The sequence below is a fragment of the Akebia trifoliata genome, chromosome 9, assembly GCF_017979445.1.
Source record: "Akebia trifoliata isolate Shusen 1 chromosome 9, ASM1797944v1, whole genome shotgun sequence".
Taxonomy (NCBI): Eukaryota; Viridiplantae; Streptophyta; class Magnoliopsida; order Ranunculales; family Lardizabalaceae; genus Akebia; species Akebia trifoliata.
The window spans coordinates 10,662,568-10,806,746 of NC_141383.1; the positions used below are offsets into that span (position 1 = coordinate 10,662,568).

Consider the following 144,179-nt stretch of genomic DNA (forward strand, 5'->3'; position numbering starts at 1 on the left):
ACTAATGTATATCTCAGTGCAAGAAACGTCTATGGGCTGTGTACTGGGGCAACATGATGAGTCAGGTCGAAAAGAGCAAGTCATTTACTATCTCAGCAAGAAGTTCACCAATTATGAGGTAAAGTACTCGGCGCTCGAGAAAACTTGTTGTGTACTGGTTGGGCATCTCAACGATTGTGCAACTACCTCCTCAGCTACTCAACTATGCTTATCGCTCGAATGAACCCTCTCAAATATCTTTTCAAGAAGCCAGTGCTGACAAGTCACACCGCAAAATGACAATTACTACTATCTGAGTTCGACATCACCTATGTCACTCAAAAAGCCATCAAGGGACAAGCCATTGCCAACCACTTAGTTGAGCATCCCTTACCTGACTATGAGCCATTAAAGACAAATTTCCTAGATGAGGCCATCCTGTTGACATAAGTTGAAGATAGTGACGAAGAGCAAGGTTGGAAGATGTATTTCGACGGAGCTGCAAATCAGAAAGAAAATGGAATAGGGGCAGTTTTGATCAAACCAGATAGATCTCATGTTCCGATTGCTATCCGATTAAAATTCCAATGTTCCAATAATGAGGCAGAGTATGAAGCATGTATCGTAGGGCTAAAAGCAGCAATCGACTTGGAAGTGGACGAAATCAATGTATTCAGAGATTTAAGTCTAGTAGTCTATCAAACAACTGGAGAATGGAAGACTCGAGAATAAAGATTAGTCCCTTACCATGAGTACTTGGAAGAACTGAGCTCAAACTTCACCAGGATCTCATTCACTTACATACCGCGAGCCAAGAATCAGTTTGTAGATACACTGGCCACGCTTACTTCCATGATCAGTATTTCAAAAGACCTAGTCATCAATCCTATCGAAATTGGCGTCCAAGACAAACCCGCCTATTTTTTACCAGTGGATATAGTAGAGCCCGAGGAGAAATCGTGGTATTCAGACATCAAGGCATACTTAAAAGATTGAACCATCCCGTCAGATATAACAATAAATAAACGAAGGACCATTCAAAGATTGGCAGGTCAATTTTTCCTAAGTAACGGGATTCTATTCAAAAAATCACATCACGAGGTTCTTCTCCGTTGCATTACAGAAGCAGAGGCTAAATGATTGATCGAGATTGTACATGGTGGAGTTTGCGGACCTCACATAAATGGTCACATGCTTGCCAAGAAGTCATGAGAATGGGATATTACTGGATTACAATGGAAAGCGATTACTATCAGCACGTTCATAAATGCCATCTCTGCCAGATCTATGCCAATAAGATCAACGCACCATCTTTAGTATTGCACAGCATGACTACTACTCCTTGGCCCTTCTCACTTTGGGGCATGGACGTTATTGGGCAGATTTCTCCAAAAGCTTCAAATGGACATCGTTTCATCCTAGTCGTTATCGATTACTTCACAAAATGGATAGAAGCTGCATCATATGCCAATGTTACCAAAAGCAATGTATTGAAGTTTGTCAAGAACAATATCATCTGTCAATATGGGCTTCCCAACGGATTAATAACGGACAATGCCAAGAACTTCAAGAACAAGGATATGATCAAGATGTGCGAAGACTTCCAGATCACTCATCACAACTTTGTACCTTACAGACCCAAAATGAACGAAGCAGTTGAGGCTGCCAACAAGAACATCAAAAGAATCATCTAGAATATGGCAGTCACATACAAGGATTGGCACGACATGTTGCCTTTCGCCCTTCATGCCTATCGGATTTCAATCCGAACCTCAATTAAGGCAACTCCGTACTCATTGGTATATGGAATGGAAGCAGTCTTACTCGTCAAGGTTGAGATTCCCTCCATCCGGAACTTAAAAGAAGTAGAGCTAGACGAAATAGAATGGGTTCAGGCTCGATTCGATCAGTTGAATTTGATAGAGGAGAAATGACTTGCAACTATCTGTCATGGGCAAATTTACCAACGACGAAAAACTCTTGCCTACAACAAAAAAGTCATGCCTAGAGATTTCTCACCAAGAAACCTTATTTTGAAGAAAATTTTGCCAATCCAAGAAGACACCAGGAAAATTTTTTGACCAAACTACGAGGGACCATTTATCGTGAAAAAGGTAATGACGGGAGGAGCTCTGATTCTCACAGAAATGGATGGACAAGTCTTCCCGCAACCGATCAATGCTGACACTGTCAAGAAATATTACGTTTGAGATCCGACCCTAAGATGACGAAAGGCCATTTTTGCTATCCTAAAATAACTATCTAACCCTAGTCAACCCTTTTGAACCATCACATTCATTTCTTAACCTAAAACTGGGGCAAGGTCAACAGTACAAACAAAAAAAAAATCAATCAAAGCATCAAAGTACTCCTGACCCGCATGAGGATAAACTATGAACGGCCAAAAATACAAAAAAAAAAGTAAAAAATAAAACGCTTGATCTTTAGCTCGACCCAAATCTCCAACCTAAACAAGTTCGAGAGATGCTGGGAGGAGACATAGATCACATTTTCGAAACAAAAATAGACAAACCCCACACGTAACCCATTCTAGATAGATCCAGATCTTAAACCTTTGTATCTTTTTCACTACCCTTAACCTAAGCCAACGTTTCATCCCACCAAAAGTCCTTTCGGACCAGGGAATGTTCTAAAGGCTGCACAATGACAATGATAACACCAATGATCTTGTAACTTGATCCAGACCTCAAGTCTTATTAGTCATTGAAAGACTCGATAGGGGAGTTCAGATCGGATATTCGAAAAAAAGAGTACTCGAAGCGTAGAGTCGCTGATCTCGTAACTCAACTTGAGTCACCAAGCCACAAAAATACAGAGGCTCCAAGCAAGATTTGTAATGTAAAAATCCAAAAAAATGTAAGCATAGTCTGAAAGGGCATAATGAAAACCCGAAAGGGCGCTATGAGTAAAAAAATCAGACTATGACAAGATCAAAGCCATCGGCACGATGAAAACCCAAAAGGGCGTCGATGCACAAAAATATGAAAACCGGGTCTGGGGAAAACCGTAACTAGCGCCAGGGGCAATAAGGAAAAAAAATTAACTCTTAGCCCGTATGAGTATAAACTGTGAACGAAAAAAATTTCTCGAAATCCCAAAATCCCACGTTCAATCGATTTTCACCCAGTACTGGGATACTAGGGATGACTCTAAAAAGAGCCAAAAAAGCTACTGATGTCTATATCCTCAGTAGTTGGCAAAAACACATAAATCATTGAAGTAACAAAGGTTTTTCAAAAATGTCCATATTCTGCATCTTCAATATTTATTCGACAAAGACAAATCACAAAAATTCAAACGTTTTCAAAACTACTATTTTGACCGATGACGAAAAATCTAGGACTTATTCAAACTTCATGTTTTCAAAGCAATAGATAAACCTGATGCCAAATAAGTAAAAAACTTATTTTCTTTTCAATTAAAAAAGTTTCATATTATATGTCGTTAAAAAAAAGACATAAAAATACCTGGTGCCAATCATACGTCTCAACGATAAATGAAGAAAGAATCAAGTCTCTCTTCCAAGGCACAAATTCAGGCAGCTTGCCCCATCACCACCATTTCAGCGTCTGAAAGCATTATGACTCACCAGGTAAGACGCGAAGGCATCGAAGCAGGGACCCTAAACAAGCCTTTCCCGTAGATTACCAATCTTAGCCTTCAAAATGGAAGATTCCTTACTCCTCAAAGACCCAAGCCGATCTCCTGATCTTGGCAACTGTGTATTTCTATTGCGAGTAAATACTCCAAATTCCAACCAGAGGAACATGTTGATATTACAAGAGAGTAGTACCGATGCAATAGGCTCGTTCGTAGTTTATGCTCATGTTGATATTATTGCAATGAATGTGATTCTAAAATGTGGGTGACTCTAGGGCTGTCAACGGATACCTATCCTATCGGATAGTGCTACATCCGAATTCGAATCCGAAAATAAATAATACTATCCGAATTTGAATTCGAATCTGATCGGATATCCCTAACAAACATTCGAATTCGAATCCGAAAAATATATCGGATATCCGATAATATCCGATTAGATAAAAAATCCAACGAAACCCACAGATTTGTCTGAAAAATCACTCCGACCAGTTCAAATCAGAGAGAGAGAGAGAAATAGAGTATGTACCTGCATGCTCGCTGGCCGGGAAAGACTTGTCGGAATTCGTATAGTTGAAACGACGAAACCCACAGATTTGTTCGAAAAATCACTCCGACCGGTTTAGATAGGATCGGAGAGAGAGAGAATACGACAATACGTACCTGATGCTCGCCAGCCGGAGAAGATAGTGGTCGAAGTTCGATCGAAACCCACCATTACGTCATCTGGTTTTTTACAGCTTTAACCATTAAGGTGGGTTAGATGGAGAAGACGAAGTTTTAAAAATAAATTTTCATTGTATAAAACGAATACATAACACATATATATACATATACAAAGTTTTGTTGTAAAACATAAATACATGATATATGTATTATTATCGGAGTGGATATTATCGAATCGGATATTGCAATATTCGAATTCGTATCCGAAACTCATTCGAATGTTAGAATGACATCCGAATCCGATATCCGATATCCGAAATTTCCGGATAATATCCAATTTTTCGAATTCGAATTCGAATTCAGATTTCGGCTATCCATTGACACCCCTAGGTGACTCAGACTATGTAGCCCTCCTGCCTTCAGATCTTAGTTGATTCAACTCCAACAACAAAACTCTCTCTTGGATCTGTAGTAACTGTTAACAACCTTATTGCTTACACCGTTGAAAGGATCAAAGGCGCCATTACAAGGGATAGGGCATGAATAAAGAGGATTACCTTGTGGTAAAAATAACGTAAGACAAAGAAGAGTGGATTTTAGGTTGAAAAAAATAATAATAAATAAATAAATAAACAAACCGACAAAATAGCATTTTCGCAAAAGCAAAATTCAAATTTGTTCAAGACTTATTAAAAAACTCTCGTTTCAAAGTTTTTCTCCAAACTATCACAAATCTGAGACCTTACACGAGCTTCGTGCCACGAGGTTGAGGAAATCAAGAGGCTCACCCTGTCAGACCCCGTGCTTGGACAGCCACTTCTTGTCATCAAATTAGTCAAACCAAATCGGTGTTTTCAAACTTGTCCGAGCAAAATCCTCGGGCCCGCACAAATCAGGATTTCGTCTATTCTTTGCATGCAACTCCTGCAAAGAGGGGCAGCTATAGACACTCAAATTTGACCGGGTCCTCAACGCAAAATGCCCAAAAAGATAGTAAAAAATGGATTAGGCCCTCAAAGCCTATACCTCCAAAAGCCCTTTATTTCTTTCAATAAATGGCCTAAGGCTTCTCACGTGGCCCATGGACCCCAATTCCTTATTACCCTTCTACACTCTTCAACTCAATCCAACATAAGTCCAAACCCATTTTTTATTCTACCCATTACCTAAGTCCACTCAACTCAATCCCTAAATTTATTCTTATTCTACCCATTACCCAAGCCCATTCAACTCAAATCCATTCATATTCAACCCACAACCTAAGCCCAATCCAATACTATACCTACCCAACACTCTACCCAAGCCCAATTCTCAACCCAACCCAACATCACAACCAATCACCACAATCATCAAGGAGGGACACATGTCACCACCCAACTCACATCCCTCATCCCTAACCTATTCCATCATCTTTTCTCTAAACATCATTTACTCACACCCCTAACCTATACCTACCCTTAATCTACCCTCATCATTCCCTACAAAACCCATACCTACAATCTAAACCCATATTTTCCTCTCAAATCAAACACTCATACTCTCCCATCAATTCATCTCAATCCTTCATTTTCACCCATTTTAACACATGGCATCATCTCCCATACCCTCCTAAAATATCATCAACTACCTTCTTATACAACCCTTATTTTAATTAAAATCCCATCTCCTCAACTCACTTCACCAATTAATTACTTTCTTACACAATCCCATCCTCTCAACCACTCTCATTTATTTTATTCCATCTAATACTCAACCCAAATGAGTTGAAAGATCCAACCCATTTGGGTTGTAAAACAACTCATTTACCCTTCTTACATAAATGCCCTTCAAACATATTTAATTTACCCCCACCTTTCTCTTAAATCCTACACCATTCTATCACGTCTCTTCATTTCACCCCATCTTACCCCTAAAAATAACTCCCAAACTCTATAAAACCCCCTCATTCTCAACTTTCATTACTTAATGAAAATTTAAGAAAATACTCTCTAAAAAAAAAACTCTCTACTCACCTCACTACTCTCAACTCTCAAACTCTCAAACTCTCAATTCTCAACTCACTTCCATTACCTTCAACTCTCAACTCTCAACTCTCAACTTCTTCTCAAGTAAATCCAAGAAGATCAAAGGGATTCATCAAGAAAAGTCAAAGAAAGTCAACAAAGAAGCAAGGTGGGTTTGGACAAAAGAACACCTCCTCCAACTCCCCTCTTCTACTCATCCCTTTCTATGCACCTTCACACACACCACCATGGTTTGAACCATTAAAGGGCCCCTTTTTCAATAAGGGTGCCCTCAATGGGTTGAGCCAACATCAAAGCCCCTCATACCGAGTTTGAGGTTACTACTAACGGTGGATGGAGTAGGGTGCCTAACACCTTCCCTACTCCATAAAAAAGACCCCCTTACCTTGAATCAAAAGTTGGACCAAATAAGTCATATCTGTACGAGAGTCATCAAATGTCAAAAACATGATTTTTTAAACAAACGCAATGCGGGTGACTATTCACACCCATTTCAAATATGAATGGCAGCGACTCCAAACCCTCAAAAAGTGGTTGATATATTCAAAATTGAATAAATCACGTGTTCACATGATGGATGCATGATAATGCAATGAACCGATAACTGAAATTTTAAAAGAACAATGTTCTAATTAGTGCTTTGAGTTATATTAAATAATGATGGACTCATTACATTCATCTAAATTTATCCTTTGGGTTAAATTAGATATATTTATTATTCATTCATTTAAGGGTAAAAACTAATTTTATTAACCCTATAAGGCTAACATAGTTTGTATAATTTATTCATTTAGTTTTGTTACCATTGGGTATCCAATCCTAACTCTATTAAATTAGGTAGATTATATTATCTTACCCAGAGTTCAATTAGTTAAGTAAAATTTTCATTTGGATTAAACTCATTTTCCTAATTGAGTTTACAATTGTAAATGTTATTGTTCTTTAATGTCACCCTCATGACCAAATTTAATACAATTAAAAAATTCATAAATGTTGTTAATTAAAGCCACTTTAATGACTACAAAATTAAGAAATTTATGTTTATCTAAAATTTTCAATAATATTTACTACATTGGCTAAATCAAATTTTAATGTTTCACTAACAAGATATGGCATGATGTTTTTGATAATAAAAGTATAACACCAAAACTAAGGTTCAATTAGTCATGAATCCTAAAATAAAATATCAATTTATTTTATCCTAATCTTGAACCAAAACAAAATAATGCCAATAACCAAAATTAGAACTAGATACACATTACATCAAAATCTCAAAATCAAAATTAGCAACTTAACATACATGTATTAATCGAATTGAAAAATAAACATACATGCATAAACCAAAATTGAAAATTAAATATATATGTAAAACCAAAAATTATAAATTAACATACATGTAAATTTGAAGTTAGAAATCAAATATATATGTAAAATCGAAATTGAAAATTAACATACATGTAAAACCAAAGTTGGAAATTAAATATACAAGTAAAATAGATATTGAAAATCAAATATACATGTAAAGCTGAATTGGAAATTAACATACATGTAAAACTGGATATTAAATATACATGTAAAATCGAAATTGAAAATCAAATATATATGTAAAATCGAATTGGAAATTAACATATATGTAAAACAGAGCCAATAACAATAATAAATATAAAAATAAACGAAAAAAATTCAAACAAATATCAAATTTAAATTTCAACAAATATTAAATTAGAAATCCAAACCGATATGTGATTGAAAATCTAAGATAAAATAAAAATAAATTCATACATATGCATGTAAAAGAAATCTATGAAAAATCCAACAATTATAGTTATATAGTGAGTCCAAGAAATTTTCATAAGAATTTTATAAGTTAGTGAAATCTTTTATCCATTAATGGTAGTCAAGATATGAAAATTCAAAACCTGCCTTCTGATACCACATAATGATTATTTTATACATTCAAATCTCAACATGACTATTATTTTATCTCAATAGAATCAATCAAATACATATCTCAAACAATCATTTATGAACAAAACTCTAATTCAAATTATTGTTATTTACCTTGTGCCATCGCTAAAACTTTAATCCAATGCTTTTGAAGATGCTCTCTTTAATCTCTTATTTCCTCGTGCTTTGCAAAACTTCAATCGAATTGACTATTTTTTTTTAAATTCATATTCTCCCTTATCTCTATTTGGATTGGTTGAGTTTTGTGATTTATAAATATTATTTTCTTTATCTCAAGATTTCGTGTCCTTTTAACAATTCTTATATGAGGTTAGTCATCCTTTTTATAAATGAAGGTGGAGGATTTAGATTAATTTTTTTAGTAGCTTTTTTATTTATCCAAAGATCTTCTACTAATTTTTTAAAGATAATAATTTTAATGATATTAAATTTTTATTTAAAATAATATCTATTATATTATAAAATCTACGTGTAATTTAAATGAAAACTCTTCAATGAAGTCAACGACTCATGAGTTCTGAGAACCTTGGGTCATTATCTTTGATTAAAACCAAAATGCCGACTGGGCGAGTCTTTGTTTGCTTTGCTTAGAATAAGCTGTAACAAATAATTATACCACGGTGACGTAGACTACTTCCAACCACTTCGTACGGCAACGGCACAAGCCAAGCTGCAAGTTGCCATCCATATCTTTCGAATGAGCCGTTACGCGAAACATAATAGGCCAGAGAGGACCACTTAATTGTCCTTTGAGAAATACTACTGTCCATCGCTGTGGGACACTGAACGTCCAACTAAGGACTGATCCTTAAGAAATCTGCTTCCAAATGGAAATTTAGGATTTTAACCATCATTGAACTTTTCTCAAATGGTTTCCATCTAACAGCTGAGATGGGAAAAGATTAATTTTTACGTAATCTCTAGGAATATACTCCCTATCCGCTGTCGTTGGACCCTCCGAGTCCGAGAGCCGTGCAATTGACATCGTACAACACTTTCTGCACCGCAATGTGTCTGTTTGTGTAGATAACCAAAACCAACAATCGAGAATACCCTAGATCGTATCGCGGGGAAAAACATCACAGTGTGGAGGGAGGGAGTTTCATAGAAAGTCCGTTTAGCATTTATTTTAATAAATTACAAATCGTAAGACGACAAAAGATCCGCCATTTCTCTGTCTATTGGCTTCTGCAACCAACAACTTCACTCAGAAGTGTCAATCACCCGCGGCCGCTATATTATTTTTTTCCCATCACATGCCCATGTGACCTTCTTACTGTAAAGGCATTAAGGCAATCTCTCTCTCTCTCTCTGCCTCTGCTCATATGTAAAATGTATGATAAAATCCTTAGCCTAAACGAAACCCTAAAAAATATCTCACCCACATTTGCGGTTTCTGCTCTGACACTAAAGTTACAGAGCAACCGCAAATGAAGCTTCTCATCTCTCTCTTCTTCTTCGTCACTATCTCCGCTGCGTCTCCGAGTTTTCATATACTTACCAGATTCTCATATAAAAAATTCATCTTAGGTTTGTTTCTATTTTCAAGTTTCACGAGAGAGCTTCTTTATTGGTGATTCATCTGAATTGGTACTTATTTTGTATTATTTTTTGGTAGAAGAGAATTCTGGGCCATGGGCAACTAGTCTCTTGGAGTCGGCTCAAGCCCCAGGGCCTGCGCACAACGGTGGGCTTCCTCCCAACGTGCTTGTTTTGGCGGCGGAGAGGACAAACAGGCCTGACATCCTCCATGGATTCAGGCGATATCGAGGTGGTTGGGATATTAGTAACCGCCATTACTGGGCTGTAAGTTCTATTCTTTTTTTTTTAATTTTAAAGAAATAAAAATAAAATTTCTAATGCTAAAATTAAATTAGTTTTTGATAAAATAGGGAAATTTATCTATTTCGGTATCAAATACAAATGTTTATTTCGTGGGGTAACTGGTAAGTGTTTCTTTTCTAGTGTAATTAATAGCTTCTGTACTTTTAAAGCGGATAAGGTCTTTTAGATTAATCAAATCGGAGATATTGCAAGGACTCCAAGGCTCCACTAAGCCTATTGCAACCTAAAGTGAGGTAGCTACAGAGAATTCAAGTGGAAGAGAGAGAGAGAGAGAGATCACAGGTCCGGTCCAACCCCTCCCATGATGGCTTTGCGTCCTTTTTATATTGAGAGAGGGGTAAGAGAGATATCCAGTGGGTATTCCTTGTTGTCTCTTTTTCTGTCAGGGCATCTGTGGCCTGTCACTTCTAGATACGAGATAAGATCATGTCAGTGTAGTAGTTGTGACTTGTCTCTTTCAAGTCTGAGGTCGAGTCATACTTCAACATTTACTTCATACGGCCTATCTCCTTGGATGTGAGTTAAAGTCAAACCCCTGACCATGTAAGGGGTCTTTGAATGAGGGCGTCGCTAGGTTCTTGCGACATGTCAAGGTCCTGCTATATGGGGCTTAGCACCTTCTACTTATAGGTTGTCTTGTAAGACACTATTCTCGAGGTGTCAGGCAATTTCTATATTTGTACCCTTTGTTCTTGAACCCCTTGATGACGACACGCGGCGTCTATATTATTCCTATCTACAATAGTCCCCTATGCGCCGTGTGAGCTTGCCCAAGGCTCTTTGTGGTCACCCCGTGCGTATCCTGAAATCTTTTGACGACCACCTGTGGTTAATTAGAACAACATATGGTGCCATCTATGAATCTGTGGCGTATCTCGAGAAGTAGGGTACAATGTCATGGACACGTTCCATAAGTGATGTTGACAAAGCGTCTCATGGTTTACGCAAGGGAACATTTGGCGCCTTCTTGGTTTGCAAAAGGGAACATGTGGAGCCTTCTTGTTTCGTGGACTGTGACAAGCGAGTATGGTGTCTACACATGTCGTCGTCAGTAATTTTAGGTGAGAAGAGGTGAGCCCACGGCTCCCTTTAGCTGTCATGGCGCCTCATGTGACATACGTAACAACATATTTTTGGAGTTATGAAGAGGTGCACGACGCCTCTAAACAAGACACGTGTGGTCCTTTTGAGTTGTGAAGAGGCACAAGACGCCTCTGAATAAGTCACACATGGTCCCATTGACTTGTGAGGAGATGCACGACGCCTATAAATAGGATACACACGGTGTATTAAGTTTGTAAGGAAGTGCACGACGCCATAGTTTGAGATACACACGGTATATTTATCTTGCTAAATGTTTATTTACCAAAATATCAAGCAAAAATCCCCAAACAAGAGCTTGGGTTAATGCGAGCAATCTTAATACTTGTGCTTCAAAGGATAAGTGCGACTTCTTGAATTCTTTATGCAAAGGTATGCCTTATGGCGCCTTGTGTATGTAGCCTTAGAATTTGATGAGATGTCACTACAAGCTTCTTTTACCTCATGTCTATAAGTATCATAAGTTACACAAAGAGTGGGACCTCTTTGACAAGCTAGAGGCAAGGGCTTTCTTTCCTCATTCAATCTTTCAAATGAGATCATGAAGAACGTCTTTAGTTGCAACGAGCATATCTTTGATTACGCTTCTTCTACTTGATTCGACAAACCTTTTTCCAAACATGATTGGAAGTTTCTCTCCTGCGAAGGTAGCTCGGGTGACGTGATTTCTTGTCCATCTTGGACAATACGCTTCCCCCTTGCTTGCAACGAATTCTCCATCTCACAAATGAACTTAGTCTTACATGCCCATTCTTTTGACTTATGGGGAGAGTGGGTGATCACCTCATTAAGTTACAACCGCAAATACGAATTGATAGATCGTGTGGGTTTGGTTGATGCCTTGATTACGTCAAGGAAACTGAAGGTTGAATGGGATATCGAGGGTTTGTTAATGCTGATGTCGTGTTGGAATAGTCAGAGTCACACCTTCATCTATGTTTGGGGGGAGGTAGGCATATCTTTAGAGGACGCCCATGTTCTCCTTGGTCTCCCTATGCATGGTCCCTTTGATCCCCAGGATCTTGACAAACTCTCAATGAGGGAAAGGCGTCTTGTTGATGGATTGGTTGAAGGCCTCGCGGCTTCGAAATGCATCACCAAGAATGACTACTCTTGGCGTGTTAATTTCGCTGGTTGGATCTATCATTTTTACAGTTTTTCTATTGAAGATGGTTTTATTATGCAAGGAGCCGGTTGGAATGATCCTTGCAACTTTCCAGCTTTGTTGGCGCTTTGGTTGTCTCGTCATGTGATCGAGTGTTATCCTTTCGAGAAAGTCCAAAAGTTCATATTTCCTCTAGCGGCTAAGATAGCTTCTGGCATCGTCTTTCCCATAGGGGTGATCTTCTTAAGCTGTCTATATAGGAATCTTGATCTATTTATTGAGGATGTAAGACAATTTGGCGGTTGTAATATCATCCCAAGCTTCGTTAGTACTTCTTTCTTACAAATGTGGTTGTGGGAGCATTTCAAATCATATGTGCCTCCACCGATTGATTTTGACAAGTTTACTAAAAGAGGGTGCATTTTGAGTTTGAACTTAATTGCTAATGTTGATACTCCACATGATACCCCTAAAGCCTGGCGATGGTACAACACAAAGAGTCACTTCGACTTAGCCTTGCATTTAGACTCACATCCTTCTTTTGTATCTCGTCCATATAGATGCACACTCAAGGGTACATCTTCAATTGATGTATATCCGAATACTAGTAGCTCGATCAATCTTCGTCCAAGGACTCCTTGGAATGGACTAAGATTACTTTCCGGCTTTATACTGCACCTTCTTTTGTAGTTAGCTTCATTAAAGGCATATGATTTTCCTTATCGTATAATCCTGATTGGTTTACATGTTAGTTCGGGTTTGACCAAGGAGTGCAGATGGGTTTTTGCACGGTGCCTTTCATAAGTGACGCCTTGAGCTCACACTCGTCTTTTTGCATGCATCAACTTATTCGTTTGTCTGAATCATCTTTATTTTATCCTCACAAGAAGCACAATGGTCTGTTTAGCCCTTCATCTTGTTTTTATGTAAAGAGAGTATTATCAGAATATCATCGTTACGTTGCTATGATTTGTAATGATCATGTTTTGTTGGAAGATGAGGTCCTTGATTCTAATCCTCGTTTAAAACGTCTTCCGGGAAACCCAAGACCACTATTAAAAAAGGTAAAGGGTGTAAGCCATGTAGAAAAGGACATGTGTAATTGTTGAGTGTTCAAAAGAATGCAATAGGTATTGCACTCTAGCATGATAGGGCGCCAGGTGTGGTTCTTTTATTGCAAACGTTCTATTCAGTTGATTTACTCGGAGACTAGAGTCCCCTCTGACATTTAGGTTCTTGATGCCCATTTGTTTTGCAATAGTGAGCCCAAGCAGGAAGGCCTCATATTCCACTTTGTTATTGCTGTACATGAAGTCTAACTTGAGAGACAAAGATATGACTGACTTGCTTAAGCCTCAAATATAAGGTCAATGCCTCCCCCTTTTGTCGTCGACGATTCGTCGAAATACATCATCCAGTTAAAACACTCGGTTGCCATGACCGCTTCAGGCTAATCTCCCTTAGTTTCTTTATTGAGAAGTGTGGTATCATTTCTTGGAAAAGAGGCTAATAAATCAGCCACTGCTTGCTCTTTTAGTCGGAGTAGCCATTTTGCTGCCCGCCCTGTTAAGGTTGGTTGTGATAAGAGATACTTGATTGGGTCCACTTTTGTCACCACTTGCACTTCATTAGAAAGTACGTTGGGTCTGAATTTCTGTGAAGCATATATCCGAGCGAGGCATGTCACCTCGTAGTGCTCGATTGATATAATAGATTGGCCCTCCTGATTTGTCTCATCTTTTTGAGCCAGTAAAGCACTTTCTCGTCAGGTAACATTACCTTCTCCACTTTTCTAGCTTTTGCTGCCTTTCTTGTTGTTGTGCTCACTTCTTCCCAAGCAGGCAACGTGGTGGAGTATATTTTGTTAGATGTTTCTCCAGGCAAAGCTCATTTTTTGAAAAAATGCAGCCTCTAGAAAATGAGTTTCCTTTGGTGCTAACAGTCTTTTATAGGTGGGGATCATTACCACTCTATCACGTATGCACGCCTTCACACACTGGTGGTATGTTGATGCAACCACTTTATTCGCATGTAGCCATGGGCGCCCTAGTAACATGTGGTACAAGGCATTTGTTTCCAATACATGAAAGTGAGTAGAAGATCTGACACTGTCCGACACGTAAATTGATCGTGATATATTCCACCGTGCTGAAGCTATGTCAGTTGAAGCCTTGTATCTTGGTCAGTACTTTAACCACTTGGTGCCTTGATATACTAACAATGTCTAGTGTCTACATCGACAACAGGTTGAACAAGGACCCGATATCAACGAAAGCCCTCCTGAGTTCACGATAATTGAGAAGCGCCGTGATGTGTGATGGTCACTTTTGAACTTGTGAGAGTAATGGTCCCATCCACGTCTTGGTTCATTATTGTCGTTAATTGCCTTTTGCCTTGTACTGATATTGCCGCTAGGGCGAGTGCTGCCTCATAACATCTCTCTTTAGTAAAACCCGACTTGTTAAAGAATTGTTGCTTGAAAGATGGTTGTGCATTGTAGTTTAATCGCAATAGGTGCAAATTCTTTGGCTATACCACCAGTACTTTTTTTCTCGGTTGCCATCAGCGCGACATGGTGATTGTGGTTCGGCAAACCTCAAATTTATGAGTCATTTCATCAGCAACCTCAAACTGTAACTCTCTGTTAGCATATTTTTTTGAGAAAATTCTTTTTAAAACATTACATTCTTTTGTTGGATGTCCGATAAACCGATGATATCTGCAAAAGTGTGGGCTTGACAATAGTTGTGGCGTGGTTTCTCTTCTTGTTGGTGGTAAGTGTATGACATCATCTCTAATCCACGCATCTATAATTTCTTCGACCTCTTCTATTGTATGGGGAAAGTCAGGATATTCACTGGCACTATCTTGTCTTTTTTTTTTTTCACTTGAAATGTCTTTTTCTCTTCAAATTGTCTTTGCTTGTTTCGCTTATCAATGACAAAGGTATGTTGAGCTTCGCGCTTTTTGACCTGCATTTGTTTGGCTCTTTCCACACCCTTGTCTTTCCTATAGCAATAGCAATTGAAGTTGTCGTGCTCCCGCTTGAATCATGAAGATCTGAGACTGAGGATATTCTTAGATTTTCTTGATGTGCATGGAATGAGACCACCATGCTAGCGATGCACATCTCCACCAGTCGCATTTCTTCGACAAATTCATAGCAATACATTGCATTATTCCTAAATCACCTTACGTACGCGTTGAGATTCTCAACACTATTCTATTGAAAGTTGACCGAGCTTCGCCAACGTCACCTGTTCACATACATGAAAGAATTTCTGATGGAAAGTGTTGGCGAGATGCCTCAAGGTAGGCATTGATCCTACTGTGAAATTGTTGTACCATGTGTAGGCTTGATCTGTTAGTGATTTTGAGAACTCCTTGAGCCGTAGATCACTGTTGCCTTCATGTTCTCAAAATGACTAAGAAATGGGATATGTGCTCCCGTACATTACCTTTCCCATCATATAAAGGGAAGGTGGGGGTGACCTATCCTTTTGGGTAAGGTTTTTACTGTAGAGCTTCGGGCTATGGCGGGTGATGTGCGTACATGTCTCTCTTTAGAGTTCTACTCCTTTTCAAGGAGTCTCGTCAAGTCATCAACAATCACATAGCCAGATTGTTTGTCGACCTGATGAATTAAGACTTCCGGTTCTGCATTCAGAGTTGCTCGCGCAACCTTTGGTGACATGGTCACTTTAATTGGTGGTCGCCTTGTGAAAGAGTTGGAGGCACCTCGTGGCTCAACAACTTCATTGTGTGTTGGTAATTTGTTTAACAACTCTTGATGCGACTTGCCCAAATGTTGCAATCTTGCTAAAATTTCCATATTTGTTTTTGCGAACCTGCTGATCGTGTTAGCGGTTTGTGAATGATGGCATCGCTAGGCTTTTGTAACATGTCAAGGTCCCTGGTATATGGGGCTTGACGCCTTCTACTTATAGATTGTCTAATGCGGACATTATGCTCAAGGTGTCAGGCAATTTCTATATTCGTACTCCTATTCTTGAACCCCTTGATGACGACATGTGGCGTCTACATTACTCCTATCTACTGAATCTGTTTCCTACAATGAAAAGAAAAATTACAATGAGATTCACCTTCCTATCATTATTTGAAGATTTTATTTTTGTCATATTTTTGCTAAATTTCTAGGTTTTCATTTGAAATCAATTTTATGATTTTTGTTTTTTAATTTGAAAATGCAATTTATTAAAACAAAAGTAGTAAAGCAGAAGAAATAATATGGTTTCATGATGAAAATACTAATTGTAAAAGTAAAAAAATCTGCAATCTACCTCCATGACCGTTGAAATTGTGATACAACTTTCTTTTGGAGGCATCGATGCGACACCTGTGTTTTGTGTTTGGTCACGTACTTTCTCTCGAATAGTTTCTTCATTAACTTCATGTGCTGGTCTTGATTGGCTTTTAGTCCTCATTTTATGGCGTAAGTCGCATTTTTTCCTAGTGGAGTTGCCAAATGTAATTCAAAGCGGATAAATTCTTTTAGATTAATCAAATCAACGATATTACAAAGACGCCAAGGCCCTACTAAGCCTATTGCAAATGGCCGCGTGGACCTTGTTGTGCCCAAAGTGAGGTAGATATAGAGAATTCAAGTAGAAGAGAGAGAGAGAGAGAGAGAGAGAGAGAGAGAGAGAGTTATGGAGTAGGAGGGGGAAATCATAGCCCCTGGGTCCCATCTCTCCTATGATGGCTTCACGTCCTTTTTATATTGAGAGAGGGGTAGGAGAGATATCTAGTGGGTTTTCCTTGCCATCTCTCTTTCTGTTAGAGCGTCTGTGGTCTGTCCCTTCTAGATACGACTTAAGATCATGTTAGTGTAGTAGTTGTGACTTGTTTCTTTTAGGTCCGAGGTAGAGTTACACTTCAACATTTACTTCATATGACCTATCTCCTCGGATGTGAGTTAAAGTCAAACCCCTGACCGTGTCAGTGGTCTGTGAATGACTGGGCCGGCAGGCCCCTACGACATGTCAGGGTCCTTAGTATATAGGGCTTGACGCCTTCTACTTATAGATCATCCTATGAAGACATTATGTTCGAGGTGTAGGCAATTTCTATATTTGTACCTTTGTTATTGAACCCCTTGATGATGACTCACGGCGTCTGCATTGCTCCATTCTACTGAATTTGTTTCCTACAATGAAAAGAAAAATTGCAATGAGATTCGCTTTCCTGTCATTATTTGAAGATTTTATTTTTGTCATATTTTTGCTAAATTTCTAGGTTTTCATTTGAAGTCAATTTTATGATTTTTGTTTTTAAATTTGAAAATGCAATTTATTAAACAAAAGTAGTAAAGTAGAAGAAATAATATGGTTATCATGATCAAAATACTGATTGTGGAAGTAAAAAATCTGCAATCTACTCGAAATCCCAATCTGACGAAGGTTGCACATATAAATCAAACAAAGACACAAAAAGAGAGAAAAGAGAGAGAACACCAAGAGTTATGTGGTTCGGCAAAGATGCCTACTTCCGCGATCTCCATGGGAACTGTAGATGCAAAAACTTGTTCTACCTTCAGATACTCATAGGCTGCTTGATTTCTTCCTCCCGTGCTCTTGGGCATGCCTGCAACAACACCTCTCTGTCGCCCAAGTCAAAACCTTAGTTTATAAGAAAGTAGTATAGAGTTTGGAAGGGGAAAATTGCATACCTTTTAGTGTCTCAGTCTAGGTATTTATGGAGATGAAACCCTAAGATCCCTCATAATCCTCTTTTTAAATTCATTCTTATCTATTTTGGTAGTTTCCTCCCATTTAGAATGTATTTACCCGTCATTCCCTATTCATTCATTCTTATATTTAGGGATCTTTTCTTCTCCCCGCAAATTCTTGCTCTCACTATATCTGTATTCCTGATTTTTCAGGGATTTGTTTGATCAAATCTCCATTTGATTTATTGACCCTTACCATCAGAGTTCTTGGAGTTCATTCTTCCATTAATTTGAGCTTCACCATCATCCAACCATCCCTATTTGGTTGGGACTCGAAAGGCAAACCTCGAAGCTTTCCTTTCGTTTATAATCCCAATGTGTCATCCCCTGATGCTTTACGAAAAATATCTTCCACAATACCCCCTCTCGGGTTTTTGGATTATCATTTGAATGCCTGAGACCGAGATAGCATCAGATGGCATGTGGCTCTTTTTTATTGGGACATTAATGTGCATTTTCCTTTTTGAATCCGGCATGTGGCTCTTTTTTATTGGGACATTAATGTGCATTTTCCTTTTTGAATCTGCCCCTTGATCTTCATCTTGCTTTAATTCAAAATCTGACAGTTTTTCGTTTCCTTGGCGGCGTAGTAATGGTTTTTCCTCATTGCGCGTGTTACCGACTGTTGAGCCTTAATTATAGAATTTTCAATTACAACGCATTTATGCGACGTATACACATGACTTTATCCTGTTGCTTGGTTGTGCATGCTTGTTCGTACTTTGTCTTTTTTTCTTGTGCACAATTAAAATGTTAGCTCATTATTATCCTCCCAATTAAGGCTACATTAATCGTTGATCCTTGATTGTATCTCGAGGCCCCAAGGGCCTATAAATACCCCATTTCCTTCTTCATTTCTCTCTCACTTCTCGCATTTCTATTTTTCCTCTTTTCTATGACGAAGCTTTGATTCATGGCTTCCTTCTCTTCTTGTGCATCTTCCTTCTCTATTGGCTGCTGCTTTTGGGTTTCTCTGGGGGCTTTTGAAGGTTTGGGACCGTTTTCCCCTCTTCTTTCCTCTTATTTTTTAGCCATGATGAAGGGGAAATCTTACCTTCCTATCTGCCCCCAACTTTCCGAGATCAGGGATGCCATTGCATCCCTGAGGACGTGGGCACCTTTTTCACATAGGAACCCCCATTCTCGAACGATCTCCCCTTTGGCACCACTATGGTGTTCTGGGGGTAGTTTAAAGGTGGACTCTAAGTTCCCTTAAGTCGGCTACTTGTGAAGTTTTAAACTTTTATAGGAGGGCTCTTGGCAAGATGAGCGTTAATTTTTATCGTCTTATCTATACAATTGACCAAATGAATGCTCGGTTGGACGAAGGTTTGAAACTCGGGATGCTGGATATTAGGGCGCAGTGTTCTCCTTAAGGAGGTGCCCCAAAAGATAGGGAATCCTCTATTTATCCAAGAGGAAGGGAAATGACTCCTTAATCGAGCTCCCTGAATCAAATAAAGATTGGTTTCTTTATCCGATCAAGCTAACCAGTCGGTGAGAGCATGCGGTTGGGGACGAGGTTCCCCCTCTCATTTTCAACACCTTCAGGCTGGTGAGAATCATTTCCTATCCTCTGAGTTCACCTTGAAATTTTCTTGTTTTTTGATTTAATTAATGCATTTTCTTCCTTCTTAGATTCGAGTAAGGAAAAGAACTTTTTTGAATTGGTTGTTATAACTCATATCCTTTCTAGCCATGAATTATATGACTGGGTTACCGGATTTTTGGCTCCAACCAAGCCTTGAGCTAGAGGGGAGTGTCAAAAAGAATCGGTGAGAAGGGCATCTCCTGACCCCCATCCACTTCAACAGCTAAGGAAAGATTTTGAGGATGACTTGGACGACATGAGCCTTATCCCGATGATGAAGACTTACTTAAGTAGTGTAGAGTTTGGAAGGTTAAATTGAATACCTTTTAGTGCTTCTGTCCAGGTATTTATAGAGATGAAACCCTAGGATCCGTCATAATCCTCTTTCTAAATTCATCCTTATTTGTTTTAGTAGTTTCCTCCCATTAGGAATGTATTTACCTCCCATTCCCTATTCATTCATTCATTCTATTTAGGGATCTTCCCTTTTCCCTGCAAATTCCTACTTATTGTATCCGAATTCCTGATTTTTGGGGCTTCGTTAGACCAAATCTCCCCTTGATTTACCGACCCTTACCATTAGAGCTCTTGGAGTTCGTCCTTTTGTTAATCCGAGCTTCACCATCATCCGAGCATCCCTATTCGGTCGGGACTCGGAAGGCAAACCTTGAGGCCCTCCTTTTGTTTATAATCTTAATGTGCCATGTGTCATCCCTTGATGCTTTATGAAAAATATCCTCCACAAGAACCATATCCGATTATTACACGGGTTTCCTTGTTACATGATTACCTTTGGGCCTTCCTTTTCTGGATATCTTTTTCAACGCAATTCTGCCCTTTAAATATGTAAAGAATCTGAACCTAAAAATGAATACTAATCCTTATTAGATTACAACTGTTTCGTTAATCCTTATCAAAATAAGGTAATTATCACTATGGAAAGAATCCTTCCATGTTGGGATTCTTTCCCTGATTAGATAAGATGCAATCTAATGATGCCACATGGCACAATAGATACAACCGATGTAGACCCCGAGATAGATACCAACATGATCCTCTTGACCCATAATTGATCATAGCTGCATTGAGATTTTCACAGATTGGTGCCATATGAATTATTCAAATGGGAGTGATATTTATCCTCCACAAATTGTAGTTATAGTTGTTGCCTTACTCATAAAACCCATGTGAATATCTCTACCCCAAAACATGAAAACAAGGTTTTTTTTGTCATTTAATTTAAAATTAGGAAAACAAAGTTGAGTTTCAACATATATCTTTTATGGGTCAGATTTTCTCTGTTATATATTATTCTCTAATACATGATTTATTTGGAGGTTAAATTATCCCTGTTTTTTCCTCCACTTATTTTTATCAGTCTGTTGTGTGGGTGCCTATCAAGCACTGGCTTAGAATTTAAAAGTGAGAAATTATAACTTAGTTATTAATTTCCAGTATTTTTGACTATTATATTTGCAGTCTGTTGGATTTACAGGTGCTGCTGGTTTCATTCTTGCGGTCCTATGGTTCATTTGTTTTGGCTTGGCGTTGGTCGTACATCATTGCTGTAGATGGAGGATAAGAATAAAAAATCTGGACTCAAACTATTCACTCCGGATTTGCCTTATCTTGCTGCTTGTCTTCACATGTGCTGCAGCGTAGTAATCAAACTCCATTTCTTTTATACCATCTGATTATAAATTTCTTTTGAAGTTGATCATAATTTTATTTTTCCTAGAGTTTCTGTTTTAAGGTGGTAGACTTTTCATTGCTTACCTTTTCAGTCTATTTGTTTGCTTCTGCTTTCCTCCAACGATGTTGATCTATTCTCAAGTTTAAATGGAACCATCATCTGCACTTCTGTTGGATTTCAGATTTCTTATTGATGATTTGGACTTTGGAGTGCTTAGCGGGTTTGTTGGATTGTCTTGTAGGCAAACTCCATTTTCATGTCCAGGTTTTCCTCTAGGTCCAGTTTATAGGAACTCGAGCACTTGGGCTGCTGATAGGAATCATAAAAAACCTCTCAAAACTTGTCAAAAAAGGTTACATTGTAGTTTACATTCCTTACGTGGCACAATGAGGGAGAACGATCCTTTTGGGATATCTACTAGAATATTTTCCTTATAAATGGGTGTGTTTTGGATTTTATGCATAGGGTCTATTTGGTCCAGCCTAGGGTTAGGGAGTTTTATTCATATTTTTTAGTCATTATTTTAAATGTTTTGGATGTTTATTTAGAAGGGCATTTAAGTCATTTTACATTATGAATTGGTCTAGACGTCCACCGCTTGGTATATATGTTATTCATTGAAAAGATACGTCTGAGTTTTTATAAAGTTTTATGGAGGCTGGCTTTGCTTTTTCTTCCTAGGAGTGATTCCTAAAACCCTAGAATGATTCTAGGTTACTATTTATATATATTTCTGCATTCTAGTGCTGTTGCAGGTTCCTGGCTGGAATTTTCTGGTTTTCTCACGTATTTCCTGCATTAGATCGTGTCATTGAAAGGATTGAATGAAGACTTAATCTTGGAAAGCTTGATAGCTAAAGGAGAAAACTTGACTCTTATCAAAAGCACTTTATCTAATATTCTACTTTGTTTTCTATTCCTCTTTTCCATGTTTAGAAGTGTTGAAATGTGTTTAGATAAATTGTTTAGTGACTTCTTGTGAAAAGACAAGGATGGTAACCACGAGCTTTACTTAGTCAAATGGAAGATCGTTTGTTCTTCGAGGAAGGAAGGTGTTCTTGGACTCAGGAAGTTCAGTCATAAGAATTTCGCTCTTTTGGGAGATGAATTTGGAAATTTGGAGTAGAGCATAATAGCCTGTGAAGAAGGGTGATCTCAACAAAATATGGGTAAATCTCACTGTTGGGAGAATTGAGACGTCAAATTTTCTTTTGAGTGCAATGTGTGGAAAGGTGTCATGAGAATTCTCCCCGAGGTTTGTGGGAGGTTATCCTTTAGAATCGGTGGGGGAGATAAGATACACTTTTGGGAGGATCATTGTGGTGGTAATAATTTTCTCAAGATTCAATTTCCTTCATTGTTTTCATTATCTACAAACAAAATGTCTATATACAATTTTATTTTCAGGGGATTTTGGTTTCAAGAAGAATTTGAATGATTGAGTGGTCCAAATGATTGTCGTATTCATAAGTGGGAAACCCCCTCCTCATCTCTTTTAAATAAAGACTGAAAATTTGGGTCTGTAATCGTGATAGGTGTAGAGAGTACAAAATGATCTATGTGTATGCATCGTGGACTGATCACGAGCGAGGTTTCAAAGCACAATTAACATTGGTGAACGTAAAGAACATAGGTTTGGAGGTCAAGATATTAGTGTGATCACGAGAAGGGTATTTCTGCCATTTACCATTATTTGGGTGTATAAAAGAATACTTTAGGGCACAAAAGGGGGCATGACATTCTAACTGTAATCCTTTCTAATCGTGGGGGGCTCTTCCCACCTCTATATGGAATCCTTTCTAACCGAACGTTGCTGATTCAATCGTTATAACTCATTATCTCTCTCATCCATTTGCCCTTTCTCTAATGGAATCTCTTCTCCTTCTCTTCTTCTCTTTCAACTTGTGTAACAACCTCTGAACAGGTGTCTTCTTGATTTAGGTGGGTGTCGGATTCACCTCACCCTATTTCCTCTTTGCAAACTTATTCAAGGCATTTTTTACCTCGAAAACATTGGCAACTTTGTTAGGGAAGGTTGCTTATGCAATCAGGTCGACGAAACAACAAAAAAAGGAGAGGATTTCCCAAACTCCATGCAAAAGCCATTGCAACACATAGGCCTTCAAGTTTGTTCTCACCCTTTCTCTTGTTTTACCTCTTCATAAAGAGGGGATGCTAAAAAATCCCTCAATTTGTTGGACTATTGCGCCATTAAAAAAATAGTCTCTATAGAGTTACACTCCCATGCATATAAAGACACGTCAACACAACCCACAAATGTTTTTTATTTATTGGTAATTTTTTTTTGATAGGTAAAAATACTTTATTAAAGAAGGGCAATCGAGGAGAGACCAAAAAACTCAAGGGAAAACAAAGTAGCGAAAACAAAGAAAGAAAAAAAGAAAGAAAGAAAGAAGCAAAGAAGCAAAGAAGCAAATCAAGAGCTACCCATACAATTACATATCCAATCCCACCTCCTCAAGAGGCCTTCAAAGAAAATCCCCCTTACCTCGGTAAATCATGAGCTTCAGTAAAACAAGTAACCCAAAACATTAATGATTAGGTCTTGAACATCTTGTTCCTTATTCTCAAACACCATCGCAAAGGGAACCAATGTCTAAAGTTTTCTCTTGAAATCTTGAAAACCCACTCCCTATTGAGAACAACGTTCCAACATGTCCCAAAACATCTTAGGAAGGCACCCCAACACCCCAAACAAGCTGAAGAAATGGATCCAAATCTTGGAGGCGACAACACAATGTAGAAGAATGTGGCTCACAAACTCCCCATCTACACAAGTTCACAGAAATAACACTCCTTTTCATCCTAACCGAGAAACCCTTCTTTTCCAACCTTCAAACTCTCACATCCTCCATATCCAAGTTACTAATCACTGCCTCAAGAGTACTTAGGAGCTCAACAATATCCCCCAATTCCCAACCATTTAGAGGCTTTTTGAAACCCAAATCCCAGCTCACTTTATTCGAAGTGAGCAATGACATCGCAACAAGAGACCAAGGACTCCAATACTTTTCTTTGGGAAAATTCCTTAGCCCAACACGTTACTAGTGCCCTATTAGATGGTCAGAATTTTCAGTTCTGGTCTCGGTCTGTGAGATTTTATTTGGGTAGTAGAGGTAAATTTGGATGGCTTTTTGACTCCATTAATAAGCCATCTCTCATTGATCCCAAATTTGAACAATGGGAGATCGACAACTGCATTATTCTTGGATGGCTATTTAATTCCATGGAGCAGCGCATCTATACCATGTTTATGTACCATGAGACTATTTCATCCCTGTGGTCAGTCCTTACTCAAACATATGCGCATGTTAGGAATTACTCGAGGATTTATAAGTTTTATCGAGACATTGCCCAGGCTACCCAAGGCACTTAGAGTAGCAGATTATTTTGGATTTCTTCAGTCCTGTTAGAGGAGTTATCTCATTATGCGTCTATGACTGAGTTTTCTGCAGAGGCAATCGAGTATGTGGTCATGAGGAGTACTCGGCATCAGACATACCAGTTTCACATTGGTTTACATCCTAAGTTTGAGGCACTTTGGACTCAGATCCTTAACACCACTCTTTTACCTTCTTTGTTTGAGACATTTGCGACCATTGATAGTGATGTGCGTCGTTTTCGTGCCATTCTTTCTCATGCCCTTGGTATTTTTTCTATTCCAACTACAGATCAGATGGCTCTAGTAGTTAATACGGATTTTTCTAACTCTCATGCCCAGGGATTTGTAAGTCGTGGCCGTGGCCGTGGCCGTGGAAGCCGTGATTGTGGTAAAGGGATTGGTCTTACTTGCAGCCATTGTGGAAATATTGGTCATGGGAAGGCTTGTTACTTTCAGTTCTATACGTATTTGTTGCAATCTTTTGTCACCCTTTCTTTGGGATAGTTTGCTCCCTGTGTTGCTACTGTGGAGTCATTATTAGTTCCTCTTATTGATACTCCTATTTTCCTTGGTACTACTGATTTGCAACAACTTCAGACTCAAATTTTCGCTATTGTACGAGATTAGATCCATGCCCATACTCACTCATCTTCGACTATCGCCTTAGTTACCATGTCTCCAGGTACATCTTCTACATTTCATGTCACTCAGTCTAACTCTGCTCATTTGACTTAGGTAATTGATTTTGGTGCCTCTGATCATATGACTGATGAGTTTAACCATTTTATTTCTTTTATTTTTCCTACTACTCATAAGAAGGTTCACCTTACTGATGGGTCCCTTAATCCTATCCACAATAAGGGTACCATCCCCTTATCCTCTATCTTTTCTCTTGACTTCGTGCTTCATGTTCTTGACCTATCTCTTAACCTTTTTTCTATGAGTAGTATTACAAAATCTCTAAATTGTTTCGTTACTTTTTTTCATACTCATTGTATCTTTCAAGACCCGACTTCGAGGAGGATTTTTGGTAAGGGGTATGAGACGGATGGGCTATACCTGTTTGGATCTTAACCTATTGCTATTCTGGCTTCTGTGCTTCTTCTTTCTGGGAGTCATTTATTTTCTCAGATTTTAGATTTATGGCATGCTCACTTAGGACATGTTAATTTTCAGTACTTATGTCCTTTATTTCTTACTTTAAAAATTTCTTGTAGTGGACACAAGTTTTAGTGGTTTGTGTGTGAGCTTTCTAAACACACATCAACTTCTTATATTTCTCGCATGCATCAATTTAATGCAGTATTTGATTTAATTCATTTTGAGTATCGGGGCTTTCCCTTGTTATTACTTTTAATGGTCGTAGATATTATGTTACATTTATTGATGACTATTCTCGTTGTACTTGGGTGTATTTGATGCATTCTTATTTGAGGTGCTTCTTATTTTTGTTAATTTTCTTAAAATGATTCAGACTCAATACAATATCATTGTTAAATCTTTTAATTCTGATAAATTGGGGGGGGGGGGGGCGACATATTTATGATGGGATTTAATCCCATCTTCATGAGCATGGAATGTTTCATTAATTGACTTGTCCCTACACTCCTGAACAAAATGGGGTGGCAGAACGTCAGAATCACCACTTTGTGAACATTGTCCGTTCTTTTCTTCGAGGGATGCATGTTCCCTAGTTATACTGGAATATGACAGTCATTACTATGGTTTTTCTTCTTAACAACGTTTCGAGTCGCACCTTAGGGGGACAGGTGCCTTTTCATGTTCTGCGACTTGATAACACTCTCTTCTCCATTACACCTCAAGTTTGGGTGCACTTGTTTTGTTCAGGACAGGACTTTTCATCGTACAAAATTAAATGACAATGCCATTCGGTGTGTTTTCTTGGGTTACTTGTCTATGTCAAAGGGGTATCGCTATTATGATTTTCTTTTTCATCATGTAATCCATTATTTGGATGTCACCTTTTTTGAAATGTTCCCTACTTTAGTGCTACATTTTCTTTGCAAGACTCTTCTTTTGCAGGATCCCTCTCATATAATGTTACCATATTTGATTTTCTCTCCATCTTCATCTTTGTTGACACTTAAGGTTTACTCTCGTCGCCCCCGCCCCTCTCCAAACTTGCTAACCTCCTCTTTCGACTCATGTATACCCTCTTTTACTCTTACTCTCATTTATTTTATTTTTGACTCACTTGCCTATTGCGCTTCGCAAAGGTAAGCGGTGGTGTGTTACTGATCATCTTATTGTCCAGTTTGTTTCTTATCAAGGACTTTCTCCCTCTTATCAAGCCTACCTTGCCCTCACTGATTTTATTTGAGTTCCTCGATCTGTATAACTGCGTTGTGAGATCCTTAGTGGACTAGAGCCATGACTGTTAAGATGGATGTTTGGCAGAAAAATCACACCTAGGAGCTTGTTCTCCTTCCCTTTGGGGAGTGGACCATTTGTTGTAAATGGGTTTTTACTGTTAAATATCTCAAGGATGACACTGTTGATCGGTACAAGACACGCCTCGTTGCCAAAGCTTTACGCAAACTCCAAGAAAAGATTTTAGTATTACATTTGCTTATGTAACCAAATTCTCTAGTGTTTGCCTCCTTATCTCTTTAGTTGCATGTCACTCGTGGCTCCTTCACCAATTCGATGTGAAGAATACATTTTTAAATGGTGATTTGACGGAGATTAGGTTTCTTCAGGAGGCAGTATTCGAAGAAGGTCTGTCGCCTTCTCAAATCTCTGTATGTCTTGAAATAGTCCCCGTAAGCCTGGTTTCAGCATTTCTCTAAGGTTATTTTATCTATTGAGTTTTCCAGATGCCACTCAGATCATACTTGCTTTGTTCGTCGTGGAGTGGATGGTTGTTGCACAATTATTTTGGTTTATGTGGATGATATTATTGTAACTGGAGATGATGCACAGTGGATTGATAGAGCTAAGATGCTATTGGGTCGTCTTTTTGAGGTTAAGGATTAGGGTACCCTCAAGTATTTCTTGGGGATAGAAGTGACCCACTCTCGCCATAGTATTTCGCTATTTCAATGTAAATATACATTGTATCTTCTTCAAGACACTAGGATGCTTGGTTTTCATTTTACCTCCTCCCATATAGATCAAAATCATCGTCTTCATGCTGAATTTAGTGATCTTTTCTTTAATAATTTTTTTTATCAGAAACTTGTAGGCCGTTTGATTTATTGACTAACACTAGACCAGATTTGACTTTTGCGGTTAGTGTGGTTAGTCAGTTCATGAATGCTCCGCGTACTTCTCATCTTGATGTTATTTATCGTATGCTTTGCTACTTGAAGGCTCGTCTTGGACTTGGGCTTTTCTACTCATCTATTGTTCAGCCACATTTGTCCTGTTTCATTGATGCTGATTATGCTAGTTCTCTTACAGATAGGAGATCTACCTCTAATTTTTGTACTTTCTATGGTGGTAGCTTGATCTCATAGAAAAGTAAGAAACAATGTGTAGTTTCTCGTTCTTTTGCTGAAGTTGAGTATCGGGCTATGGCAGTTGGCACTTGTGAGCTTATTTCACTTGGATTTTTACTAACGAAGCTGGGTTTTCCTGTCTTTGGTTCTTCCACTTTATTTTGTTATAACAAGTTTACCATCATGCTTGCCTCTGACTCAGTTCTTCACGAAAGGACCAAACATATAGAACTTGATGTTCACTTTCTTAGAGAGAAAGTTTGATTTGGTGCTCTTCAGACAGTCTTTGTATTTTCTTCAGATCAGCTTGCCAATATGCTTACGAAGTCTGTTGGTCCTTCTGTCACTAACACTCATCTTGTCATACTGGGCTTAATTGATATATTTGCCCCAGCTTGAGGGGGGAGTATTAGAAATAATGTTTACTACTTTTTTTGTTTTTTTATTCTGTTATTTCTATGTAACGGCGTTTATGTCCATGTACTCTTTTATTAATATATATATCTGCCAAGCTCTCATTATGAGACTTGAGAATATAGGTAAGGAGTTGTGGGGTGGCATTATAGGTTGGTGTAATCAGTCGGCGATCGGGGCCTCTGGAGGAATTAATATTTTATGGAATAAGGATAAAATTCAGGTTGAAGACTCTTTAGTGGGTGGTTGTTTTGGTTTCCTTGCTGCGCCAAGGGGTTTAAGATGATTTTGCTTGGGTATTTACAGGTTATGGTCTGAATAAGGAGTTTGAGAGAAGTCAAGTTTGGGATGAATTGAGGGATGTTGCTGGGTTTTGGGATAAACCGCGGTGTATTGGAGGTGATTTCAATGTGATTAGATTTTTACATGAGAGGAATGGGTGTGGTCAGTTTTCCAAGAGTATGAGGGACTTTGGGTGCTTTAGTAATCATTTTTATTTGGATGATCCACGTTTGGAAGGCAAATCTTTTACATGGTTTAACAATCAAGTAACGCCAAGGCTGTCTAGGTTGGATAGGTTCTTGTTGTGAAGTGAGTAGGGTCATCATTTCCAAGGTATTTCTCAGTTAGTGCTATCTAATTCGCTCTTAGATCAATGTTCCATAGTCCTTTAAATGGGTTTTTCTAGCCCAAGACCACGCTCTTTTTGTTTCGAAAACATGTCGTTACATCACGATGGTTTTACCAATTTGGTTGATGCTTGGTGGAATGAAATGCAATTTAGTGGAAGTCCAAGTCTTATCTTCAAAAGTAAACTTAAAGTATTGAATGAGAAAATCAAATAATCGAATGTGGAATATTTGGCCGTGGGGAATTTTTGAAGAAAAAAATCCTCAACGAACTGGGCTCTTTAGACCGAAAAGGAGGAAGGTGTGGGGCTTATTAGGGAGGAATCAATGAGAATGATCAATTTGAGGGTAGAGTTCCAGAAGGTCGTCGTGATGGAGGAAATAAGTTGGAAGCAAAAAATCAAGAGTGAAATGGCTCAAGGAAGGGGACAACAACACCAAATTCTTCCATAAGGTTGCTAATTCTCGTCGCAGTTTCAACCACATTAGGAGTGTTATTATCGATGGATGACATTGAAGGAGACAAGAAGGTTAGAGAAGGGATTGTGAATTTCTATAAGAAGTTGTTCGATGAGGATCATGTGTTCAAGCCTGTTAAGGAGACTTTAGAGGTGGGCACAATCTCACAGACCTAGAGGGAGTGGTAATAAAGAAGCTTTGAGGAACAAGAGGTAGTTGATGCGATTGTCACCCTTAGTGGAGACAAAGCCCTAGATCTAGACGGTTTTACTATGGTGTTTTACAAACGCTGTTGGGAGACCCTAAAGGATGATTTCTTGAGCATGTTGAAGGATTTTGAGGTGACAAAGTACATGGACTATGGCTTAAATAGCACATTCATAGCCTTGATCCCAAAAAAGTCGGGAGCAGAGGATATTGTAGATTTCAGACCTATTAGCCTTGTGGGCTTGGTGTACAAAATTATAGTTGAGGTTTTGGCAAATTGTTTGAAAGGGGTGATCGAGTGTTTGGTTGGGTTGGAACAAGGGGTTTTTGTTCATGGGGGACAGATTTTAGATGGGATTCTAATAGCTAATGAATGCATTGATTCAAGGTGGAGATCAGGCAAGTTGGGTTTGATTTGCAAAATCGACATGCACAAAGCTTATGACCATGTCAATTGGGAATTTCTGAGGTATTTGATGCGATGGATGGGGTTCAGAACGACTTTGATAGATTGGGTGATGAAATGTGTGACTTCTACGTCTTTTTTAATTATGATCAATGGTTGTCCGGCTAGTTTTTTTAGAAGTTCTACTGCTTGAGATAGGGGGATCCCCTATCTCCGCTGTTATTCATTCTAGTGGTAGAGGTCTTGGGGCGTTTTCTCAATAGGGCTTCTAGTGTGGATTGGATCTCTGGTTTCTTAGTAGGGAGGGGAATCCACAACATCTCGTTCTTGCAATTTGTCGATGATACCCTAGTGTTTCTAGATGTGTCAGATGATCAAGTTAGATACTTGAGAGGGGTTATTTATTTTTTGAAGTGGTGTCAAGCCTAAGCATAAACTTTAGGAAGAATAAGTTGTTCGGTGTGGGGTGTGATACGGGAGTTGATAGGTGGGCTGCAATTTTTGGTTTCCAGAGGGAGTCTCTTCCTACTACCTATTTGGGCTTGCCTCTAAGTGCGGAGTATAAAAGTAAAGCAATTTGGAACTTAGTGATTGAGTGCATGGAAAGGAGACTCAGTTCTTGGAAAGCTAAGTATCTATTGAGGGGTGGTAAACTCACTCTGATTAGGAGTACCTTAGCCAGCATACCAGTTTACCATTTGTTATTGTTCTCAGTCCCAAAAGGGGTTGAAGTGAGATTGGAAAGATTGATTCAGGACTTCTTGTGGCATGATAAGAATGGTGGCAAGAAGATTCATCTTGTTAGGTGGAAAATGGTTTGAGCACCAAAAAAGGACGAGGAGTTGGGTATCAGAAGGTTCAGAGTGGTTAATATGGCTCTGTTGGGTAAGTGGTTGTGGAGGTTTGGGATTGAGAAAGCTAGCTTGTGGAGGAGAGTTATTAAGACTAAGTATGGTGAGAAGCAGAATGGGTGGGAAAGCAAGGAAGTGAATTCGTCATATGAGTGCAGTGTTTGGAGGGGTATCATGAGCATTTTAACAGACTTCAAGAGGTGGGTATGGTATAGAGTTGGCAAGGGCGACAAGGTTAGATTCTGGGAGGATTGGTGGTGTAGGGACATGGCTCTTTGCGATCTCTTCCCTTGTCTCTTGAATCTATCCTCAAAGAAAAACTTTCCTTGGATGGACTTTATGTACCTTGAAGGAAACGAGCATGCATGGGATCTAGGATTCAGGAGAGGCTTTAATGATTGGGAAATCCAAAATCCTGCTGATTTGATGACTAATCTTGACGGAGCTCACTGGAATGTCAGAGAACAAGATAGGGATGGAGTGCATCTATACCAAAAGAGCAAACTCGGCTACTATTTGGGGTTCTAAAGCCCTTCTAAGGTTCGTTTTTTCACTTGGTTAGCCACTTTGAATAAATTACCCATGCTTGATCTTTTTATTTCTCGGGGTTTTGTGACTCCGAATTGTTGTTGTGCTCTTTGTCTAGTTATTGGCGAATTGGTTGATCACATTTTACTCCACTATGAGGTGTCCTCCGCCATCTGGAGGCATTTCTTTGGTCTTGTTAGGATTTCTTGGGTTCTTCCGAATACAACTTTCTATCTTTTTCAAAGTTGGGACTTATCTTGTTTCTCGAGGAGATTGAACATTTTATGGAGATTTCTTCCTTTTGCCATTTGTTGGGGAATTTGGTTGGAAAGGAGTGAGAATTTTTATAGGGGTTTCCTCAAACTCTCATTAGACTACCGTGAACATTTTGGGGATTTTATTTTTCTGGTGCAAGTTTTACCCCGATTTTAAAGGGGTCTTCTATATAGACTTTGTATTCAAGTGGGAAGCTTTGGTGGATTGTTAGGAACTATTTGGTTTGGTCACCTCAACCTCCTTGTTAGTCTCTATTGTATTCTATATCTTCATGAATGAAATTATACTTATCAAAAAAGATAATATCCTCCATAACCAATATAAGCCTAGTTGCCAAAAGCTTTGAGATAATCGTGTAGGTGGCACTCACTAGGCTTATTGGTCTAAAGTCTGAGACATCATGCACACCATTTGGCGTAAAATCAGTCACAACTGCCAAAAAGTCTGTCTTTACCACATGCCAACAGTTTTTGAAAAAATCCATGGAGAACCCATCCGGCCCAAGGGCTTTATCTGAGCTCAAGTCCCTAACAACCTGAACCACTTTTTCTTCCTCGAAAGGCATTTCCAATCTTGCATGATGTTCCTGAGTAATTGTGCCGAAATCCAACAGGTCCAAAAGGGGTCTAGACAAGTGATCCGCTGTGTACAATTTCTTGTAATAATTTACAATGCCCTCCCTAATCTCGTCCTTCTCTTGAAGCCATTCTCCATTTATCAAACTTCAGCAGTTTGCAGATAAAGGTTGGGCAAAGCCTTTGGTTTTTCCAGAAGGAAAGAGGGGTAACGGCTGGATCGGATTCCCCATTTATCTTTTAACTTTTTAATGTAAACAATAAGTGTAGAAATGATTTCTAGTCATAACTTATGGGTAAGCATGTTGTTATTTATGTTTGTAAAGCATATCTACACTTATTGTTATTTAATTTTTTTTCCTCTGAAAGTATGTCTCCATCTTCCATTAGTAGTTTTTTTGCTTAATCGTTATGTTCTTTTCTGTTACCAGGACTGGATGCATTCTTCTTTCTGTGGGGCAGGATGAATTTCATCGCGAGGTCTTGCATACATTGAAATTCGTTGTGAATCAATCGGACTACACTGTGCAGATCCTTAGAAATGTAACCGGATATCTATCACTAGCCAAGAGTATAAATGTGAGCCAGGTTTTCCTTCCATCAAATGACAAGGATGAAATTGACAAGTTGAATGTGGAGTTAAATACTGCAGCAAATACTCTAATGGAGAAAACACATGTAAATTCTGGAAAAATAAGGAAAGTATTCAATGCCATGTATGACTTCGTAACCTTTATAATGTTATCTAATTGAACATTTGAATCACCATTTGTAAACATTATAGATGCCATTTTTTCGTTTGTTGTTGCAGGCGATCAGCACTAATTGCGATGGCTGCAGTGATGCTTCTTGTAGCCCTTCTTGGTCTTTGTATGTATTCTTCACATTCTAATGGAAAGTTTAACGTTCTATACTTCCCATCTTGATTCTGTTGTCAGTTCTTTATCTCTAGCTTAATTATTGATGGGCTTTGCTGCAGTGCTTTCCATCCTTGGGCACCAGCATGCAATTTACATGTAAGTTTTGTTATTTACAAGGGTGTAAATTTCTCTATTGCAAAGAAAAGGTTATGCAACTTCACTGTTAGAAAATAAGCCGCTTTAATGGGGGAGCTGCTATTGGCACTCCAGCTTTTACTTATTTCACACAAATTAAAAAATAAAGGAAATAAGTGGATGGTTGAGAATAAGTAAAAGTTGGGGTGCTTATAGAAATCTCTCTAATTGTTTGTTTGCTTGAATTCTATTTTTGGGGTTTAGGATCTTATATGAGCCTAGCCATAGTTGTAGACAACTATTGAAATTGTTTGAATGATTGTTATAATGTTGAGATTGTAATTTGAGTCAAACCTTGATAATGTTTGAAGAGTGTGTTTTAATCTTTAATTGGGGTGTGCTAAATAATTTAAGAAATTTTGACAAACTGTTTACCTCAAAAGACTGATCTGATGGGAAAGATGCAACTATGAATATAAGAGGGTCACGGGTCGAACTAGGGCATGATACGTGACTCCCGGGAGTAGAGACGAACGACACAACATTCCCCTCACCCATAAGGGTGGAAAATTCTTTCGCGGAGACTCGAACCCGTGACATATATGAACCCAACCCTTTGACACCATTTTGACAAACCATTTACCCCAAAAGGCTGGTCTGATGGGGAGGGCGCAACTATGAATATAAGAGGGTCACGGGTCGAATTGAGGCACGATATGTAAGCACATGACACCTGGGAGCAGAGGTAGACAACAATCAACAAGAAATTGGGGTGTAAAGAAGTAAAAGTTGGGGTGCCAATAGCAGCTCTCTTTATTAGTTACAGGATGGTTTTGTATATTTCTGGGCTTGATGTTGTTATCTTATTATTGCAGATTTATCTTGAGTGGATGGCTACTTGTAGCAGTGACTTTTATTCTTTGTGGAATATTTTTAATCCTAAACAAGTAAGTCTGATATTAGGTAGAGCCATGTACAATATTTATTTTTATTCTCAGTTACAATTAATTATTATGAAAGTAATTTATTTACATTTGATGCTTGAGTTCTTCTTTATTTGTAAGCACAAAAGTTGTTTATAGTTAACTTTTGGGAAATACATTATAGATCATTTCTGTCCTTATAATGTGCTATATCGTAAATCCCCTTGTAATAGTCAGCGATCAAGGGAAGTATGACTTTTCAGCCTATATGCCTTAATAAGCATTGGATTGCATGGTCTAGTCAACATATTTTTCTTTCATTTCTTGTCTTCCATGGTGCCAGTGACGGCTAATTTGTTGTGAGGAAGCTGAAGTAGGAAAAATTACAAGTTTTGTCTCCCCCTTGAAACTAGCTCTGATTCCAGTTAAGCCCAAAACTGAGGGTTAAGGCTGAAATCTTATATCCTAAATCCTAAACCCTAAAATTTGTGATCTCATAGAGTTGGTTTATTCAAAATCCCTTTTGATGGATTGGTCCAGCCTGCTTCTGTTACTGAGTGATTGTTCCTCTCATCCTGTGAACCAATTCTTACGGAATTTAAAGGAATTACACCTCTGGAAAATCTCACATACAATATCAAAGTAAAATAAAGATTTAGGGAGAAGAATAAACAAACTTACAACAGGAGAGATGAATTAACAAGAAATGGTAGCTAAAAGGAAGAATCACATCTTTGTATTTAGGGGTTTTCTTTGAGGACTTTTTGGTGAGGTTGGATAGGGTGTGAAGTATTACAAGGAGTGTTTAGGGCCTTTCGGATGTGGGTTTCCCCTTGGGTAGGATTGTACCCTCGTTTGTATCTTTTTGCTGGTTAACTCCAAAAGGTATTAAGGAGTACAAAATGAAACGTGCAGTGCTTCCTCCAAGATTACTTTTTTTTTCCACAAGCGCCCATTCTTTTTAGAAGACAAAATGATGTCTTCAGATGAAAGAAATAAAAGCTTATACGCACTTAGCACTCCAACCATTAACACTATAACTCTCCAATTTCGAATGGTCCTTTTAAAGTACCACTCTATTTATAGGATTAGAAAGAGATGAGGAAATAATATAGTTTGCTCTACTAATTAAAATTATAACAATTTACAGGCCCCCCAACACACCCCCTCCCCCAACCCCAATATGCTATGTACGTCAATTCCATAGACTTGAAATTCGCGAGTTTAGTCATCATCGTTTTGAGGATTTTTTTGTTTAGATGGGAGCTTATTAGTAGAGGGTGATTTTGTTGCGGTGTGGGGTGGTGCTTGTTGTTTTTCTTTATTTTTTTCTTTGTTGGCTTTTGTTGTTTCTCTTTTCTTTGTTTGTCCTTCTCTAAGTACTTCTTTTGTCCTCTTTTAATATAATTTTGGTTATAAAAAAAAACTTAAAAATTCCATAGACCTGGAATCCAAAGGACCTACCCACTTAAACCTATAAGAATAAATAAATAAGTTGCTTTTTCTCTTATCAGGGGTTCTACGACCAAATTTTCATCACCATCAATTCGTACTACTTTGTTGGGAAACTAGAAGTTTCTCCCAATTATAATTTTTCGATTAGGGTTTAGGGTCTAGGGTTTTGGTCTTATTCCTTAGGTTCTATAATAATCCATCTAATTTTTGTACTTTCTATGGTGGTAGCTTGATCTCATAGAAAAGTAAGAAACCAATGTGTAGTTTCTCGTTCTTTTGCTGAAGTTGAGTATCGGGCTATGGCACTTGGCACTTGTGAGCTTATTTCACTTGGATCTTTATTAACGAAGCTGGGCTTTCCTGTCTTTGGTTCTTCCACTTTATTTTGTTATAACAAGTTTATCATCATGCTTGCCTCTGACTCAGTTCTTCACGAAAGGACCAAACATATAGAACTTGATGTTCACTTTCTTAGAGAGAAAGTTCGATTTGGTGCTCTTGAGACAGTCTTTGTATTTTCTTCTTCAGATCAGCTGTGCCAAATATGCTTACGAAGTCTGTTGGTCCTTCTGTCACTAACAACTCATCTTGTCAAATTGGGCTTAATTGATATATGTGCCCCAGCTTGAGGGGGGAGTATTAGAAATATGTTTACTATTTTTTTTTTGTTTTTCTATTCTGTTATTTCTAATGTAAGGCGTTTATGTCCATGTACTCTTTTTATATATATATATATATATATATAGCTACCAAGCTCTCATTATGAGACTTGAGAATATAGGTAAGGAGTTGTAGAGGTGGCATTATAGGTTGGTGTAATCAGTCGGCGATCGGGCCTCTGGAGGAATTAATATTTTTATGGAATAAGGATAAAATTCAGGTTGAAGACTCTTGGGGGGGGGTTTTTTTGGTTTCCTTGCTGCGCCAAGGGGTTTAAGATGATTTTGCTTGGGTATTACAGGTTATGGTCTGAATAAGGAGTTTGAGAGAAGTCAATTTTGGGATGAATTGAGGGATGTTGCTGGGTTTTGGGATAAACCGCGGTGTATTGAGGTGATTTCAATGTGATTAGATGTTTACATGAGAGGAATGGGTGTGGTCAGTTTTCCAAGAGTATGAGGGACGTTGGGCTTCAGTAATCATTTTTCTTTGGATGATCCACGTTTGGAAGCAAATCTTTTACATGGGTTTAACAATCAAGTAACGCCAAGGCTGTCTAGGTTGGATAGGTTCTTCTTGTCAAGTGAGTAGGGTGATCATTTCGAAGGTATTTCTCAGTTAGTGCTATCTAATTCACTTTTAGATCAATGTTCCATAGTCCTTTAAATGGGTTTTTCTAGCCCAAGACCACGCTCTTTTTGTTTCGAAAACATGTGGTTACATCACGATGGTTTTACCAATTTGGTTGATGCTTGGTGGAATGAAATCAATTTAGTGAAAGTCCAAGTCTTATCTTCAAAAGTAAACTTAAAGTACTGAACGAGAAAATCAAATAGTCGAATGTGGAATATTTGGCTGTGGGGAAGTTTTGAAGAAAACAATCCTCAACGAACTGGGCTCTTTAGACCGAAAAGGAGGAAGGTGTGGGGCTTATTAGGGAGGAATCAATGAGAATGATCAATTTGAGGGTAGAGTTCTAGAAGGTCGTTGTGATGGAGGAAATAAGTTGGAAGCAAAAAATCAAGAGTGAAATGGCTCAAGGAAAGGGACAACACCACCAAATTCTTCCATAAGGTTGCTAGTTCTCGTCGCAGTTTCAACCACATTAGGAGTGTTATTATCGATGGATGACATTGAAGGAGACAAGAGGGTTAGAGAAGGGATTGTGAATTTCTATAAGAAGTTGTTCGATGAGGATCATGTGTTCAAACCCGTTAAGGAGACTTTAGAGGTGGGCACAATCTCACAGACCTAGAGGGAGTGGTTATAAAGAAGCTTTGAGGAACAAGAGGTAGTTGATGTGATTGTCACCCTTAGTGGAGACAAAGCCCTAGATCTAGACGGTTTTACTATGGTGTTTTACAAACGCTGTTGGGAGACCCTAAAGGATGATTTCATGAGCATGTTGAAGGATTTTGAGGTGAGAAAGTACATGGACTATGGCTTAAATAGCACATTCATAGCCTTGATCCCAAAAAAGTCGGGAGCAGAGGATATTGTAGATTTTAGACCTATTAGCCTTGTGGGCTTGGTGTACAAAATTATAGCTGAGGTTCTGGCAAATCGTTTGAAAGGGGTAATCGAGTGTTTGGTTGGGTTGGAACAAGGGGTTTTTGTTCATGGGGGACAGATTTTAGATGGGATTCTAATAGCTAATGAATGCATTGATTCAAGGAGGAGATCAGGCAAGTTGGGTTTGATTTGCAAAATCGACATGCACAAAGATTATGACCATGTCAATTGGGAATTTCTGAGGTATTTGATGCGATGGATGGGGTTTAGAACGACGTTGATAGATTGGGTGATGAAATGTGTGACTTCTACCTCCTTTTCGATTATGATCAATGGTTGTCTGGCTAGTTTCTTTAGAAGTTCTACTGCTTGAGATAGGGGGATCCCCTATCTCCGCTGTTATTCATTCTAGTGGTAGAGGTCTAGGGGTGTTTTCTCAATAGGGCTTCTAGTTTGGATTGGATCTCTGGTTTCTTAGTAGGGAGGGGAATCCACAACATCTCGTTCTTGCAATTTGTCGATGATACCCTAGTGTTTCTAGATGCGTCAGATGATCAAGTTAGATACTTGAGAGGGGTTATTTGTTTTTTGAAGTGGTGTCAAACCTAAGCATAAACTTTAGGAAGAAAAGTTGTTCAGTGTGGGGTGTGATGCGGGAGTTGATAGGTGGGCTGCAATGTTTGGTTTCCAGAGGGAGTTTCTTCCTACTACCTATTTGGGCTTGCCTCTAAGTGCGGAGTATAAAAGTAAAGCAATTTGGAACTTAGTGATTGAGTGCATGGAAAGGAGACTCAATTCTTGGAAAGCTAAGTATCTATTGAGGGGTGGTAAACTCACTCTGATTAGGAGTACCTTAGCCAGCATACCAGTTTACCATTTGTTATTGTTCTCAGTCCCAAAAGGGGTTGAAGTGAGATTGGAAAGACTGATTCGAGACTTCTTGTGGCATGATAAGAATGGTGGCAAGAAGATTCATCTTGTGAGGTGGAAAATGGTTTGAGCACCAAAAAAGGACGAGGAGTTGGGTATCAGAGTGGCTAATATGGCTCTGTTAGGTAAGTGGTTGTGGAGGTTTGGGACTGAGAAAGTTAGCTTGTGGAGGAGAGTTATTAAGACTAAGTATGGTGAGAAGCAGAATGGGTGGGAAAGCAAGAAGTGAATTCGTCATATGAGTGCAGTGTTTGGAGGGGTATCATGAGCATTTTAACAGACTTCAAGAGGTGGGTATGGTATAGAGTTGACAAGGTTAGATTCTGGGAGGATTGGTGGTGTAGGGACATGGCTCTTTGCGATCTCTTCCCTTGTTTCTTGAATCTATCCTCAAAGAAAAACTTTCTTTGGATAGACTTTATGTACCTTGAAGGAAACGAGCATGCGTGGGATCTGGGATTTAGGAGAGGCTTTAATGATTGGGAAATCCAAAATCCTGTTGATTTAATGACTAATCTTGACGGAGCTCACTGGAATGTCAGAGAACAAGATAGGGATGGAGTGCATCTATACCAAAAGAGCAAACTCGGCTACTATTTGGGGTTCTAAAGCCCTTCTAAGGTTCGTTTTTTCATTTGGTTAGCCACTTTGAATAAATTACCCATGCTTGATCTTTTTATTTCTCGGGGTTTTGTGACTCCGAATTGTTGTTGTGCTCTTTGTCTAGTTATTGGCGAATTGGTTGATCACATTTTACTCCACTATGAGGTGTCCTCCGCCATCTGGAGGCATTTCTTTGGTCTTGTTAGGATTTCTTGGGTTCTTCCGAATACAACTTTTTTTCTTTTTCAAAGTTGGGACTTATCTTGTTTCTCGAGGAGATTGAACATTTTATGGAGATTTCTTCCTTTTGCCATTTGTTGGAGAATTTGGTTGGAAAGGAGTGAGAATTTTTAGAGGGGTTTCCTCAAACTCTCATTAGACTACCGTGAACATTTTGGGGATTTTATTTTTCTGGTGCAAGTTTTACCCCGATTTTAAAGGGGTCTTCTATATAGACTTTGTATTCAAGTGGGAAGCTTTGGTGCATTGTTAGGAACTATTTGGTTTGGACACCTCAACCTCCTTGTTAGTCTCTATAGTATTCTATATCTTCATGAATGAAATTATACTTATCAAAAAAGATAATATCCTCCATAACCAATATAAGCCTAGTTGCCAAAAGCTTTGAGATAATCGTGTAGGTGGCACTCACTAGGCTTATTGGTCTAAAGTCTGAGACATCATGCACACCATTTGGCGTAAAATCAGTCACAACTGCCAAAAAGTCTGTCTTTACCTCATGCCAACAGTTTTTGAAAAAATCCATGGAGAACCCATCCGACCCAAGGGCTTTATCTGAGCTCAAGTCCCTAACAACCTGAACCACTTTTTCTTCCTCGAAAGGCATTTCCAATCTCGCATGATGTTCCTGAGTAATTGTGCCGAAATCCAACAGGTCCAAAAGGGGTCTAGACAAGTGATCCGCTGTGTACAATTTCTTGTAATAATTTACAATGCCCTCCCTAATCTCGTCCTTCTCTTGAAGCCATTCTCCATTTATCAAACTTCAGCAGTTTGCAGATAAAGGTTGGGCAAAGCCTTTGGTTTTTCCAGAAGGAAAGAGGGGTAACGGCTGGATCGGATTCCCCATTTATCTTTTAACTTTTTAATGTAAACAATAAGTGTAGAAATGATTTCTAGTCATAACTTATGGGTAAGCATGTTGTTATTTATGTTTGTAAAGCATATCTACACTTATTGTTATTTAATTTATTTTCCTCTGAAAGTATGTCTCCATCTTCCATTAGTAGTTTTTTTGCTTAATCGTTATGTTCTTTTCTGTTACCAGGACTGGATGCATTCTTCTTTCTGTGGGGCAGGATGAATTTCATCGTGAGGTCTTGCATACATTGAAATTCGTTGTGAATCAATCAGACTACACTGTGCAGATCCTTAGAAATGTAACCGGATATCTATCACTAGCCAAGAGTATAAATGTGAGCCAGGTTTTCCTTCCATCAAATGACAAGGATGAAATTGATAAGTTGAATGTGGAGTTAAATACTGCAGCAAATACTCTAATGGAGAAAACACATGTAAATTCTGGCAAAATAAGGAAAGTATTCAATGCCATGTATGAGTTCATAACCTTTATAATGTTATCTAATTGAACATTTGAATCACCATTTGTAAACATTATAGATGCCATTTTTTCGTATGTTGTTGCAGGCGATCAGCACTAATTGCGATGGCAGCAGTGATGCTTCTTGTAGCCCTTCTTGGTCTTTGTATGTATTCTTCACATTCTAATGGAAAGTTTAACGTTCTATACTTCCCATCTTGATTCTGTTGTCAGTTCTTTATCTCTAGCTTAATTATTGATGGGCTTTGCTGCAGTGCTTTCCATCCTTGGGCACCAGCATGCAATTTACATGTAAGTTTTGTTATTTACAAGGGTGTAAATTTCTCTATTGCAAAGAAAAGGTTACGCGACTTCACTGTTAGAAAATAAGCTGCTTTATTGGGGGAGCTGCTATTGGCACCCCAACTTTTACTTATTTCACACAAATTAAAAAATAAAGGAAATAAGTGGATGGTTGAGAATAAGTAAAAGTTGGGGTGCTTATAGAAATCTCTCTAATTGTTTGTTTGCTAGAATTCTATTTTTGGGGTTTAGGATCTTATATGAGCCTAATATTTGTAGACAACTATTGAAATTGTTTGAATGATTGTTATAATGTTGAGATTGTAATTTGAGTCAAACCTTGATAATGTTGAAGAGTGTGTTTTAATCTTTAATTGGGGTGTGCTAAATAATTTAAGAAATTTTGACAAACCGTTTACCTCAAAAGACTGATCTGATGGGGAAGATGCAACTATGAATATAAGAGAGTCACGGGTCGAACTAGGGCATGATACGTGACTCCTGGGAGTAGAGACGAAAGACACAACACTCCCCTCACCCATAAGGGTGGAAAATTCTTTCGCGGAGACTCGAACCCGTGACGTATATGAACCCAACCCTTTGACACCATTTTGACAAACCATTTACCCCAAAAGGCTGGTCTGATGGGGAAGGCGCAACTATGAATATAAGAGGGTCACGGGTCGAATTGAGGCACGATATGTAAGCATGTGACACCTGGGAGCGGAGGTAGACAACAATCAACAAGAAATTGGGGTGTAAAGAAGTAAAAGTTGGGGTGCCAATAGCAGCTCTCTTTATTAGTTACAGGATGGTTTTGTATATTTCTGGGCTTGATGTTGTTATCTTATTATTGCAGATTTATCTTGAGTGGATGGCTACTTGTAGCAGTGACTTTTATTCTTTGTGGAATATTTTTAATCCTAAACAAGTAAGTCTGATATTAGATAGAGCCATGTACTATATTTATTTTTATTCTCAGTTACAATTAATTATTATGAAAGTAATTTATTTACATTTGATTCTTGAGTTTTTTATTTGTAAGCACAAAAGTTGTTTATAGGTAACTTTTGGGAAATACATTATAGATCATTTCTGTCCTTATAATGTGCTATATCGTAAATCCCCTTGTAATAGTCAGCGATCAAGGGAAGTATGACTTTTCAGCCTATATGCCTTAATAAGCATTGGGTTGCATGGTCTAGTCAACATATTTTTCTTTCATTTCTTGTCTTCCAAGGTGCCAGTGACGGCTAATTTGTTGTGAGGAAGCTGAAGTTGGAAAAATTACAAGTTTTGTCTCCCCCTTGAAACTAGCTCTGATTCCAGTTAAGCCCAAAACTGAGGGTTAAGGCTGAAATCTTATATCCTAAATCCTAAACCTTAAAATTTGTGATCTCATAGAGTTGGTTTATTCAAAATCCCTTTTGATGGATTGGTCCAGCCTGCTTCTGTTACTGAGTGATTGTTCCTCTCATCCTGTGAACCAATTCTTATGGAATTTAAAGGAATTACACCTCTGGAAAATCTCACATACGATATCAAACTAAAATAAAGATTTAGGGAGAAGAATAAACAAACTTACAACAGGAGAGATGAATTAACAAGAAATGGAAGCTAAAAGGAAGAATCACATCTTTGTATTGAGGGGTTTTCTTCGAGGACTTTTTGGTGAGGTTGGATAGGGTGTGAAGTATTACAAGGAGTGTTTAGGGCCTTTCGGATGTGGGTTTCCCCTTGGGTAGGATTGTACCCTCGTTTGTATCTTTTTGCTGGTTAACTCCAAAAGGTATTAAGGAGTAGAAAATGAAATGTGCAGTGCTTCCTCCAAGATTACTTTTCTTTTCCACACGCGCCCATTCTTTTTAGAAGACAAAATGATGTCTTCAGATGAAAGAAACAAAAGCTTATACGCACTTAGCACTCCAACCATTAACACTATAACTCTCCAATTTCGAATGGTCCTTTTAAAGTACCACTCTATTTATAGGATTAGAAAGAGATAAGGAAATAATACAGTTTGCTCTACTAATTAAAATTATAACAATTTACAGGCCCCCCAACACACCCCCTCCCCCAACCCCAATATGCTATGTACGTCAATTCCATAGACTTGAAATTCGCGAGTTTAGCCATCATCGTTTTGAGGATTTTTTTTGTTTAGACGGGAGCTTATTAGTAGAGGGTGATTTTGTTGCGGTGTGGGGTGGTGCTTGTTGTTTTTCTTTATTTTTTTCTTTGTTGGCTTTTGTTGTTTCTCTTTTCTTTGTTTGTCCTTCTCTAAGTACTTCTTTTGTCCTCTTTTAATATAATTTTGGTTATAAAAAAAAACGTAAAAATTCCATAGACCTGGAATCCAAAGGACCTACCCACTTAAACCTATAAGAATAAATAAATAAGTTGCTTTTTCTCTTATCAGGGGTTCTACGACCAAATTTTCATCACCATCAATTCGTACTACTTTGTTGGGAAACTAGAAGTATCTCCCAATTATAATTTTTCGATTAGGGTTTAGGGTCTAGGGTTTTGGTCTTATTCCTTAGGTTCTATAATAATCCAATTTCGGGGTGGAGGGGAGGGACAACAATTGTAATCTTTTCTATATTGTACGTCTCATTTTAGCCAATCGGAATAATGGATGGGAATTGAAGTGTCCCAATTTCACGTCTTTCAGAAAAGCTTTGTTTAAACAAATCCAATTCCAAAAAAAATCAATCCAAGACAACACTTGTGACTTTTTTCCATTTTAGCTGATGAATAGGAGTTCATCTCATTTTAGCCAGTCGGAATAGTGGATGGGAATCAGAGTATCCCAATTTTACGTCTTTCAGCAAACCTTTGTTTAAACAATCCAACTCCACAAAAACACAATCCGAGTCGCCAAAGAAATTCTTCGAGCCAAAGCACTTCCAAAAGTTCCAAGTGATACTCCAAGTCTAGAGACAAAAAGTTTCTAAGCAAATAGATGAAAAAAGGTGCCTCAATAATATCTCAAAACATTGATAAGACTTTGTCATTCCTGTACTTCGAGTATGAGAGAGAATATAAAAAGCTTTCCATAAAGGGATGAGAAACATTCATTAGTGACATTTGGCAGTCCAAACTACTGACTCAAATTGTGTTTGTATTGGTTTGCATTTTGGACAACAGACACAAGTCGTTTAAAAATGCTGCTGGGAGCAGTTGATGCCTTATTTGACAAGGAACAAGTAATCCTCTATGTGTCCAAATCACTTCCTTTCTGTCAATGAAAATCATCTCAACCAGGCCCTTAGGCTTCAAATGAGGGCCAAAGAGTTGGACATGATTACAAGATCCTTTGACATGATTTTTATCTGTAAGATCAGGTACAAGATTGTGAACACCAACATATCAATTGAAGCCCACTTTCAAGTTTCAACATTGATACCCAAGCCAATTAGGGTTTATGTGGGCCAGAAAAAGAGGACGAGTAGACGTTAGACTTCTACTAATGAGGATAGGGAATTCCTTCGAGATGGAGGGAAAGTTGAAACCACTTTGCAAATCCGAGAAATGCATTATGTATCTCTGTTAAAAGTATCAAAACAACTACTGGACGAGCCCAGGAAACACATAGCAAATCTAAGGCAAGAAACTTACAATACGAGGGATGAAGTTACCACAAAGAGAACAAACTATAAGGAATAATCACACCATTCTATAATAAGTAGAACATGAAACAGACAGGGTTTCCTCCAAGAGTACTTCGTTGTCACATACACTCCAAATTGAAGGCTTTTAGATGGAAGATCTGAGAGTTTATCGACATTCTTTGTGCTTCACCCGTTCATAATCGACAATTCTCCAATCTTGAATGTACCTTCCATTCAAGTACCACTCTGTTTATAAGAGTGGGAAGAAATAAGGTACTGAATTTTTCCTTTTTATTCTTCCATTTCTCATAGCAAGATATTTCATAGATAGTGAATTCTACTCTTTTCAATAAAAATTTTCCTTGTAGAGAATAGTCGATCTTATATTCTGTTGTTAATTTTATTATCACATAAAGTAGTTACTGTGGTCTAAATAATTTATTATAGATGGTTTCCATTTCAGATTTGATCGGTGTCCATGCATTATGGACTATCCTTGTTTTGAATGAGTCTTCAAAATTTAAGTTAATCATGTATCATGTCTTTAAAACTTGGCCAAGACTGAGAAGACTTGGGGAGACATCTCATTCTCGGAGGCATCCTATGAAGGATTCACCTATCCTATTGACTCATCTGAGATCAGAGTCATCTCGGCCAACACAACTGTTTTGGTGTTTTTTTAAGTTATCTAAATATAATTGACTTATAAGAAATTAAATCTTTGTCCTCCATACAAAATGATATTTTGTGATGTTTGTCACCTTTCTATCTATAGTGCTGTGTGTACCGCTTCCATATGTGGTGTTTAATTAGTTTTTTTCTTTGTGAACCTAGTCATTTTTATTTTATTTGCAGCAACTGAACATCTTCTGCTTGATATCTTTATATGATAAAACTGTAAATAACATCATTCAACTCACTAAGAAAAATACTTTGTTACTCTCTGAAGCTCCCTTGCACAATATGTTCATTCAGGTTGTTTGGACCACATATATATGCATGATGAATGAACTGACTTGTACATTTTCTGACGGAAAAAAAAAAAAGGATAATATAAATTTGGTGGTGCTTGCCAGTGCAATTTCAGATACTTGTATGGCCATGGGAGACTGGGTTGACAATCCCCAAGCAGAGACGGCTCTGAGTAACATCCTCCCATGTGTTGATCAGAGGACCACGAACAAGACCCTCGTCCAGAGTAAACAAGTCATCAACCAACTTGTGAATGTTGTCAACACAGTGATATACACATATGCTGACTCAAACCCATCTCCTCAGGACACTTTTTACTACTACAACCAGTCTGGACCACTAATACCGCCTCTTTGTTCCCCATTTGATTCTGAACTTCATGATCGCTTTTGCGGACCTCAAGAGGTATCCTTGGCCAATGCTTCACGGGTACGTTTACAACTTTTACTTGGGTGGGACGAAACCATGGTTTTAAATCTCGTCCGAGACTGAGATGACGAGGCCGATTCATCTCGGTTTCGTCCATGAATGAGATGGATAGACAAGGCAGATCTCATGTGCAAAATCTTGTGAGACAAACGAGATGGCTCGGACAATATTTTGAAAATCTCGGCCGAGTCAGTAAAACTCATCCAAGTCAACCAGGATTTTGTATATTTTAATTAAAAATAATTTTTAAAAATTTCAAAATTTATTATCTAAATAAAATATGATTTAATGATTAAACATCGTCTAATCTACCTTATTTTATAAAAAAAATTATAATTATTTTCTTATGAATACATAAGAATAAATAGTTATAAAACAAGCTAAAATGGTCTCTTGTCCGAGATGAGTTTTGAAACCATGGTTGAAACACTGCTTTTTGGTATCAAAATTTTGATTAGTTCTATTATTTGATGTAAAATTTTTCAGGTGTGGCAGAACTATACATGTGCAGTATCAGTGTCTGGTTTGTGCACAAGTGTTGGGAGAATACCTCCTGACATGTACACACAGTTTGTCACGGCTGTGAATGTGAGTTATGCCCTCGATCACTATACCCCCATCTTACTAAGTCTTCAGGATTGTAATTTTGTCAGGGAAACATTCAGAGCCATCACTTCTGATTACTGCCCTCCACTGGGGCGTTACTTACGAGTGGTGGTTATGGGTTTGGGGCTAATCTCTATGGATGTCATGCTCTGCCTTGTCCTCTGGATACTATATGCAAATCACCACCAAAGGGAGGATGTGTTTGTTAAGCAATCCAAGCGACTAAAGGCTCTAAACAGTACAACAGCTATGGCAACAATGGCTACAGAAATAACGACACATCCCAATTGAGTGAAGTTTTATTCTAGATCCCATATTTTATGTAATCTTCCCTATTATTATTATTATTATTATTATTATTTTCCCTTATCAGGTTAAAACCCAAATGGGGCGAAGCACCATTTTGTGGTTTTGAACGCTAAAAGTCATGTAAGATATATTTGGTTACCTCTGTATATTTAATATTGGGCAAAGTTTTGTTTTTAATAAATGTCTTAATAAAATCAAATGAAGGTCTGGGCCCTAATTGGTTTTTTCCCCACTCTAAATGCCTACATACCCTAGTTTGTTGGGATCAGACCGAATGTAGTTTGGAAAAACACGTGATCAGACAAATTTTTGAAAAAATTGTCAAAGGTCAATGAGTTGACTCTATGTTTTGAATTTGATGAAAATTTGGGTTTAAGAAGTTAAAACATTTAAAAAAAAATCTTGAACATGAATCACAATAAAAAATAGTGAGTTGACTCATTGAGTTTTAAAAAATATTATTATTTATTTTTTTGAAGTATCTCTTGTGGGGTCGGATTTCGGTGAAGGTGTTGATGGACTCTGTCCTATTGATCCGAAGTCTCTCTTTCCACTTCCCTATAAGTATCGGTGTGGTACCTATCAAGAATTCTCCAACGTTCAAGTTAGAGATGTAGAAGATTATAACTGGTTGGTATCCTTCCACAATCAATCCAACAAAAAAAAGTCTTCTATCCTCTGTCAATTCTGTTACTTATTGATCTTTCATCCGAATCAGGGTTTCCCCCTCTCATGTGATGCGATCTCGGAGAATCTCTTGATTACCAAGACCCTAAATGGAATTGACATCTTTTGGATTGGGTCCACTATCTTATGAAGATCCCCTTCAAGATCTTTTGACTCGATGTGCACAACTCAGGATTACGGATATACTTAGACCAAGTCTGTCAAAAAGGGTAGGTCAGGTCTTATTTAGTGCTATACTGCCCTTTAAGCCAGGCTAAATGCTTTCTATCTTGATTTGTCCTATTGTTAGACAATGTTAGGAATGCTGATTTACACATGGTACCACTTAATGTACGGTATGGATAATCGTGCTATTATTTCCCTTTACAATTACCCCCTCTCGAGGAAACGTGAAGTCTCGTCATCTTCTTGAGACGTTTCATTCTTCTAATTGGTTGTCATGATCTTCTATCATTACATCTATCTTTAATGAATCGACGCATTCAATGCAATGTTGTTTCAAATCTTCTTTGATGGTTGAGATGAATTGTCTTTTATCTGGAACCGTCTACGTGCCCCACTAACGTCTTTATTATGCCCAAGGCTATGACGGTTAGGTTGGATAGGGTTATTCTCCTAGGTGTACGTACTTCTTTAGACTCTCTTATAAATAAAGTAGTTGCACCAATTTTCCTTCCTACTGTGTTATTGCCTTTGCAACTCCGTCTTTCTGCGCCTATGACGTTTCTCTCTCTTTCTGTTTTACCGCCATCTTTACTTCTCTCACACTGAGGTAATCTTCTCTTTTTACCTTCACTCTTCTGTAAAATTTTAGTTCTCAATTGCCATCAACATTACTTTGACTTTTCCTTTTCGTAGATTCTTCTGTTTTTTCTATTGCGGAGGCTAGGAAAGAGCAGCGCAGAGCAACCAAAGATAAGAGGGTGGTGGCAGTGGGTCTCCAGACTAAGGTGATTGACGGGGTGATAGAAGGAAACCAGATTGCCCTTCCCCTTCTTCCTTGTTTCGCCACTTGCATGACGGGCTCTTTTTGATGAGGTCGAGCAGACCTCGAAGGGCCTATCCTCTGAACAGGTCAGGAAGAAGAAGCAGAATCTAGCCCCACGTGTTTCTACTCAAACTAGGGAGGCTGAACAGTTAGCATTGGTGTGTGGAGATCAGGTTGCTTTTGCTTCTGCTTCTGAAGAGTTCATGCTTAGGCGGTGTAGAGCTCAGACACCATCAAGGAGCTCAGCCATGTTCTTGAGCTCCAGTTGCGTAAAAGACGTAGGCTCATAAGGAAGAGCTTGAGGAGCCCTTCACTCCCAAGGGAGTCCAAGCAGGAGGGCCTCACTGACCTCAAGATTCCCCTAGAGGGTGTATTTTTTTCCTGGAGGAGTCGTAGGGCATACCTCCAGGATGGAAATGAGTGGGGTGAGGAATCCTATCATTGCCGTTTATCTGCTCTTCCACTCCATCTCCCTTAAGGACTGGGATGTTGTAGATCGGGCTAATGCTGATCTGGGTTTTGGTCGGTTTGTTCACGGCCTCTACTAAGTAATTTTTTACTCTTCCCTCACTGAACCTTATACTTTGTATCTCATTCGTCAAATTGCTTTACTTTTTTGTAGGCCAGCACCTATGCTACCTTGGCCTTCTTGAAGTGGCGTAAAGCTGAGAACTAAGCAACTGCCCTAACTAGAGAGTATGAGAAGAAGATTGCTCTGCTCCAAGGTGAACTAGCCTCCTCTGGCCACTTCTCTTACGAGGCCAATGAGGAGATGGTGGCAAATTTGGCTTAGTTCACCAAGGCAAACAAAGTTTTGTAGGCCAACAATAAGAAGTTGACGAGTTCCCAAGACGGTTTTCAATTAGAATTGGCTAGCTACATTGAGAAAGTACAGAGGATAGATGCAGAACTGGCAGATTTCCAAGAGAAAGTGCAGTAGCAAGATCTTGAGCTGAGCTCCCTCAAGACTAATTTTGAGTCAGTAAAGGTTGAAGCTAGGGTAGCATAGGCCGAAGAAGATGAGGCAGAGATCAAGAAACTGTTGGGTCAACTACATGCCCAATATTCTCAGGTGGTAGAGGAAGCTTCCACTAAGGTCTACCACGAAGGCTTTGAGGCTACTCGGCTTCAATACTAGGAGGATGGGGATGAGGATGATAGGGACGACTATGATGGTCCTCCTATCAAGGAGATCATCTGTTCTGATGACTATAGGCAAGTCCCTCCCTTTCAACTGGATGAGGAAGGGAACCCGATTGCCATCCTGAACCGCGTCCTTGGTGAGCTTGTGGATGCTGGGCTGATCATTGACTTGAATCAAGCTAGACAAACTAACTTACCTACCCCTATAGTGATTTGCCTTCTGTCCCAATCATTGATTTCCATCAAGACGAACCGATCAACCCCCTCAACTCTACTGAGGCCTAACCTCCTGCCCACCAAATTCCTCTTGTTGAGTAAATACCTGTTTTCTGGTTCTTGCTGTATTTTGCTTACGTTGCTTTCTCCTGTACTCTCCCATTTTTGGGATGTCATTTGTATACTTTTTCATAATTAATGAATTTTTTTTTACTTTATGCCAACTGACTCTTTTTTTGATTCTTTATAATTGAAATTTTCCATATGAACGATTCTACTCTTTTGCTCTAACTTAGCTGAATAACAGAAGTGTATAAAATTTTTTTTATGTGAAAATATTTTAATCTTCTCTATGCAGGAATTAATCTCGTAATATGCTTACACTTTGCTCTACTTAATACTTCCAGCACAAGGATATTGTGCTAAATTTTCACTTTGCTATACCCAGTACTTCGATAAGAATTTGATCTGTTTTTTACACTACTTGCATTGCACCTCCTATTTCTTCCCCCAAGGTTCTACCTTATGTTCTTACTTAGGCAGAACCTTTTTGGGAGTAGGAGTTTTGAAGTATTCGTCGGGTATAGCGACATATTACTTAAGATCTTAGGCAACATGTGTCTAGGCCAAATAACATTCTTCTTTAAAGAGATATCTTTGAGTTGTTGCTTTCCAGTAAGGTTCTAACTCAATGTTACGTTGATTAGAGCAGTGCAGGATATCGCTCAACTCTATATACCTTGTCTATCAAGACATGGCAAAACCATGTATGCCCTTAATTACAAAAAAAGGTTAATCTCAGTGCTTCGTTCCTTAGGGCAAACTGTAATCGTCCAGATCTTCACTCAGCTAATTAGGACAGAGAGGAGATTTGAGGTCCTTATTCTTGAAGGGATCCAACTTATTGTTCTATCTCTTAGGACAGAGCATAGCCGTCCAACTCTTGACTCCATACTTAAGGTAGAGGAGAGCTACGAGGACCTAACTCTTAAAAGAGCCCAACTCAGCATTGTCATTCAGGACAGAGCGTGGTTGTCCAACTCTTCACTCTACCACTTAATGTAGAGGGTAACGACGAGGACTTGACTATCTAAATAGTCTAACTCAGTATTCTGTCACTCAGGACAAAGCTTGGTTATCCAACTATTCATTTTACCACTTAAGGAAGAGGTAGACGAAAGTTGTAAGGACCTAACTCTTGAAAGAGCCCAACTTAGTATCTGTTACTCAGGACAGAATGTGGCCGTCCAATTCTTCATTCTACCACTTAAGGTAGAGGAGAGCTATGAGGACTTGACTCTCGAAAGAGCCAAACTCAGCGCTCTATCATTCAGGACAAAGTAGGGCCCCGACCAGCTCCATACCTTACCAATTAAGGCAGAACAAAACCATGTAGACCCGGACTCCCAGAGGGACCCATCTCAATGCAATGTTATTCATGTCAGAGTAGGGCCCCAACCAGCTCCATACCCTACCAATTAATCTAGAGTAGAACCATGTAGACTCGGACCCCCAAAGGGGCCCATCTCAGTGCTATGTTACTTATGTCAGAGTAGGGCCCTGACCAGCTCCATACCCTACTAATTAAGGTAAAGTAAAATCACGTAGACCTGGACCCCCAAAAGGGCCCATCTCAACTATTTCCACGCACAAGCTATCAACAATCTAAGAAGATTTTTTTTCTTTGATTATATCTTTTGAGGTTACAAGTGTTCCATGGTCTAGGCAGCTCCTGACCAGACATTGTGGATAAGTAATAGACCCCTTTTTGATCAAATTTAACTACTGTGTAAGGTCCCTCCCAGTTTGGGCTTAACATTCTGTTGTTCAGCTCTTCTGTATTTTGGAATACTCTACGTAACACTAACTCCCATTCTTTAAACTGCCTGTGGCAGACTCTTCTATTGAAGTAATTTTGCAACTTCTGGTAATAACTTTCTAGCTTTATCAATGTTGTTTCTATTCCAGTAAATCTAGCTCTACTGTTATTTGCTTGTTATTCTAGTTAGTCTGTACCATATGTGATCTTATTGTGGGGAAGCTGTTTTTTGTGGGTATTATTGCCTATATTTCATATGCAATGGAAAATGGAGATGTCCCTGTAAAAGTCCTGGCAATTGTCTCGTAGGCCTATAATACCTCATATAGGATTGCTGTCCACCTACCCTTCGCTTCTCTTAGCCTTTTCTTTAACATATCCATCAACACTTTGTTTGTGGCTTCGGTTTGTCCATTTCCCTGCCAATATTGTGACATGGAGAATAATTATGTTATCCCATGCTCTTTACAAAAAGCCTAGATTTGCTCCTCTACGAATTGCCTCCCATTATCTGAGATTATTATGCATGGCAGACCAAATCGATATATTATGTTCTCCCAAATGAACTTCTATACTTTTTGTTGACGAATTCTGGTAAGAGGGGGTGCTTTTGCTTACTTTGTGAATTAATCTATTGCCACTAACAAGAAGGTTAGGTTTCCTGGTGCTCTAGGCAATGGATTTACTAGATCAATCTCCTACTGTGTGAATGGCCATGGGCTGACTAGGGAGTTGACTTGCACCATAGGCTGACGGATAATTCTGCCATGCCTTTGGCAATTGTCGTAATGCTTGATGTACAAGGTTGTATCTTTTTGCAAGTAAGCCCAGAAATATCCTTGGGAGAGTACTTTATGAGCCAAAGACCTTGCCCCTAAGTGATTCTCGCAATCTCCTTCATGGATCTCGTTTAGCACATCCTCTGATTCTTCTGGCGTCAGGCAACATAGGAGTGGTCCATTATAAACTTCCTGTATAGTTTCCCATCCAATATCATGTATCTCTCTACTCTGATTTTCACAAGTCTTGCTTCCTTGGGGATCATCAGGCAACGACTCTGATTATAAAAAGGCAAAGATTGGGCTCATCCACCTTTGATTTCTGATCGTAGCCATGAAAGCACCCTCGATCCGCGGGGTGTGCGGATCCGCTTTTGATTTTGAGGTTTGGGAGTCGCCACCTAGTTATTACGGTCTAGGAACCGAACATTGACTCGAAACGGATAAACAAACAACTAATCTACTAAAAAATACTGAGTCTGAGGATCACATTACGGGGTTGAAAGGTGTTAGGCACCAACTCCGCCCGACAAACGCCAGTCTCTACTAATTCCCAAAAACGATTACCTTGCTAAAAAGACCTAAATAATAATAAAAAAAATAAAAATATTTACCTTTGCAACGCAACGATTTTGTTCCCTCAGATCTGATAGAACAACTCCTCGTACAGTACTCCTCGCTTCGTTCTGTCGTCAGATTCGCTTCAGACCTCCAAGACGAAGTACCTCCTTCTTAGATCTGAATATTTCTGATTTGTTTATGGATTTCTGGGTATTTTTGAAGGGTTTCTATGTATTTTTTGAGCTAAATTTGGGGTATAGATGTTAGGTAAGGAGTTGGGACTTCAAAATTAGGGTTTATGGGAGGCTAGGGAAGTTTTTTGACCTACTTTTATTAGGATTTATTTTTTGTTACGAAAATAGGTTGTAGAGACCCTTATTTATAGATTTTTTTTAAGTGCTTTTTAGATAGAGTTAGTGTTTAATTAGAATTACATTATAGAGTTAATGTTTAATTAGAATTACATTAGGTAGTTTTAGAGTTCTATTAGGTTTAGGGTTTGAATTTGGTCTTATTAGATTGATTAAGGTTTTGAATTTACATTAATTACTGTTTTAATTATTAATTTCAGAATTTTTAATTATTAAAATTGTAAAATTATCGTTTTGCCCTCGGAGAGGACTTTTTACGTTTTAAGTTGTTTTTCAATGTTTCAAGATGTTTTGGAATCGATTTTTCGTAAGGAATTCAATGAGAATATTGGTTTGTCTCATTTATGAAATTTTTTGTGCGAAATGGTCGTGAACTTTATGAGGGGCATTTTCGTAGTTTTGTCAAATTTTGTGAAAATTGGTGAAATGGTTTATTTGATTTCGATTTATTATTTTATGTGTTTGAAAGGATTTTCCTAAGCGTAATGTGGGCTCTAGGGATGTCTTGAGGTTAGGGGTATTTTGGTAATTTAATCATTTTTTAGTAATTTTTATTGTGAAGCTTCTTTTTGTCTGAAAAATGATAATTTCTAGGCTTTTGAGGTTATATTTTCCTATTGTAGCGTGGTTTCTACAGTTTCGTTAATTTGAGATACCTCATCCGAATTTCTGAAACATATCTAGCAACAAAATATAGCAATGGAATACCGTTGCAATCGGGTTGATGAGTTGATTAGTCAGGCAAATGCAAAAATGGGGTGTCTATAAGCCACTATACTAATTAGCTTAGGTTCATCTATAAAGGGTTTTTTCTAGTAGCTTAGCAGGAGTTTTCTTTTATCTCGTCCTGCTAGTAGTGAGGCAATGAAGGCTAGTATGTCTGCATGTTTATTGTCTATTCTAGGTATGTGCTCTGCTCTTACTTCCCCTGCTCGCAATATAACAGATTTGATTTTTTTCAAGTAGAGCTGTATTCTGGGATCTCATGCCTCAAACGTTCCATTGACATGGTTAAATACTAATTGCAAGTCACTATAGATTGTAGCTTCTGTTTCCCCCAACTTTGTCAACATATTGATGCCGAACAACATCAATTCATATTCTACTTCATTATTTGATGCTCTGAACCCAAGTCTGACCATCTTGTCTATCTTGGTGCCATCAGGAGTGATTAGTACCACCCCTATTCCAAATCCTTCTAGATTTGAAGACCCATTTACGTAGATTTTTTAATCGAGCTGGTTGCTCATCTTTTGTCCATTTTCTGCATTCTCCAGCTCTTCTACCAGCATGTTAGCCAAGAAATCTGTCATTGCTTGCCCTTTTAGTGAGACCCTATGCTTGTATTCAAGTCCAAATTCTGCCAACTACACGGCCCATTTTGCCATTTTACCTGACCCTTCTGTCTTTCCTGAAACTAACTTCAAGGGGTACTCTATGATGACCTACATTCGATGTGCTTTAAAGTACGACCTAAACTGCAGAGCTATGTAAACTAAAGCTAGTCCCATATTCCAGTTCTCGAGTACCGTATTTTTGCGTCAGTAAAGGTCTTGCTCAGGAAGTAGATGGGCTATTCAACTGTTGTCCCCATTCTGACCAAGATTGAGTTGACCCTTCCTATCAGCTTTTGTACTTGCTTCTACGTTTTTGACTAGGGCATTTCTAGTAAGGCTCGAATCTGATTTGGGTTAGCTTCTATCCCTCTCTTCGTGACTAGGTACCTAAGGAACTTTCCTAGTGTTAATGTAAAAATGCACTTTTCAAGGTTAAGTTTCATCCTGACTTTCCTTACTTGAGAGAAAACCTCCTCCAGGTCAGCAACGTGATCTTCCTTCTTCATGCTCTTTACTAATAAATCATTAATGAAAACTTCTGCAGTTTTTCCTAACAGATCTCTAAAAAGTTATATTACTAAACTTTGATAGGTTGTCTCTGCATTCTTTAAATCGAAGGGAATGACTTTATAATAAAATAATCCTTGCTTGGTGATGAATGTCCTCTTTTCTTGGTTTATAGGGCTAAACTGATTGTAACCAGAGTAGCCATCCATGAAGGATAACCTATCATGACCCGAAGTAGCGTCTATTAGCTAGTCGATCATTGGCATAGGAAACCTATCTTTAGGGCAAGCTTTATTCAGGTTCATAAGTCAATACACACTTTGATTTTCCTATTCTTTTTTTGTACCGCCACTATATTAGCTATCAAGTTAGGGAACTGCACTTTCCTAATAAAATCTGCTTTGATTAGTTTGTTTACCTCTTCATTTACTACTTCCCTGAAATGAGGTGCTAACCTTCTTGGTTTCTACTTTATTGACCTCATAGTTGGCTCAACATTTAAGTGATGGCAGATCACTTCAGGACAGATCCCTGACGTCTCTTCTATGGACCAAGGGAAAACATCCCTGTTCCTTCTCAGGCAATCTGTTAACTCTTTTAGCTCTTCTAGGTCTAGTTCTACCCCTACCCCAATTTGCCTTCCTTCCCTTATATCCACGATCCAAATGTTCTCCAGGCATGGGGGATCACCAGGCCCAACTTTCCCCTACTGTAATTGCTATTGCTGAGCTTCTCCATCAGAAAGCTCTTCTTTGCCTAGTATGCATACTTGGGCTGCCACTTGATTTCCTCGAATGTACCACATCCCCTGTGGTATTGGGAACCTCAGGACTTGGTAGTATGTTGAGGGTACATTCCTCATTTCGTGAGGGGGGCTTGTTTCGACAACCATAAACATGATCATTAAAGTTACTAGCCTTGCCTACACAAGCAAGACTATTCCTTCCCAAGGTTGGCTTGTCCTCTTGTCAAACCCAATCAGAGGGGCTCTTGTTTAGGTTGGCACACTCCTACTAAGACTCATCTTTAGAAAAGCTGAGGCATATAAGATGTTGATTGAGTTTCCACTATCAATCAATACCCTTTTAAGAGTGAATGTGCCCACTTGGAGGGTTACCATCAATGCGTCATAGTGTGGCCTCGCCACACCTTATAGGTCTTTCTTTATAAAGGTCACAACCGGCTCTCCGTAGGGTTCTACCTACTTTATGGGCCCACTCCTTGTGTAGAAGTGCACAAGGTGCACTGCCCACCGCCTCTTGATTCTCTCGTTAGTCTTTTCCTACTCTAACCTCTTGGGTTCTTGCTTTAGGACAACATGAATGACCGCTGCCCTTCCTTTTTGTCCTTTAGCAGGCAGTTGATATTGCCTTTGATTCCCATCTGAGGAAGGATTTTCTCTTTGTTTTCTTGGCAGGTCCCTCAGTAGGCCCTACTTTGCCAACTTGTATAGAAATCTTATCAAGGCTTGACATCTATTAGTAGTATGGGCTCGTACCTTATGATACTCCAATATCGCTCATCTTGTTTTATTTGATCTCGAGAAAGCGGTACTGGCCACTAGAAATAAGGCTCGCTCACGATGAGGGGTAGGATTTCACTAGGAGGCATGGAAAGTACGTCCCTTCTCTCATTTGCTCTCCTGCTCGAGTGACCTCTTTTTACTATTCAATTATGGCTGTTGTTGCTTTCTAGGCTTTGTTACAATATGTAAGACCTTGCTCTTTTCGACTAAATTTTGAGGATCATCTTCCAGTCGGATATATTTTTTTTCTCTTTCAAATAGTTCATTTAACGTTTCTACCCTTCTTTTCACAAGAAACCTGTACAACCCTGAATCAGATGGCAAAGAATTCTTGAATGCCACTACTGCCATTATCTTATCGAAGCTTTCCAAGGCCATAGTCTCTTCCCTGAATCTCTTCGTGAATTTTCTGAGGTTCTCCTTTGATTGCATTCTCATACTGAGCAGAACATCCACATCTCTACCAATTTTCCTGTTACCAATGTAGTGAGTCACAAAGGCAGTGTAAAGCTCTTCAAAGAAAGCTATTGATCCACATGGCAACTTGTGGAACTAGGTCAAAGTGTTTTCCTGCAAGCTAGAAGGGAAAAACTTGCACATCAAACCTTCGTTCCCCTCCCACAACGTGAGCATTTGTTGGAAGTAGAATAAGTGCTCTATTAGGTCCTTTATCCCAAAATAAGGGGTGAAATGCAATGGTACGAATTTCTTTAGAATCTTTCCAATCAAGATTTTCATTGTAAAGGGGGATCTTTGAATACCCTTGATGGCCTGCGTCGCCACTGTGCCTATGTTTACACTTTTCATGGTTTCTTTCTTCTTTTGAATCATCTCTTTGATCTCCATTCGAGTTAGACTTGGGTTCACCTTGAGTTGTAGTAGTGGCAACTTCCATTTTTTCCTCCCTAGTTGGGTTTCACGGTTGAGAGTTGCTTTCTACATTCGAGGTGTGATCATCTCCGACAAGAGGCAGAGGATCTCATAGTGGGAGATCTTGTCTTATTTTTTGCTGGTTTTCTAAACGCTGACTTAGATTTCGATTATGTTCATCCAAGTCATCCATTTTTTTTTGCATATCCTCTTGCTGCTTCCTCATGGCTTCTAACATAGGGCTGTCAACGGATACATATCCGATCGGATAGTGATATATCCGAATTCGAATCCAAATTTTTTTAGTGATATCCGAATTCGAATCCGAATCTGATCGGATATCACTAATAAATATCCGAATTCATATCCGATTAAATTATCGGATATCCGATATTATCCGATTCGAAACCAAAAATTACTATTCGAAAAGTATCCGAAATTATCCGATTCGAAACCAAAATTTACTATTTGAAAAGTATCCGAAATTATCCGAAACTTAATTACTATTCCAATTGGGTAAGTGGGTTTTTTCTACTACCTTAGACTTGGGAGCGAGACTAGACATTAGAGCTGCGGCCCCATTACTAGCGTTGCTCTCTTCAATAAAACTGATGGTTGAGCTGATGATAAGTAGAGTTATAATGCCCACAAAGTCCTGCCAATATGGAGGTCTTCCCTACAAATTAAAATTCATAAAAAAAGTAGACAAATTTCCATTCTTTGAATAAAAGGTAGTACAGTTCTCAGTGCTCACTCCTCCATTAGCAAGGGCAATAGCCATGATTGCAGCAGCTTCCATGACCCATGATAAAGGATTCCACTTAAACCCCAAGAACTTCAAGACTTTGTTGTCCTAAAACACCCAGAAATTAAAAAAATTAAAAAAAAAACCTATTTTTGTAGATAAGAAATGGAAGTGTGGAGAAGCAAAGAAACCTTCTTTTCTTCAAGCTTGTAGTGCCCAAAGATGGACAATCTCTCCTGATCAGCCTCAGTTGTTAAACCCTCTCACTACATCTTAGATTCTCAAAAACCTCTTCAATGGGTATGTTTTCCTGAACTCATAAACACAAATTTATCAGCAAAAATTTCAGAAAAAAATCAAAAAACAAAAAAATTTCATCAAGTTCAGATCTAGTACCAAGTCCACAGCCTCCTTTAACACAGCTTCCAAAACTTCAGTTTTGCCCTCCATCACTTAGCTGATGCCGAAGGTGAGCCGCTGAGAGAGATTCCGACCGTGACTGTGTTATCGGTTCAAAACGATGAGGGCTGAAGTGAAGACGATGAGGGTTGTCGGTTGAAGACTAGTGTTATCGGAATCTTGAGAGATTCCGTCGGGTTGAGATCTTTGAACGATTGAAGACGAAGAAGGCTGTCGGCTGCGGGGCTGAGGTTTGTAAATTTTAATCGGTTCGATAGAAGTATTCTAACCTAAAAGAAAAAAATAAAATAATATTTATTTATTATTATTTTCGAATCGGATATTATCGAATTTGAATTCATTGGTATCCGAATTCGTATCCGAAACACTATTGGATATTAAAAATTATCCGAATCCGAATTTGATATCCGAAAATTTCGGATAATATCCGAGTTTTCGAATTCGAATTCGAATTCGGATTCGGATTTCGACTATCCATTGACAGGCCTATTCTAACATTGCTGGAAGGTTAGCATATGTGGTTGGTACCACGGGTGGGGGAGCATGTGCTTCGGTAGTTCTAGTGGATCTCGTTATTGTTTCGACTGAAATCAATCAGCTATGGTGCTCCCACGGACAGTGCCAGAATTGGGGGGTCAAATTCCTGTGAAGGCATTGATGAACTCTACCCTACTAATCCGAAGTCGCTCCTTCCACCTCATTGTAAGTACCGGTGTGGTACCTACTAAGAATTCTTCGACGCTCAAATTAGAAATGTAGAAGAATAATGATTATAATTGGTTGGTTTCTACCCTTCCACAATCAGTTCATCCAAAAAAAATATCCTTTATCCACTATCAATTCTACTACTTATAGATCTTTCCTCTGAATCAAGATTTCCCCTACTCACGGGATGCGATCTCAAAGAATCCCCTAATTACCAAGATCCTAAATGAAATTGGGATCTTTGGGATTGGGTCCACTATCTTAGGAAGATCTCCTTCGAGATCTCTGGACTTGATATGTGTAAATTAGGATTACAGATATACTTAGACCAGGCTTGCCCTGCTTGGCAGGCTAGGTCTTATCTAGTGCTATGTTGCCCTTCAAGCTAGGCTAGGTGATTGACCATATTTTTAGTCATCAATAAACCCTATAGAAGATTGCAGTAAAGTGATTTGTAGGGTATCGTTATTGGCCGGGGATTGCGGGTACTCCTATTCTAAAGAGTCATAACAAATTTTAGTTAGTTTAATTAACAAGTTGGAAACAAACATATTACACAAATTTAAGGAGTTTTCAATTTTGGCGATTCGGATTTAAAAAAAAAAAATAAAATAAAAATAAAAATTAAAGAAATAAATATTTACAATTGATCCTCTTCTCTCACAATTCAGAAAATCAAATTCATTAAATGACAAATCAAATTCCTTCAACATAGACAACGAATTTTATGCCTTAATTATATATCCGAATTGAATCAAAGTGCAAGCCTAAAGAGATCATGCATCTTATAAATTCCTTCTTAGATAAACCCTAGGGTTTTGGAAAAGTCCATCACCTAGTTATTTTGATTAAGCAATCAAGTTAATACTCAGCGTATCTTTACAACTTCTTAAACAAATTATTAAGATCCAAAGGAATTATGATTCAATAACCTACTCTTCAAACCTATGAAAAAGTCCATGGTTAAAGAACATGCAATTTTCAGATCACAACTATTGTTCATAGTTTTTACCACTTTTAAATCATACTCCAAATCAATTAGGTGATTAGAGATACAATTATGGCTTCAATGACTGTTAATATCAAAGTTTTCAATATGACCAAACTGAAAATTCAGCATACATAATTAAAATTCACTGATTCATGTGTCTACATATCACCAATCCGAAAACATCAATTAATGAATCTGAAAGTCACTAACTCATTGAATTAAATATTTCCAACTTAAGAATCCAACAAGATGTTCTTTAATCTAATAGCAACCAGGGTTGAAATAATATAAATAAATAAAAGTCATAAGGGTTACACTTTTTAACACAACCAAAGAAGTTTGAGATGTGTTGATGGTGATGTTCCTCACGACGATGATGTTGATGATTGAAAACGAATACAAGCAGCAACTTCTCCTTCTTCTTGGCAATAACTCGTTGGCCCCTAGTTCCCTAAGTTTCTGGTTCTTCTTCTTCTCAAGAAAAGATTAAAATAAAAAAATACAGAGAGAGAGAGAGAGAGAGGGAGAGAGAGAGAGATAAAGATAGATCTCCTTTTAATCTCTTCCTTTTTCTTTTTTCTTCTATGCGTTCTTTTTTTTTTTCCTCCTTAGAAGCCTACAAAATCTCCTAAAAATATTCTAAATCTTATCCTCTAATAACAATATCAAAATCTGACTAATTAAGAAAAAATTATTAAAAATAAAGTCCCAATATAATTAGGAAAGTGGTGTTTTCAGTTGGAATTTTCGTGCACCAAATTTGGAGACTTTCGAAAATACACCAAATCAAATCCGTGTCAAATTCGCGTCAACAGTGTACATACAGTAATTTCAAACCCGATTTTGACCTTGATACAGCCCGTATCTCTCAAAACTCAAAACACGAAAGTTGTAGATCTTTTCTTAGCGTTCCACAGCATTTTGAATCATCTCAATCGGAGTTCGGATGAGAGAGTAATGCCCAAATTACAAAGCGATGTCGAAACTGTCCAAAATCGCCCAATTAATTTCGTTTTGCACTTAACACCTCCATTTGCATCCTAAATCAAAATAAAAGAATAATGAGTACATTTAGGCACTAAATATGTGTAAAGGACTAAATATTAAAGGAGAAAAATATGACATTTTGCATTCTTATCACTAGGTGCTTTCTATCTTAATTTGTCCTACTGCTGGGTAGCGTTAGGAATGCTGATTTACACATGGTACCACTTAACCAGCTTGGACATGTGTACGATTTGGATAATCGTGTGATTATTTTCCTTTACACCTGTTAATCAAGTTGACTTAATAAAAATAAAAATAGAAAACTCACCTTTAGGTCCAATTGTCGAGGATTCCTTTAGAAAATCTGAGCAAGTTGCTTGAGCACAAAAATTGAGGATTAATGGTTATTTCGGTGCTTGCGAACCGAATGGTTTGGGCTGTCAAAACATGTTGAAATAGTATTGTTATGGGGGTCCTATAAGCATGGTGAAGGAGGTGAGTGAACGGGAGTAAAAAATTGAGGATGATCCGAGAGTGGAGAGATGAAGCTGAGAGTTTTATTGGGAGATAAATGAAGTGAAAGAGATGGGAAGAAGCTTAGTGAGAATACCTTCTTTTTTTTTTTTTTTGCTGTTGTTCTTGTCAGAGAGACGTTGCATAAAAAGAGAAGAAAGAATGGAAAACTGGTAAGAAAGGTGATGCGTGGATAAGAAAAAAAATGGAGAGAAGTGTTGTAAGGAGGCCGTATGAATGAGTGCGGTTGTGAGGGAGGCCGGGAGGAAAAGAGTAGAAGATGGGTTGCTGTAGGATGTGGTTGAACTAAGAGAGAGAGAGAGAGAGAGAGAGAGAGAGAGAGAGAGAGAGAGAAGTAAGGGGCTGAGATGAGATGAACTGAGTGGGGTGAGGGATACCAAGGAGAAGAGGGAGATGTGAGAGAATGATGGCCTGATATGGAGGTCTATTAATGGTGGTTTGGATCGGTTGGGCTGAAAGTGAAGAAGAGAAGAAGGTGATGGAGTGGTGTTCTAATGGTAGAAAAAATGTGGATATGGGTGGTTTGGTTTGGCTGGGTTAAAGGAGAAGAAGGTGAGTTCCTCTTACTCTCTTATCTTTTTTTTTTCTTTTGTTGCTATGCATTTTTTTTATATCTTTTTTTGTGTGTGAGCTTCAATGTTGGCTGCTATCTACACCACTAACACCTACACAGAGTCTTTTCCTCTCTTCTTGTTTTGTTTTATTTTTTTTTTTAGAATTTGATTGTGTGAGAAACATTGGCTGCTATCTACACTTTTATAGCTAAAGAGGTTGAGTTCAACTCCATATTAACTTGATTGGTTTAGTGGTTGGGCAAATCTAGATTGATTGGTTCCATTATGATTGGCCTAATTAGTTTATTTGATTATTTATTGATGATTGGGCGAAATATATATATCTATATATATCTATATATATAATGGGTTGATTTTGAAATTTGATTAAAAATTTATTGCTTCAAATTAGTTTCTAATTGACCAATGGAATTTTTTCGATTGGTTTAACATTTGCATTAATTGGTTGATGATTCTAATATTTTCTTTGTTTCATGATTTGACCAATTAAAATTTTTATTTAGCTTTTTGGATTGACCCAATTGGTTGATTGGATTAAATTTTGCATTGGTTGGTCTGGTTAAAAAATTTATTGTTTAAATCTTTCAACTTTAAAATATTTACAAATTTCAAATTTTAGATTTGAATTCCAACTTAATGTTTAAATGATTCATATTAAGAATAGTTTTCTGATTTACAATTTTGGTTTCTAGTTTAATGTCATTTCATGTGATGAAAAAATTGTTATTTTTATTAGAAATCGTCATTTTATGTGAAAAGTTTCTATTATTTAATGTGAAATTTTTTCGTCTTCCTAACCGTGGGATCTCTAGATTTTTCTAATTTGTATGAATATTGTCTAAATATTTACTTTTCAGTCCAAAAAGTCGTGTTTTCCTAGGAATCAAGGTTTCAAAGTAAGAGTCGATCATTTTAGGGGTATTTGGGTCATTTTTGTAATTCTTCATAACTTTATCTGTTTTTACTGATTTTAATCTTGTAAGACGTGAAATCTCATTCTGAGAATAATGAAAGTATTTTTGAGGTATTTCGGAGATGTGGGGCTCACAAAGGATATTTTTATCATTTTGTTGATTTTTTTGAATTTTGGCGAACAACTTCGTTTGGTCGCAAGTGATTCTTTCTAAGTCTCAAAGTCTTATTATTCTAGCGTTATGAGATTTCTAGGTCATCGAAACATATAGCAATCTTGAGCATACGTATTTACTAAGTCGAGTATAAAATGATGGCAATCATAAGCATGCATAATTTTTAAGTTGCTCGTATAGAAAATAGAGAAGATGGAAGGACTAGGAAAGGAAATGGTAAATGACCTCATAAATTTTTGGCTCTTCTCACGTTTTATGTGCTCCTTATTAGAAATCCACAGCAATTGGATGACGAATTGTCAAACTAGATGATCACAAAAATGGGGTGTCTATAGATGCCTTTTTTTGACATATGGTGTAAGCAAATTAGATGGTAAAATATATTTGGTAGATAGTGCAACATCCGATTGTCAAAGTCAGTGGCATTCCATTTTGTTGCCTGATTCGACAATTCATTAGGGGGTCCAGATCCTTGAGGGTAAAGTTCTCATCGGACTAAAAAAATATTAGGTCCTGGAGCGTGATCTCTCGTTGAACAGAAAACAATAAAAACATACTAAACTTCGATAAGAAAAGTGCAGTTTGTGCTTGTGTAATGCTTTGAGCATTAGTCAGATCCTCGAGTGTAAATCTCCTCGATTAAAGGTGTCAGGTCTAGAGTTTCGTGACTCTCATTGACAAAAGATGATAAACATCGATAAGAAAATTGGATAAAACGTCGATAAGCCTTGAGAAAAAGTTTTTAAATAGTGCACGTGTGTGGTGAATGCATGTAATGATAAAAAGGATATAAGTTAACTTTAAAGTTTCAGTATCTTCGAACTTTAGATGATGGGGCCTCGGTATCTTTGTACTGCAACTTGATGAAGTCTTGAAAATGTTGCTTTGATTAACTGGATCCATGGTTTTTAAACTCGGTATTTGGTCTCGTCTCGTTCACCTCTGATACCGAGTTGACTCGGACGATACGTCTCGTCTCGTCGAGTCGTCTCGTTCAACATTAAAACAATGGTTTTTAACCATTTAAAAAATCTGAAAAAATCTGAAAAAATCAGGAAAAATTCAGAATTGATTCCTATTAAAAAAAATGAACCCCTCAAAAAATATAAAATTAAAAAAAATTATAATATACCTATCAATCAAATTCAAGGTAATTAAATAAGGGTCCCATTCAATGGCTAATTTTTTGGCAAAACATTTTTCAAAACATGAGTTAGAAGTTTTGGAATGGGCTGATTTTTGGTGAAGATGATCTCTACGGTGAGGAGATTATCATCACCAAAAATCAGCCCAATCCAAAACTTCTAACCCCATAAAAAATAGTTTACAAAAAATGGACGGTCCACGATTTTTCAACTTGTAAACATGGGTTAGAAGTTTTGGAATGAGCTGATTTTTTGTGAGGATGATCTCCTCACCATAGAGATCATCCTCACCCAAAATCAGCCCATTCCAAAACTTCTAACTCATGTTTTGAAAAATGTTTTGCCAAAAAGTTAGTCATTGAATGCTACCCATTAAATAAAACACATGTTTCCTAAAGATTAGTATAAATTTCTACTGAAATTTTCATCAAAAAACTTCTAAAGAAAAAATAAAACAAATTATCAAAAATACATTTAAGTATTTATCACAAGAAAGTAATAATACCACTCAATAGCTATTGCTTGTAAAAATAAAATAGAAATTTTCATTTTTAACTTTTTTTTTCACAAAACTCGGTTGTCTCGGTTAACTCGGACGAGATTTTGAAAATCTCGTCCGATACAACTCGTTTGTCTCGCGAGTTAATGTAAAATATGTAATATCTCGGATATCTCGTTTGTCTCGGACGAGTTTTGCGAAAATATCGTCCGAGACGACTCGCATAACTCACGAGACGCGTTCGTCTCATAACTCATTGTGAGTTGGTCTCGTTCACCGCTGATACCGAGTTAACTCGGGCGATACGTCTCGGTCTCGGACGAGTTTTAAAACCATGACTGGATCCGTGGTATTGTCAGGTATGAGATGATTGAAAGAGTTGCGATATTTTCAGACTCACAATGATTGGAGGGAATCACGATATTTACTTAGGATCGAAGTCACAGTATTTTTGGACTTGCAAAATTGTTATAGTCACGGTATTTTTGGGCTCAAGATGATGGGAGTCATGGTATTTTCAGACTCAAATTTGAAGTCGAGGTATTTTCAGGCTTGCGAAATGGTTGGGATTCATGGTATTTTTATACTTAAGGTCAAAGCCATGGTATTTTTAGGCTTTCAAAATGGTTAGGAGTCACGGTATTTTCGGACTCAAGGTCAAAGTCATGGTATTTTCAAACTCAAGGTGGTAGAGTTGCGGGTGAACTTGAGATTGAAGGGAGCCATGATATTTTTGGACTCAAGGTCAAAGTCATAGTATTTTTTAGCTTGTGAAATAGTTGTGAGTCACGTTATTTTCAAACTCAAGATGGAAAATAAATGGAAACCTTAGAGGATTCAAACCAATATTTTCGAAAAGTCGAATGCTTTAGAGGTCTTACACCAATGAGTTTGATTTTGAAAATGAATGGAAACCTTAGAGTATTTATTTCAAAATTTTTGAAAAGTTGGATGCCTTAGAGGTTTTATACCAACGAGTTTAGTTTTTAGAGTCATGGTATTGTTGGACCAAAATAAGTTGGGCCTTAATATTGACTTATCATGCATTTGGAGTCATAACTAGTATTGGGTCCCACTAGACTTTTAGACTTTCAAGCAAGATTTTTCTTTTTGATCATGTGATTAGGAGTGGAATTTTTGAATCCTGATGACTATTCGAAAATGCCCCTAGTTTAGAGTTAACTTTTAATTGGAGCTTGATTATGAAGTTGATAAATTGAATTGCACTTGGAAAGCATGCAAAAGAGATTATGGAATCTGACAAGTGGCGAACAAAAGAATGGACATTCTTTTAAATTTTCAGGATTTTTAAGATTATCAAATGCATAATAAGAAATTGATCATTTTCCTTTTGAGAAATACCCGAGTTGGATTTGAAATTTTGATAATGATTGGAATAGAAGATCCTCTTCTTAAAAATGGATCAATGGTCTTACATTTTCCCTTTCGAAAACATTTAGAAAAGTAAACTTACTCTTGAAGATTGAGACACTGATTTATCTATAAATTTCCCATGCATTTATTTTGGTTTCCGTTCCTATTTTGCTATATTAAGTAAATAATCATGTTAAACCTTGAATTATCGCGTTGCATGTTCTTTCATGCGAATTTGATTTAATTGCATATAAATAATTATATTTGTTTAAAACTGATTACGTGTGTTCTCTATGTAGGTTAATGAACAAATCATTGAAGATGAATTCGAAATCAAGAAAACATTTTTGCGTTATAACTACGGTGACAAATAGAGCAACCCAACCAAAATCTAAGTAAAAAATTGTTGATGCCACCGTGCCTTGGTGGAATTTTGATGGATTGCCATAATTTTTCAAGAGTTTGCTCCGCACGTTATCTTATCTACAAATGAGATGACATTTTGAAATGTATCTTTTGAGAATATCAAAATTTTATAAATAGAGTCCTTTCCCAATGATAAAAGGGTCTTTTTTTCCTTTAACCTAAGGCCTTTGGGTTTTTCTTTTGTATTTTTTATTTCTAGCTTAGGTTTTCTATTAAATTTCTATAAATTTGTAAGTGAGAGTGTAATCACCTTTATTCAATGAAGTAAGGGTTGTTCTTTTCCATCTATATTTCTCTATCACTTGCAATGACCTTAGACTAATCACCCCTCCATTGGATAGTAGAGAATCGTAGAAAAAGCTTACTTTCTACTATTATTTTATTTTAATTTTCTTATATCACTTTAATATTCATGAGTTCACTCCAAGGCTTGTCCAACTCCTACACCTTATATACTAGAGTTGATGGATCTTGTTTAGATAAGATAAAAATGTTTCGTAAAGGAGCTCTACATTTGATTTTCTAAATTAAGTTTTTCTTAACCAATGACCTAACACCAAGCCCTTGAATTGAGTTAAAAAATAGAATAAAAGCTAAGTTTGGTAGGATAGTTGCTCTAGGTGGATCCTCTCTCTAATGGTGATTTTCATCTATTCTTTTTAGCTTAACTTTCATTTTTATTAGTTTAATTTCCAATAAGCTTTATGTTTTTTTTTGTTACTTCAAAAATACAAAAATAAATTTATATTTTAGTTAGATTTGATTTCATTATATTGGCTGGATTCTACCATCTTTTTTTATAATTGACCCTCACTTGCCTTCCAACAACATTGATTATAAATTTGAAGTTCTATCCATGGTACATCAAAATTTTGGCATCGTTGTCAGGAAAAGGTGTAGTAGTTTTAAGTTGGTTAGAATTTTTTTCTTTCCATTTCTTTTTATTTTAAGTTTTTGTCGAACTATAAACATTTAATTAATTTTTATTACAATCAGTGAACCTAAGGGAAGGTACTGTAAAAATTTGATTTTAAAAAGTGCTGACTTTATCGCGCCTTGGTGAAATTTTGGACTTTATCCTTTAATTTTTACAGTTGCTCTCTTGTGATCCTTGAATTGTAATAACAACCTCTATTTTTAATTTTTATGTCTATTTTTTTTTTTTTTAGTTTCTGACTTTTTATTTCTTTTTGTTGGTTTGAGCATCATTGGAGGAAAAAACTTCAAGTTCAATCCAAGACTCCACGAGCAAGTTTAAATTCTCTATTTGCTTTCATTTTATTTTTTTAGATAGGTTTGATTTTCTATTTTAGATTATTTTTATTTAGTCATTTGCAATTTAATTTAGTTTTTAATAAATATCAAGGATTGTAATAGACTAAGGAAGGACGATGGTTGGATGATACCGTCACGACTCCTTAGGTTCATTTACAAAATCTGGAGTTGGTTGCCTAAGTCTAATGAATTCGTCTTCCCTCCTCTAGTACAGGAGGTAATTTCATAACACCCACGCCTCGTTGCTAGTGGGTTACTCTTTAATTTTGTTTGTTATTTTCTAATTTGCACACAGTTGGATATTTTTATTTTAATTAGTAAAGAGCACCCCTCCTCCTAGGGATGGCCAATTAACATAAGGATTGGAAGTCATTATTGAAAATTTCGGGCTTCGTATCGTACCTAGTTTTAGAGGAGGGGGGGGGGAGGGTGAATAGGATAATTAAAATTTCTTTCAATTTATCCAATTTTAACTTAAATTGATAATTTGGCTATGTGTTCTAAGTCATTCACTTAACCTTGATTTTGCATTTATGTCTCTAATTTTTATTTAATAATGAAAATATACTAGAAATAAAAATATTCATTTTGTCATATCATTCAATGATCAATTTATATAAGATTTACCTATTTGGCATTCATGGCATTTCATTACATTCAATGCATTCAAGTGTAAATTGTGGAATCACAAAACATGCATGAGACATAAAACTATAATGGTTCGACAATTAAAATTTCTTTCAATTTATCCAATTTTAACTTAAATTGATAATTTGACTATGTGTTCTAAGTCATTCACTTAACCTCGATTTTGCACTCATATCTCTAATTTTTATTTAATAATGCAAATAGACTAGAAATAAAAATATTTATTTTGTCATGTCATTCAATGGTCAATTTATATAAGATTTACCTATTCGACATTCATGGCATCTCATTACATTCAATGCATTCAAGTGTAAATTGTGGAATCAAAAAACATGCATAGACATAAAACTATAATGGTTCGACAATGTGCCTACATTCTCATGGTTTATCTTTAATTTGTAATGCAATTAAGGTTTACTTAGAGTCTAAACATTCATGACATGTCATACATAGCATAATATCCATTCAGGGCATACATTCATCTAAGTATAAATTGATAGAGGCATTTTTACAAACATGAGACAAACAATTTTATAGTTGGGCAATATGCCTACATCCACTCCCAAGGTCACATTTGCAAAGGTCTTGGTGTTCATTAATCAATAAGGTTTATGGTTCACCTTGAACCATACATAAATTTTTTTTATATGTAGACTAAATTCTAAAACCTTAAGATCAAGAGAAACATATCCTCTCGAAATATTGTGAGTTTTGTACCTTGGAAATTCATGAACCTCTACTCTTGTCAAGAATCTTCAATTCTAACAAGAGCTTGGATTTTGAGGGCTGAACTAATAAATCACATACAAGATTTTGAAAATATAAAACAAAATAAACAAGGACTCACTCAACACTTTAAGATTTTCCAATGGCAGTCTTAAGTTCTTCAAGTCCTTGAGCTCACAAATATGTTTCGACTGTTGGATCTTCTAATTAAGCTTTCGAGTTCGTCGACTCCTTGTGATTACTGTTTCCATATTCACCTTTTGCTCCTTGCTCCATGAATGTACCAATGTCTATGCAAGGAAATGTTTGATGGTTGAAGTGGGATCAAATGAGAGATCAAGATAGGTTGAGGGAAGGCTCACCTAATACTAGACTCTCATGGAGGTTGCTTGAGTTGAAGGTGCATTAAACTAAGGCATGATCCTTCAATGTTGTAGAGAATACTCTCTAAGAAAGGAAAGGGGAGAACACAATTTCTTTAGGGATTGATCCAACCCACAAATGAACTCAAGTGATGAGTTTTATACACATTTGGAGTTTTATTTTTGAGATCAATCGGTGGTGTCGGGTTAATTACTAGGGGCATCGGTAGCTCAACGGTAAAAATATGATGTTGGACTGACTCTACCAGCAGCCCTGGTGGACACCCCAGTGGCCCTGGTAGAGCATGCTATCTACTGCCAAGGATCAGGTCATTCTACCCGGTAGGACCGGTAAAATTACGAAAGTGCAATTTTAGGCCATTTAGGCATATCTTGCTTCTGGAAGCTTTGATGAACAAAACATTTGGGGATTTTATAGATTTTACTAAATAGAAGGTCCCTAAACTTTCACCAATGGGTGGGCCATGGCCTAAGTGAGTAAAATTATCAAAATACCCTTTTAACCATTTTAGGCTAAATTGAGCTCTCGGGAAATTTGGTGATTAAATGATTCGAGGATTTAGTAGATCTTACCTATATAAAATCTCCAAACACTCACCAAGGGTGGGTGATGGTCTAATAGTGGTAAAATTATCCAAATACCCTTTATGACCATTTACGACTCCGAAATACTCTGATAAATGAATGAGTCGAGGTATAAGATTTTCTTACCAACATGAGCTGACCTAACAATCATCTAGGTGTTGGGAAATGGTCTAGGTGGTCTCATTATCTTTTAGGTTTTATACACACAAGAAAAGGATTTTGTTGATGTGTTTGAGATTGAACGGTTTTATCAGGGTTTTCACATGTCTTTAATTGTAAATCGGTTCGACACACAACTTATGTTTCGGGATTGACAAAATGTGGAACTAAGAATTACCAATTAGTTGCTATAATTATAAAAATCAATTCACTAGTCATCCAATAACATTAATTAAAACTAATTAGACTTTGACTATAGGGCCCACGATCTCGATAAGAAAATTCGTTTTAAGTTGCATTGATTGCGCTTCTTGATAATTTTTGATATTTAATAATATCTTGACCTTTGAGGAGAAAAGAAGGTGATTTAAGAGTCCCTTTGCTTATACATTGCGCGACATTTCCAATTTGGATATCCGAATGAATTGAACTTGATTTTATAGAATTGAGTCGAAGGCTAGCAATACTATTTCTTCCCAGTTAGGAGTTGTCTAGAAATAGGTAACCGATTAGGTCAAATTTTTTCTTTCCTTGATTGTTTGACGACTTTGTGATTTGCATGCTTGACAGACATCTAAGGAGTTACGTATTAGAACCATTTGATCATGAGATCGAAAATACCCTTAATAGAATTCATAGAAAATCATCATTAACTATGATGGCTGATCAAGATCGAACTCTAAGTGAGCTCTTCGTTCCAACTTCCGCATCTGTACCTACTAGCATTGTGTTACCATTAAATAATGCTACCCATTTTGAAATTAGAACAGCTACCATAAACATGTCCCTAAGTTTTACGGTTAAGAATGTGAATAACCTTACACCCAATTTAATCGATTCTTGACCATATGTCAAACCTTTAGAAATTATAATCTAGAGGGGAGAGTTTCTAGCTTATTTTGTTCCTGTTATCTTTGGAAGATCACGTAGTCGCATGGTTAAACTCCTTATGATGTAGGAGATCTACAGCTCTAAGTAGTTTTCTAATTCTATTAGGTTTAATTTATTTGAAGTTCTAGTAGGATTTCTATTTCATAGTTAAGTGAGGAATTTAATTCCTTGTTAGTTTTTAATTTATTTTTATTATTTAAACTATAATTAGAAGTGCTTAGAAGTCTTTAATTTGAATTCTAATAGGATTAGAAAGTTAGTATTATGTTATAGATATGTTAGGAATGTTAATTTTTAATATTTTAGTAAGATTACAAGTTGTAATGAAGGAATTATCTATAAAATGAACTTTAAATCTGAAAATCAATAACCAATTTAATTATTTTTTCTCTTTTAATTACATTTTAGCTTTATACTTTATTTTCTTACAAGTTATTGCTTGTTTATCAATTGAATCTATTGATTCAAATTAATTTAGAGTGTTCCATTGAACACAACCACATCCTTTCGCTACGTCACCTTATCATCTAATTCTATAACTTTGTGGGATGTCTATATAAGAAATTCATGGCTAAATTTTACCATGTAGCCAAAACTAAAAGAATGAAGGACGCCATTAGAAATTTTAAACGTATTCTTGATGAATAATTTTTTCAAACTTGAAAAAGATTCAAGGATTTGTTAGTCAAATGCCTATACCATGACATTGACAAAATACAGTTGGTGCAAAGTTTCTATAGAGAATTAACCATGAATGTTAGTTAATGAATCAGACTCCCAACCAACCATAAGATTTTCTTGTTGAGTTAGCTGAGAGTACTCAAAATTGGAGTACTAATCACAGAGAGTTTGATAGAGAAGATCTAGTTAAGAAGTTAAGCATATATGAGATGAAGGCAAACCTAGATCTCAAGAATGTTATGACTATTTTAGTGAGTGGTATGAACAGTCTCACGAAGAACCTAGATGTCTTTACCATCTCAGCATCTAACCCTTACTTAAATCCTTGCTTAGTTTCATAAGTGTCTGTTGAGCTGAGTAATTTATGTGTCATATCTAATGACAACAACCATTTGACGGAGTATTTTCCCTACTTTCCATACATCAAAACCGGACAAGCCAATGGAATTAATGGTTGTAATGCTTTTAGGAAGCCAACTCAAAATTCGTTTAGCCAAATATATCACCTAGATAATAAGTTTTATCCTAACTTCTCATATAGATAGAATGAGCCTATTTAGTCTAGTGGTCTGCCAGGTTACAATAGAGGTTTTTCTAAGCAATTCGATTATTTTATGAACCAAACCATTGTTCCAAAAGTTCCATATCAATCCCAGCAATCTACAGAATGTAGAACTTTTATTCTAGATCCCATGACCAATTATAATCTACATGTCCAATAACAATCATCCTTAAAGTCTATGATAGCCGAGTTGATGAAGTAACAACATCAACTCATCCAAACTCAACAACGGGTTGATCGGAACCAAACTCAAATTAATCAGGTTATTACTCTGTTTAGATGGAAGATTAGTTGGGTGAGTTAACTCTTTTTCTGAGTGAAAGATAGAAAGGTTAATCTCCCAATAAAACTATTCTTAATCCTAGAGGTCAACCTATGGTTCCAAATGGATTGAAGGTTTAATACGAACTAGGAAGCCATTCTGGAGCTACACAAGACTTTGTCCAAGCTATCCACACCTTTTATTCAGGAAAGAAGGTAAACAACAAGGTCCAATCGATTGACGAAGAAAAAAATGTCTTAGAGAAGGACAAAGTTCGAGTAAAAGAAGAAATCGTAGAATTTCCTAAAGAGAAAGAGAATGATTTGGTGAATATTTTCATTATTTCCCCAATTCCAAAAGTTCTATTTCCTCGTCGCCTTAGAGACACTAAGAAGAGTAAGTAATTCGAAGATGTCCTCAAAATTTTCCAAAATATGCATATTGACATTCCCTTCTTAGATGTCATTAAGCATATACCTTCTTATACCAAATTCCTAAAGGATTTAACTACAATGAAGAAGAAAAATTCATTTTCTCGAGAAGTCATCATGGTTGTCCAAGTTTTCTCCTCATCCAGCAATGGTTGCACCAGAATTTAAAGATTTTGGATGTTCGACAATTTCCATTCATCAAGTGGTTGAAAAATGTTTCTTAGATGTAGGGCGCGAGTGTAAACCTTTTACTTTATTCAGTTTATAAAAAATTAGATTTAGGGGTTTTGAAACCCACCAATAGCATATTGAGTTTAGCCAATAGGTCTATTAAGGTTCCCAAGGATGTAGTTGAAGATGTGATAGTGAAACTAAAGGATTTATATTTTTTCGTTGACTTTGTTGTCTTAGACACATTTGATCATCATTCTGCATATTTATGTTCCTATCATCTTAGGACATCCATTCATAGTAACTTTTGATGCGGTCATTCATTGTAAAAATGGGCTTATGACTTTAGCATTCGAGGATATGAATGTCAAATTAAACATCTTTCAGAATTTCCAAATAATTGATATAGATAATGATGTGGAAGAAGTAAACATGATAGATACGATAGTCAGTTGAATGTGTCAAGATTTAGGATATTCTGATCCCTTAGAAAGATGTTTGACCCACTTTTATCAAGATTTCGACTTAAAAAGTCCGTAAGCGAAGTCAATGCTTTTCTTCCTGTTAGTACTTCCACTTTAGTTCCTTCCCAAATTAAAGCTAGAGGATTCAAGAGATACTTTTTAATTTTGTCGAATACTTCCTAGCAGTTGTTATTCCATTTTAAAGATTCATTTTTCCTTAAGAATTTTAAAATATATTCATAGATTGACTTGAGCCGTGCGGTAAACCTACTGATGTATTGAATCTTCCAAAAAAATCTTGTATTTTTACTTTTGTCTCTGACTGTTGTTGGCTCTCTATCGATTATAATCTTTACTTCAACCATCTATTCTGCCTGCTTCATTTGCTCTGTATTAACAACTAACCCTTCATCGACTGCCTGTTCCTTTGTCTATTCATTTTGTACTTCTTTGTTGCTCTGACCAACCTTTATCACTATCTACTTCCCTTTCTCTTTCTCAGTCTTCTTCTTAATGTCTTTTATTTTCCATGTTGTCCCCTTTTTAGTCGTTCCCACCACTCTACTTGCCCTCGTAATGTGATTTACATCCTTGGGTTCCTCTTTCTTCTTCTATTTCTTAACCTTTTCCATCTGCGCGACTTTTCTTCCACATTTTAAGACTACCAAACTCATTTCATAACTCCAAGACACAACCTTATTTGATACATAAGGGAAGGGTTTGGGCACTTTGAAAGTGAGTTGGGGAAGCTCTAGTTCAACATGAAGGGTGAGAGGTGGTGGTTGTGTAGTGGACGGAGACGAAATAAGTGTGTGAATGATGAGTGGTGGCAGATTTGAATGTAATTAGAGTGGTGTGATTTTTGACAGAGTGACATAATTTGAGGATAAAATGAAAAGTAGTAGTTTTGAAGAAGATGGTAAGAGGCTTAAGATGAGGCCTCCGAGCTTGGTGGTGATGAGAATGTGAGTGTTATTTTGACTCTGAGGGAAGATAGTGTTGACTGAGGTATTTGAGATGTTGGGTTTGTGGTAAACTTTGACCTTTGACCCTAAAGGAATGATCGACTGTGAGGGGTCGAAATCTAACTCATTATTAAAGATAGTGTTTACTGCATTTGTTGGCCTTGTACCATTTCTGATACCATTATGAGCTGGAAGGGGATTTTGATTGATATTTTGTTGCATTGGTGCTCCAGAACTATAAGCTTTCTATCTATGAGGATTTGAATGACATTCCTCAACTGCCAATACTGGTGTGTGGGGTGACCAGGAGCTCCCATATAGAACTCATAGTTGGTGGTAGGATCATACTCGAATGTGTTCTCAAATTCTAGATGTGGTTATCTCAATGTAACATAATCTCCTTTGATGAGGGTAGGCAAAAGCTCTAACAATTTCGTTGGTAATCAAGTGGATTCTCTTCTTCTCTATTACTTATTGTTGTTGTATTGATTTGTTGTAGTATTGATGATATTGCTATTACTATGGTTGATCTTGAAACTGAAACTATTGTTGATTGTTGTATGGCTTTACTTGGGGTTGCTGTAGTTGACATGGATGGTTCGGTGGTGCTTGAAAAGTCACAGGTACTTTTGGTGTTATAGTTGGGAAATGAACTAGTACTTGAGTTGGTTGCACATAATTAACTTGCCCTTCCTTCTTTTTCTTTGTCACAACTATCGACTTCTTTTGTATTGCATTATTGGATGAAACACCTTGTTGTGGAGTTGTCTAATTTATAATCATCCCCGACTTCAAATCATCCTCTATCTTATCAATAATCTGAACCAATGAGGAAAAATTGGATGCACTGTGCCCTATGAGAAAGTATAGTAGTGCTGCCCTAGTGTTGAGATGAACGTTGTGCTCATCTCAATTTCTATCATAGGAGGTTTAAGTCATGAAGCGGGCTCCCTCCATTACTGATCGTACTCTCGGATGGTCTCTTTGGGCTTCTTTGTCATCTTGGCTACACCCTGCCTGTCCAACTCCACTTTTATATTGAATATGTAATTACCCATGAAGACGGTGGCCAAGTCTCTCCAACACCGGATTTTACTATGGTTTAATTGAGTGGACTATCTTTGTGCTACCTTAGTGAAGTTCCTTTGAAACTTTTGTACTAGGAGCTTGTTGTTTCTTCCAAATTGGCATGTAGCACCACAATACAGTTTCAGGTGGATGAGAAGACATCCAATGCTGTTGTATTTCTCATACTCTGGACACTTGAAGTCTGTTGGTGGTATGAAGTTTGAATAGAAACATAGGTCGTCAAACCCAAAGCTATCTTGGGAATTTCCTTCTTTTAGTCGATTCAACTCTTTCATGATTACATCCATGTGACTTGACAACTTATCTTTAACGTAGTTCTTCTCGAGCACTCTAACCCAGTTTGATTCTCCCTCATATGCTATTTCGACATGTTACAGAGGTGGATATTGAGTTAAGATGTGGGAAGGAATGTTTGTGGTTTGAGCTGGTGCCGATACAGGTTTTGGCACATTGTTTTAATCTTGTACTGACGTAGGATCAAGAGTTGGTGCCATTGGAGGAGGTACCACTTTTGGATTGGCTGCTATGGGTGTTTGTCGACTAGACTGTCCTGAACTATTTGCATGATTCTGGATAGCTTGAGCAACTCCCAAAATGTAAATTAGTGCTAATGACATATTCCCAATTGATGCCACTTGGTCGTTCAGTTTCTTAAATGCTTCTTCACTAATCGAACGGTTTCTAATCGAATTATTTGTAATGAATGGGTTTTTTGTAGTTCCTCTTCTCAATCCTCTACTCTTTAGATGACCAATTTTTACACCTTTAGTATGAAAGATTGCTTTGAAGTATAGGTATTTTGGTTAACGAAAAAGACAAAAGATCTATTTTTAGTTCTAGGAAAATGATGACATTAATACATATATATTGTTTTAGGTCAATAGAAAGACCCTCCCATGGTGAAGTTAGAAGAGATAATGAAAATTTTAAGAGAAAGGATGATCCTAATTGCAACCTTTTATTGCTTTTCAATTTTTTTGTTTTGACACCTAAAAAATTGTAGAGGAACTATCCTAGACGAATCTAAGGCATCCTACTAAGGACCCTTAAGCGATAAAAGAAATGAACAAGAAAGGAAAAAAAAAAATGAATGCTAAGGTGACCGTTAAGTGGTCCAAAGGTTTTTTAAAGACCCGAACTACGAAAGGAAATGCAACTAATTTTTGAGAGGTCCAAAGGTCTTTGAAAGACCTGAATTATGAAAGAAAATACGATTAATTTGACCTTTAAGAGGTCCAAAGGTCTTTGAGAGATCCGAACTACGAAAGAAAATACAATTAATTTGACTTGTGAGAGATCCAAAGGTCTTTGAGAGACCTGAACTATGAAAGGAAATGCGAGCTAATTTGACCTTTAAGAGGTCCAAAGGTCTTTGAAAGGCTTGAACTATGAAAGGAAAGATAAATAACTTGAGTGTTGAGTAATCTAAAGGTCTTTGAGAGACTCGAACTACGAAAGAAAATGCAACTAAGTTGACCTTTAAGAGGTTCAAAGGTCTTTGAGATACCGAACTACAAAAAGAAATACGACTAATTTGACATTTAAGAGTCCCAAAAGTCTTTGAGAGACCCAAACTATGAAAGAAAATGCGACTATATTGATCTTTAAGAGGTCCAAAGGTCTTTGATAGACTCGAACTATAAAAAGAAATTGGACTAATTTGACCTTTAAGAGGTCCAAAGGTCTTTGAGAGACCCGAACTATGGAAGAAAATGAGACTAACTTGACCTTCAAGAGGTCCAAAGGTCTTTGAAATACCCGAACTATGAAAGGAAATGCGAGATAAATGAGATTAGACGAAAAGCAGCTTTAGAAATAGAACTTTGAGCAGGTCAAGCTAGAATAACTTTGAGAAGAAATGAAGACAGGTCCCTGCCAACACCTTTTAACATTAAAGATCGATCTAGGGTAACCTTTAAGATTTTTAGAGATCTTAAGAGATCTGATCTATGATCTTAAGTAACCTTTAAGTGGTCCAAAGGTCTTTGAGAGACCTGAACTACAAAAAAGAAGCATACTAAGTTGGCCTTTAAGAGGTCCAAAGGTCTTTGAAAGACCCGATCTATGATTAAAGGTGACCTTTAAGTGGTTCGAAGGTCTTTGAGGAACCCAAACTACGAAAATGTCTCAAATATAGGAGACATAAGGAAAAAGGTCCCTTGTATGGGTGTTATACACGAACCTTTAAGTTGGGTGGCTCAACTATATGAAGCAAAATTTGAAAGACTTTAAAGAAGGTTCATTGTATAGGGTTGCCTTACCTTGAACCTTAGAAGTGAGTATCTCGAATGTATGAGATTTGAACCTGAAAGGTCTTGAAATAGGTTCATTGTATAGGGTCGCCTTGCCCTTGAACCTTGGAAATGGGTATCTCGGCTATATGAGATTTGAACCCATGAATTTTGATAGGATTGAGTCCTGAGGTTCAAACAAACTTCCAACAGATAATGATTGGTTATGTGCACGACCCTTGTTAGTGAAGGATGATTGGGGTGACCCACATGTAGGGTCGATCGTGAAAGTTTTTAACAAACCTAAAATAGATGAGGATTGATAGCATTGCACGATCCTTGTCGGTGAGAAATAATTGGGGTGACCCACGAGTGGGGTCGATCATGAAGGGTTCTAGAAAACCTAAAATAGGTGAGGATCGAGGACACTATATTTCCTAAGAATCTTGAAGTTCTAAGGAAGAGAGAGTGGAAGTCTATCATATGGATTGAGGTGAAAAGCTTTTCACCTCTCTTTGGGTTAAAGTGTAACTTAGACTTAGGGATTCGAGTTGGATTTGAAATGACGATTACTTTTAGACCTATAGATGCACATAGGTCTAAATAATCAAAACCTTAAGCCTAATTTGAAAATAATTCGAATCATAGAAGTCGTTATGATCAAGATGCGAGACGGATTCCTAACTTTTTTTTTTATTTTCTAAATTTGAACTATTCGATTAGGTTCACCCCAGCAAAGATTGACCACTTAAATGTATAGGGAAACCTATGATGATTGTAGTGATGGCGTTGAGTCTTAATCCTATTCTTGAGAAAATTCAAAATACTTTAATGGACCTAGAGTTTGGATCTAAGATCAAGGTTGCATTCGACATTAACGAACCCTTAATTCAATTATAATTGGGAGTATAACGACATACTTGATTTGGATTTAAACTCACCACAAAAAGTCAAGAGAGTTGGGAAACTTCAGGTTTTATTTTGGTCCACGGGCGAACTTCAAATTAGGCCAAACATTTGTTTTGACCAAGGGTGAAGGCGGATAGTACCAAAAACTCCCTTTGTTTGTAAGATGGACCAATCTGTATCATAATTTTTCCTGCCTTTAGGTTAGGTATGGCAAGAAATTTTTTTGCCCTAGCCAAGGGTAAGGTACGGCAAGGCAAAAAAAATTTCTTGGCCATGGGTAAGGTATGGCTAGGTAAAATTTTTTCCTTGGCCATCAGTAACCCACGAAATAGAATTATTTTTTTGCAAAATTTTGTTTTCTTCTCAACATATGATTTCAACTAGTTTTGTTGGGTTTTGACCTTTTTCAAGTTGGAAATTGACTTTGGGGAGTCTAGGTCATTAGGGAATGTCATGTAAGGCTTAAATGAATGAGAAAAAGAAAAAAATTCCCTCTTACCAAAGGTGGGATACCCTATTCTATTATATGGATTATTAAAATGCGACCTTACAACTTGAATTTCGTGGGTCGACTTGGATTTACAATGCTTTAAGGAACTGACATACAATCCGTTGGGATTTTTCTTCCAAAACATATCCTAAACCTTTAACCGAAAGTTATGTATAATTGGCAATAGGTAGGTTGAAAGTTCTAAAATCTTCAAACCTCCACACAATTCGAAGCAAGTGTTTTATAGGTTAGTGATTGAATTGGATATTTTCATCTCTATGTCTTAAGGTAAGGGACCTCAAGGATTAAGATTACTCTGATCCGGGGCTAGAGAGTTTTTATAGGATGGGTGGTTTGTGCATTGGGTATGATCGAGATGTGCACAAGTGCATTTAAAAAAAAATAGAAGTGTGCCAATTTTACAAGTAAATAAATTTCTTCAAGCAAAAGCAAATCAACTTAGATTATTACAAACATTCCCCATATGAAAGAAAAGAACACAAAGGAAAGAAAAAAAAATGTTACAAGGGAATAAAGAAAACAAGTTAATGTTTCAAAAGTCTTCACCAATGGACATAAATTTTTTTTTGGTTTGAACCTTCAGTTTCCCTTATGGAGTCGTTAGGCTGTAGATAAACGGTTTTTGAAATCTTTTGAGCAGATTTGAGCTCATCTATAAGGGTTTAGGAGTCGCCACCATTCAATTAAAGTGTAAATGGATAATATAAAAATATTTTTTAAAATTCTATTTTTTGGCTTGCAGTAACTCACATATCTAAAGGATAAGGGATTAAAGGATAAGGAAGATGTTAGGCATCTTGTCCTATTTCTCTTAAGATGGTTACCAATACATGACCAAATTGAAGGTTAGAAACTCTTTTTAGGTTTTGAAAATAAAGGAAACTATAGAGAAAAGTAGAAAAAATCAACTATAGTCTAGCTTTAGAAAATGAACAAAATAAGAGAATGAGCAAGCTAAAATAAAAATTTTAGTTGCTAAATGTTTTTATGGGCCTAAGATTTTGGTGAGAATTCATGTGGATTTCACCTTCTTGAATCCAAAGGCTCTTTTCTTTAGTCTATAAGTTAGATACCACTATGAAAAGACTAGGGACCTTATGCATGCAATGTGTCCTCTTTGAGACTATTTTTGCTGACTTAGAGAGTTAGGTGTAGATCTAGATAGATCCTCACCTTTGACCATTAGTTATTTTAAAGGAAATATGTGATGTGTGTGCTTGTTGTATATGCATATAATGGACTTAAAAAGAAAAGATTATCTCCAAGGAGAGATTACTCTCTAGTTCTTAAGCCATTAGGAAAGAAAATAACAAAATCCCTATTCTAAAAATTTAAACTTGTAAGAAAAGTAAATGACAAATAATATAAGAAATTGAAACTTTTAAAAAAGTAAATGAATAACTAATCTATTCTAATTCTTATGGAGCTTATTGAGGTCTTATAAGAGGAGAATACCTCTAGATGATTTTACTCTCTACTTCTTTGCCTCACCAAAGTGAGTAAAGATCTACATTATTACAAGCAAAAAAAATGTAGTAGACTTCCAAAATAGAAAGAAGTGAGTAGCTAGAAGAGGGAGAATTAGAATGGGAGTTATATGAAAAAATCTGAAAATCTATACTAACACCCCACCTTGGTCACTTCTTTTTTTTTTCTTCTTAGTTAGAGCTTTTTGGAAGTTTGGGAATAGATTTTGATGGGTTAGAGAACTTTGAGAAGAGATTTGGATAGAATTTTAGCTTCTTGAGCCCTCTTTTACTTTGGACGGGGGTCCTAGATCATATGATTCCTAATATTCTCTATAAAACCTCTATGAAAAGTATCAATTCCACATTCTAACCTTGACCTTGATGGTCTTTATCCTCTTGTTGGGTCTCATAAATCTTGATCATCAATGGGTATGATGGCAAACATCTAAAGTTCTGGAGAATTCTTGATGATGGTTAGAATGGTCTTAAGACCTTGACTTTAAGTCAAATGTGAAGGAAACGAACGGAGTGGCATGTAATTAAATGATAGGTTTTTGGCTTCTTTCATCATTTCCCTTGAAAGAATCTCTAACAAATTAGGGATAGGTTGATCATTAGACACAAGTTCTCGAGAATTCTCTAAGGAGGAAAAGTAGTCATAGACTTTGAAATTTGGTCCATTTACATTGAATGCCATGGAAACTCTTTAAATTGTGAAAAAAATGGAAAGGGTAGAAGAGAGATTTACCTTTGATAAGTCTTTAACAAACCAATGTTAATGGGGTAATTAGCCTTAAGTGGGGACCAAGCAAGACTAAAGTCTTTATTAAAGAATTTGGTGAATTACTTAGAAACAAGATGAAAAATTTATTTTGATAATTAAAGTAAGGGTAAAAGAGTAAGATGGTAGGATTTCTTGAGGAGAAACACTATTAAATAGAGGATTAATGGGTTATTAGCCTTAACAAAATTTGAGTGCACATGGATTAGAGAAGTTACATAACAAAATTAGCTTTGGGTAACCCATGGCTAGAGTAAATTTTATGCCTGGTCGTGGGTAACCCTTGGACCAAGCAAAAATTATGTCTTGCCGTGGGTTACCCATGAACCAAGCAAAAATTATGCTTGGTTGTGGGTTACCCATAGCCAAGCTAAAAAATTCCCTAGTAGTGGGTTACTCATGGTCAGGCTAAACATTTCTAACAATTTGATCCTTAGTCCTTGGTTGTTTGAAAATTGGGGTTTTCAAACCTTTTAGAAAACTATCTTGGGTCAAGCTTTTTCTCAAAAAGTTATTTGGTGCTCTCGGGCTTGGCCTAGGAATAAATTGGGTGTCTCAATTGCTAGTCTCAATGATTAGACAAAAGAACTTTGTCTCATTTTGAAAACCTAGTGGTTTTTTTGGGATAATCCTTACTTATTTAAGTGTTGTCTTGAATAAATCATTAAACATTGTATTCCTACCTGCGAGCAAAAAAATATCTTAGAATTTTTCCATAATCATGTCTGCAAAGGGCACTTCAGTGATAAGAAGATTGTTGCAAAAATCTTATAGTGCGACTTCTTCTAGCCTAGCATTTTCTGTGATGCCCACAAGTTTAGCAAATCTTATAATCAATGTCATAGATTAAGAAAAATCTCTAAGAGAAACGAAATGTCTCTGAATTTTATCTTAATCATCGATATTTTTGACATTAGGGTATATATTTTATGGGACCCTTTCTATTTCTCAAGGTTGCCAATATATCCTTGTTGCCGTTGACTAGTGTCAAAATGGGTTGAAGCTGTAGCATGTAGGACGAATGATCACAAGGTTGTGATCAATTTCATAAAAAAGACAATCTTTTTAAGTTTTGGGATTAGATCAAAACGTAGTTCGAGTACATTCCCTCCCTTGGGTAGGGTGATCTAGTTGAGAAAGAAAAATATAACTTTTTATTTTATTATTTGTAAGAAAAAGTTGCGAAAGGTAAAAAAAAATTGGATTGGATAATAGAAAAACTATATTGGTGAATGATGGTCTCCTTAGATGTAATAACACTTAATCTGGTCTGTGGACACGGGATTTTCAATATTTTAAAAACATCCCTCCACTTTGGGGTGTTTTGGAGTCGCCACCATTCATTTTCAGAAATGGGTGTGAATGGTCACCTGAATTTGTATTTTTGAAAAACATGTCATTTTGACATTTTTTGTTGACTCTCGTTGGATAATGCATGTTTGGTCCAACCTTTGATTCAAAGGTAAGGGGGTCCATTTATGGAGTAGGGAAGGTGTTAGGCACCCTACTCCATCCACCATAGGTGGTAACCTCGGATTCGGTTTTTTTGGAATAAAGAAAATAAAAATAAAAATAAAAACATTTGATGTGTGCCATCAAGTATGAGGGGCTTTCGATATAGGTTCAAATCATTGAGGGCACCCTTATGAAGAAGGAGCCCTTTGGTGATTTAGACCATAGTGGTGTGTGCAAAAATGTGGGAAAAGGGGAGAGTAGAAGAGGGGGTTAGAGGGGATGGTCCTTTTGTTGAACCCACCTTGACCCTTCCTTGACTTCCTTTGACCTTCCTTGACTTCTTCTTCCTTACTTGATTTCTTTGAGAGAAGTTGGAGAGTTGAAAGTTATGAGATGCAAAGTGAGTTGAGGGTTAAGAGAGGAAGGTTGAGAGAGTGATTTCTTTTTTTATCTTTTTGAGGGTTGGATGTGGGATTTTTCATTAGTTGTTATAAGGGGAGAATGGGTGGGTTTTTATAGAAGTTGGAGGGTTATTTTAGGGGTATAATGGGGGTGAAGGATTGAGAAGTGATAGAATGGTATGGGGTTTAAGAGAAGGGTGGGTGTAATTTGATGGAGGTTGGAGGGTATTTAGGGAAGGGGGGTTAAATGGGTTGGATCCAACCCAACCCATTTAGGTTGAGTGTTTGGTGAGGGGAATTGATGAGAGTGGTTGAGAGGATGAGATTGTTTAAAGGGGGTAATTAATTGGTGGTTGTGATTAAGTGGTGTTTGATTTAAGAGAATGGAGGATTTAAGAGGGTGGTTGATGATATTTTGGGAGGGTGAGGGAGATGATGACATGTGTAAAAGTGGGTGAAAATGAAGGGTGGAGATGAGTTGATATGAAAGGATGGGTGTTTGATTTGAAAGGATGGGTATAGGTGTAGATTGTAGAGATAGGTTTTGTAGGGAATGATGGGGGTAGATTAGGGGAGGGTGATAGGTTATAAGTGTTTGATTTGAGAGAATGGATAGGATAGGTTAGGGTAGGGTTATGGGTTGAATTAATTTTTGGAGGGAAGTAATGGAGTTGGTTGGTTGGATGAGGGAGGTGGAAGGGGGTGATGACATGTGTCATATTGGGTGATTGGTTGTGATGTTGGGCTTAGGTAGAGAATTGGGCTTGGGTAATGTGTTGGGTTGAGTTGAATGGGCTTGGGTAGTAGGTAGGATAAGGATGGGTTTAGGTTGAATGGGTTGAATTGAATGGGCTTGGGTAGTGTTGAATAGGCTTGGATAATGGATTTTGACTTATGTTGGATTGAGTTGAGTTGGGTTTAGAAGGATGGTAAGGGATTTGGTCCGTGGGCCACGTGAAAGGCCTTGGGCCGTTTATTAAAAATAAGATGACAAAATTTATTGGATTTTTGGTAGGTTTGCGCTTCGGAGCCCATTCCGATTTTTTTGATTTTTTGGGGCATTTTGCGTCGAGGGCCCGCATAAATTTGGGTGTCTACAGCTGCCCCTCTTTGCAGGAATTGCGTGCAAAAAACTGCAAAGAATAGACGAAACCCTGATTTGTGCGGGTCCGAAGATTTTGCTTAGACAAGTTTTGAAAACACTGATTTGGTTTGACAAATTTGATAGTAAGAAGTGGCTACCCAAGCACGGGGTCTGACAGGGTGAGCCTTTTGATTTCCTCGACCTCGTGGCGCGGAGCTCGTGTGAGGTCTCGGATTTGTGGTAGTTTAGAGAAAAACTTTGAAACGGGAGTTTTCTAACAAGTCTTGGACAAATGAGTTGAGCTTTTGCAAAAATGCTGTTTTTCGATTTTTTTGATTTTTTTGATTTTTTCGAGATTTTTTTATTTTCTTTATTAATTTTTGATTTTTTTTTTGTAATGATGCATTTGATTCTCAATGGTGCAAGCAATATGATTGTTAACAGTTGCCACAGATCCAAGAGAGAGTTTTGCTGTCGCTGGACCACATGCAATATGGTTGTTAACAGCTGTCACTGGTCCAAGAGAGAGTTTTCCTGTTGGAACACAAGCTAATCCCCTCGGTATGTTGTTTACAATACCTTACAAAGAAACTCTCTCAAGTCGAAATCAGAGGTGGAGGGACTTTGAAATTCTACTGTCATCACTTGAAGGGCTCCATTGTAGTTTTCTGTTAACCCGTTGATACGACCTCAAGAGTCGTTGCTCTTGAAACAATGATGGGTCAATGATTCACATCTATAAGGATCTCAACAAGGTTAATGTGATTCATGATAACAACGGCAGTTTCTCGAGGAGTTTCTGACTTCAATCCAAATGGTTTTGGCCCAATTCCCCTCGGAAATGTTTGCATGTACTCATCTTCACTTAGAATGATCAAGGTTATGTACCCACGATGGTTTTCCTCAGTAGGCCCGACGATTGATCTCAAGAGGAGCTTGCTTAGGGTCCCTATTTTAATGCCTTCGCGTCTTACCTGGTGAGTCATGATGCTTTGGATGCTGAGGTAGTGGTGATGAGGCAAGCTGCTCGAATCCATGCCTTGGAAGAGAGATTTTTTTTTTTTTTTTTTTTTTTGAAAAGAAAATAGGTTTTTTTTTTTTTTTTTACTTACTGGCCTCAGGTGTATCTATTGCTTTGAAAAACATGAAGTTTGAGTAAGTCCTAGATTTTTCATCACTGGCCAAAATAGTAATTTTGAAAGTATTTGAATTTTTGGTGATTTGTCTTTGTCGAATTGATATTGTAGATCCAAAATATGAAGACTTTTTGAAAAACCTTTGTTATCTCGATGATATTGGTGTTTTTGCCAACTACTGAGGATATAGATGTCAGCAGTTCTCAGGTTCTTCTTAGAGTCATCCCCAGTGCCCCAGTACTGGGTGAATATCGATCGAGCGATGAGACTTAGGATTCTGGGAAATTTTTGCCGTTCATAGTTTATACTCATGCGGGCCAGGAGTTGTTTTTTTATTATATTTTTTTTTATATTTTTTTTTATTATTCCCTTATTGCCCCTGGTGCCAGTTACGGTTTTCACCAGACCCGGTTTCCACATTTTTGCGCATCGATGCCTTTTTGGGTTTTCATCGTGCCGGTGGTTTTGATCTTGCCATAGTCTGATTCTTTTACTCATAGCGCCCTTTCGGGTTTTCACTATGCCCTTTCAGACTATGCTTGTATTTTTTAGATTTTTTACATTGCAAATCTTGTTTGGAGCCTCTGTGTCTTTGTGGCTTGGTGACTCAAGTTGAGCTGCGAGATCGGCGACTCTACTCTTGTAGTGGTACTCTTTCTTGAGTAACAGATCTAGATTCCCCTCTCGAGTTTGCTGACGACTATTCGTGGCTCGGCAACTCAAGTTGAGCCGCGAGATCAATTACTCTACACTTCGAGTACTCTTTTTTTCGAATATCCGACCTAGACTCCCCTCTCGAATCTTCCAACGACTAGCAAGACTTTGGGGTCCGGACCAAGTCGCAAGATCATTGGTGCTGCCACCATCATTATGATACCTTAGAACATTCCCTGATCTGAAAGGACTTTTGGTGGGACGAAATGTTGGCCAAGGCTAAGTGTAATGGAAAGGTACAAAAAGGTTAAGGTAGGTTCGCCTAGAGTGGGTTATACTTGGGGTTCGTCTATTTTTGTTTCGAAAAGGTGATCTATGTCTCCTCCCAGCATCTCTCGAACTTGTTTAGGCTGGAGATTTGGGTCAAGCTCAGATCAAGTGTCCGAGTTTTTAAATTTTTTGAATTTTTTTGGTATTTTAGCCGTTCACAGTTTATCCTCATGCGGGCCAGGAGTACTTTGACTTTTTGATTTTCTTTTCTTTTGTCTTTTTTTTTATTATTATTTTTTTTTATATATATAACGTTGACTTGCCCCAGTCTTGGGTTAAGAAATGAATGTGATAGCTCAAAGGGGTTGACTAGGGTTAGATAGTTTGTTGGGATAGCAAAGATGGCCTTTCGTCATCTCAGGGTCAGATCTCAAGCGTAGTATTTTTTAACGGTGTCAGCATTGATCGGCTGAGGGAAGACTTGTCCATCCATCTCTGTAAGGATCAAAGCTCCTCCCGTCATTACCTTCTGCACAATGAATGGTCTCTCGTAGTTTGGTCTGAATTTTCCTCTAGCATCTTCTTGTATCGGTAAGATCTTTTTCAAGACAAGGTCTCCTGGTGAGAAATTCCGAGGTTTGACTTTCTTGTTGTAAGCCCGTGCAATTCGCCGTTGGTAAATTTGACCATGACAGATAGCTGCGAGACGCTTCTCTTCAATCAGATTTAGTTGATCAAATCGAGCTTGAACCCATTCTGTTTCATCCAACTCTGCTTCTTTTAAGATCCGGAGGGAGGGAATCTCGACCTCGACAGGTAAGACTGCTTCCATTCCATACACCAATGAGTACGGAGTTGCCCCAATTGAAGTTCGAAACGAAGTCCGATAAGCGTGAAGGGCGAAAGGCAACATGTCGTGCCAATCCTTGTAACTGACTGCCATTTTCTCGATAATTCTTTTGATATTTTTGTTGGCGGCCTCAACTGCTCCGTTCATTTTGGGTCTATACGGTACAGAATTGTGATGAGTGATTTGAAAGTCTTCGCACATCTTGATCATGTCCTTGTTTTGAAGTTCTTGGCGTTATCTGTCACTAACCCGCTGGGAAGCCCATATCTGCAGATAATATTGTTCTTGACAAACTTCAGAACAGTGCTCTTTGTGACATTGGCATAAGAAGCTGCTTCTACCCATTTTGTAAAGTAATCGATAGCGACTAGGATGAAGCGGTGCCCATTTGAAGCTTTTGGCGAAATCTGTCCAATAACGTCCTATGCCCCAGAGTGAGAAGGGCCAAGGAGTAGTCATATTATGCAACTCTGAAGGTGGCGCGTTGATCTTATTGGCATAAATCTGCAGAGATGGCATTTACGGACATGTTGATAGCAATCACTTTCCATTGTTGTCCAGTAATATCCCATTCTCATGATCTTCTTAGCAAGCATGTGACCATTCATGTGAGGTCCGCAGACTCCACCATGTACGGTTTCGATCAGTCGTTTTGCTTCTATTTCTGCCACACATCGGAGTAATACTTCATGATGTGATTTCTTGTACAGAATGCCATTGCTCATGAAGAATTGGCCTGCTAGCTTCTGATAGTCCTTCGATCGTTAGACGTTGCGTCTGATGGGAGAGTTCGATCTTCGAGATAGGCTTTGATGTCTGAATACCATGGCTTTTCTTCAGATTCTTCAACTTCGACGGGTAGGCAGTAAGCTGGCTCGTCTTGAAGTCCAATCTCAATAGGATCAATGACTAAGTCCTCTGAGATACTGATCATGGAAGCGAGCGTTGCTAGTGCATCAGCAAATTGATTCTTGGCTCTCGGCATATAAGTGAATGAGATTCTATCGAAGCGTGAGCTTAGTTCCTCTAGATACTCATGGTAAGGGATCAATCTTTGCTCTCGAGTCTTCCATTCTCCAATCGTCTGATAGACCACTAAGCTTGAATCTCCGAAAACGTCGATCTCATCTACCTCAAGATCTAATGCTGCTTTCAACCCTGCTATGCATGCTTCGTATTCAGCCTCGTTGTTGGAACATTGGAACTTCAGTCTGATTGCAATTGGCACGTGGGACCCATCTGGTTTGATCAAGACTGCCCCTATTCCGTTTCCCTTCTGATTTGCTGCCCCGTCAAAGTACATTTTCCAGCCTGGTTCTTCGTCATCATCCTCAATCTCAGTGAGCAATATGGCTTCGTCAGGAAAGTTTGTCTTCAATGGTTCGTAATCAGGCCATGGATGCTCGGCTAAGTGGTCGGCGATGGCTTGCCCTTTGATGGCCTTTTGAGTGACATAGGTGATGTCAAACTCGGATAATAGTAATTGCCATTTTGCAGTACGACCCGTTAACGCTGGCTTCTCGAAGAGATACTTGAGCGGATCCATTCGAGCAATAAGCATAGTCGAGTAGCTGAGGAGGTAGTGACGTAGTCGTTGAGATGCCCAGACCAATGCACAACAAGTCTTCTCGAGTGCCGAATACTTTGCCTCATAATCAGTAAATTTCTTGCTGAGATAGTAAATGGCTTGCTCTTTTCTACCTGACTCATCGTGTTGCCCCAGTACACAGCCCATAGACGTTTCTTGCACCGAGATGTACATCAGTAAGGGTCGTCCTGGCGTAGGAGGAACCAAGACTGGTGGATTGAGCAAATATTTCTTTATCTTGTCGAAGGCTTCTTGACAGTCTTCGTTCCATGCTTTCGGCATATCTTTTCTGAGTAGCTTAAATACTGGTTCGCAAATTGGCGTGAGTTGCGCAATGAATCTGCTGATATACTGTATTCTACCCAGAAATGCTCGGACGTCCCTTTCTGATACCGGTGCTTTCATTTCGAGAATGTACTTGGTCTTTGTTGGGTCTATCTCAATGCCTCTTCTACTGACGATGAAGCCTAGCAGTTTGCCTGATGTTGCCCCGAATACACATTTTGCTGGGTTGAGCCTTAAGCTGTATTTCCTTAGCCTGTCGAATAGTTTCTTGAGATTTATCAGATGATCTTCTTCTATGCTCGATTTAGCGATCATATCATCTACGTAGACTTCCATTTCCTTGTGGATCATGTCGTGGAACAAAGCCGTCATTGCACGTTGATAGGTTGCCCCTGCATTTTTAAGTCCAAATGGCATGACTTTGTAATGAAAAGTGCCCCAGGGTGTAATGAATGCTGTCTTCTCTTGGTCTTCTTCTGCCATTTTAATCTGATTGTACCCGGAGAAACCATCCATGAATGAGAACATACCATGCCCCGCTGTGCTATCGACTAGAGTGTCGATGTGTGGTAATGGAAAATCATCCTTAGGACTGGCTCTGTTCAAATCCCGATAGTCGACACACATTCTTACTTTCCCATCCTTCTTTGGTACCGGGACGACATTGGTTAGCCAGTCGGGGTACGTGGAGACGGCGAGAAATCCTGCTTGAAACTGTTTCATCACTTCATCTTTGATTTTGAGTGTCCATTCTGGCTTGAGTCTTCTCAACTTTTGTTTGATCTGCTTGCTCCCAGGTGCGATCGACAACTTATGAACAACAAGATCTGTGTCTAAGCTAGGCATATCTTTGTAGGACCAGGCGAAGATGTCTTGATAGTTACGCAATAGTTCAATCATTTCTTCTTTCTGCTGAGGGGTTAACAAGGCTCCGATTTTCACAACACGTGGGTCATCTTCAATGCCGAGATTGACCGAGTCTGTATCCTCAATGTTTGGCTGAACACCTTTTTCATGTCGTTCTAACAGGTCCTTGATTTCTTTAGGAGGGTATTCCACTTCGTCCTCAGACTCTTCCTCAATTCCCATGAGATCGAAGTCGAGTTCGAGATCGAAGTCATACTCATCCTTTTCATATTCTGTTCTGTCCAAAGGTCCATCCGATTGAGACAAACCCCTTAAATTATGAGAAAACTCTTTTTTTGGTTTTGGAATATATCTATTTTTTGAGATTTTGAAAACTTTTTGATTTTTTTGTTTTTTGTAGACTTTTTGATTTTTTTGGTTTTTGAAGACTTTTTGATTTTTTTGATTTTTGAGTGCTATTTTCCGGACATCTGAAATAAGAAGAACAATCATGCATTAGTAAAGATAAGGAGCCCTCAAAACAGTCTTTACCCGAGGACGAGGGCTCGTTATGATCCTCGGGCAAACTGATGTTGCCTAACGGCGTTTTTTTTTGAGGCCTCGACAGCCTCAAGTGTCAATGGGAATTCTTCCCAATTGTGTAGTGTCTCCCCTTCTCTGAGGGGGCGGATGAGATTTGAAGGTGATGTGTTGGGTGATTTGATTGGTGGTTCGTCAACGTGGTGCTAGATTGTTTAAGAAAAAAAAATTACATCAGCACGAAGCTGGCATCGGCATGGGGCCGGTAAAACATTTTGAAAATGAAATGTCATCAGCACGGAGCTGGCATCGACACGGAGTTTGTAAAACAGTTGAAAAGAAATTACATCAGTACGGAGCTGGCATCGACACGGAGTCGGAAGAACATTTTGAAGAGAAATTACATCAGCATGGAGCTGGCATCGACACGGAGTCGGTAGAACAGTTTGAAAAGAAATTACATCAGCACGGAGCTGGCATCGACACGGAGTCGGTAAAACAGTTTGAAAAGAAATTACATCAGCACGGAGCTGGCATCGACACGGAGTCGGTAAAACCGTTTGAAGAGAAATTACATCAGTACGGAGCTGGCATCGACACGGAGTAGGTAAACATTTTGAAAAAGAAAATTACATCAGCACGGAGCTGGCATCGACACGGAGTCGGTAAAATATTTTTAAAAGAAATTACATCAGCACGGAGCTGGCATCGACACGGAGTCGGTAAAACAGTTGAAAAGAAATTACATCAGCACGGAGCTGGCATCGACACGGAGTCGGGAAAATAGTTTGGAAAAAGAAATTACATCAGCACGGAGCTGGCATCGACACGGAGTCGGTAAAACATTTTGAAAAGAAATTATATCAACACGAAGCTGGCATTGACACGGAGTCGGTAAAACGTTTTTAAAAGAAATTACATCAGCATGGAGCTGGCATCGACACGGAGTCGGTAAACATTTTGAAAAGAAATTACATCAGCACGGAGCTGGCATCGACACGGAGTCGGTAAAACGTTTTTAAAAGAAATTACATCAGCACGGAGCTGGCATCGACACGGAATCGGTAAACATTTTGAAAAGAAATTTTCTCAGCACGGAGCTGGCATCGACACGGAGTCGGTAAAACATTTTGAAAAAGTAGTTTATGCGATAAATCGAGTTGGAATAACCCATATTTTTTTTTGGTAGCCTCCAATTCAGTTCTCTGAAATCATCGTCGGCCAGGCGGATCTCCAAGGAAGAGGCGGCGCACAATGGCACTCTTAAATCACCTTGTTCCCTGAATAGACGTAGTCTATCCCCCTCGTATCAACAGGGTAAGATCTTTCTAGGCACCGACTTTGATTAAGGACTGCAATTGGTGCTTTTTTGAAAATTTTTAATTTTTATTTTATTTTATTTTATTTTATTTATTTTTTATTTATTTTTTTATTTTTTTGAAAAAGTTGAATGCATTGGAGTTGATTGATCAGTTGTTATCTTTGTTAGATCATAGATGGATCATGAACTTGATTCGTTATGGGTCGTGGACTTGATTTGTTGTGGATCTAGGTTGTGGACCCAGTTGAAGTGGATCTGGGTCGTAGACCCAGTTCGATTGGATCTGGGTCGTGGACCCAGTTGACATGGATCTGGGTCGTGGACCCAGTTTGATTAGATATGGGTCGTGGACCCAGTTGACATGGATCTGGGTTGTGGAGCTGAAATGGGTCTGGGTCGTGGACCCAGTTGGAGTGGATCTGGGTCGTGGACCCAGTTGAAGTGGATATGGGTTGTGGACCCAGTTTGGTCGGATCTGGGTCTTGGGCCCAGTTGGAAATGGATCTGGGTCGTGGACCTAGTTGGACATGGATCTGGGTCGTGGACCCAGTTTGATTGGATCTGGGTCGTGCCCAGTTGAAGTGGATCTGGGTCGTGGACCCAGTTGAAGTGGATCTGGTTCATGCCCAGCTGAAATGGATCTGGGTCGTGGACCCAGTTTGATTGGATCTGGGTCGTGCCCAGTTGACATGGATCTGGGTCGTGGACCCAGTTGAAGTGGATCTGGGTCGTGGGCCCAGTTTGGTTGGATCTGGGTCGTGGACCCGGTTTGATGCGGATCTGGGTCGTGGACCCAGTTTGAAATGGATCTGGGTTGTGGACCCCGTTTGATACGGATCTGGGTCGTGAACCCAGTTGGAAACGGATCTGGGTCGTGGACCCAGTTCGGTTGGATCTGGGTCGTGGACCCAGTTGGAAATGGATCGGGGTCGGGGACCCAGTTGGAAATGAATACTCAGTGAAAGACGGGTTTGATTATGACCAAGATCGATAGCGAGCCACGTTGGGCGAAGTCCGTTTTGAGTATGATCGATTATGAGTAGTAGGCCCTGAGTTTTCTACTAAAGTGAATCATTTGATCATTTTCAAGCTTTAAAACTCCAAATAAAAAAAACTTCAAGAAGAAATGTTGTTAAGACTGACGTAAGGAACAAAATGAGCAAACAAAATTTTTTTTTTAATTTTTTTAATTTTTTTTTTTAGGGTCCGTTTTTCAAGTACGGACCTAGCATTTTTTGGCTGGTCCGTGCTTCAAGTACGGACCAGAACATCAAAATTTTTTTTTTTTTTTTTGGGTCCGTTTTTCATGCACGGACCTAACACTTTTTGGCTGGTCCGTGCTTCAAGTACGGACCATAACATCAAAATTTTTTTTTTTTTTTTTTTTTTTTTTACTGGTCCGTGCTTCATGCACGGACCTAAGAAAATTTGCCCAGTCCGTTTTCTAAGCACGGACTTGACAAGATTTCTTGAGTCCGTGCTTCAAGCACAGACCAGAACCTTTTCTGGCCTTCCAACCTTGCTCTGTTTTTTATCCTCATCCTATTTTGGCCCGAAATTCTTGGGTTTTGAGGCACATAGCCTCTGTTTTTTGGCTTGGGCCACAAAAAATGTCACTTTTTTTTTTGATGATGCATATAATGACATAAAAAAAACAGATTTCCCCCTTTTACCTAGGGGGACATATAAATGAGAACAAAACATAAAAATCCTAAAATCTATACAACTTGCCATCGTGGGCTACAAGAAAAACAATAAAATAAAATTACAACACACACAAGTGGGATGGATACGGAATTAAATTTGGAAACCTTAGTGTCCTTTGTCTATTAGTTACGCTTCGATGCATGCGGTTTGTGGGTGGTTTTTCGGCTACCCATTCTTCAAACCTTGATGGACACCGAAGTGCACACATCTTGGGTTGGTAAATGGGGTGGATGTTCTCCTCCCAGCCACCCAAAATAGCGATCTCGGGGGCTTGAGAGTACCGGCATCCGTGGTTAGAAAATTAAATGGGAGGGGGTGGCTTATGCATAGGGGTATGAATCGCATGTGCATGTGCGTGCATTTTTTTTTTTGTATCCATCCTTACATCCCTTGTCAAAAAATAAAAATAAAGCAAAATATGCATGTAAATAAATATTACAAACATTCCCATATGAAACTTGTAAAAAAATAAAAAGGAAAGAAAGAAACAAGGCAAACGTTAGTAAATAAACCAAAAGAAAACAAACAAAAAGAAAACAAACATCATTTTTTTTTTTTTTTTGAAATAACCAAATCAAGGAAGAGGGTCGGACCCACTAGTACATACTCCCCAGTGGAGTCGCCAAGCTGTGGACACGGGATTTTCAATATTTTAAAAACATCCCTCCACTTTGGGGTGTTTTGGAGTCGCCACCATTCATTTTCGGAAATGGGTGTGAATGGTCACCCGAATTTGTATTTTTGAAAAACATGTCATTTTGACATTTTTTGTTGACTCTCGTTGGATAATGCATGTTTGGTCCAACCTTGATTCAAGGTAAGGGGGTCCATTTATGGAGTAGGGAAGGTGTTAGGCACCCTACTCCATCCACCATAGGTGGTAACCTCGGATTCGGTTTTTTTGGAATAAAGAAAATAAAAATAAAAATAAAAACATTTGATGTGTGCCCTCAAGTGTGAGGGGCTTTCGATATAGGTTCAAATCATTGAGGGCACCCTTATGAAGAAGGGCCCTTTGGTGATTTAGACCATAGTGGTGTGTGCAAAAATGTGGGAAAAGGGGAGAGTAGAAGAGGGGGTTAGAGGGGATTTCCTTTTGTTGAACCCACCTTGACCCTTCCTTGACTTCCTTTGACCTTCCTTGACTTCTTCTTCCTTACTTGATTTCTTTGAGAGAAGTTGGAGAGTTGAGAGTTATGAGATGCAAAGTGAGTTGAGGGTTAAGAGAGGAAGGTTGAGAGAGTGATTTCTTTTTTTATCTTTTTGAGGGTTGGATGTGGGATTTTTCATTAGTTGTTATAAGGGGAGAATGGGTGGGTTTTTTATAGAAGTTGGAGGGTTATTTTAGGGGTATAATGGGGGTGAAGGATTGAGAAGTGATAGAATGGTATGGGGTTTAAGAGAAGGGTGGGTGTAATTTGATGGAGGTTGGAGGGTATTTAGGGAAGGGGGGTTAAATGGGTTGGATCCAACCCAATCCATTTAGGTTGAGTGTTTGGTGAGGGGAATTGATGAGAGTGGTTGAGAGGATGAGATTGTTTAAAGGGGGTAATTAACTGGTGGTTGTGATTAAGTGGTGTTTGATTTAAGAGAATGGAGGATTTAAGAGGGTGGTTGATGATATTTTGGGAGGGTGAGGGAGATGATGACATGTGTAAAAGTGGGTGAAAATGAAGGGTGGAGATGAGTTGATATGAAAGGATGGGTGTTTGATTTGAGAGGATGGGTATAGGTGTAGATTGTAGAGATATGTTTTGTAGGGAATGATGGGGGTAGATTAGGGGAGGGTGATAGGTTATAAGTGTTTGATTTGAGAGAATGGATAGGATAGGTTAGGGTAGGGTTATGGGTTGAATTAATTTTTGGAGGGAAGTAATGGAGTTGGTTGGTTGGATGAGGGAGGTGGAAGGGGGTGATGCCATGTGTCATTGGGTGATTGGTTGTGATGTTGGGCTTAGGTAGAGAATTGGGCTTGGGTAATGTGTTGGGTTGAGTTGAATGGGCTTGGGTAGTAGGTAGGATAAGGATGGGTTTAGGTTGAATGGGTTGAATTGAATGGGCTTGGGTAGTGTTGAATAGGCTTGGATAATGGATTTTGACTTATGTTGGATTGAGTTGAGTTGGGTTTAGAAGGCTGGTACGGGATTTGGGTCCGTGGGCCACGTGAAAGGCCTTGGGCCGTTTATTAAAAATAAGATGACAAAATTTATTGGATTTTTTGGTCGGTTTGCGCTTCGGAGCCCATTCCGATTTTTTTGATTTTTTGGGGCATTTTGCATCGAGGGCCCGCTCAAATTTGGGTGTCTACATGGTCAACGTTAATTGGTTCTGTAGTTCAATGCCAGCATGATCTTAAAACTTGATGGATTTTCTAGGCAGTATTTCCTTTACAATGGAAGGACCTCCCCAGTTGGGTTTGAACTTCTCCATAGGGTCAAAGATAGATACTTGATTCTCTTTGAGAACCAAATCCCTAATTTGCAGGTTGCAAACTTTGACTTTTCTTGTCAAAAACACGGACGACTCTTTGTTGATAAATTTTGTGGTCGTAGATATTGGTGAGTTGAGTAATGAATCTGCTTGACATACTGAATCTTACATAAGAACCCTCAAATATTGTTTTTTGTTTTAGGTGGTATCATGTTTTGGATATCTTTGATTTTTTCCGGATCAACTTTGATTCCTCTTTTACTGACTAAGAATCCTAGTAATTTTCCTTAAGTAACTCTGAACACGTATTTTTATGGATTGAGACGCAACTGATATTTCTAAATCCTTGTGAGAAAATTTTCTAATGCAATTGCATGGCCAGTTCGTTCTTTGGATTTGACTATCATGTTGTCTATATAGATCGCAACTTCCTCTAATAGGTGGTCTCAACGTTCTTTAAACCGAAAGGCATGATCTTGTCCATTATGTGTCATGAACGATGTCTTTTACATTGGCTTATATCTTGAAAACCCATCCATGAATGACAGTAGAGCATGTCATATTGTGTTTATCTACAAGAATATCTATGTGCAACAGTGGGTAGTTATCTTTTGGACTTGCCTTGTTCAAATCCCTAAAATCCATACACATTATGACTTTTTCATACTTCTTAGAAATCGGTATTACATTAGCGATCCATTGAGGGTGTAGATACTTCATTTTTGCATTCACCTGATTAATCAACTCGTCAACCCGATTGTGACAATTCCTAATGATGGATGATTATTCCAATGTTTTATTTATTACTAGATATGTTTCAGAAATTTGGATGAGGTATCTCAAACTAACAAAACTGTAGAAACCACGCCACGTTAGGAAAATATAACCCCAAAAACATAGAAATCATCATTCTTGGGATAAAAAGAAGTTTCATGATAAAAATCACTAAAAAATGATCAAATTACCAAAATACCCTTAACATCAAAACATCCTAGAGCCCACCTTACGCTTAGGAGAACCTTTTCAAACACATAAAACAACAAATTGAAACCAAATAAATCATTTCGTCAATTTTCACCAAATTTGACAAAATTACAAAAATACCCCTCATAGGGTTCGCAATCATTTCATGCCAAAAAAATGTGTAAGTGACACAAACCAATAATCCCATTGAATTTCTTATGAAAAATTGATTCCAAAACATCCCGGAACATCGAAAATCGACTTGAAACGCAAAAGTTCTCTTCGGGGGCAAAATGATAAATTTTTAATTTTTAAAAAAATTTTTAATTTCGAAATTAATAAATAAAATATTAATTAACGTAAAGTAAAACCTTAATAAAATTAATTTAAAATAAAATTTAAATCAAGTCAATCTCAAAAGACTTAAGTCAAAACCCTCATTAAAACCCTAATCTAAAGAAACCAAGTCAATCTCCTAAGACTTAAGTCAAAACCCTAATTTAAAAAGGCCAAGTCAATCTCATAAGACTTAAGTCAAAACCCTAATTAAAATCCTAATCTAAAAAAACTAAGTCAATCTCATAAGACTTAAGTCAAAATCCTAATTAAAACCCTAATTTAAAGAAATCAAGTCAATCTCATAATACTTAAGTTAAAATCCTTATCTAAAAAGACCAAGTCAATCTCATACGACTTAAGTCAAAATCCTAATTAAAATCCTAATCTAAAGAAACCTAGTCAATCAAACAAGACTTAAGTCAAAATCCTAATTCACCTTATCTAAAAGGAGACCTAGTCAAACCCTAATTCTCCCAAAAAAATCTATAAATACGAGCTTCCACAACCTAATTTCGCAGGTCAAAGAAAATCCTAGAAAAAGTAGGTCAAAAAGTCTCCCTAGCCTTCCCAAAACCTGATTTTGAAGCCCTAACCCCTTACCTATCATCCAAACCCTAGTTTTTGTTCACAAACTCCCAGAAACTTTTCACAAAATATCCAGAAATCCATCAATAAATTTAGAAAACACTCAGATTTAAGAAGAAGGTATTTCGTCTTAGAGATCTGGAGAGGATCTAGTGATAGAAACAAAGCAAAGAGTATCTTACAAAGAACCATTCTACCAGTTCTGAGGGAACAAAGTGTTGCGATCGTATATGTGTATTTTTCTTTTATCTTTTTTTATTTATTTTATTTATTAATTTTAGGTCTTTTAGCAATGTAGTATTCTTGGAAAATAGTAGAGATCGACGTTTGTTAGGCGGGGTTGGTGCCTAACACCTTCCAACCCTGTAACGTGATCCGCATTCCTCGCAGATTGAGGGCATTTTCAGTGGCGACTCCGTTGGGGATTATTGAGGATCAAACTTGGAAAGCCCCAAGTATGGGAACATTGCCATTTAGACCTAATTTTTTTTTTTTGTTTGTGTTTGATTCGTTTATTTTTAATTTATTTGATTCGTTTATTTTTGGGATTGTATTATATTCTCTCGCATCATTTTTAACATATTATTATGGAATATTATTTGCTATGATTCAATTTAGGGTCGTTTGGGATGATTCTAAATAATATAGGATATTGAAAGGATGATGATGTGGAAAAATTTATGTTGACTCATTTTTTGGATTATTTTTTGGGTTTATATTATCCTTTGGTATCTTTTGATTCGATTTTGGATACTTTGATTTGGCATATATTTTTTTATGGTTCAATCGGGGGTCATTTAGAACGGCCCTAAACAATGAAATATTCAAATTGATATATGAATGGAAAACGGAATGATGGTGGTTGGGATGAGGAGCCATAGACTTTTAAAATAATTTTTTTTTCTTTTTGGATGAAAATCTTTTTTTTAGCACGTTAATATGCATGGGTGATAAGTTGTGAAAATAAATTATTTGTGAGTGATGTGCTAAGAAATAACAAAATTATTTTTTTAATATTGTTTGTGATGAGGAGAGGATTTCAAGAAAAAAATTTAAAAAAAATATTTTTTTTGCATGGTGTGCCGTTATTAGAAAATAGTTTTTTGTTGTTTTATCTTCTTCTCCATATGTTCAAAGAAGAGTACAGTAAGAGAGAGAAACGTTCTCTCTCCCTCTTCATCTCTCTCTCTCTCTCTCTCTTTCTCTCTCTCTCTCTCTCTCACTCTCATAGGGTATGATCGAAGAATAGTTTTTCATCTCAATCGAAGAGCCAAAAACCCTTTTCAAAAACATGGTTTGTGTTGGTTTTCTTCTGAAAATTTGGATCGTTTTTTATTTTATTTAAGGTGTATTTTGGACCGCACTTGGAACCTTAATTCAAAGAGAAAGGTCAGATCTCGTGATTCCGAGACATAAATCACTGTATGCTCTTCGAATTGTACCCAATCTTGGTCAATTTCTTGGAAAATCGAATTTTATTCCTTTCTTGCCAAAAGTTTCAGAGATTTTGATTATTAGAAAACTCACAAATTCGAAGCTCTTTGAACCTCCAAAAAAATTGACGGCTTTCCTCTCAACTGATGAAAAAGATTGTTTCAGGTTTTCTTCTTGGTTCGATTATCATCTTCTTCATCTTGTTTTCTCCTAGCCAATCTCAATGGTTTAAATGTCCGGTTTGTGATGGTGTCGTCAGAAATTCTAGCATCATTCGTCATAATTTTGATCAGTTATACAAGAAAACCAGCCTCTTTCATATTCTCTTCAGAATCAGCAGTTCTGTGAAGGCCAAAAAGGATCAGAGGCAACTTACTTTTGGTTGCAAACAGTTGGTTAGGTTAAAAAAAAAACATAAAACGTTGAGATATTGGCAGCATGTTGAGTGCTGGCAGTATATAAAAAAAAGAACGAGAGTTTTGAGTGTTGTTTTGTGTGTGTTGGCAGCAATGCAAAAAAAAAAAAAAAAAGGTTGAAGTATTGTTTGTGACAAAAAAAGAAAAAAGAAAAACAAATAAAATTTGTTACAACAAACAAACTTGTTTTGGAACTCACTTTGTGGGTCACGCTACCACGACTAAATTAGTAAGATATTACATCTTACTCAATGTTGTTGGGACCACTAACAACCTTCTCGGTGGCTAAGGAGAGAACAATTTTTTTTATTGTCACACCAATTTTTTACTTATAACACACCATCAGTATGTTTGTTAATTCTTTCTTTGATAACAAACAAGTTGGTGTGACAATAAATAAATAAATAAATAAATTTTGGGATGTATTTAAAAAAAAAAAATTTTTTTTTTTTTAAAATCAATTTAAAAAAAAAGAGAGGTGTTTTTTTGTGTCGCCAGGTAAAATAAAAATCAATTTGTTTTAAATAAAAAAATCACTTCTTGCCTCAACAACTATAATTTTATCTTTAATTTAATATTCTTTGAAATCCTGAATCATTTTGGGTTACCCCAAAGTGATCCTTGATTGGACCATATATAAACAAAAAATTTGTTTGATTCTTTTTTGTGCCCCTTCCATGTTGGATCTAATTGATTATTATTTGTGGTATACCCTGATTGATTGTTTAATGTGCATGACATGATCTTAATTGATATATACATTAGATATGCATGCTTTGATCTCGAGCTGAATGATATGGAAGTTTTTTTTATATCTTTCTTGATCAATATCTATCCTCGCTTGTATGATCTGATTTGGCCCATGGGCCTATTTATCTGAAAAATGCCTCGGGCACACCCCACCCTATTTTGCATACACCACTAGTACGTTTATTGCTTTGCACCCTTGCATGTCCCTTATAACCAACGTGACACTAGTGTATGGCCCGGTCTCCTCGTGAGATGCGACGTCATGCATGAAAACTACAACTCCAGTTAGGTACCTGTATGGTATATAAAATTGGGGCATCAGTACCGTTTGAACATGTGACACTGAAAGGTATATCGATGCACCCATGGTGGGGCGACCTGAGTTTTTGTCCTATTGTAAGCCGCAATGTCACATGTCCTGATCGCCAACCCTAGACTCGTACCTATACGGTATATCAAAGTTTACTAATTGCACTTCTTGGTCAAAATCAGTGTCTAAGCGAGATCCTGCCCTGTTGTACCTTATTGTACGAGGGGGATAGACAACGTCTATTCTAGACAAGAGATATTTAAGTGTGCCCTTGCTCAGCATCATGTGCCACCTCTCAACTGGGGATTAAACTGGCTGCTTTTTGACTTCAGAGATTTGAGTTAGAGTCTTAGATTATCACCTATACGGAATATCAAACCAAGTCACCACGTATTGAGAGATATATAGGTGCACTTGGACAAGGGTGGCCAGATAAATTGCATTGCACGTAGTAAACCTAGAGTCTAGAAACTTCCCCATAGGTCACGACTCGAATTTATCGTGGGTGTTCCTGGGTTGTTTGATGGAAATGGACCTTACAAATGATGAGATCAGGAATGCACGGTTTTGTCCTCAAGGATCAATTTTCCTGTTTAACTTGATTTGAAGCTACCATATTATTGGGTGCACAAAATCGTATTCAAATAATATGGGCCGAGCAATTAAAATCAAAATGGTATTCAAACTTTAATTCGGGTTTCAATCCGTTCAAAAAAAATGTTTTCCAAATGAAAAATATTTTCCAGAAAAAAATATTTTTCAGAAAAAATGTTTTCCAAAAGAAAAGAAAATGAAGAAAAAATGATTTTTACAAAAAATCTATTTTTTTGCATTGACCTTGAAAAGTTATTAAAATGTATTTTTCTAAAAAGAAAATGACTTGCAAAAAAATAATCAAATTTGTGAAAGTTTTTATTCAATGAAAACATTATTTGTCAATAATTTTTCAGATTGCAATAAAATTATTTTCCTTTTGAAATAATAATTGCATGAATGAATTGTTTTATGGATTTGTTAGGGTCACTAGTCTAGTCAGTTAGAACGAACATCAACACCAAATGAATCGTCAGAAATGACCCCAAAATTTTTCAAAATTACACAGTTGTTCCCTAAAGATCACCGTGCCTCAATCCTTCTAGTTGTAAGCAATGTCCCAGTCTTCAGTCCTAATCAAGCCCGTTGTGGGTAGTTGTCTTGAGGCTTCATGAGTCATGTGGTTTAGCTTGAGTCCAATTTTTTTTATCAATCCATCGATGTCATGTTTTATTTAGATCGAGTCTACTCTTTCCCTATTGAGTCGAGTTTGTTTGCCTAGTCTAGAATGACATTTGTTTCCCCATTTGAATAAATGAAAATTTTGAATACCTTGAGCGCATTAACGAATTAACTACTAATCTAGTTTCAATGATAGATTTCTTTCCTGAACAAGAAGATAAGGGGTCGGGCTCAACAACTTTTAATCAGAAAGCAAAGGTCATTGACCTTAAAAAATAATTCTTAGAGAAATTCAGATAGAAACCATTCTATCCTCCAAAGGAACACAAATGGATAATGGATTTACTCAAAAATTTCGAAAGATTTGTTCACGTGATCTTATGAAGATAAGTTAGGTACAAGCTTGGATGTTGTTCAACACGGAGTAGATACTCGCCCATATCAATGGAATCAAAGAAGATGTTAGAATATGTATTAGTGCTATTTTCACTACGTCTCAAATTGCAAAGTTCATTCAAGCACATATTATCAATTGATATGGGGGTACCTTTTGAGCTGATATCGGATAATGGGTCGTACATCAAAGCTTAGGTCATTATTCTATGTTCAAAGTTTAGGATCCGGTATGACAAATCATCCTCCTACCGTCCTCAGACTAATGGAGCAGTTGAAGCAGCCAATAAGAATCTGCAGGCAATCATTAAGAAAATGTGTCAATCATGCCAAGATTGGTCAGAAAAGCTACTATTCACATTACGGGGGTACAGAAGTAGTCTTACCCGTTGAAATGTAAATCTTGTATCTCAAGGTCTTAATAGAAAAGGGTCCGAAGAACTAAAATTGATTGAAGAAAAACAACTTAGAGTTTTGTACCACGTGCAAACTTATCAGAGAAGCTTCACTCACACGTTTGACAAGAAGGTCAAAGTTCACCATTTACAAGTCAAGGATTTAACCATCAAACTTCAAAGAAAATTGACCACCCCTCCTCGACCATAGGAGGAAGTCTGAACTTAATTGGAGAGATTCATCTATTAGAAACATTACTTTGAAAAATCATCAGATTTCAAAGAGAATCGAGTACTTATTTTTAACCCCAGAGGAAAGTTCAAACCTAATTGGAGAGGTCCGTTCATCATCAAAGAAATATTCTTAGAAAAGCCGTCAGGCTTCAAGATCATGATAGAATTGAACTACCAAAACCAACCAACCTTGACCAGATCAAACGGTACTATATTTAAGGAGGTCATCTTTGGTCGAATCAATTTTCCTACTACCTAGTTCAATATCTCCTTTCTCACCTCTTTGCAACCTTTTTAAAAAAAAAAATTCTTTTTCTTTCTTTGCCCGATCACCTAACTCAGGAGAGGGAAAAATTCGAACTACGTTCTGGGGTATATAGGCAACCTGAGAAATTACTTCAGGCCCGACCACATCAAAATAAAAAAAATTTATATTCCCCCACAAATAAAATTCAAAAAAGAAATATTGTCAAAAGGGGGAAGAAAATTCAAAGAACAAGAAAAAAATTAAGAGAAAATGTCACACAAGGGGCAATTGGATTTTTGAGCCTCAAAGTTCATTTTTTTTATGCCTAGTCCTAAACTTACTCATGAAAGTCCTCCTAAGTACCCTGCGAGAAAGTCAAGGAAGGTAGCAAAGCATGATCAGACAGTAACTCCAAAAGTTCAAAAGGAGAAGAAAAAGAAAAAAGTTTGTTAGGTTGAAAACTAGAAATGGAGACTTAGGCAAAAATTAAGGCAAACTCGTAAGATTGAAAATCCGAAAGGACGATCTTGGCAAAAAAAAAAGAGAAAGCTCGCTAGATTGAAAACCTAAAAAGGCAATCTTGGAAAATGTTAGAGCATGCTCGCTAGTTTGAAAACCTGAAAGGGTAATCTAGGCAAAAGTTAGAGCAACAAAGAAAAACAGAAGAAAATCTCTATAGAGTTGAAAAGCTAAAAAGAGGTTTGAGCTGAAACATTTGAAGTCCAAATAATCAAGTTCAACACTTAGCTTAAATCAAACAAAGACTCAGAAGCCACAGGTATCTTGTCTACAATTGATCTGAAAATTTTTACTTCCCCAAGTAAATCAAGGGGGAGAAGGGTGAATTCCATGATGAGTCTCAAAAGGGAAATATTTCTTTTGAGCTTGACTCAAAATCTTCAATATAAAAAGTCAAAATTAAAAGTTAAATCTTTATTGCACTCGTGGTAATCAAATATTTTAAACCTTCATAGCAGAGGGCACTTCTCTTTTTCTGACAGCGTGTAGTTTTCCCCCTTATACTAGGGGCATTTAAAAAAAAATCTGTGTTCAATTATCTCTAGTGTAATGTTCCCTGTCAAACTAGGGGCATTTTATTCTTGAGCTTGATCAATAGTAATCCTAAAAAGGATAATGGAAACCCCGAATTTAAGGTTATCTTCTTGATAACAATTTTTTGAAAAACCCTGAGAAGCAAAAATTCAGGTTTTAAATTTATAAAAATTTTGAAAAAAAAACCTTGAGGTTTAAATAGAAGCGTTTCTGATCTCGTATTTGCTTTTGCCCAGAAGATAACTCATTATGCTTTTACCTAAAACAGTAAATAGGGCATCCTTTCTTTCCTAGATTCATTCATTTTTCCCTATATTCTTTCCTAGATTCATTCATTCTTTCCCAGATTCATTCATTCTTTCCCAGATTCTTTCATTCTCCCCTAGATTCTTTCCCAGTTTCATTCATTCTTTTCCCGATTCATTCATTCTTTTCAGATTCATTCATTCTTTCCTAGATTCAATAATTCCTTCCCAGATTCATTCATTCTTTCTCAGATTCATCCATTCTTTTCCAGATTTATTCTTTCTCAGATATCGCCAAGCGTTTCTCGGATTTTGCTTAGATGCTGCCAAGGGTTATCTCGGATTTTGCTCAGTTACCGCTGAGGGTTTTCTCTGATTTTGCTCAGTTGCCGCCAAGGGTTATTTTAGATTTTGCTCAGATGCCGCCGAGGGTTATCTTGGATTTTGCTTAGTTGCCGCCAAGGATTTTATTGGATTTTGCTTAGTTGCCACCGAGGGTTATCTCGAATTTTGCTCAGTTACTGCCGAAGGTTATCTCAAATTTTGCTCAGATGCCACCAAGGGTTATCTCGGATTTTGCTTAGATGCTGCCAAGGGTTATCTCGGATTTATCTCAAATTTTGCTCAGTTGTCGTCGAGGGTTATCTCGGATTTTGCTTAGTTGCCGCCAAGGGTTTTCTTGGATTTTGTTCATGAAAGCGCCCTCGATCCGCAGGGTGCGTGGATCCGCTTTTGACCCTAACAAGCCATCCGAGGAGTTCTTACCCATCTCTGAATCCTTTTTCGATGAGTAACTTATGCAAATCTTTCAAGCCAATGCTCCAAGGTATGCAGACATTGTCAACTACTTAGTTACAGGTCAATTCCTAGTCGAAATGACTAGTCAAGAGAAACTCCGTCTTCTGTCAAAAACAAAATGGTATTTCTAGGATGAGCCATACTTAAGTATTGTCCCGATCAAATCATTAGACGTTGTATTCCAACCTGTGAGTAAGTCAATATCCTAGAGTTTTGCCATAATCATGCCTGCGGAGGGCACTTTAGTGGTAAGGAGATCGCTATGAAAATCTTACAATGCGATTTTTTTTGGCCTAGTATTTTTCATGATGCCCACGAGTTTAGAAAATCTTGTGATAGATGTCAAAGATTAGGAAAAATCTCTAAGAGGAATGAAATGCCTCAAAATCCTATCCTAATCATTGAAATTTTTGACGTGTGGGGTATACACTTCATGGGACCATTTCCTATCTACCAAGGTTACTAATATATCCTAGTTGCCGTTGATTATGTGTCAAAATGGGTCGAAGCTATGGCATATAGAACTAACAATCACAAGGTTGTGATAAAATTCATCAAGGAGACGATTGTTTCAAGATTCGGTACTTCGCGAGCTATCATAAGTACTGGTGGCTCGCATTTTTGCAGCAAGATTTTTGTTGCATTGATGAAGAAATACCTCATAACGCATAAGGTTGCCACACCTTACCATCTACAAACAAGTGGGCAAGTGAAGATTTTTAATAGGAAAATAAAGACTATCTTAGAAAAAACAGTCAATCCTTCAATGAAAGATTGGTATTTGAGATTGAGTGATTCACTTTGGGCCTATAGGACTGCATTCAAGACACCCATAGGGATGTCTCCTTATCGGTTAGTTTTTGGTAAGGCCTGTCATCTCCCTGTAGAACTCGAGCATCGTGCATATTGGGCGATCAAGTGCCTCAACTTTGATTTTGATAAAATCGGTGAGAAGCGAAATTTACAACTAGACGAGTTAGAAGAGATTAGAAATGACTCGTATGATTATGCCAAAAGGTACAAAGAACGTATCAAATTCTTTCACGATAGGCACATTCTTAGGAGGAATTTCATTCCTAATCAAAGAGTTTTGTTGTATGATAACAGACTCCACTTTTTTTCAAGAAAACTTAAGTCTCGAATGAATTGGCCCATATATTATCTAAACAGTCTACCCCCATGGTGTTGTTGAAGTCATTAATCCTAAGGAAGGATCCACTTTCAAAGTGAATGGCCAACGTCTCAAATCTTTTCTCGAGTATGTTCCACAGGAGGAAGTTCTTCTCCTCAATGACCTCGTCTATTAAAATTAACTTTGTTTTTGTCTAGCTAAAGACGTTAAAGTTAGCGTTTCTGGGAGGCAACCCACACGTTTCAAGGGACATTGTGTTAAATATCAATATGACTCTAAGGTCTTTCTCAGGTGTTATCTAACCCACTTCATTTCATTTTGTCAATTTCAATTTTACCTTTGCATGTATATGTTGAAATATTGAGGGCAATATAATGTTTATGTTTGGGGGTATATGGGTCGGATTTCCATTTATTATTTTATTCTTTCATTTAAAAAAATAATAAATAAATAAATAAATAAATAACTAAATAAAAAAAATAAAAAGATTAGTTGGTGACTTTGTTGTATTTTGCTCAAAATCTTAGCTTGTATCTTTAAGCACTTGGTTAAAAATATTTAATCAGTCTTTCATTGGAAGCTATGATCTAGAGTCCCCATTTGTGTTTCTCTTAGGCAGAAGTTCGAGCAAAGTTATCTTTTGGTTTATAGTCACTTCTAATAAGGTTACCAAGAGTCTAGATTGTATTAAGAGAGCTTGTTACCTTCTTTCTATCTAGAGTTTAAGGAAAAACTGGGTTTGATGAACTTTGACTTCCTTGTTCAATTGGTTGGCTGATTAGAAGAAAAACAGAACTGGGTTGTATACACCTTATACAACAACCATTGAATTAAACTGGATACTTTGAAAGGGCTGCCTACTTTTCTTAGAAAAAGAGTGAAGAAGTAATAGAAAAAAAAAGACCTTTAAAAAATTTTAAAAAAAAATCAAAGATCCAAAAGTTTATGTAAAGTTTTAGTAGGGTGAAAGCCATCAAGTGTAAAAATGTGAGTATATTGGAATATCACAGATAAAGCCCCTTAGAGGTATTAAAGTGAATATCCATACTTCTCACTACCTCAGACAGGATTCTAAGTTTAGAATTAAACCTTAAGTTACTCCAACTATTCTTGAGTAGTTAGAAGGTTGAAATTCATTCTAGGAAATCGAATTTCTTAAATTTCTGAGTTAGAACTACTATCGCTCAAAGGTCAATTTAAGTCTAAGTTTTGTCATAGAGAAATAAGGGTTGGGACTCTATACCAAGCAGTACTTCCAACTGATTAACAAAACCAAAAAAAGACTTGTGCTTTTCAATATAAGTTTTGATTTTGACTATTTTTACTTCAAATTTATTTTCAAATTTTGTGGGTATATTTTCCATAAACCCTCACGAGTCAAACTCGTCCACTAGAGGTAACCTAGCGGTTCAAGGGCTTGATGCATTCACTAAATGCAGTTGAGGTGCCTGCGAAAGTGGTAGTTTTATTTTCTAGGAACTAGAAAAAAGTAAGTTTAGGGGTGTGATGAGTGTCTCCAAACACTCAATTATATGCACATTTTCTAGATATTTATCTTGATTTTTGTACCTATTTCTCTATATTAAGGTAATAATCATGATAAGCCTCAAAACACTATGTTGCATGTTAATTAGGCTTAATTATATATAAATAAATTTATTCGCTATATTATGTGTATTTCTTGTGCAGGAAATCAACATTTTAGAATCAAAATTTCAAGACAAAAGCATTTGGGCCCACTTTGAAATGCCCTAATCCTTAACTTATATTATCCTATTTTGTCTTTTTATGCAAAAAAAAAGTGGAGGCTACTTTTAGACTCTTCTACACACATTTTTCTCTATAAATAGAGCATCCATCTCTAGAGAAAGGGTTCCTCTTGGTTTCCTTATCCAAGACTCCTTTAATCTAAGACTCTTAGCCTATTATCTTATTTTTTGTAACTCCCCGAATTTTCAACTCATATCTCGAGGAAATTAAATGGTGAGATTTGGAGAAAAATATCGAATGAGAGACTTAGAGTAAAATACTCGAATATTACTATGATTAATTTCAAGGAAAATCGACTTCGCCATTAGATTTAAAAGCATCGGGATATATACATTAGCCTGTAAGTAAGTTCGAATTCGAATTCGGATGGAAAAATTATAAAATCCTCGAATTTCACGTTAAGTGGGACCTAAAACAGTAAAATTTTGTTAGAGCGAGAATCAGAAATATTTGATGATACCATTAGGTCCGTAGCAAAAAATTATTCGAAATGGTATATTCACTTGTCAATTTCCGAGTCCGAATGGTTAAGTTACGAACGAAGTTAGTAATGATGGAAAAATTACAAGTATGCCATCAGCTTTATTATAAAAGAAATCTTATTTCTTTTATTTCATTTCATTTCTATTCTTTTCCAAGGAAACCAAACGGTAGCCACTTCTCAACCCAAGGGTTTCAACCCATTCCCATCAAGTTCTAGCCCAAACGAAGCCGAGTTGAACCTCGACGAAGAAGACAAAGTTGTCGGCCACGTCGAGAGCTACAACTTCACCATCTTTACTTACCCATTCTTGTTCGTTTTCCCCATCCTTCATCAAAACCAGCTGGGTAGCTCGAGTAAACCTCAACACCTTCCGTCCGAGGGCTTCATCGAGTTAGGAGCTAGGTCTATACTTCATTATAGAGGAGAAGGAGAGCGTCATTGTCGGATACCTTACAAACCCTCGTTCGTTTCGCGTCCAAGTCAGCCCAACCTCAACTCTCGAGCCACCAACTTTGATTATTGTGCGAGTTTATCACGTTCGACGTCCACAACCATGTAACTTTAGATTTCTCAAATGTGCATTTAGGGTTTTAAAACAAAACTTATTGTTTGCATTTAAATCATAGAAATTTGTGTTTGATTTCAAATTCATGGTAGAGGTGGGTGTTTTGCTTATGTTTGATCGAATTTTGATAACAAAATCGTGAGTGGGTAGAATGGTTCGAAGAATGGAAAAGGAAATCGAAAAAGGGATCGAAAAACCCAAAAATCGCGAGTGAGGTTCAGGCTGTAGGCGGGTAGGGTCGGTTCCACCGGCACCTACCGAAGGCATTCTGTCGGTCCCACCGATAGAATGGAGCATCTGCCACCGACGAAGATAAACAGCGCGAGAAATTTTACACTGTCGGCAGGACCGTCGGTCCCACCGACATCTGCCGATGTGTATTATGTCGGTTCCACCGACAACATCTTGTTCCTGCCGCCGACAGCCACCGACAGACACAGTTCTCTTCAGAACAGTGTTCTGACACTTGGCTTGACCTCCTTACACCTTATACACTATATCTCACCCTTTATTTCATTAAAAACATTTAAGTAAATGTCCATTTACTTTAAGTTCTTTAATGAAATTAAGGTTTTACCCCCCATTTCGGAACAATGGGAATGGTTTTAAGATCCAAATCTCAAAGGATCGAAATCCGAATTTTGGTTTCGAGAACAAAACGTAATTTTCGACGTTTTCGGCAAGTTTTCAAAATGAAATAACTTTCGCGTTTCTTTGAATTAGATTACAAAAACTATATGGTGTCGAATCTTATGATCGAGACTTTCATTTCGAAAAACCCGTTTTCAATTTCGAAAACTTTGAAAAGTTGAGTTTTTGACACTTAGCCAAATTTTCACCAGCTTTCTCTATTTGTAACAGCCTTGGTCCCGAGCATCGCTGGGACTTTATTTTTATAAACTTTGATGGTTTTAATGGAAAGACCAAAAGAATGACTTTGAAATATTGAAAATGGATGGTCGATGTGAAAAGATGAAAAGTGAGAATGTCGAGAGAATGGGAAAAGGAATGAACGGTAAAATGTCAGAATCACACCCGAGGGGTGATGTCTACATTTTACATTGTATGTTGTGTGTAGGTTGGTGAAAGGATATCCAGGTTATTAATGAAAGGGTTGCATGTTTATTTCCGATTATGTTAGCGCGTGCGCTGAGTACTGTTGTTTATTTTAGGTCGGGTGACCACGGTTGCATGGTAGGAACTGGATATCCGTTCTCAACCCTGTTCTGTTAATTTCTCTTTTGTTTTAAATGAAAAATCATATATGTACGTAACTATTTTGTGAGCTGTTAAAGGGTTTGTGAATGCCTGAAGGGATAGTGTGTCACATCATCCGGAGGGATACACTATCCTGGGATGTACGGTAGGGACCACCAAACTCATACGTGATATGGGACGCGTATGAGAGTGGAGTCACAACTGGAATCCGGGTCCATTCCTTTCTTATCTTTACCAGTGAACGTGTATTGTAAAGGTGGTCATATACGAGTGGAGTGTCATTTGGGAATCACATGCACGCCTGATAGGCATAGACGAAGATGAGTAGTCAGTGATCACTAACAATCTAGTAGTAGTCAAACGTTCTGACACATCGAAAAGATACCCATTGCTTACGGTCACGTCAAACGGTCAGCCTGAACCGGATAAATGGTCCCGCAAGCGTGGTAGACACGACCAACCACAAAATCAGGAACTACAATGTTATTGAGGAATATCATGTCCTGACTGGGAGCGATCCAGTCGTGAATCCCAACTCTTTAATTCCAATACTCCACCATTTGTATTATGTATATGTCGTTATATTTCGAATTACAAACTGAGAAGCATGTCTATTATTTTAATGTTGCCAACGGTATTTGCATAAAATGGAAAATGTATAATGAGTATGGATGATTGATGTTATGTGAAATTTTTAGAACTGTTTAGTTGCTCATCCCTGGCTATATGTACCAGTTGATCGTATTTTATCTTGTAAAACCTTCCATGAATTAAAATGTTCAGTATGCTTTATTCGATCATGCTTAGGAAGGATTATTAGTAGGAATTGGCTGTGGACTTATTGGGTAACCATTGTTACTCACCCTTTCCTTCCTATTTTTTTTAGTTTTAGCACTTGCAGCTACCAAGGCAGGCGTAGAGTCAGTAATTGAGGAGTATCTGGTCGATCAGATCGACGATCAGAGTTTATTGCCTGGTGAGCACTAGGGCCACATACCTTAGCGTTGTCAGTTTCATCCAGGATGTGTGTAGTTTTTGGATTGAGAGTTTAGGCCTATGTTAGAGTGAAAATATTTTGGTAAGCCTGTATATTGATAAATCTTCCGCACTCTGATCTACTTACATGTTAGATGTAATTAGTCTTCTGCTGTTATTTTCCTGTATCTACATTTTTATATACAGGTTTTATTATAAATTGGTTTATCAGGTTTGAGTTCCGTGGAACGCTAACATAAATAGAGGAGACCATGCCGAAATTTCGAGGTAGCACCTAGTACCTTGGGATTTGGCCTTGGGATTTGTGTTAGCGTTTGGCGGGGCGTCACATTTTTTGTATTTTTATCTTCTAGTTATTTTCTTTTGGTTAAATAGTCTTGTAAGAAATAGAAGAAGAAGAAGTTGTAAGTTTCTCCATGAAATAAAGAAAAGTTCTTTCATTTCTTATCTTCCCTCTCTTGCAATGACATTAGGCTAAGCTTCCCTCCATTGGAGAGTGGAAAAACCTAAAACAAGTTATTGTGTTGTTTCTAATTTCATGCCTTTCTTTTATTTAAAATCCTTATGAGTTCTCTTTAAGTTTCTTGCACCTTTTATTGTTAATATAGATACTTTATGCTTAAATTAGATCAAGATAAAGTATGCTTAAACTAGATAATTGGTAGTAGGAAATTTTCAAAGAATTCTACTTTGTTTATGTTCCCTCATTTCATTTCATTTGCAAAAATTTTCGATCTAAGGAACTAACACCATGCTCTTACGATTGAGTTATAAAAAAATTAGAGACTAGGAATTGCTCATCAACATGTTTTAGGTAGATCCACCTCCAATGGTGCTTTAATTTCATAAGTTTACTTGATTTTAATTTCATTTACTTTAGTTCTTTTTCTAGCAATTTTACATCTTCTTATAAGTTAAAAAATACAACGAAAAATAGTTTTAATTCCTTTAAGTTAATTTGAATTTTATCCTCTTAGCTTAACTCTACTCCTCTTTTCTCTTGGGTTCAATCCCCTACTTGCCCTACAAGTAAGATAAAAGTAAGACTAATATTAACTTCGGTGAGAAGAACAACGATAATCCCATCATCAGTGTATTCATAATATAGAACTTTTTCACTATCGAGTTATAGAGTTCCCCATCACTGAGTTATAGAGTAATGGAGCTCTAATGATGCCCATTGGACCAAAGGAATTGACAAGGTAGGCTCAGAGCATGTAGGCTTTAGTTTACTAATTGCCTACTCTAGAGAAATCTACGAAGACAAGATCATTAACATGTATGCGTGTGGACAGGTGGGACACATATTATTTATTTCAATAGCTACAAAAGGCTAACTATAGCTAATAATTAATAGGCTAAAGTGCAGATAAGACAAAAAACATCTAAATAACTCATACAGCTACTAGAATAGAACAAGAACTACTGCTTCCTAAGAGACGAGAACTCATAACTCAGGCTTATTAACTTAGTTAGTGCATAGTATAAGTAGGCAACGTAAAAGAAAGTCGTAGTGACACTAGTAGATAAAAGTAAGAAATGTCAAGCCCTACGTTAGCTATTAGCCTAGATAGAGAGCGATAAAACGATTGAAAGCAGGTCATGTAAAGTGTAGTCTCATTCTATTTTATTAGTTCTGTCTCAACTAGTTAACTCCGACTAATTTCTAGTTGTAGTTCCATCAGGTGCTGTTCAATTAGTACACTAGTCTTTATATTAGTAGTCTAGTTAATTACTATGTATATTACACTAGTAGATAAGCATATGTTTCTTGTATATCCTCCATGTCGAGAGTTACTTCCTCGAATATCAACGCAGGGAGTCGCGTATCTTTCCTTTCGATTGAAGATGGTTTAACTTTGGAAGGCCCAACGACTGAACTATTAGATGAGCAGCTCTTGCTTTATGACTTCTTGAATCGATTCTCCTCCTTTAAAAAGATAGATCATCTTTTCCCTTTCATCTTTCTATACTCGGTGTCAGCTCTAACTCTTCCTTTGCCTTCTCCTTTCACAATTGCCTTCCAGTAGAGGAATTCATTATTCTCGTTCTCGTTATGTGATCAATGCCTTCTACAAATAAGCGCTCACTTCGAGACTTCGATCGTGGCTCCTTTTCACTCCTCGAAACGAAAGCACTATAAGTAAAGATTATGACTCGGTGGAAGCAGCGGCTACCACCTGCCTGTGCCCACATCCATCCTAAAGAGAGAAGGTCTGCAATCAAGACATACCCTTCTTATAATGTAAGGTCCATTTGTTTATACGAGCAATTTTTAGACGAGAAGGAAAAAAAAACACATGCGTGGTCTGGTTAAATATTGGCTTTTCATAGGCGAGTCACAAAATGCCCTTGGTTATATGATAAAACTATGCATTGAGGAGTAAAATTTATGCAAGTAGGGGTAAAACATAATAGACAGTGTAATGGGTGAAAGAATTAAAGATAAAGAATAGAGAAGATGTGAAAGGATTGTTGTTGATAGACATTGGTAGGGAAGTGATACATGGTGAATTGATTGTTATCTTAGGGTTCTACAAATAATGGATTAGTTGGAGAATGAGTTTGAATTAGAGTGATTAATTAATGAATGTATTGGGTTGACGGAATATGGGTAACATAAGGTTATGAGTTATAAATGAGATTGGCTTGGGACTAAGAATAGAAGATAATTATACATGTCGTATTAGTGGAATCACAAAAAAGCTTGATAAGATATGATTTTAATTTCAAGAACGAAATTTTTATTAAGGGGGGGAGAATCTAAAATCCCGAGTTTTTGATTCATATCTCAAGAAAAAATAAATAATGAAATTTTGAGAAAATCCTAAAAGTGGGACTTAGGGGTAAAATTTCAAGATGTTTCTGATTATTTTTAATGGAATTTAACCTCACCATTGGATTCAAAGTGATCGAAAAACATACTTTAGTTTGTAAGCACACTTAAGTGCGAGTCCGAACAGAAAAATTGCAAAATCCTCGATTATTGAGTCGGACTAGGCTAAAATATTGATTTTTTTGCTATAGTAAGAATTATAAAGATTTGATAATACCATTGGATTTGTAACAAAAAATTATTAAACATAGATAATTTATTTGTCATTTTTGGAGATCAGGAAGTCAAATTATCGTAAAAAACGAAAAAGACATCAATTTTAGGAGTCACTTCAGGCCAAAAATGTAAATATTTGTTAGAGATTGAATTTATAGAAATTGACTATACCATTAGATTCGGAATGAAATATTAGATATAATAAAGTATTCATTTGTTAGTTTTGGAGTTCGGATGGTCAAATTATCGTCGATCAAAATAATAGGTAAAATACCAATTTCATCTTAAATTTTATATAAATAAAAATTTTAACTTTTTTTTATTCTTCGTCTTCTCCAACCCGTCCAAAATAGCTAACGTATTTTTTTTAATTTTTTTTTTTTTAAAACTTCATTATCAAATTCACGACAAACTGCTTGCCGTCGTCGACCGATGCAAAAGGGAGAAACATCCGCAGCCATGTTCTCTACAAAATCCACCCAACCTCTTTCCATTTCACTTTCTTTTTCATCTCGTATCGTCAAATTTTAACCTCGGATTTCATTCGTTTCGGGATCAAACCGTCCTCTATCGCAAAAGGGAGAAAGGACGACGGTGTCGAGATCTTCGAAACCACTGGGCAAGATCCAAAAATTAGTTATTTCAAAGTTCGATTCATCTCGATTTTCATTCCGTTTGCTCGATTTTCGTGCATGCGTTTCGATCATTTCGCACAGAGATAGTAATGAACTTTCAATTTCTATTAGTAATCGTAAATTGTGAAAATTGCATTTAGGATTTTCTTAAAATTTTGTGGTGAGTTTCCAAAAATATAGAATTCAATTGATTATTTCAAATTCATGCCAGAACTTGCATATTTGATATGTTCAATTATATTTTAAAACAAATTATACGTGAGTAGGATATTTTAACAAGTTATTTCTATCAGTTGGGTCTTGTGCACCGTTCGGACCCTGTTTTGATATTAATGCATTTCATAGCTAGAAAAATAGTTTAATATTCAATGAACTCAAATTGAGTTGATGAATATAAGAAAGTGGATATTTTATTTGAAAGATTGAAAACGATAAAAATCAAAAAAAGGGAAAAATGATATGAAACGATTAAATGTCAGAGTCACACCCGATGGGTGATGTCTACATTTTACATTATTGTGTTGTGTGTAGTTTTGTGAACGGTTATCTAAGGATAATGCTACTGGTTGCATGTTTATTTAGTTTCTGTTAGTGTGAGACGTTGTTTACTTTTTCGTTCTGTTATTTATTTTAGGTCGGGTGGCCACAGTTGCATCGTAGGAAACTCGATATCTATTCTCAATCTTGTATTGTTAATTTCTCTTTTGTTTTCAAATGAAAAAATTATATGTATGTAGTTATTTTGTGAGCTGTTAAAGAGTCTATGAATGCTTGAAGGGATAGTGCGTCATATCATCCGGAGTGGTGTACTATCCTGGGATGTACGGTAGGGACCACCAAGCTCATACGTGGTATGAGACGTGTTTGAGAGTGGAGTCACAACTGAAATCTGGGTTATTCCTCTCTATCTTTACCAGTGAACTTGTAATGTAAAGGTGGTCGTATACGAATGATTTGTATATTTGGGAATCACATGCACACCTGATAGGCATAGATGAAGATGATTAGTTAGTGATCACTAACAACCTATAGTAGTCGAACGTTCTGACACATAAAAAAGAGACCCATTGCTTACGGTCACGTCCAACGGCTAGTCTGAGCTGGATAAATATTCAACCAAGTATGGTAAGTGTAGCGTCCGACCACAAAATCAGGAGCTAAAAGACAAAGAAGAATTGTAACATCATGTCCCGACTGGGAGCGATCTAGTCTTAAATCCCAACTCTCTAATTCCAATATTCAACCATTGTGTATTATGTATCTGTTGCCTTATTTTGATATATAAAATGAAATGCATGTTTAATGTTTCCATTTGATCAATTAGATTTGTATAAAAAGAGAATGTTATATTGAGTACTGTTGATCGATGTAATTTGAGTTTAAAAATATTTAGTTGTTCATCCCTGGCTATATGTACCAGTTAATCGTAGTTTCTTCTGTAAAACTTGGTATTGTTAAAATGATTCAGTATGTTTATTCGTTCATGTTATAAGAGGTTATTGGCAGAAATTGTTTTCTTCCTTACTGGGTAACCACTGTTACTCACCTTTTACTTTTCAATTTTTTTAGTTTCAGATCCAAAGCTTGGTGAGACAGGTGTAGAAAACGAGTGAGGATTATCTGGTGAGTCAGATAGATAGTCAGAGTCCGTCACTTGGTGAGTATTGGGGTTATTACCCTTAGTGGTGTCGATTCGTTCAAAAGTAATATAGATTTTGATTTTGAGTGTTAGGAATTTCTGTATAATCGTGTATATAAACTTCTTCTTTCGTACTCTGATTTTTGTACGTTATTAGATTTATATAGGCTTCCGTTGGTATTCTATTTTGTATGTTTATATGCAGGATTGTATGTCGCTTATCAGGTGCATGTTGAACACCTTGGAATGCTATAAATAGAGGAAACCATGCCGAAATTTCGAGGTGCCACCTAGTACCTCGAGATCTGACATGGGGATTTGTGTTAGCGTTTGGCGGGACACCACATGAAATATCCAATAATAGTATTGGAATCCAATAATAGTATTGGAATCCAATCTACTTTTTTGTGGATTATAAATCCTTGATTCCATTGCGCAACCTCAAAGTTGTAAGTATCGCATAGATACCTATGTGACTGATAGGTAAAGTGAAGTGGTTCACTTAGGGTAGATGTAACAAGGACAGGTGGATTTGAGAGATACTTCTTAACTTGATCAAAAGTCTTTTGGCACTGCTCATTCCACATCATAGACTCATTTTTCTTGAAAAGTTTGAATATAGGCTCGTAGACATTGGTGAGTTGAACGATGAATCTATTAACATACTGAATTCTACTTAAAAATTCCTAAATCTACTTTTCTATCTTAGGAGGTGCTATATCCTGGATAACTTTCATCATTCCAAGATCTATTTTGATCCCACTAATCCCTATAATTTTCTTGAAGTAACATTGACTAAACATTTCTACGGATTGAAATGTAATTGATACTTCCAAATCCTCATGAGAAATCATTTTAGTGCAATTGCATGACCTATTTGTTATTTGGATTTTATTATCATGTAAACATAAACCTCGACCTCCTTATGTATCATGTCATGTAACAGGGATGTTGCTGCTCTCATGATAAGTGGCCCCAACATTCTTCAATCCGAAGGTCATTACCTTGTAATAGAACGTTCCCCATTACGTGATGAACGATATTTTCTGCATGTCACGATGATCCATCTTTGTTTGATTGTATCCCAAAAATCTATCCATAAATGAGAGCATAACGTGTTCCATCGTGTTATCGACCAACACATCTATATGAGGTAATGGAAAACTATCTTTTGGACTCGCCTTATTTAAATCACTAAAGTCCACACACATTCGCACCTTTCCATCTTTCTTAGGAACTAGGACTACATTAGCGATCTATTCTAGGTATTCTACCACTTCTAAAAATCACGTATTAATTTTTTTTGTGACATTCTTTTTAATTTTCACCGTCCATTGTGGTTTCATACATTGGAGTTCTTGCTTAATTGGTCGAGCATTGGGATACAACAGAATCCAATGTTAAACGATGCCTGTGCTCACTTCTGGCATGTCCTTATAAGACCACATGAATATGTCTTTGAATTTTCTGAGCAAATTCACCATCTCCTGGTGTTTCTCAAGGGATAAAATGATACCAATATAATCCTATTGAGGATTTTCTTTGATTATGAGATTAACTACTTCTATTTCTTCTATTACAGGTTGAACCTGACATTCATCTTCTTGTTTGAGCAATTTGATTATTGTAGAGGGTGGTTCTTTATTAGAAAACTCTCCCTCCAAAGTCATATTATTAGTTAATTCATTATTGCACTCGGGGTAATAAGAAATTCCTTTTATTTCATTAAAAGTAGATGGGGTGACATGACTCATTGTGGACTTGATAAACTCAGCACAAAAAAAAAAAAAAAAACTCAACGGAACTAACAGGACTGGACTCGACATGAAGTAAAAAACTTGTAACATGGTAATCATGAACTTGCAAAAAAAAAAAAAAAAATCCCCAATCCTACTAATGTAAGGAATAAAAAGAAAGCACTGGGAGAGAAAAAAAAAAAAGAAACTCCCTATACCATAAGCTACATGATGGTTATAATCTGAGAGCAATAGAAAGCATCAATAACATAATCGTCAAAGAGAGGAAAAATAAGACATGTTGAGAAGAGAAAAGAAACAAATGAAAAAAAAAAAGTAAAAAAAAAAAATCAAACTTACCTTTATGATTGAATGGTAGTTGTGTGGAGTTCCTTCAGGTACAATCCGAGATAGCTGTGAAAGATGTGGAGAGAAGTGGAAAAGGAAGAGAATATGACTGTTGTAAAAGGGCGTTGGAGATGAAGACGTGATGCCTGCTATGAAAGGGCATTGGAGAATACGTAATGGCATCTACTGTGAAGGGCATTGGAGATAAAGTGTTGAAGATGAGGATGTGATGGCTGCTATGAAGGAGAAGGATAAGAAGATAAAAAAGAAGGTTGTTGTATGAAGTAGATTAAAGAGAAGGGAAAAAAATTGCTTCTGGTTGGAGGACATGATTGCTAAAAGGAGAAAGAAATTAAAGAGAAAAAGATGGTTGCTTTATATTATTGTTTGATTTCACTTCTTCTTTTTTCTTCCAGGTTTTTCTTTTCTTTTTATAGAATTCCTTTTTTTTTGTTGCTGTTATCCAAGTCATCAGATAGTTCCATGTTTTTTTCTTTTCCAAATCCCCTTCTTCTCCCTTTAATGTGATGGCTACTGCCCTTTATATACTCTTTTTAATTTCCTTTTTAGCTTCTCTTTCTTTTTCCTACTTTCTATTTCGATTTGGTTTGATCTTCGTTGGCCAACCCAAATTACACGTGAAATATGTTATGAGAAAGAAAAAAAAGGGACGATCTCGTGCTTTGTGATTCATGACACTCCCATAGCTCAATGTTTGTCAATTGGATCAATTTAAAATCGATGGCTTAATGACTTGGTTGTACCTCACATTGAGTAGTGAGCTTTTGTTATGAAAATCTTGTATTGGTTGTTCACCATTGATCATGAATTTATTCAATTGATTGATTTGTTGAATACTATTGGTACCCTTCTTTAACTTTGATTGATTTTTTTTATTTTGAAATTAGGGTGTAATGGATAAAAACTGTCATTGACAGAGGTCCAATATCGAAGTTCACAATTTAAAATTTTGATTGCAGTATCTCATCATGAATCATAAATGTTAATCCATATAATAAAAATCATCATTTTACACGATCAATCGACGCAATTCCACGCGACAGAACTCGTATAAAGAATTTTGTCATTTTATGTAAAAAAATTCGATTCTCCTAAACGTGGGATCTCTAGATTTTATCAATATACATGTACATTATCAAAAATTTATTTTAGGGTTACGTCTTCTTAGAAATTGAGATTTCTACAAGTCGTAATCAAATATTTTGATCATTTTTAAAATTCTTCGTAAACATCTCCGTTTTTGTTTATTTGAGTCTCGTAAGACTTGAAATCACATTCTGAGAGTAATGAAAGTACTTTTTATGACTTTTTGGAGGTATGAAACTCATGAAGGATATTTTTGTCATTTTGTCAAGTTTTACGAATTTTGGCATGCGGCTTCTTTCGATTCCAATGTGATTATTTCTAAGTCTCGTGGTCACATTTTCCTAACGTTGTGCGGTTTCAGATTATTAAAATTTGTGGCAAACCTAAACATGTGTATTTGCTAAATTAAGTATAGAGTATAGCGATCCTAAGTGTGCATAATTGTCTATGTCAAGTTGTAATTTGTAAGAGAAATGAAAGGACTAGAAACAGGAAAATTGGAAAAGATACTCCTAAACTTTCAAGTTCTGTGCACTCATCATTAGGAACCCTCAACAACCGGGTGATGCTTTGTCAAATTAGGCAGATGCAGAAATGGACTGTCTATAATCACTAACGAAATTTATTTTTTAAAAATAATTTTGTTTTTCAAAACCTAAAACATTTTTTTTCCAAATTTGGTTTTACCGACTAGTAGGAATAAGGCCTTTAACGTCGGTTTATAACCGCCATTATAGTTTTGGAATAATGACAATTTTTTATGTGTCGTCATCAAAAGTAAGTTAGTAATAATAAATATTGTAAATAGTAATACTATATAGCGTCAATTTTATACGAAATCAACATCATATCTAGGTTTTTTCTTTAATAATTTTTATTTTTTATTTTTTCTCTAGGCAGTGTCTGTACAAATAGAAATAATATTGAACCTGTTGCAACCTACAAAAATAGAAACATGCATGCAACCTGTAGAAACAGAAACATGCATATATGCAACCTACACCATACTAATACCACCACCACAAACAAATATGCATGAATAGAAACCTATATATACACACGTTGGTTTCAAAATATTAGTTTTTAATATTCAAAGGTTCTTAGCTCTAAATCATTCATTTATAGTTTCATAAGCAGCATATATGTTTGATAGAAACTAATTAATAAAAAGTAAAGGAAAACTACCTAGTTAAAGTAACAAGCAAACACAAGAGACACCAAAATTTTAATGTAGAAAAACCCTCCACTGAGGAGGAAAAAAACAATGGGATAAACTAACAACAAATTACTATATCAAAATAAAGAGTACAAAAAGGATTACCCAAACCCTAACTTGAGTTTTACAAGCAATTAGAGAAAATAATTGGGTTACCTAGCTCATAAGGCTTTGCACATGTCCAATACTAATATTAAAATCTCTTGGAGTCCATCCCGGCCAATCATGACCAATCATGACAAATCACGACCAAGACCACCACCCTCACCATTACTAATCGCCACCATGCATACCATGTTCACCTTGCACTATCACCACCAGTACCGTGCCACTTCCACCACCACCATCACCATGTGCCAATTACCACCATGACCAATCATGAGCATGACCATCATTCCCACCATGACCAATCACCACCACCATGCATACCACGATCACCATGCACCATCCCCACCTCCATGCCACGACCACCACTATGCCACAATCACCAAAATGCAACTACCATTACCACCATGCCACATCCACCAAAATGCCACTACCACGACCACCACGACCACCACCACCATGCCATGACCACCATATGTCATTACCGCCACACCTAGTCAAATTTATCATTAGACTTCAATTTCTTATAACTTTATTCCTTTGTAACCTATTTTACATTTATAAATGTGAAATTAAATAAGAAGATCAAACAAATAAATATATAATAGAAAATATTCACCAATAAGAGAAAGAATATGAAATCGATCACAAACAAATTGCACTTGTACTAAAATACTATTATTGTCTTGATTTGCTTCATTGTACAATTTTCTAAAATCATTCCTACAACAAAAACATTATTATAAGATATATTTACTTACAAAAATCAAACTAATCAATATAGTCAACTCATTTATATGTACACATATATACATAAAAAAATTGAGTTTAAATACATAAGGAAGGATCTAAGTACATTACCATCTGAATCAACTCTTTAACTTTCTTAATATATTCACTTTGGACTCATCAATGTATTCCTGACTATATGTCTTCTTCTTATCAATATTGAATTGAAATATGTATTATAAATCATTAGTAGTTCGAATATGCATCATATTAATCATTGAAAATAAAAATTAATAAAATTTATCATATTACCTTTCTAAAGATCTTATTCATGTTGCTTTAATGGATTTCAATGAGTTTTTTCATGAATCTCATTATATAATACCCAGAACTTATATTTTCTATTTATTTAGGGCACTGCATACATTAATCATATATAACAATGTAATCAGTATTGTGTGGTCAAAATCCATTGATGGTGTTGATGGACTCTGCCTCATTGATTTGAAGTTGATCCTGTCACCTCCCTCATTGTGCTGGCGTGGTACCTACCAAAATCACTCTGATGCTTAAGTTAGATAAGTAGAGGAATAGTCTAAGGAACTGGTTAGACCTCCAATTCACCAAAAGATCTCCATTCTTCTATGCTAACTGTGTAATTTATGGATCCTTGTTGTGAATTAGGGTTTCCCCTTCACGAGGGGTGATTTTAGAGAATTCCTTGATTCTATGTGTAGACACCCCAATTTGCATGAATCCATTAGGAAAATTCAAATTTTCTCGAAATGACTCTAATTTAGAACCTTGCCACTTGGCATCATTTTTATGCATACATACATACATCATATCATGTCATGCCCAACCTTGTCCCAAATCTATTCAAATTTCATACTCACTCTCATGAACCAACCCGAGTCCATCACCCATTCACCGCTTCATCAGCCATAGCATAACAAAGGTCAATTTTCTAACTTAACCTAAGCCCAAGACAAAGTCCATTCTCTAAGTCCTAAACCAATATCATTCTAAACTCATAACCCAAATCCATTTCCTAGTCCAACCTAAGCCCAAGAAAAAGTCTATTCCCTAAGTCCAAAACCAAGTCCACTCTAAATCAAATACTAAGTCCATTATCTCACATCCCCTCAAAAGGTGACACATGTTGATCTCCCATAAGCCCTCAATATCTAATGCTTTACCTAATTGGAGAGTAAACCTCCCCTTGTGAAAACCCAAGAATACTCTTCTCAAAAAGTGTAGTCAAACCAAAAAGGTTATTTGATCTTTCGTAATAATCCATAAAGTTGAGAGAACTTTCATACCCTCAAAAGGTGAGAATCTTCAAGTACATACATGGAACTCTCCCATTAGTCCATTTCAAAAACATACTTCCACCATTGCTTTATGAGTTATTTACAAATGAACAAAGGTCTACTTTTCACCTACTACTTCACCTTTATACATGTCACTCCCCTATTCACACTCCCAAAACTACTTTTGTTCTCCTATTGGTCTATTTCAAAAATATATATCTACCCCTTGCTTTATTAGTTATTTACAAATGAACCTAGGTCTACTTTTCACCTACCACTCCATCTTTACACATATTACTACACTACTCACCCTCCCAAAAGTACTTTTTGTTCTCTCACCTCTATTTATCAAATAATCAAAGATCAAATAATGTTTTTAGGATTTTTTTACAAATGTCACATTTACCCTCATATAAATGAAAAATACAAAAAGAAATAACCTAAACCTCATGTCCATTTTCTTTATTTTTAGGGTTGGACTCCTTTATTCTCAAATTTTTTTCAAGAACTCTATAAATACCCTCATTTTCTATGAACAATTTATGCCCTCAAGTCCCCATCTCTCAATTTAAAACTCTATAAAAATTCCTACTCATTCTTTCATCTTCTAAATTTCAACTTACTCAGCCCTCAACCATCTCACTCAACTCTCAAGTTTACCTCTCAAGATTCAAGTTCATCAAAGGATTAAAAATACGTGCTTCATACCATATCTATTCCTAGAGGGGGGGTGAATAGGATAATTAAAATTTCTTTCGATTTGTCTAATTTTAACTTAGATTGATATTTTGACTATATGTTCTAAGTCATTCACCTAACCTCGATTTGGTACTTATGTCTCTAAGATGCATTTAATGAAAATACACTTGGAATTTAAACATTCATTTAACAATGTCATTCAATGACACATTCAAATATGATTTACCTATTCGACATTCATGGCATCTCATGGCATTCAAAATAGTCAAGTGTAAATTGCGGGGTTATGAAAAGATACACGAGACATAAGGCATTTAATGGATTGGCAATATGCCTACGTCCATTCTCACGACTAATCTCTAGTTTGCAATGTAATTGAAGTTTACTTAGAATCTAAACATTCATGGCATGACCTACATAGCATAGTGTTCATTCATAACATGTATTCATCTAAGTATAAATTGATAGAGGCATTTTCACAAACATGAGACAAGCATTTTATAGTGGTTCGGCAACGTGACTACATCCACTCCCAAGGTTCCTATCTAGGAACTTGGTGTTCATTATCAATGAGGTTTATGGTTCACCTTTAACCTTTTACATAGAATTTTTATACCTAGGCTAAATTCTAAAATCTTAAGATCGAGAGAACGTATCCTCTCGAAATTGTGAGTTTTATTCCTCGGAAACTCACGAACCTCTACTCTTGTCAAGAATCCTCGATTCTAACAAGAGCTTGATTTTTGAGGGCTAAATCAAGTAACCACATACATATATTTTTAAAATTAAAAATAAAATCAAAGACTCACTCAACTTTATAAGATTTGTCAATGGAGATCTTGAGTTCTTCGAGTCGTTGAGCTCACAAGTATGTCTCGATGGTTGGATATTCTAATCAAGCTTTCGAGTTTGTCGACTACTTGTAATTACTCCTACCATCATCTACTTTTTACTCCTTGCTCCATGAATATACCAATGTGTGTGCAAGGTGACGTTTGATGGGCGGAGAGGGATCAAAAGAGAAGTCTAGGAATGTTGAAGGATTCACCTAAGTTAGACTCTCATGAAAGTAGAGAAGACTCTCAAAATGTGGAGAGAGGAGAGGCAATCATTTCTAGGGTTGATCTAAAGGAAGGGCAAAGGGTTAAAAGGATTTTCAATGAAGTTTGAGCCCTTCGATGGCTAGAGAGAGGGTTAAAAGTATGTAGAAATAGAGGATTTACTTCTCTCAAGCTTCAACCCACCCAAATGAATGAGTTGGAGTTATTATATATGAGAAGAGAGCAAATTCGTGGCTCAACGATCATAAATATGACCGTTTGAGCGCTTGCTATCGGTGGCACAGTCAGGACTGTCGGTGGCACCGTCAGCCACAAGTGAGGCACATCAGTAAATTACCAAAATGCCCCCGCAAAGTGTTTTGACCATAACTTTCAAATGGTAGTTCTGTTTTGTATACCGTTCGAGGAGCTGATAGATATTACTATTTAGAACATCCCCAAACTACCACCAAGAGGTGGGCCATGATAAAAATAGGTAAAATAACCAAAATACCCTTTTATCATTTCTGGTCAAAACGAGCTTTGAAAGTTCGACGTCGAAACAGTTCGAAGGTGTGCTAGATTTTACCTATATAATGACACTTATAAAGTACCAAGGACAGAAAATGATTTTAGGGTGGTTAAATCTTTAATGTCCCCTCTATGTCCATATTTGATTCCCGAAAGGTCCGATGAGCGAACGGGTCGAGGAAAGAGATTTCCTAGTTACTATGAGTCGACCTATCGATCATCTTAGTGTTGGAGAATGGTCTTAGGTAGTCTCATTACCTCTTAGGCTTTGTGCACACACATGGAAGCTTTTTGTCGAGGCGTGTACTGTTGAGCAACTTTAACGGAGTCTTCAAATGTCTTCAATGGCAAATCGATCTGACACTCAACATGTGTCTCGGGATTGAAAAAATATGGAACTTACAAAGATAAGGTAGGGTTTAAAATGTAGTTTATTTATTTTAAATTTTGAATCTTCTTATTCTACCCCTCTCATTTTCTTCTTTCTAAAATCCTTAAGATGTAATGTACACCCTCTCCCATCCTCGGTAGATTGGACTAAGGTTCGATCGAAAAGATAGGGGTTGAAGCCCTCTTTACCTTAAAATCATGCATCATGTTGTACACAATGCATACACTCACTTATGCATGACAATGATGAAGAAATGTATCACCCTCTTGATGGGGTGAAATACTAAGTTTCTAACCATGCATACATGCATCAAGGTTGTGACTTCAAAGGAACTCTATCATGGAGTCTCTCTAAAAGCTCAAGCCTACATTCATATTCATAAAATTTAATGTGACTACATGGGCTATCCCTTTCCATAGGATGTCCCTAATGTCATATTGAAACCAAAACCCTTTCCTAAGGGAACATTTCACTCAATGCACACACCATCCTTAGCATGCATTCTCATATATTTAGTATTTATTTATTTAGGTTTCACAAAAATAATGACTAAGTAAGGTAACCACCTTTGGTAAAGAGGATGGGGTGCCTAACACCTTCCCCATCCTTTAACCGAACCTCCTTACCTAGATCTTAGGTAGACCTTACCATTTCCAATACATGAGAGTCATTATAATACCATGAAAAAAAATGATTTTCAAAAAATCGATTTGGGTGCCCATTCACACCTATTTCCAAAAAAGAATGATGGCGGTTCCAAACAATATAGCATTGAGTTTCCAATTCGAACTTCTCATGTCTACAACTTGGCGATTCCATTGGGAAAACTAGTGGATCCAAACCGATTTTACTTGGCCATTTTCTTTTCTTTTTTTCTTTCAAAGAAATATTCAATTTTCTTTCTTAGTTTTATTTTTATTGTTAACATATTTGTTGGTTGATTCACTTTGTTGTGTTTATGATTTTATTTCTTTGTGGGAATGCATATAATATTTATTTTCTTATCTTATTATGATTCAAAGTTATAAAAGTTGATACACATTTGTAATGCACTTGTACACATTCGATTCATAGCTCATTGTACAAACCACTTTCTCCTATTTTAAAATCTAACCCCGGATGTTGGTACTCTTAAGCCCCTAGATCGTTCTTTTGGGGTGGCAGGGAGGAGAACATCCACCTCAATCACCAACCTGAGAAGTGTACATTTCAATATGCATGGAGGTTTGAAGATTGAGTAACCTCAAATCACCTAATGGAGATCGAGTTGCTGACCCAATAACTCAAGTTGATGTTTCCAAGTCTTCTCAAGAACCATTGCAAGGAATTGACGGTCCGATGACTTGGGCAAGGACAAAGAGGATGGAAGAGGCATTGCAAGGCTTGATTGTGGAAGTACAATACAAACAAACCATTCTAGAAGATTCTAAGGCTAATTTCGAAAATATCAAAGTTTCATCAAGGACAGTCAACTATCTTTTTATGCAAGAGATCAATTTGGAAGATCAATTTGAATGCAAGGGTTAATTGAGAATTTTATGTTCTAATTATCCTTAGTTTTGAATTCTTTATTTCCTAAGGACTAATTAGACTTTCTTTAGTTTTTTTTAAGGACTAATTAGAATTAATCTTAATCTAATTTGTCTATAAAAGGGTACCTCATCTTGTAATTGAGACACAATTTACAATTTATATTTTATAAGCAATTCTTTGAAGTTTATTCAAGAAGTTCTTAAGTTTTCATGTGTTCTTTATGAGTTCTTGTATGAGTTCTTGCTTGAGTTCTTGAAGAAGTGCATGAATCTTCTACTGATTAAAGGAGTGATCATCCTTTGTGGCGTCTCAAGGTTGGGGTTTTAAGGACATAGCTTCCTTAAGGTTCTAATCCGATCAACATCATCTCTTATTTCTACACAACTTGTGTTTCCTTTGAATTAAAAGATTCCTAGAAGAGATCATCAAGAGGAGTTTCCAAGATGAAACATATTATTTGGTATCAGAGCACCAAGATTGCTGGAAAAATGAATCATCATTGAGAGAATTCTTCGAAGATTGGGTTACGTGACATTTAATTGGAAATTCAACGGAGTAGACCTTGTACCCCAACAAAATTCATATCAATTCAAAGCCAACGATGGCTAGAAACCAGGTTTTTATTATTTCGAAATATTCTTGATCCGTTCTTGTTGGAAACCATGAACATTCATTGAATTTCGTAGTTGTTCTTACATAGTTCTTTGTGAATTTTGCATTTTCTTTGTGAGTTCTGAAACTTTTCTTACTGAAATTACAAATTGTGATCGATCATCAACAATCAATCTAAGATATATAATCTACCTGATCATCTTTGTTTCTAATCTAAGTTGGGTTTTTCATTGAAAAAAAAAAAAAAAACTTCTTGGCTGAGTTCTTGGTTTCTGTTTTGAGCATCCAACTTAAGATTACATGAAAAGGGTAGATTACATGAAAAGAAAACTTTTGACGTGGCTGCTCTCATTTTGTTGCTATTAATTTGTTATGATGATCAAGATTTACGTATTATTGATGAAAAACAATATAGCATCTTATTGAAACTCAGATCTGATCAAGGAAGAATCGGATTCATATTGGACACAACATTTCTTGTTGGTTTTTTTTGTTGTAATAAAAAAAAAAAAAAAAAAACTTTCCAAGAACACAAGTTTGTTACTGTTCTTTAATGAACTTTAACAATCTTGAATGGTCTTTCATCGAAAATAGACGCATCGTTCTTCGTAAATATTCAGACATTGATCTCTTAATTGTGTTTTAATCGATAACCATGGACTGTTCTTGCTAAAAAAAAAATTCAGCCACAACAAAATACATTTGTTGCTGTTTTGATTGATGATCTTGAAAAAAAAAAAAACTTTCATTCTTGTCTTTAATGTTCTTTTCTTTGAACATCAAATAGTTAATGGTCTTCATGATGATTGGTATTTGCTATTGATGTTGTTTCTATCCACTGCAATTGCAGAAACCACAGCAGCATTCATATTAAGATTGTTTGAATATTAGATTCTTTTGCTGAATCTTGTTTGAAGGTTGTTGATAAAGAACAAACCATCATTGATTCTTTCAAATAATTGATCTCTTACATGTTCAAGAACACATCATTGCTAGAGTTTAAATCATTGATTCTATTGTTAAAGTGAAATCTGAACTCTTAACGTTTTTTTTTTTTTTTCTTTGGTTCCATTGTTGAGAATTCATATCAGTCACAATGTGTGACATGCTGAAATTCAGATCAGTAACCTCCGATCAAATAAACGACATCATCCTTGAGGTTGATGTTCTACAGCAACGTGTATATTGAGAATTGTTTGCAGTGATCTAAATTTCGTTTACAATATATATATATATATATATATATATATATATATATTCTTGTTTGATTGTTGCTTTCCAACGTTTCTTTTGATTGCTTTGAAAAAAAAAAAAAAAAAACATAACAAAATTTCTTGCTGCACTTCTTGCTCACTGATTCATAATGTTTCTTGTTGGATTTTCCTGATGTTTACAATGATTTCTTGCTGAAAATTGTTGCTTGCTGGTTCATAAACGTGTTTCTGCCAAAGATCATAATTGAAAAAAAAAAAAAAAAATTTCTGAAACAGGTTTTCATTTGATTTATTATTTTTTTTTCCTTGCTACATCTCAACGACAACCAATTATTTTTGAACATTTTGCTGTTTTTTTCAGCGAACAACAAAGTTGTTGTTAAAAAAAAAAATCGTTCTTGTTCTTATTGAAAACTCAGCCACAACATATATATATGTACCACAGGTCACTTGCTGAACCATACACAACAGAATTTTCTTTTGTTGTATGAACATCGAATGCTGAATTTTGAGATTATTGAACTTTAGTTTATGATTAAGTACCTTAAAGGAGGTTGATTTATTGTTTCTTCTTGCTGGACTTTGTTATTAAAAAAAAAAAAAAAAGCTGTTCGTAGTACAGAAAATAGATAATTTGGAGTTGCTAACTTCAAACGGCCATAACTTTTGATCTGGATATCGGAACGACTATTAATGCATATCAAATCGAAGCTCTTTTCGAGATCTACAAGTTGAACTAAGCATACCCATGTTCCACACTATTTCGACCTCCAATTCCATCGTTTTTATCACTTTTTGGGACTTACAAAATTGTTGTATTCTTTTATTGTTTTTGTTTATTTAAAATTACATGTTTCAACCATGAGTAAGGAAGGAGGAGAACCACATGAGACCGACCTGAAATTATTCATCAAGGCCGTTAATGACCAATTTAAATTGTTGAATTCAAGGTTGGACAATATGGATTCCTCTAATGAATTTAAACCATATCGAAGACATGAGTTCGACAGAGAAGAAGATGTTCATTCCGAAGCGGAGAGAGTACATTATCGACGGGATAAGAAAGTTGAATTCAAAGAAGATAACAATTTGGGTAGCATAAAAGATGACGATTCTGACCTTTCACAGAAAGAATGATCCTGAATTATATTTGGAGTGGGAAAGAAAGGTTGAACACGTTTTTGATTGTCATAATTATTTCGAGGATAAAAAAATAAAGCTAGCCGCCGTGGAATTTACAAACTATGCCAGTATATGGTGGGATCAATTAGTGATCAATAAGCACATAAATGGTGAGAGACCTATTCGATCATGGGATGAGATGAAGTCAATGATGCATAAAAGATTTATTCCTAGCCATTACTATCGAGATTTGTATATCAAATTGCAAGGGTTGGTTCAAGGTTCCATGAGTGTAGAGGATTATTATAAAGAAATGGAGATTGTCATGATTAGAGTAAACATAGAGGAAGATAGAGAAGCAACCATGACTAGATTCATGCCGGATTGAACAAAGAGATTGCTGATGTGGTTGAGTTGCACCATTATGTGAAGATGGAAGAGTTACTGCACAAAGCTATTAAAGTGGAAAAGCAAATCAAGTCTAGAAGGTTCAGATCTGGATCATCTTCTAATAATCCGTGAAGACCAAATTGGAAGGACAACAAAATTCCTTTCAAACCAAAAGAAGACGCAAAGTCGAAGCCTTCGATTTCTATTCCTAAAGATAGACCTGAAACAAAGCCTCTTATTTAGTCACGTCAGATTAAGTGTTTTAGGTACCAAGGGTATAGACACATTGCTTCTGAATGCCCAAATAAAAGGGTTATGGTTGTATTGGCAAATGAAGACATTGAAAGTGCTAATTCAAGTGACAACGAGATGCCTCCATTAGAGGATTGTTCTGATGTTGAAGTAAAAGAGCCTGTGCATGGTGATTTACTTGTCATCAGGAGAGCTTTGAGTATACAGCTTAAGGATGAAGGAGATGAGGAGCAACGTGAGTATATTTTTCACACAAGATGCCATGTGAAGGATAAAGTCTGTACATTGATTATTGATAGTGGGAGTTGTACCAATGTTGCTAGTACCTTGTTGTTAGAGAAGTTGAATTTGAAATGGCAGAAACATCCTAAACCGTATAAGCTACAATGGCTGAATGATTGTGGAGAAGTGAAGGTAAACAAGCAAGTTCGGGTTCCTTTCTCAATAGGGAAGTATGTGGATGAGGTTATTTGTGATGTGGCACCGATGCAAACTTGTCATATATTGCTCGGTCGACCATAGCAATTTGATAGGAGAGTGTCGCATGATGGGTATAAAAACCGTTATTCTTTTGTAATGAACAATCAAAAAATTGTATTGGCCCCTCTCAAACCGTTGCAAGCTTATGAGGACCAAGTCAGGATAGCAAGTGAGTGTAAAATGAAAGAGAAACAAAAGTATGAGCAAAAAGGAGAGCAAAGTGAACAACATGGAGAGAAGAAGAAAGTACTGAGTGTACTTACTGAAAAACATGATGTTAAAAGTGTAATGATAGCAAGGCCACAAGTTCTAGTTCTTATGTACAAAGATGTTTATTTTTTCACTGACGATCTTAACTCATCTTTGCCTAGTGTTGTTGTGTCTTTATTGCAGGATTTTGAGGATCTTTTTCCCGAGGAAATTCCACATGGTTTACCTCCTTTAAGAGGAATTGAGCACCAAATAGACTTCATGCCTGGTTCTGCTATACCAAATAGACCTGCTTATAGAGCTAATCCCGATGAAATAAAGGAGATACAGAGACAAGTGGATGAACTATTGTAGAAGGGATTTGTAAGGGAAAGTCTCAGCCCATGTTCGGTTCCTGTTCTCTTAGTACCAAAGAAAGATGGAACATGACACATGTGTGTGGATTGTCGAGTTATTAATAAGATAACGGTAATATATAAGCATCCTATCCCTAGGTTAGATGATATGTTTGATGAATTGCATGGCTCCCATTTGTTTTGTAAAATTGATTTAAAGAATGGATATTATCAAATTCGCATGAAAAAAGGAGATGAATGAAAAACTGCATTTAAAACTAGATATGGGTTGTATGAATGGTTAGTAATGCCCTTCGGTTTAACTAACACACCTAGTACATTCATGAGATTAATGAACCATGTCTTACGTGCTTTCATGGGAAAATTTGTGGTAGTTTACTTTGATGATATTTTAGTCTATAGCAAAAATGTTGATGACCATGTGAAGCATTTGCATGTTGTCTTTAGTGTGTTAAGAGAACACCAATTATATGTTAGTCTTAAGAAATGCACATTTTGTATGGAATCTGTTGTGTTTCTTGGATTTGTTGTTAGTTCACAGGGAATTAGTGTTGATGAGGAAAAGGTAAGGGCAATAAAGGATTGGCCTACACCTAAGAATGCGAACGAGGTAAGAAGTTTCCATGGTTTAGCAAGTTTTTATCGAAGGTTTGTTAAAGATTTTAGTTCTATTGCTGCACCTTTGAATGAACTTGTTAAAAAAAATATTGTTTTTAATTGGGTTAATGTGCATGATCAGGCTTTCAAACTTTGGAAGATAAGTTAACTAATGCACCTTTGTTGTGTTTGCCTAACTTTGATAAAGCTTTTGAAATAGAGTGTGATGCATCCGGGTTGGAGTAGGAGCTGTTTTGATGCAGGATTCTAAACCAATAGCTTATTTTAGTGAAATGCTAAGTGGGGCAGCATTGAATTATCCTACTTATGACAAAGAGCTTTATGCATTAGTGAGAACTCTTCAAACATAGCAACATTATTTATGGCCGAGGGAATTTATCATTCATTCTGATCATTAGAGCTTAAAATTCCTGAAGATCCAAGGTAAGCTTAATAAAAGACATGCTAAATGGTTGGAGTTTATAGAAACATTTCCTTATGTAATTAAATATAAACGTGGAAAGGAAAATATTGTGGCCGATGCATTATCAAGAAGGTACGTATTACTTACTTCATTGCAAACTAAACTACTTGGTTTTGAATTGATTAAAGATTTGTATGCCAATGATTTTGATTTCAGCCAAGTATAGAATGCATGTGCTAAGTGTGCGTTTGGTGACTTTTATAGACATGAAGGATTTTTTTTCAAGAAAGATAAATTGTACGTGCCTAATTGTTTTGTTCGTGAGTTACTTGTAAGGAAAAGTTATGGGGGAGGTTTAATGGATCACTTTGGTGTCCTAAAAACTTTAGATATCTTACGTGAGCATTTTTATTGGCCCCATATAAAGCATGATGTTCAATCTGTTTGTGACAAGTGCATTACATGCAGGCAAGCAAAGTCTAAAATTCGACCGCATGGCTTGTATACCCTTTTGCCTGTACCTAATCAGCCTTGGACTGATATTTCTATGGATTTTGTTTTAGGATTGCCAATGACTCAAAATGGTAAAGATAGTATATTTGTTGTTGTTGATAGGTTTAGTAAGATGGCCCATTTTATTGCATGTACTGAAACCAATGACGCAACACATATTGTTGATTTGTTCTTCAAAGAGGTAGTTCGATTGTATGGGCTACCTAAGTCAATTGTTAGTGACAGAGATGTTAAGTTCCTAAATTATTTTTGGCGTACTTTATGGAGTAAATTAGGAACTAAACTTCTATTTTCTACTGTTGCACATCCTCAAACAGATGGCCAAACTGAAGTAGTTAATAGGACACTCACTACCTTGTTGTGTGCTATCATTCAAAAAAATTTAAAACAGTGGGAGAAGTGTTTACCACATATTGAGTTCGCATATAATAGGACTATTCATTCAATTACTTCATTTTCTCCACTTGAGATTGTTTATGGTTTTAATCCTTTAACGCCTGTGTATATTTTACCTTTGCCTACTAATGAACATGCTAATCTTGATGGTAAGAAAAAGACAGATTTTGTGAAAGATTTACATGCCAAAGTTCGAGCCAACATTGATAGGAAGAATGAGCAATATGCTAAGCAAGCTAATAAGGGCCGCTTGAAAGTTATTTTCCACCCTGGAGATTGGGTTTGGGTGCACTTGCGTAAGGAACGGTTTCCTACCCAAAGGAAATCAAAATTGTAGCCTCGAGGAGATGGTCCATTTCAAGTCTTGGAACGGATCAATGATAATGCCTACAAACTCGATTTGCCAAGTGATTATGGTAATGTTAGTGCAACTTTTAATGTTGCTGATTTATTCTTGTTTAATGTAGGTGATTCGAGGACGAATCTTTTCGAAGAGGGGGAGAATAATGGAGATCGAGTTGTTGACTCAATAACTCAAGTTGATGTTTCCAAGTCTTCTCAAGAACCATTGCAAAGAATTGGCGGTCCGATGACTAGGGCAAGGATAAAGATGATGGAAGAGGAATTGCAAGGCTTGATTGTGGAAGTACAATACAAAGAGGACATTCTAGAAGATTCTAAGGCTAACTTCGAAGATATCAAAGTTTCATCAAGGATGGTCAACTATCTTTTTATGCAAGAGATCAATTTGAATGCAAGGGTTAATTGGGAATTTTATGTTCTAATTGTCCTTAGTTTTGAATTCTTTATTTCCTAAGAACTAATTAGACTTTCTTTATTTTTTTCCAAGGACTAATTAGAATTAATCTTGATCTAATTTGTCTATAAAAGAGCACCTCATCTTGTAATTGAGACACAATTTACAATTTACATTTTATGAGCAATTCTTTGAAGTTTATTCAAGAAGTTTCTTAAGTCTTCATGTGTTATTTATGAGTTCTTGTATGAGTTCTTGCTTGAGTTCTTGAAGAAATGCATGAATCTTCGACTTATCAAAGGAGTGATCATCCTTTGTGGCGTCTCAAGGTTGGGGTTTTAAGGACATAGCTTCCTTAAGGTTCTAATCCGATCAACATCATCTCTTATTTCTACACAACTTGTATTTCCTTTGAATTAAAGATTCCTAGAAGAGATTATCAAGAGGAGTTTCTAAGAGGAAACATATCACCACCTATACCCGCATGCATCAATACGATTAGAGGCATAGGACACAAATGTCAAGATGTATCTACCTTTGGTAATTTTGTAGCCCTTGAAGGCAAAGTTGTATAGATTTAGGTTTTCTTTCCTTTTTATTTCCGTATATGTTCTCCTTGGTAATTGGGGAAATCTACTTATCTTTTATATTTTGCATCATAAAAAAATCAAAAAATTTGTGGCCCAATCCAAAAACCAGAGGCCAAGTGCTTAAAAAAAAAAATTAGATTCTGGTCCGTTTTTAAAGCACTGACCGATACAAAATCCCTCTGGTCTGTGCATTAAAATCGGACTCTAATAAAAAAAAAATTTGCTCATTTCGTTGCTTACATCATTCCTGAAAACTTTTGTCTTGGACTTTATTTTTCTTTTGAGTTTTAAGGCTTAAAATTATTAAATAAACCATTTCTATCATTAAACTTAGGGCCCACTCCTCGCCATTTTATGTTTGATCCAAACGGATCTCGCTTACACTCTACCTATCGAAATTGACCCTGACCCAACGTGGCACACTATCAACCTTGCCATCATCCATCACCGAGGATCAACTTAAATCGGGTCCACAACCCGTAACCACTCTGAATCGGGTCCACGACCCGTATCCACACCAACTGGATCCACAACCCATATCTATTTTCAAATGGGTCTATGACCCATATCCAATTCAAATGGGTCCACGACCTGATCCGCTTCAAGATCCACTTCAACTGAGTCTATGACCCATATCCATTTCCAAAATGGGTCTATGACCTATATCCATTTTGAGTTGGGTTTCAAACCCCCGTACCTAACCCAAACTAGATATATCCTTCAATCTCAGCCATGTCCATGATCTATGTGTGAAGATCAACAATCGGCCGATCAATTCAAATAAATCCAATCATTTTCCAACAAATTAGATTTGAAAAATAAATAAGAGAAATTTTAAGTACCAATTGCAATTCTTGATCAAAGTTGGTGCCTAAGAATGATCTTGCCCTGTGGATACGAAGGGAATAGACTACGTTTATTCAAGGAAACGAGGTGATTTAAGAATGCCCTTGCTAAGGCATTGTGCGCCACCTCTTCCTTGGGGATCTAATTGGTCGATCTTGATTTCAAAGAATTGAATGGGGGGCTAACAAAATATTATTTTGCCAACTCAATCTGTTCACAGTAATCTATCTTTACAAAATATTTTTTGGCTTTGTGCTAACAAACTTTCGGCTCCGCTCCGATAAACCTCCAACTATGTGTTGACAAATCTCAACTTCGTGCTGGAAAACCTCTAGTTCCATGCTGACATACTCTAGGTTCCGCGCTGATAAACTCCTAACTCCGTGTTGATAAAATTCTAGTTCCGTGCTGACAAACCTCCGGCTCCATACCGACTAACCTCTAGTTTCATGCTGACAAACCCAGCTCCGTGCTAACAAACCTTCGACTTCGTATCGATATACCTCCAGTTTCGTGCTGACAAACTTTCAGCTCCGTGCAGACAAATCTCTGACTTCGAGCCTGAAAGTGCCCTCGATCCGCGGGGTGTGCGGGTCCGCTTTTGACTTTGAGGTTTTGGAGTCGCCACCTAGTTATTACGGTCTAGAAATTGAGCATTGACTCAAGATGGATAAAAACAACTAATCTACAAAAAGAAACTAAGTCTGAGGATCATGTTACGGGGTGGAAGGTGTTAGGCACCAACCCCGCCCGACAAACGCCTATCTCTACTATTTCCTAAAAAAACTACATTGCTAAAAGACCTAAAACAAATAAATAAAATAAATAAATAAATATACTTAGATGTTCGCGATGATTTGTTCCCTCAGATCAGGTGGAGAGATTCCTCGTATGAGATCCCTTGCTTTGTTTCCGTCACTGAATCCATTTCTGATCTCCAAGATGAAGTATCTGCTTCTTAGATCTGAGTATTTTTAAATTTTTTTAATGGATTTCTGAGTGTTTTTCAAGAGTTTCTAATTATTTTTTGAGCAAAAGTTAGGATTTGGATGATAGATAAGGGGTTAGGGCTTCAAAATCAGGGTTTTGGGAAGGCTAGGGAGGCTTTTTAACTTACTTTTTCTAGGATTTTCTTTGACCTGCGAAATTAGGTTGTGGAGGCTATCTATTTATAGAATTTTTTGGATAGAGTTAGTGTTGGATTAGGATTCTTTTAAGATTTTAATTAAGGTTTTGACTTTAGTCTTATGAGATTGACTTGGTATTTTTATATTAGGATTTTAATTAGGATTTTGACTTTAGTCTAATGAGATTGACTTGATTAGGATTTTAATTAGGGTTTTGACTTAAGTTTTATGAGATTGACTTTGTTCCTTTATATTAGAGTTTTAATTAGGGTTTTGACTTAAGTCTTATGAGATTGACTTGGTTTAAAATTTTAAATTAATTTTATTAAGATTTTACTTTACGTTAATTAGTATTTTATTTATTAATTTTGAAATTAAAAATTTTAAAAATTAAAAAATTACCGTTTTATCCCTAAAGAGAACTTTTGCGTTTCAAGTTGATTTTCGATATTCCAGGATATTTTGGAATCGATTTTTCGTGAGGAATTTAATAGGATTATTGGTTTGTGTTATTTATGAAATTTTTTGGTGTGAAATGATAGCGAACCCTATGCAGGCCCCATTTCTTTGCTCTAATTGTTGTTAAGACTGTCCTTTCGGATTTTCAACCTTCCGAGCTTGCCTTAATTCTCACCTAAGTCACCCTTTCGGATTTTCAACCTAGCAGGCCCCATTTTTTTTCTTCCCTTGTTAACTTCTAGAGGTACTGCCTGATCATGATTTGTTATCTTCCTTGACTTTTTTACACAGTACTTAGGAGGACTTTCATGGGTAAGCTTAGGACTAGGCATAAAAAGAAAGGAATTCTGAGGCTCAAAAACCCGAATGCCCCTTGTGTGGCATTTTCTCTTTTCCTTTGAATTTTCTTTCACATTTTGACAATATTTGAATTTTATTTGTGGGAAATTTTTTTTATTTTTTTTTATTTTGATGTGGTTGGGCCTGAAGTAACTTCTCAAGTTGCTTACGTACCCTAGAATTTTGGGATTAGACCAAATTGTAGTTCGAATTTTTCCCTCCCCTAGGTTGGGTGATCAGGTTGAGAACGAAAAAGGTATTTTTCTTTTGTAAAAGGCTGCAAAGGGGTTGAGAAAGGATATATTGAACTGGGTAACAAGAGAATTGTTTCAGCCAAAGATGGCCTCCTTAAATGTAGTACCGTTTGATTCGGTAAATGTTGGTTGGTTTTGGTAATTCAATTTCATCATGGTCTTGAAGTCTGACAACTTTTCCCGGTAATATTTCTTTGATGATGAACGGACCTCCCCAATTTGGTTTGAACTTCCCTCTAGGGTCAAAGATAGGTGTTTGATTCTCTTTAAGTACTAAATCCCCGACTTGTAAGTGACGGGCCTTGATCTTTTTGTCAAATGCTCGGGCGACTCTTCTTTGATATGCCTGTACGTGGTACAAAGCTTTTAGTCATTTTTCTTCAATCAAATTTAATTCTTCATACCGTTGACGAACCCAATCTACTTTTGACAATTGAATTTCCAACAAGCCCCTGAGAAACGGGATTTTCAGTTCAACTGGCAAGTCTGCTTCCATGCCATATACTAAGGAGTAGGAAGTAGTTCTAGTGGAAGATCGAATCGAAGTTCGGTATGCCCATAACGCAAACGATAATTTCTTTGACCAATCCTGATGTGATTGACACCTTTTCCTGATAATTATCTTAAGATTCTTACTGGTTGCTTCAACTGCTCCATTGGTTTTAGGACGGTAAGGGGATGACTTATGGTAAGTGATTTTGAACTTTATACACAGTGTAATGACTTTGACTTTAAAGTGGGACCCATTATTAGAGATCAATTTCGAAGGTACCCCATATCGACTGATGATATCCACTCGAATAAACTTTACAACCCGAGATGTAGTGAGGACAGCATAAGAAGTAGCTTCGACCCATTTAGTAAAATAATCGATACAATTAGAATGTATTCATGCCCATTTGATGCCATAGGCGATATTTTACCAATAATGTCAATCCCCAAATTAAAAATGGCCAGGATGAAGTCAAACAAACTAATTTGGAAGTTGGCACATGTATGAGATTTGCATGTATTTGACATTTGTGGTAGGTCTTGACCATGTGATGACAATATATTTCCATCGTGGGCCAGTAATACTCTTTTCTCATAATTCTCTTAGCTAACATTTTCCCACTCATGTGAGGACCACAGTCCCCTGAATGTAGTTCAACCATTATTTGTTCAGCTTGATCTTCATCAACGCATGACAAATGAATCCCATCATAAGATCTTTTGTATAAACTTCCTGCGCACAGGATGAATTGAGTTGCTAATCTTAGTAAGGTTTGTCGATCTTTTCTTGGTACTTCTTTCGGGAATTCTTGTTTTTCCAAAACTCTTTTTATGTCTGTATACCACGACTTTCCATTGGGTTGTCGAGTAGCAATATTGATCTGATAGCAATATGCAGGTTTGTCTTTGACTTCAATGGTGATCGGCCTCAATTCCATGCCAAGGGGCAAATGGATCATTGAAGAGAGAGTGGCTAATGCGTCAACAAATCTATTATCTTCCCTTGACAAGTGCTACAATAGGATAACTTTAAACTTACTCACTAAGTTTAACAGATACTCATGATAAGGCTTAAAATTTTCATCCTCAGTTTTCCATTCTTCCAACGACTGATGTATGACTAAGGCTGAAATCCCAAAAATTTTAATTTCTGTAATGCTCAGATTCAAAATAGATTCAAGCCCAGCGATGCACACTTCATATTCAGATGTATTATTGGTGTTGGAGAAAGCTAACTTAATAGTGATAAGAATGTGGCATCCTTCAGGAGAAAATAGAACTGCCCTTATTCCATACCCATTCTGATTGGCGGCCCCATCAAAGTATAGCTGTCATATTTGATTTTGTGGTTCTTCTTTAATATGCAAGATATTCTCATCTGGGAACTAATCAACAGGCCTTATTCCTTTTACCACTGGATGATCTGTCAAGTATTCTACAATAGCTCTTCCCTTGATAGATTTCTGTGTAACATGTGTGATGTCAAATTCTGATAACAACAACAACTATCGTGTGGAGAGAAGAGATATTTGAGAGGATCCATCTAGGATAACAAGATAACTGAATGAGATAGCATATAGTGCCAAAGTCTCTGAGTAGCCCATACTAGTGCCAAACAAGTTTTTTCTAGGGTTGAATACTTTCGTTCATACTCTAACATCTTTTTGTTGATATAGTAGATAGTCCTTTCTTTGCGATTACCTTTGTCAGATTGTGCAAGCATGCATCCTATAGTTTCTTTTGTGACTGACAGATAAAGAAGAAGTGATTCACCTGGTATAGGTAGAACCAAAATAGGCGGGTTCAAGAGATATTCCTTGACTTGATCGAAAGCCTTTTGACATTGTTCATTCCAAACTGTTGGTTCATTCTTCTTGAGAAGCTTGAAAAAGGTTAGCAGACGTTGGTGAGTTGAGCAATGAATCTACTGACATATTGGATTTTGCCTAAAAACCTCAAATCTGTTTATCAATCTCAAGCGGTAGCATTTCTTGGATAGCTTTAATCTTCACATGGTCTACTTCGATCCCTCTTTGACTGACTACAAATCCCAATAATTTTTCAGAAGTTACTATAAATACACATTTCTACTGGTTAAGTCGGAGTTGGTACTTTTGAATCCTTGTGAGAAATTTTTCTAGTGTAGCAATGTGCCCTAATCGTTCTTTAGACTTGACTATCATATCATCTACATAGACTTCGACTTCCTTGTGTATCATGTCGTACAGTAAAGTTGTAGTTGCTTTTTGATAGGTGACTTCAGTGTTCTTCAAACTAAAAGGCATAACCTTGTAGCAAAAGGTTCTCCATTGTGTGATGAACGACATTTTTTGCATATCTCGAGGATCTATTTTTATTTGATTGTACCCTGAAAACCTATCCATGAAGGACAACAAAGCGTGCCCTGCCGTACTATCTATTAGAACATCTATGTGTGGTAAAGGAAAATTGTCTTTTGGACTCACTTTGTTTAGGTCTCTAAAGTCTACACACATTCTGACTTTTTCATCCTTTTTAAGTACTAGGACGACATTAGCAATCTACTCAGGGTATTCTTCTACTTTCAAAAATCTAGCATTAATCTGCTTTATAACTTCTTCTTTGATCTTTAGAGTCCATTCCGGCTTCAAACGTCGAAGTTTCTGTTTGATTGATCGAGCATCAGGATATAATGAAATCTAATGTTGAACAATATCTGTGCTTACTCCCTACATGTCCTCATAAGACTACGCGAATACGTCTTTAAACTTTTTGAGCAAGTCTACTATCGTTTTACGTTCATCAGAAGATAAGTGATCCCAATTTGAATCTCTTGAGTACTTTCTTTTGTTCTGAGGTTGATAACCTTTACTTCCTCCATTAGAAGTTGAGCCCGATGTTCAGTTTCTTGTTAAAATAATTTGATTATTTCAGAGGGAGGTTCTTCATCAGAAGACTCTCCCTCCGAAGCCAGATTATTAGTTAAATTATCATTACACTTAGGGTAATAAAAAATTTCTTTCATTTTATTAAAAAGAAATGGGGTAACATGACTCATTGTAGACTTCACGGACTTACTTGACTCAACAAAAATAACAGACTCACCTGACTCAGCATAAACAACTAAATTACCTTACTCAATAGAAATAAAGGACTCATCAATTATGTCAGACTGGACAGGACTAATAGGACTGACAGAATTAGTCTCAAGATGTAGCACAAGACTCTTTACATGATAATTAGCCAGAAACCCGACCGCGGGCTTGATTACAGACTGAGGATTTGAGGTCCCCTTCCCACCTGACAACACTAAGACACTATGATCTTCAATGAACAACTGATCAATGTTAAGGGAGTCGAAGTTGTAGACACCCCATTTTTGCACACGCCTGATTAATCAACTCGTCAACCCGATCGCAACGATTCCCAATGAAGGATGTTTATTCCAATGTTTTATTTTGTTGTCAGATATGTTTCAGAAATCCGGATGAGGTATCTCGAACTGACAAAACTTTAGAAACCACGTTACGCTAGGAAAATACGACCCTAGAAACATAGAAATCATCATCTTGCAGATCAAAAAGAAGTTTCACGATAAAAATCACTAAAAATGATCAAATTACCAAAATACCCCTAACATCAAAACAACCCTAGAGCCTACGTTACGATTAGGAAAACT

At 37.0% G+C, this 144,179-nt stretch overlaps 1 protein-coding gene and 2 long non-coding RNA genes across 5 annotated transcripts; 2 read left to right on the top strand and 1 right to left on the bottom strand.

Annotated features, from left to right (window-relative positions):
* The first annotated feature begins 9,167 nt into the window (after positions 1 to 9,167).
* LOC147394279 (uncharacterized) lies at positions 9,168 to 47,640 on the top strand. 3 transcript variants are annotated; one of them, XM_086454885.1, is made up of 9 exons: positions 9,168 to 9,788; positions 9,877 to 10,064; positions 21,129 to 21,307; positions 40,918 to 41,182; positions 41,296 to 41,356; positions 41,466 to 41,502; positions 42,353 to 42,424; positions 46,184 to 46,508; positions 46,995 to 47,640. In XM_086454885.1, the coding sequence occupies exons 1-9, from the start codon at positions 9,689 to 9,691 to the stop codon at positions 47,403 to 47,405; spliced, it is 1,638 nt and encodes a 545-aa protein (XP_086311011.1). In that variant the 5' UTR covers positions 9,168 to 9,688; the 3' UTR covers positions 47,406 to 47,640. The 3 variants fall into 3 exon arrangements, with proteins under 3 accessions (XP_086311011.1, XP_086311010.1, XP_086311009.1); XM_086454884.1 differs by having other exon boundaries at positions 9,169 to 9,788; positions 9,880 to 10,064; positions 40,918 to 41,202; positions 41,298 to 41,356; XM_086454883.1 differs by having other exon boundaries at positions 9,172 to 9,788; positions 40,918 to 41,202; positions 41,298 to 41,356.
* On the top strand, positions 21,317 to 33,121 carry LOC147394280 (uncharacterized). Its single transcript, XR_015181886.1, has 3 exons — positions 21,317 to 22,597; positions 22,635 to 22,667; positions 32,983 to 33,121. It is a non-coding gene; the product is annotated as an uncharacterized LOC147394280 (long non-coding RNA).
* A 10,829-nt stretch (positions 47,641 to 58,469) lies between the features above and the next one.
* On the bottom strand, positions 58,470 to 59,628 carry LOC147394281 (uncharacterized). The gene is made up of 4 exons (XR_015181549.1): positions 59,368 to 59,628; positions 59,163 to 59,281; positions 58,981 to 59,079; positions 58,470 to 58,902 (listed from the first exon to the last, which is right to left on the bottom strand). It is a non-coding gene; the product is annotated as an uncharacterized LOC147394281 (long non-coding RNA).
* Between the last annotated feature and the right edge of the window lie 84,551 nt (positions 59,629 to 144,179).

Coding starts and splice junctions, on each gene's coding strand:
- LOC147394279 (XM_086454883.1), top strand. CDS start 9,689: ATGAAGCTTCTCATCTCTCTCTTCTTCTTCGTCACTATCTCCGCTGCG. Junction 42,425..46,183: donor ATATTTTTAATCCTAAACAA/GTAAGTCTGATA, acceptor GGTGCTTGCCAG/TGCAATTTCAGATACTTGTA. Junction 46,509..46,994: donor CCTTGGCCAATGCTTCACGG/GTACGTTTACAA, acceptor AAAATTTTTCAG/GTGTGGCAGAACTATACATG.